Source organism: Mastacembelus armatus, chromosome 1 (genome assembly GCF_900324485.2).
Source record: "Mastacembelus armatus chromosome 1, fMasArm1.2, whole genome shotgun sequence".
In the NCBI taxonomy this organism is placed as follows: Eukaryota; Metazoa; Chordata; class Actinopteri; order Synbranchiformes; family Mastacembelidae; genus Mastacembelus; species Mastacembelus armatus.
Window position 1 is genome coordinate 3645181 of NC_046633.1, and position 123925 is coordinate 3769105.

Genomic DNA, 123925 nt, shown 5'->3' on the forward strand with positions numbered 1-123925 from the left:
AAAAGCAAAAGATTCATTTAAAGCAGTTTAAATGAGCAATTACATCATCTTACTCTACCTGGAAGTGATGAATAAGTTACAGAAAACCCAGTCCAGTCCTTCTTCCCTTTTGGTCCAAAGTTCCTGAGTGACCAGCATCAGCCTGAGTGTTATGGGGTCAGGATTAATGAATGATTCAAATGCTTGATAAGGAAATAAATTAAGTCAAACATTTGTGGACAATGACAATTCTAAATTCATACAATGTGGAATTATTAATAGACAATTTCAGTGGCCATTTGTTTGTTTCTTTCTAGAACAGTTAACTTTAGATTTGATGTTAATGAATTATGTATAGGCTTTATTTTAACATGGAAATATTTTTTGTGAATACTGTAGTACAGCTGGTAAAAAGCTAATTTAGACCCAGAAACAGTAGTTGATAAAAAAAAAAAAAAGCCTTGGGGTCCTTTTAGTAGTTGTTCTGGGGCTTTCCGACAAATGAGTAAACTCCACCCACTGAAGAAAATCATATTAGACATAAAAAGCTCAAGAGCAGCTAAGAAAATTAACTAAATAAACAAAACTAACCCTCAGGTGTCAACTATATATAACATTATATTTAACAATTCTGGCACAGTTAAGGGTCCGTACTTGCAGCCACATTTAAATGGGATTTTAGCTGTAGGTGTAATCAGCATTTACAGCCTGTTTGTCAAGGATAACTAAATAAAATCAAGGACTCACTCTGTGCTGACTCTTTCCACCTATTCTTTATCCAGTGTCTTCTTCCACTGAATACTAAACACGTTATGTAACCATACGTTGCTTTGCACAGAGGACCATCCATGGCATCTCACATGTTCACTTGTCTCTGTAGGGCAGTGACAAGTGGAGCACCACAGGGCCAGTGGAGGAGATTTATATCAGCAAAGCCTATTATTGTGGCAGAACTGCCCACTGCAAAGACAGACTGAGACAGACAGACAGGGCGACTGTGCCACGGAGAAAAAGACAAAGACAGATGAGACACAAATATTGTGCCGTGATGAGAACAGTAAGAGCTTGTATCAATAGCATTAGGTCGCCTCCCCCATTTGGTCCCAGTTGTCATCTCCTACAAAACAGCAGAGTGTCTGTCTCTCTCTCTCTCTCTCTCTCTCTCTCTCTCTCTACACCACAGGCTGGGCAGAAGGCAGTGGAATATTTCTGTAATAGAAATGTTCGTCACGCTTTGTCTTTCCATATCTCTTATAGAAACGTCCATCATACTAAGTGTGGACGTCAGCTCAACCCCTCAAACTACTCCACCCCCCACCCCCGTCACCTCCACTACCACCCCTGAACCTCCCCCTCCTTCAAAATCCCTGAGGGAAAGGAGCGGGCAGAAAAGATGTATAGGTTTTCTTTCCCATCAGGGATGTGTGGTGATGTGTGGTGATGTGTGGTGTTGAAGCCTTAGTTGCATAAGAGTCAATCACTCTATGGCTTGAGGGGAGGTGGGGGGTTGTAAAATGGACGAATGAAGATGGGTGAGACTGGGAGTCAGAGTAAATTACATTCTCAAGGATGTCTTTGAATAGTGTGGCTGGCCAACAGACAGACGCACCATCCCTGTGTCTCTCGGCCATGAGAGGTGTGGTTGTACTTGCCTCGGAGCAAGCTGCTTTTTGATCCGACTCTACTTCACTCTACTCCTCTCCTCTCTCGTTTTTCTCTTCTTTTCCTCCTCACTTCTTCTGACTCTGTAGTCTAATCTAATCCAGATGACTCACTTTCATTGATTGCACAAACCTCATGTGTCATTTGTGCCTTGTAAAGTGTGTGTGTGTGTGTGTGTGTGTGTGCGTGTGTATAAACGCATCTACACTGGGGGCGAGTAGTTTTGTACGACCCAGAACAGACTGTGTAATACAGCTTGATGTGAAGTCCCAAGACACAGAGAAAAGATTAATTCTTCACAAGCTCATCCACAGTTTGACACCTCTGCGTCCTGGGGAATCAATAAGCTCCACAGTAAAAACACATGCAAAGGGAATTCACTTTGTTAAATCTGTATTTGGCCATACACAGAACTTATGAAATCCAAAAAAATGGACCTATTAATTCAAAATCTGCAAGGGAGACCGTCCCAACAAGGCAGCAGGAGTGGACAAGATTCTGGGGACAGACAGAGGCCCGCATGAAAAAAAAAAAAAAATAGAAAAACAACATTTAGGGCAATGACAACTCCCATGGATTCATCTTGCACAGCTCCTCTGAAGGCTTTGAACTGCGGCAGAAAAATGAGTTTCTGAATTCTCGAGCCTTTAAGCAGACAAATTTACACGATGAACTCACAGTACCATAAAGACTGTCTAGCACATCTCTGTCAGGGCTAGAGGCAACAAAGGGAAAAACTGTACACTCATAACATCCACATTTCTGTTACATAAATTATTTCAGAGCAATCCTAAAATAGCCTTATAGATCAACATACAGCATTAAGAGAAGCCGCCTATGACAGAGTCTGCAGATCAGCCAGTTTTTCCCAAGTAAAATTAAGACGTTTGTGGTGAGGAGCAAGGAGAGCATTAAAGAATTCTAGATGTGTTAGGAAATGTCAACTAAAATGATGCTGCAGTTATTGTGCGTAATCTTTCATTTTTCAAAAGAGGCTAAAACATGAAACGGTGAACGAGGTTCCTGCCTCTACTTTACTTTCATCAAAACTTTTCCGTTGATGGCTCTTTGCAGTTTTGTTGGGCGCTGCTGTCTTCCACACTGCTTTGGAACAGTAATGGGACATATTCATGTGCGCCTCTTATTAATGTGCTCATATTTCTGCTGCAGTTAAAACCTGCCCGCGAGTATAACCCATCTCCTAAGTACTGCTCATCAGTAACATGGGAAATAAAGAGACGGCGTACTGGAATGGAGTGTGTGTGCTACAGTGTGTGGACAAAAATCTATTCAGGGGTAATTCTGGTTTATTGCAACGTGGGCTTTATTTTCATAGTTTTGGCCATTATCCATTTAGGATGTTAAATCTGGTAACACAGCAACAGGAAACATGACCACTTTAGAATAAAATGCAAAAGGTAGATTTATGACCCATCTGTCCAATATAGACAGTCAACATTCTGGTTAAACCTTAATCTACTGTGTATACAATTTTCCTGCACCAAGAAGGATTGCTACCGACATTTCAGGTGCACTGTGATTTTCAGTTTTACCTCAGATTGAATTGACTAAACTGTTTACCGGCTTGTTTTCAACCTGTCTGAATATTTGACTGCTCGTGTTTCTTTCCCATCTTAGCTATAAATTGATGTTTGTTGCTGTCTGTATATCTCAGCAGTTACTTTGGTGAGTAAAAAGTTGTCATACCCGCAAAATAACTTGACTCGGTCAAGTTCAATGTTAGAGTTATAATTACGCTAAAACGTTGCAAGACTAAAATAGTTGTATTTACAGACATAGTTTTGAGGCTTTTGCTTATTTTCTAAAAAGTTAGATGAGAAGATTGAAACCACTTTCATATGTTTCTTTAGCTTAGCAGAAAGACAAAGCTGGAGAATCAGACTGAAGCATGTTACAACTTCTTTGTGTTATACAAAAACTGGCAAGTTGAGGTTTTACAGGTCATGATGTGCTCAAAACTCCCACCAAACTACATCTTGTCATTTCTCACAGGATCAGGGTTTAGATTCAGATTTTCCGACATTATGTTGTATGAATAATTCACTTTTAGTTATACTGATGCAGGGACACTGGATCTGTCTTTTGGCCTTAGGGAGAAATCTCCACTTGTCAGCAGTTTGTCAGACAAATGAACAGCAGCATATGGGGCCAGGTAATAAGAATACATTTGAAACTAAACCTCAGCCAATTGGAGTGTGCCAAGAGAGTGCATACCTTAAACCAAACCTACACAATGCTCTCATTTTGAAGTTTTAATAAGATCTTAACATCTTATTAGACAAATCAGCATCTAAATTTGCATCAAAACACATATGGAAAACACTGAATACTCTTTCTCCATTCAGGTGAGAGCAGCTGCATAAACTTGTGCGACATCTGAGAAGTATCAAATATCTATATTCTTTATGTCCAAGTGTTCATTTTTGTCTTAACAGCAAATTTAACTGCTTTAGATTATGTGTGTGTGTGTGTAAATGTGCTTAGCAAAAGTCTCTACCACAAAGAACAGTACCCTGTTGTGTGGCAGACTGTGAGAAAGGTGGCACTCTGCTCTCTGTGTGTGCGTATTCTTAGCAAGGCCAGGGTTTAGTTTTAATCACAGATTGTTTCCTATAAAATGTGCTGTCTAGAGTCCACGCCAGTCTTTCACTGAGCTGGTCATGATGCTGCGTGCTGGAATATTCCACACGGCTGTTTTCAGCAGCCGAGGCAGTGGCATGTGTGTAGCTGCACAGACAGCACCAGCAAGAATAGAGAATGAATGATGAATGATGCAAAATGGAAAAAAGGCCAACACACTCTTAACAGGTTCTTCTACACATATCACCTGAGCTACTACAAGTGTATTTACTACAAAAGGAGGTCTAGAGCAAGCTACTAACTGTACTGTATCTATCCCTGAAATCCTGTTCTGTCTCTGCCCCTGCCGCTGACTTCACTTACCTCAGTACAAAAAGAGGTCAAGTAGAAATCAGCTGTCTCTGCATGTTAACTGAACTGCTTGGTCTCTCTGCCTGTTCTGCATCCTCACTACACCCCCATGTTTTCACAATGTGTTTACTCGGGCTTAACCCTTGGTCAGCAAAATGGACATTTCCTGTGCATATGTGCATCTGTTTGTTTTGTGTGTGTAGCTGGCAGCAGTTCCAACCCTTTCTCTGGAGGCCTCACTGGGTAGTTTGTCTCATGCTACGTGGGAGGAAGTCTCACCATCAATTACACAATGTGCTGACTGGCTGAAAAAGCCTCTGCATATGCCACTGTACATTTATGATGTTTATACGAAGAGCTGAGATAAAACTGGCACCGCTTTTAAAATCACGCTGAAAGTTGAAATAACACAAATTATTAAAAATGGAGCGATTCAACATACCATGCTTCACAATATGTACTGTGATTCACTCCATTTGTGTGGAGGAGACAGCTATTTGGTTTTATGATGATAAAAATATTTGTGTCATGTCTCTGCAGTATTAGTTTTAGTGTCCTTTAAAACAAATTTCCCACAAAATTGATGCAGATTAAATATTCCAGATCAGATTTGAGAGAGGCCCTCTGAGTGCTGATCTATTGCACAGTAGAAATGGGAAATATGACACTAATTTGGTTTGCAATATGCCACAAAATAATACCAGGGTCAAAATCAACAAGAATGTCTTTTACAGTTTCAAGTGTTTCTTACGTGTAGGGACGAGCGATGCATCATGATTGATAAGGTGAACTAATAATTGGTTTCATTGTCTCATCATATTACTCTACATGTTAAAGTTTCAAATTCTATCAAGTGCTAATAGACAAGTGTTTATTTCAGAATACACAGAAAATGCCTTTACTTAGAAAGAAAGCTGAAAGAAACCCCAGGGAGACACAGAGACTAGTGAAACAGCAGGTAGCCCGGACTCAACATCAGGATTTTTGGCTGTTTACAACTTCACAAAGAAGTTCAGAGAAACCTTTTCCCCATTCTCAAAAAAGAACCACTGTTGTTTACCCTCTTTTAGATTAGAGGTGACACATCAGCACCTCTGTGCCCAGCTATTCACCTCTAATCAATAAGGAGGGAACAGCAGCCAAGAGATGCTTGTGAGCAACGCTGGACCTTTTGCTCCTTCCCACTCCTCCTCCTTCACCTCTGTGATGTCATATCCTGTTTGTTGCTCTTACAGCTGGGAAAAGGGCTCTCAAAGAGGGAGCCACTATTCTAGCAATTTCCCCAGACAAACAGACAGAGAGCCACTCTATATCCCTCTCTCTTCCCAGCCGCCTCCTTTTCTCACACTCATTGCTTTATCTCTTTAACGCCTCCTCCCGCCCTCTACATCACTCTCTGCTCCATCTCAACATCTCTCTATGCTCCCCAAACATCTTTCCTCACCACTCTTGCACCCACTTTTTCCTCTCCTCACCACTCCAACAGCTCTTTGCGAGACATCAGCTTCTTTTCCCAGGAAGCGTTTTATTAGAGCAGATTAATTAATTAGATACTGTATCAGAGCAGCGGCCGTTCGTAGCCAAGACCTATTGAGGCCCTTAGGCTAATGCTGGGTGTGTTTGTGTACATGTAAAATAAACTGTTTTTTGCAGGTGCTTGTTGTGTATCTGCACCAATGAATGCACTAATTAGACTTGTCATGAAATGCATTTTGAATATAGGAAATTTGTGCATGCGTGCATAAATAGCTGTGTGTGTGTGTGTGTGTGTGAGAGTGTTTGTATGCCAGTTTGGTAAATAAGAAGCAAAAACTTCCTCTTTCTCATCATGCTGGTAACAGGGTTGTGTTTGTTGGTATCTCACCCAATAAACCCCTGTGTTTCATTAGTGACTCTTTTCTAACACCATCGTCCCTTCTCTCTCTCTCTGCCTCTAGGGACGAGTTCTCACACCAAGTACAGAGCAGTGAGCAATGAGGAAGAAAGAAGAGAGGTGCTTGTCCAATCAGAGATGCAGACACCCACAGAAGACATGAGTACCAGCCAATCTGGCATCAGGGTGACTTCCACTTGCCAATATATTCAGAACAAATCAAATGTGATCCCCTAATTAAACAATTGCTACAGTTTACCTAGACACATGCTGCCAATAAAGTGACACATCCCATTCATGTACTAATTTTCTTAATTCCTAACACGAGTTTAACACAACTTTACAGTCCAATTACAAAAGAAGCTAAGGAGAAAAGAACCATTTTACCATCCTGTGACCACACCTAAAGCAGCCAGACACACGACCGAAGAAAAGGACAAGAGCAAGTCAGATTACACTGTTATATTACCATAAAAACAAGCCCTCACTCCCCTTTCAAATGGCAGCAGTCTGCATGAATAAATGTTAGATGGTAAATATCTCTGGACTATTGCGATGACATCCCAAATGGCCCAGAGGACTGGACAGGGACAGCAGAGACATAACATGAGTGGCGGTACTTCGACAGTGGTCCTGTCCACAGCCAGCTCCTTCCTGTGCTGGCTCGCCCTGCTCTCCATAATGCGGTTACCAGTGGTAACAGCTGACTGCTGGCTGATCGAAGGGGAGAAGGGATTTGTGTGGTTGGCTATCTGCAGCATGAACCAGCCTCCTTACGAGGCCATCCCTTCCCACATTAACAGGTAAGAAAATCTGATTCTTTATACAATATTTTGCCTCTTTGTCAAACATCTGCAGCCTTCACACTTCTCTCAACAGCACCATTGTGGACTTGAGGCTGAATGAAAACAAGATACGCTCGGTCCATTACTCTTCACTCAGTCGCTTTGGCAACCTCACCTATCTGAACCTCACCAAGAACGATATCAGCTATGTGGAAGATGGAGCATTCTCAGCACAATTCAACCTGCAGGTTAGAATGTGCATTTAAAAGTGTTTGTATAGTATTTACATCTAGGCATGTAATGGAGCACAGCAACTGCAGCAACAAGCGCTGCGACACATATCAGGTAATTTGGGCTGTCAGACTTAATGTAAACAACTTCAGTATATTTCAATAGTAAAATATTTAACTTTTAGTCAGTTGTAGTTAATGTTACAACATTTCTAATTTTTTAACGTTTAACATGAAAATATATAAAGTAGTTATAATTAACTTTGTTTTTTGTCATTTAATTTTTTTTTACTTTGTTAAACTTGAACAGAGCATTGTTCTGCAATTTTCCATTCTATATATCATGTCCAAAACAATTTCTATCCAGTTTTTGAAGTTTGGGGAGGATGTATCTTTCCATAAGGATTACTCTGACAGCTGTGATCACTCTCACTTTAATCACCAAAAAATCTGAACTTTGTCTCAAACAGCTGCCAATTACACCCGAATACATCAACATGTAAAATTAAATGACATAACGTATAATTAATGCTGCAAATTATACCTCAATATTTCTTGGCCAATAAGTATGCAATGTTATAGAAAAACATGTTTATATTTCTCAAAGAAAGATATCAAAATAACTGTCCTACATAATGAGATTTATTTAAGTACAGTGTGATACATCACCTCATCGAGACTGTCACACCCATGCACATGTGCATGTGATAATTTTTGCCTAGGGAGAGACACTGAACCGTAAATGGGCTAATACTGAGAAGTGCTATGTAAATCCATTTACTTTTACGTAAAATAGTGAATGAAAGATTGCTAATTGGAGTGAGTTTTTTTAAATATTGCAACTTTCACTTGAGTAAAGGATCCAATTCTTCCACCACTACACAAACAGATGGACACAGAAACACAAAAACGACAACATCCGCTCATTACGGCTTCCAGAATATTCAGGCAAGTGTTTCGCCACACTGAGCTGAACGCGGCCATAATGAGCTGGCGTGCCTACACATCTACCCCAGCTGCTGGAGCTGTGCCAGGAGGTAAAATGTGAACATGAAAGATCTGAGTAAATTCAGCACAGCATAAAGGCTTAGATCACCATGTGAAACATGAATTGCACTGAACCGTCGTCTGTTCTGTATGTTTTCAGCTTGTAGTGAGTGATGCCTGGCACCGACTGGCTCTTAAGAGATTAGAATAATCCCACTTGTCTTTGACTCCACAGGTTCTCCAGATGGGCTTTAACAAGTTGAGGAACCTGACGGAGGGGATGCTGCGTGGCCTGGGCAAGCTGCAGTATCTCTACCTGCAAGCCAACCTCATCGAGACTGTCACACCCAACACCTTTTGGGAATGTCCCAACATAGAGAATATAGACCTCTCCATGAACAGGTCTGTTTATGAGCGTCTGCTGTGAGAGATAGAAATCATGACGTGATAGTGGTGAAATGACTAGCTGAATGAATCAATTCATAATCGATATTCTGAACACTTAAAAGTGGCTTTGTGGTTTTGAGCTGCTACTTCTTTTTTAATATCACAGAAATGTTGGTATGTGTTTTTAAACTCAAAAGAAGCAAAACATCAAAACTTCTGGGGTAGCGGTGGCTCAGGCGATAGTGCAGATTGCCCACTAACCAAAATGTTGGTTTGATCCCTGATGTTGGACAAACTTAGAAGTAAAATCAAACTGCAACCAATGCACAGATGATCCAGAACAGATCATGACGCATTCCAACAACAAAAAAAGCAGAGATCCATACTTTTTCTTTTTATCGATCACTTCACATAAGTGTAAAAGCAACAGCTGAGTGGAACAAGTATAACTGTTCTTTGGCTTGTTGAAAGGTGTTTTGGGAAATGTTTAAGACCATAAACTGAAGCCTAAGAAGATTGAGGAACAAGTGCATTTAAAGGGGAAGTACTCCGATTTTACACACCAAAGACTATTTATAGGTCTTGGGAATTACTACAGCATATGTGGGAAAAAGCTGCACAAAGCTTTTTATACTACAGGATATTCCCTCAGGTTGTGTCATTTGAGTTTTTAAGGCTGAATACTATAACTTTGGAAACTTCACTGGTACCAAGTTAAACTGAACTGAATGAGGCTGACATTGCTACAGACATGCAATGCTAAATTGGTGGCACACTATGAAGGGGTGACTGTGTCTCAGGAGGTAGAGTAGATTGTCCATAAAGCAAAGGGGTATAAATTTAATCCCTGGCTTCTCTAGTCTGCACGTAGAGGTGTCATTGGTGACTGTTCCATTTCAACAATGTGAAAGTGTTTTGAGTGCACTTGAGTGCAGAAAGTGCTATAGGAGACAATTTCCCTTATGATGGATTGGCGATAATGCAATAAACTATGTGAGTGTACAATTTCCCTTTAAATCTATACTTTTCTTTTTTGTGTCCTCCCCAGGATCCAGGTGTTAGATGGTAATTTATTCTCTGGACTCTCGAAGCTGACCACCTGTGAACTTTACACCAACCCCTTCAACTGTTCCTGTGAGCTGCTGGGCTTCCTGCGCTGGCTCTCAGCCTTTCCCAACAGGACCAGTGAAAGGATGGTGTGTGACTCTCCTGATGGATTCTCTGGCTTCAACCTCCTGAGCCAGAACCCCCGCATGCCCACCCAACGCACCGCTCTGCATGTGCTCAGTCTTGTATGCACAGATGATGGCAGCAGCGTGACGTCTTTCTATACGATTGGCTCAGATTCCACCACCCTGCCACCAGATTCTTCCTCTCCCTGTGGACTGGAAGATTGCGCTTCTGGGACCCCTCCTGATGAGCTCCCAATCAGTCTGAGCCCCATTTTCTCTGACATCAATCCAATCATGACGCTAAAGCAGGTGCATCATTCAAGTGCTGTGATAACAGTTCAGATCCCTCATCCATACAGGAAAATGTACATCCTGGTGCTTTATAACAACAGCTTCTTCACAGATATCCAGAATCTGAAAAATCAAAGACAAGATATTGAACTAAAGAACTTAAAACCCAACACTGACTACACATACTGTGTGGCCTCTATACGAAACTCCTTGCGCTTCAACCACACCTGTCTGACCATCTCCACTGGCCACCTGACCGGGCCTGAGAGGGTAGCCAATCAGTCATCAGCCACTCACTATATCATGACTATTTTGGGCTGCTTGTTTGGCATGTTGCTCTTCCTTGGTCTTGTTGTTCACTGCCTGAGGAAGAAGAGGATCATGGAAGAAAAGGAGAGAAAGATGAACAGGATCCAGAGGACACTGATAGAGCTGAAATATGGTGGAGAAGGAGATATCGAGGGAGGCAGTGGAGGATCTGTTTCTCAGAAGCTTGCCGCTGGGGACAGTTTGTCCAGAATGCCCTACCTGCCTCAGGGGGGTGAGATCGATCCATACAAGCTGCAGGAGGTGATAGAAACACCAGCACACAAGCCTGCTAAACTTAACTACATGGAGGTCAGAGGCTCTGGCATCGAAAGGGAGAGAGAACGAGAAAGAGAAAGGGAGATGTCCCCACAAACAAATCCCCAAGGCTCAGTAGCAGAGATCTCTACAATCGCTAAAGAAGTTGATAAAGTTAACCAAATCATCAACAACTGTATAGATGCTCTCAAATCTGAATCTACCTCCTTTCAACAGGGGATCAAATCCCCCTCTTCTGCTGGTGGAGGGGCTGTTTCAACTGCAGAGCCACAGCTGGTTCTTCTCTCGGAGCAAGGAGAGAGGGGAGAAAGAGGAGGAGAGTTCCTCTCCCCTGTGTATAAGGGAGGTAGAGGAGGAAGAGAAGACAGAGGGAGAAGCTACCATCATTCATTACAGCGGCACCACAGCATGGAGGCTCCCCCAACCTCTAAAAGGCCCAGCACCTCCTCTTCTCCTGGCTCTGCCCGCAGCCCACGCTCCTTCCGCTCAGAGGGAGCGTACCATTCATCAGAGACCCGCTACATTGAGAGGACCTCACCTGGAGAGAGAGGAGAGAGGGGGGGTGGGGGAGGGGAGCCTATCCGCACAGTCACCCCAGCGGCTGCTATCTTACGAGCAGAAGCCCAGAGAATACGTCAGTACAATGAACACCGCCACTCCTATCCTGGTTCCCAGCAGCACCTCCAGGATCTGCAGCACCACCCTCAGATTTTGCAAGAGCTCCACCACCACCCAGGAAGCCGTAAGCCCTCCGTGTTAGACCCTCTCACTCTCAGCAGACAGGCCAAGCAGCGAGAACTAGCCTACTCCCAGCTGTCGCCACACTACCCACTCTCGCCTCAGTACCACAACCTTAGTTACTGCTCCAGCCCGGAGGAGGATGAGGAGGAGGAAGGGCTACTCTGCACCCCAACCCTGGGGTTGTGGGAGAGGTTTAAACTGCACCGTAAAAGGCACCGGCAGGCGTCCATGGAGGACGAAGGATATGTGGCAGCTGGACACGCACTGCGGCGAAAGGTTCAGTTTGCCAAGGATGAGGATCTTCATGACATACTGGACTACTGGAAGGGTGTCTCTGCTCAGCAGAAGGCCTGAGCCCACACCTGGAGACCCCCAAAAGTTGAAGATGATAACGTAACAACACTGCACCCATAACATCAAAAATAATACAGATACACAAACTGATACAAATAGACTTGTAAATACAAACCCAAACAACTTACAAGCTCTACAGATGACATTACTCACAGACACAGACACACACACACACACACACACACACACACACACACAAGCCCACATTTTACACAAACTAAGCTTTTGCTTCTGAGCTCCTGAAAGAGGACCAAACTAATATATTACATCAAACAAAAATCATAACTTGTAGAAAGACTAAGTTACTTTTTGTAATGAATTGAAAATTAGAGATCAGACTTATGTAGCTATTTGTACTAAGTTTTGAATGAAGGAAAAAAAATCAATATTACGAACAGATAATTTAAATGTTGCCGGGCAACCCATCCTGAACAGCCCGGCTACGCTTTTAATCTGCCTTGAGACTGACATTCATTGATCCTGACCACGACTGATTAACCTCACCAATTCCCATTATGGCGCTGGATTGATCAAGATTGTGCTATTTTTTTGGGGGGAGGTTGTTTTTGCATTGCGCCCTGCGATGCTGCTGCAAGAGCTGACTTTTTGAAAGGTTTGCCATAATTAGGGAGATTTAAATAATCAAAATGACAAATTCTGGGTGGGTCGCCAGGCAACAGTAAAATTCAACTGTGCTGAGAACGAGTAGGTAGCTCTCACCAGAGAGTGAGTATCGTGCCAAATCAACCACGGGGATAGTAGAGCCCTACTGTGTACCACCTTCTCCTCACCACTGTTTTTATATACAAAATTTAAAAAAACCTAGAATGATATGTTGTTATTACTATTAATTCTTCTTATTATCATTAGTGGTCTTCTTATTATTCCTATGATCCTCATCGTTAATATGCTATTATTTGAATATGGCATGGTTCTGTCGTGTGACTGTGTTTTGACTGTTTTGAACCTCTCAGCGGAGAAGTGCACACCAACAGAAACAAACACTATGATGGACGAGACCTTTGAGATCTTGATTTCTACCAAGAGGAATGTGCTCTGCTGAGCGACAAACAAGCCCGTCTTTCTCTTGGTGAACCCCTGCTACACCTGCTCCTCACTCTCCTACAGAGGGAACGCTGTACAGATGAGAGAAGTTCTATATTTGCAACAGAGGTGACTGTTTTGTTTGTACAACTTGGTTTTGAAATCTTTCAGACTTTTCAGAAACCAGAATCCCAAGTTAGTTACCTACCTGCTCACTTGCAATTGTGCGTTTTTGATTTTGAAATTGAACTAAAAATTCTAATCTTCAAATGAATGTCTTCAATTCCCACAGGGGAAACATATCTGCACTGTTCAAAATCAAAAAACGACTCTTAGGAAAAGACCTAAAACTCTCAGCTTCCTTCCCAATACACCGTAGCTCCACTGTGTTTTATCAACAATTCATTTTTTTCCCCCTCCTCCCATTTCCCAATTTTTTTACTTTTTGGATTCCTCTGGTTCCACTGTGGTGCCATTGTGCCAACTTGATAAATCACAAAGAAGTATTTGAAATGATTTTAAATACTACTCTTTACAGACCTCCTTCACATAGATACACATCAGTTTGCCAAACAGAACAATTTGCACAAAACAATTCTCCACCATTGGCTCACTGCTCCCCTTCTATCCTCCAGTCATTTCTAAGACCAAAGTACTGTGGTAGTAAATTGTCCCTTGTAGCCCCTGACCCGGCCCCCAAATATTTACCCACCATCACCCTTACAGTTACCACTTTAGCACATTCATACACTAGCATTCAAGTGTACTCATGCAACACAACTACACACAGATGAATGTATTCTTGAGAAATTAATACTGTTTAGCAGCTGGATTTTCTTTTCCTGATGTTTGAGCTGTATTTAAACAGTGTCCTCATCTGTCTGACAGAAAACTTTTTTCAGGTGGCCACTTGTGTTTCAGAATTGGAGATAAACAAGGAATATTTGGCTTACGAAAACAAATATGTTCAGAGCAAATTTTGGCCCACTGAGGGCAGATTCTCACGGAGGACTTCCCTCACACCAGTCTGTGTCAACAACTGAACCAAATGTTTTCTACGAGGAGCCCAAAATTGCCACTGCAGAAGTCTCCTGAAGTAATACAACAAGGTTTTGCCTTATCAAAGGTTTTCACCTGAAAACCTTCCTGTTGTTAAATGTGTTGCTAGTGATACTAGTGTGGTGAAAAGAGACTACATGTATATCTGCAGAATCTACCTACTGGAGGCTGAAAAAAGGAGAAAATGTGAAAATACTTGTGTTTGTTCTATACAGAACTGTTCTATACAGAGTTCATTTACAGTATGAAGACTGTAAACTTGGGATGGAGTCAAGAACATTTCAGTCCAGTGGAATTTGAATTTAACAAGCTTGTAGTATTCACAGTATTGACGAACAATTTGTAATTACAAATGCCTACTAAATCACACCCACTTTGCTTTGTGAATTGAAACAGAATTGACTCCAACCTTGAAACAACACAGGAAACTACACAACCGAAACAATAGAGCTGGCAAACAATGAAAAGTTTATTGGTGAATGGAAACACTGTATAAAATCTCTTTTCTCTGCTATAATCAGTTCAGAATGCTCAAGTCACTAAGCTCAGTTAAAGCCATAATCGCGGGTTAGTGAAATCACCACAGCTGTTTGTAGCGCTGCAAAAGCACATTCATTTGTGTGGGTTAAAAAAAACAACACCCCCCCCCCCCACCCCCACCCCGCTTACCGCTTACTGCAGCAGCTAGAACGTGGTTCCTCTGCTGCTGAAGCAAACAATCCAACTCTGATCCAAAAGGAAAATGATGAGCTGTGGTTGTTTCTGCATTACAGGTCCCAGATTGTGGCTTTAACTAAACAACAGCCTTAAAACATTAGATTTCTTTAATCTTTTTAATGTTAGCATTGCTTTGAAAATGGAAAAAAAAAAACTGGTTTCTTAACATATACTTTCATGAGTGCAATTTTATAATTGCTTGATTCTTAAGCCTCACTTGAGCATTCTTTGACTAATATCAATGTAGCGATGTATTGAAGTACTTTTTGGGTTTTTTTATGTTTTTGTTCTGTTCATGAACAATGGCCTGAATTTATCATGTGTCAGAGAGTAGCAGAGCTCGTCTAGAATCAGACAAGACGACCAGCTGACTGCAACCTAATCAGCGCTGCTAGTCTTTGAAACGTGATGAAGAGAAACTGTGTTTTTGAAACAATAATGCCTAGAAAGTGGAAACAAACTGAGGTCCTTCTGACAGACAGAAACGACAACGGAGCATGCTACAAGGGAATCCTCTGTGGAAGTTTGTGGTATATTCTTCTAGTGAATGACTCAGGAGTGAAAGAGTGAGGAAGAGAGTACACTCTGCCATAGGATCTCTCAGAGGCTTTCTTTATTTTCTTGTTGAAAATTAAAATGAGCACAATAAAATAGCCTTTCTTTCACTGTCTCCTTTCCTGGAGAAACCACATGTACGCCAGATGTTTTAAACACTCTCAGGACTTTCATTTCACAGTTCAGAGATGGTTGATTACTTTTGCTTGAGCAAATGCTTAAAGGGTCAGTTCACCCAAATTACACAAAAAACTCTTTCTTCCTGTGCTGTTTAGTCATGATTTGTTTTAAGATCTCTGTCGCTGATATTTCTGCTTTCACCTCAGTACAAAGGGAAACTAAATTTTCCGTGGTGTTCAGGTTGAAAAATGACATGCAAACAAGATTATCCTACAGCAACGGTAGCTACTGTACATCAGCACTTTGAGCTACAGTAGATACAAATGTCAGTATGCTAATATGCTCAATTCCTCCAAGTAGAGAAGCAAAAATATTTACCTACTGTGGAGAAAAAGTCAGAGGGTCACTAAAATCAAATGGATTTGTTCTCTGGGAACCAAGAACGAAATTACATGGCAATCTTCAAGTAGTTATGATATTTCAAACTAGACAAAAGTGTTGGACCAACTAAACAACATATTAACTGTCTAAATAACACAATTCTGCTGTAGGTATCTAATACAATTTAGTTTTTGTCATTTGGGTGAAGTGATCTTTTAGGATTTGACCGACACATAACAGTGTCCTAATATCCAATACTGTACGTTGTTGACTCTGTGGTTGCACACAGTCCTACAGAGTTCAACATTTATTACTAATACACATAACCTGTAGCCAATTTGTAATTTTGTAACATCACAACAACATGAGGACATGTCATCAATAATAGTCTAATTAATCATTTGAATCGGTTAATCCATAACTGACTGATATTTGTGAACAGGTTTTGGCTTGTAGTTAAATATAATCCTGTTAAATAAATTACCTAACTTATGACAAAAATATTTTTTGAAAACTGACACATTTTTTATGTCTCAGCTGAAACAAAATCCGAGTGAATGTAAATATGGGCCAGATTTGCTGCAGGAAAATGTGGACGATAATGTATACTGACAAACCCAAGAAACCTTCGCTTAACATTCTGCTTCAAGAAAGACTCCAAAAAAGAAAGTCATGTCATATTTGGATTGGCACTGTGGACGAAACTCACTACATGTCCGTGGTGGAATGAATTAAGGTGCTTACTTGAATTTTAATACATCAGCAGCAAATGAACGGACCAAGTGAACCACCAAATGAGGAGTGTCTCTCTGCACAGGGTCAAAAAATATTTGGAAATTTGGTATTGAATAGACCAAGAAAATGCAGAAATAAAATAACTTGACAGATTTAAGAAAATTGGAGACAATCTCTCTTTTGTCACAGAAGCTTCAAACTATTTGTCAATAAAATGCTGGTGATGTAACCAACTTCAACAATTTTAAAATGTTTTGTGGCCAACAAAAGCAGCTTGAAATCTTGGCTAACTTTAGTTACAGAAAGAAGCTAAACCCCCCACACACCACACACCACACACACACACACACCACACACCACACACACACACACACCACACACCACACACACACACACCACACACCACACACACACACACACACACACAGAGCCATTTTCTACACAGTTACACCATCCAATTTCATTGAGAGGCGTTTAATGAGAAACATTACTATGCATGAAACAGGTAAGTGCACTGCTCTGCAACACATCAGCAATGAAACACAAGACTCTTTCAATTTTCATGCACATTATAATACTGTCTGATACTGCAGTTATAAAAGAAGGATTCAGTTCCTAAATGGGTCGCACATTATACATGGAAGGTTATGTCACTCCCAGTAGCAGGTAAATACGTGTGCTCGATGTGCTGTATGGAAAGAGGAACTACACTAATTTTACCCATAAATGTGAGTTAACGAGTAGAGAAGCAGAAGTACAGTCGTGATATCTTCTGCAGTGCTTTGTCAAATCTGAGAAAAATCACTTAAATTCCTGGGCTTAGGGACTACAGTTTGTGAACAAAGCCTGGGATGTGGAGAATGAATGTTTACAAGGTGGGTAAAGTCTAATGAGAAAACACAATCAAGTTACACATTTAGAAAAGTAGAAGCCAGTGTTTTTAGGGCTCTGGGCGTAGTAAGGAGCTCGAGCTGGGGGGCATTTATGCTTAGCATAAATATTAGCAGCAGGGTAAACAGAAAGTTTTGTCCCTGTGAGAATACAAGTACGAACTGATGTTGGGATCTTCTGTATCAAAGCTCAGTTTTTACGACTCTGTTAGCGAACAAATCTCCAAAGATATAAAATAGTGGGTTTAGTGAGTATGTACATGTAGGCAATTTCATATTACAGTCCTTAATACTACTTTTTTTTTTTTTTTTGTCAGATCCAGTGTTTTTGTGAGAATAATGTTTTTTGTGCAATGGTCAAATCGTGTAATTTCCTTTAAAAACAGCTTGGTTACAATATTTTGCATATACTGACCCTCACCACTGTTGCTGCTCTCCATCATGTTTGTGACAGGTCGACACTGAAATATGACAACAGACAATATGTGTATGTGCAGACACACACACATACACACATACACACACACACACACACACACACTTGACCTGAAAAAAAAAAACTAAATCCAAGTTGGATCACACATCTGTGAAAATCTTAGATCATTTTACCACATAACTCCCTCTGAAGCAGTTAACTGAACAATCCATTTATTTTCTGTTTTCTAAACACACAACAGAACATATTTACTTGTCTTCTGCCTGGTTAAAAACCTTATGCATTGACGGATTAGAGAGACGTCCTCTGGAAGACACGGTGCCTTCTGAAACCTGCCTGGGCTGGTTGCTATGGTGATTAATTTGCTCATTAACGAGCAAACTGCCAGAATCTTTTCCACTTAGGCCTGAAGGGTAGCGAAGCAAGCCGTGGATCGAAAGGTTGGCGGTTCAATTCCTGAACCAGCAGGATTAAAGTGAAAATCCCTCCCTCTTCAACACCACTGAGGTGCCTTTAACCCTGACTGCTCAGGGGCCAGCAGGTCAGACTGTGGCTGAACCACTTAGCTTCACGGTGCAAATGAGATTCTTGAGTTCTTAAAAAAACAGAAGGTGTTTCTCAGCCAACAAATAAAGATTTAAAAAGCAAATAGGTGTATTTCTCAGTTAGCTGTAGCCGCTCAGACCACTTTAGGCATTAAAACATCTTGGTTGGGTTGAGGAAAAGATTGTGACTTGCATTTCATCTGTCTACATCCACCACATCACTACATACTGTGGGTGATCGATCTTAACAATCCCCCACATTTATGTCAGTGCAAACGCTGCTAATCACCACTGAATGTCGGCTCTCGTTGTCTCCAGTAGGTGTAGTAGGGCTCTACTGACCTATACATATGGGCCTGATGTACGTGGATAACTCTTATTCAACACAGCATGTCAACAGTCAAATCTGTCTTATCACACAGGAAGATCAAGTGCACATGCAGACAGCGGCAAAGAGCGTCAATACAATAACCCTGGACAAGGTGCTTATCTTTCCAGGTAAAGTAACCCTCTGTATTCATAACAGCGATGTAATTCAGGTGCAGTAGCCCTGTCAATCCCACCCTGATCTGCCTGTCGCATTATAAGCGGCATAGGGGCCAGACAGTGGGCAGCTTCTATCGATGCAAAGAGAACATGTCCTAATAGAGTCTTTGTATTATCCTTCCATCGCCTATCTGTCCTGTGCAATTTGAACAGAGTAGGTGAGTTTGGATTGTCTCACAGTTACATCACCTGTCTCCCCAGTCTCATTTTCTTCCCTTTGTGACACCTCAGATCTCTCACTCTCAAACACAGACGGTGCTCACTGTAGTCGCAAGCACTAGCTGTTTTTATGCAAATATAAATATTAATAGATGCCATGAGAATGAGATACTTTCCATTGATACATTACAAATACAGTACATTAAAATAGATCTGATTATGTTGCTGAACTTTTTACATGTGATATTTACAGAAATGCACATAACACAGTCATAATGTGGGGCAGCTTATTAAAGAGCACTCTGGGCCAGCCAACTGAAAGATTCCAGCCCTGTACCCAGTGGGGCAGTTGAAAAGGGCAACCAAACAACTCCTGGTATTACTGCTGCTCACAGTAGTGCAGAACCTACATTAAGTCTAGTTTTGAAGCACTGCAGTTGAGAGCTGCCCTTTCTAGATGTGGTCTTATCAAAGCAGTGTGACGCAGAGTGGAGGAGCCCCCAGCTTCCCCGGCATCAGAGTTTAGAACTGAAGTAGTTGTCTGGCTTCTCACAGCCGGTGCTATAGTGACACAAATATTTGTCTTTTTTTATGTGTATATGTATGTATGTGTGTGTGTGTGTGTGCGTGTGTGTGTGTGTCCCTCTCCCCCACATACGTCACTCTATAGCTGTCCACACTGATGCCTCCCTAGGCAGAAATAATAACCCCCTTCTTTTATTCTCCACATGGCATTTACAGTGACGCCTACGGCAGGGACGGAGGGTAGGAGAGATATGAGGGCAGAAAAAGGAAAAAACTGAAAGGAGGAGGAAACAGAATTAAGAATAAGAGGCTGAGGAAGATAAAAGAAAGCAGAAAGACTGGGCTCTTTGCTCATTTTTAGAGTTTTGATTTCTCTCCGAGCCCTGGGGGTCGTCTTTGTGAAATAACTTTCTTTTAAAAATGAGAATTAGACTTGCTGTCTCTCTCAAAGATCATGGCCTCATGTGGGCCCGCCTGTAAAAGGCAGTGGCTTGACGGAGCACAATAATAAGAGCAATAATGGGAAACAGTCTTACCACTGTATTAATACACATTAAAATCAGCCCGCTAAAGGCACAGCCCTACTTCTCACTGCAACACATGCACAAACAGACCCACTAGAATGATAGACCAAGCAGCATTAATAATGTAGAGAGTAAATGAGAGAACACTGTGGAAAGGTCGAGGCTGGCTGTGAGGCGAACAACACGACTTACGAGTTAGGTCAGCGGTTACACTGGTTATCTTCTCACTGACTGGATCTAACCTGCTCCTGTTTAAATATCTTATGAGGTCAATCATTCAGGAAAATTAATCTTGAAGCGGAGAGAAAAAAACAATTGCAGTATAAATCTTTGAAAAAAAAAAAAGACTAACTGCAGATAGCTTCAAAACAAGAACTATTACTGGAGATCACTGACTGAAACTCTGCTGCTTTAATTAAGAGGGTGTGAGGAGTGTGAATGTGGACAAGCTTAGGGCCAGATGCAAAAACAAGAGGCAGAATCTAAGTCAGCTTAAAAGCCAACTGAATCAGCAGGGTGGGAGAGAAGCAGAGGACAGACAGGTTGAGAAAGTAGAGATATTCTCTCATTTAGCCTCTGTCAAACTACCTCACCTTTCTAAATTACAGCACAAAGTCACAGTAAACTAGTTTAAAATACACAGATACACACTGGCGTGCATTCCTGCACACACACACTCAGACTGAAGGAGGCTAGGATGAGAGATCAAGGCAGCACAAATTAAAAGTGCTCTAATTAGCCAAACTGTCACTCTCCTGCTCTGGCAGCCATATTGGAAGCTGCCTGGAAACCTGCCTGACTGCCTCCACATTTCCACTGGGCCTCTGAACAGCCATATATACTGTATGGGAGTGAGGATTAGAGGCAGTGGCTGTTGAGAATTACACTTGCCAAACATTAAGCTTAACGGCTCCTAAATGCAATAATGAATAGAGAGATGGGTTAATGAAGCTGCGCTGTGGAGGTTCACCATCAGTGGTATAAACTTTGCCCTGATATAGTTCTTCCAAATTTGTGCTCTTGGTCTGGAACCAATTCTGAGTGCATTATTGCTCCATTTAGACTTGGCTAATTGTGATGCCAGAGGGTGGTCACGAGGTAGCCCCTGCTAACGGCTGTAAATACCTAAAGTTTCAAATGATGGAATGTTTAATAATAGTAAAAGTGCTTCACACAGCAGCTTTTTAACATCTTGGCTCATAAACAAACAACTATCTCAATGTGAAGGTGAACATGTGCTGCTGCCTGTTTGCAGCTACAGCATCTTTCAAATTGATATTACTTGGATTTAAACAAAACTATTTGAGGAAAAGCTGCTACAGTGAGTGGTGCTTTCTGCCCATGCACTACTGTAAACGCTGTGAGATTTGAAAACACGTTGAAAAAAGTGTTTTTAAAACTCTCCCTGCTGGGGCTTTCAAGCACACTGACTCATGCTCTAGGCACTGTGTTTGGTTTCATGGTTTGGTTTATTGACTTCACTTTTGTTCACAAATGTAATGCTTTTAAGCAGTATATTCAATTTTGGAAGTTAGGACTTCAATAAAGTCACTATCGCAGAATCATGAGTTCTGTCCGTACTTTGGCACTGGCAGATAACACCACCATGATGCAACTAAAACATTAACATATTCAGTGCACCCATGTTCAATGTCTACAAATTTACTGTCTCAAACTGAGAAATGCTGGAACACAACAGATGGTTAGAAGGCAGGAAATGGGTTTTGAATGCCCAAAGTGTTTGCTTTATGAAAATTAAGTCATCACAGTGTGAGATGCTTGATATGTACAACATCACTGTAACAACTAAAAATTATATCCAAACTCGCAAAAAATAAGGGTATAATTGATTTCTCTGACCAGGTCTGAGCATTCAGGTGCAGACCCAAAACACAACCAAATTAAGACCTTTTAGCGGATGTGGTCTCAGTAAGATCCCAAACCAATTCTGGAGAAGTTAGTGGTGGGAACAGGTTCTGACCTCAATCCAGACCAACTACAATGAGTAGTCTGTCTTTGGACTAACAGACTGACACAGCAGGTTGCACACACTCATTCGACCTGCCTGCACATCTTCCAAGTCCATTCACCATCCCACTGGCATAGCTTGGTGTATTGCCCGGATAGTTACAATAAGTAAATTCTAATTTCATTTCTCCATGTTGCAGAGACATATTTCCTTCAACAGATTTGTTTTCTCATTTATGCTCCAGACGTCCACATTTAACCAATGAGCAGAGTCGTCACATGATTTGGAGTGATGCATTTTGGTTCATTTGTGCATAACGAAACTGAACAAATAGGAGGAGAGAACAAATTCACAAACTGGTCCACAGATTCGCACTAGTGCAAAGGTTTGAAAACGCCACTCAACTTGGAACAAATAGGAATATCCATTTAAAATGTGAGCACAGTCTCTGCAATTACAATTGGACTGAATTTAGGCGCTCATGGAGGCCATATAGGCCAAGTTTTTCCACTGCAGTGCCACCAGACATTACTGAATGTACACAATGCTGTCTTACACACACTCACACACTGTCTTCAGTGAGTACAGTATCATGCTGCTACTCTAAGGGGAAAAAGGAAAAGCTCAGATCTGAACTAAAGCATGACAGCTGCTCTGTCTCACTGCTGGGACTTTAGAGAGGGAAAGAGCGGACGACTGGAGGAAGAGATGGGAGAAAGACTCACTTCAGAGAAAACAACAGTGAGCTTCCTGTGGAAACAGGCAGATGGAGAGTTAAGTGAGGAAGGTACAGACGGGAAGAAAAGAGCAATGAGAGATGAAAGAAGGAAGTGACAGGCCCTTTCTCTTCTCTCTTTCGGTCCCATAAGCCTCTGGTTTCCACCTGAGACTCTCCTCTCTGTAATGGGGAAGTCTCTTCTGAGCAGGTTCCACTTATCAATCTCTCTCTTTGGTAAAATAAATAAATAAAATAAAGCTGAAAAATGAACTTGAAATGTCGTTCCTATACTTTAATAAATTAAACATGCATGAGAATTGCTTTTAAAAATTTAGTGCTGCCTTGAAATGATTTCTGCTGTGCATTTTTAAAGCACATCTTTCAAAATTGATTGTTTACTGCTTGATGAAGATTGGTGTGTTTGCGTGTGTGAAATCTGGTGTGTGCTGCAGTTATAAAGCTCAGCTTTGGTATTTTCAAACTAATTCCACCACCTCATTTATAGTTAATGAGATATCAGAAGGTGTACTAATTGTTTTTGACTAGGAGATGATGGGCTGATGAAATAAAGATAAAGGAATGAATAAAAGAGCGGAAAGCTGCAGCAAGACCAGAGAGGATCAGAAGCAGAAAGGAAATCTGGGTTTATCAGGTAGTGAAAATACAGAAAGGAAATAACATGGATGAAAGCAGAATGAAGAGGGCTTTATCGTTTTTTTTCTCTGTAGGCAGAACTCAAACGGCATAACTTTACAACCACAGAGAGGATCACCACAGAGCTGCCTGTTTTGCTGTTATTTATACACATATCTCTAGATTGTAACATCACACTAATGGCCCACTGTGGCACTAGCACTTAATCTTCATCATGTACCATATTTTATTTTTTTATTACTTGTGCATCCGTTAATTCTCACAGGTGAAATGAAGCCAGCCATGGGTTAAACTGACTGCAAGCAGAAATATAACAAAAAATGAATGATGATTTAAACAGTGTCTGACTGCCTGCAGTGAATGTACACACAATAATACTCTGTCTAGGGTAAAGGAAATTGGAAGCAAAGCAATTCTGACTGTGCTTCCACTGAAGACGGTGTGATGGACAAATTCCGGGGTTCTAACATTCAACAATATCTTTCAGGGAGGTCAGCCAGTCCCCTCTGCTGAGGATTATCTGGGTAAGACGATGTCTCCCTTGCCTGTGTCGACTGACAGTTTGTTAGATAAGTTCCATTTCATGACCTCCCAGATCTTCCCCAACCACAACAGCTTCTGGCCTCCCGGTACCTCTCTGTTAACTAAGGCTAACTAACCCTGAAAAACCCTGCTCCTCATCTTGTCAGGTTCCTTCAACACTACAGGTCAAAGCATTGTGTTACTGGGTCGCCACAATCACATTTCAGCAGCGACTTAATCTGCCAACAACACCAGGAACACAAGCCTAGCTACCAGCTGTGAGTTTGGTTTCAGAACAGGTGCTGCGCCTGGAGGTGATCATAGCTAAATCTAGTTGCTCCGCCTTCCTCTGGCTCCTTTTAAAGCTGTGAAATTCCACATATTAAAAGGCAGTTTTTATGGCTAGGAATTTGAATAAAAATGCACCTCACTCAACTTGCAGTGCTCTGCACCTGTGGACTTAACCTTGTAGGCAAGCTGGCCCATGTAATTTCTTCAGGGTGAAGCCAATAAGCCCAATGAGCCAGGCCTCCAGGCACTTAGAGCATACAAGCTCTTCTGTACCTTTGTTGGGCCGGACAGAAGGCCCTGAGCTTAACGTGGCTTCGACTGGCCAGTGACGTGCCCTGCGTTAACTGGGCCTTCTGCATCAGAACCCCCACCGTGTCAATGGAGGGGCCCTATTCAAATGAATGAGAGGGTTGTTATCACATGTACTGCTGGTTTTAAACACACAGACAGGCACAGTCAGGTCCACTACTGGTGCAGCCACCAGGTACTTACCTGCTAGCTTCTATTCTCAGACAGCCCTGGTATCTTTAGTCCAAGTGATACTGGTCGTTGACAATGCACTTAGCTTAACTGCTCACCAGGGACTAATAGCATTTAGACAACTTACCAGGGCTGTTAAACCTGACAACACAGCACCCAAGGTTGCAGCAGCATGTAATGACATAGTGGTGAGAAGTGTCCACATGCCTGACTCATGAAATCTTTGGGTTCATCACTAATCTCTGGACATGGCCTTGGTCAGAGGTACAATAAGTTAGTTACTACAGTTGGATGTTGCTGCCATTTCTCAAAGTCAGTCTTTCAAACATCACAGTCATATACAGTGAGCTTTATTTTTCTTCATGATTCTTAAAACAAGATACAAACATTTGATGGAAAGGAAATATAGTGTAATCACACACACACACACGTAAAGGAGGATGTTATATGCTTAAGTGAAAACCTTTAAAATAAAGGACATGTATATGTACTGTACAGGAGAATGTTTTCTCATGAGACATACGGCTGCAGCAGCTGGAGTTCTTATATTGCTGCTGTAATAAGTGGCTTTATTCTCAGTTCACTTGCTTTTGTTTCTCTGTTTTATTGGATTGCTCCCTTGCTTCCCTCTTCACCCCATGTTTATTTCTGTCATTTCTCTTTATTGCTGCCAAAGAATTGGTCTTGTCTCGCATTTGTGTTGGCGCATACACACGCGGACACAATCATTAACTAGATTCAAAAGAGGAATAATTCATAGTGCATTCTGTGTTATAAAGGTTACAACTGGAAATTTTCAGTGAGTTTGAAAAAAAATGTAATAATTTCATACAATAAAGTGTCCCTGGTGTTTTCTTACACCTGTCATTACCTCATGACACGTCTATTAACATTTTTATGAAGCTAATGAGACTGTGAAAAAGCAAATGTGTGTGATGAATAAAAACCTGTTATTAAAAAATATATCCTGTAATGAGTTTACTTATGAATTTGTTAAATAATAGCACACAACCAATGCCCATGGCCTGGAGGCCAGATAAGTAACTTAGCTGCATGTTTCTTTTTATTCATAGTGCCGCTGGAAATCTGTAAACACCACTTAAAGGTAGAAAACAGCCTTATACTTAATATGTATGATATTTCCATATATGATGGACTTACTGATACTTGTGACAGTGGCAAACACACAACCACAAGTACTCCCTGTTTGAGTACACGGTGCTGTACTTATTCACTCTGAACTTTTAATTTGGAGATTATTACATATTAAATATTGAAAAGTTTCAATGTAATGGCAGACAAGGTTGGCTCTACATCTGTATTTTCATCTAAAATATTTTTGCCTCCTGACTTACTGCTTCTTCAGAAAGCACGGCCCAGAGAGAGAGACCAGTGAGAAATACTATCTATGCCATAACTAAACCAGATACAAATGAAAACTAATTTCTACATTAAATTATATATCCCTGGACACAAACAGGAAAAAGAACATAATCCTTGAATCCACTGATCTTGTATTAAAATGAATTTATTTATTACAGCCTTTGGGTGGCGTGGACTAGTTGCAACTACAAAAGACTTTGTCGACAAGGCCTCTACAGAGAGGACACAAAAGGCAAAATGATAAGTCTCAGTTTTGGTGCAGGTCACGCAAAACACATCAACCGCAGATCCAGAGAACTGTAGACGTTTTTTCTGCTCCAGTGTGTGTAACTCAAACCCCCACTATAAAAACATGTTCCCAAATTAAATATCAGTGTGTGTCACTTTCATGACAATGTTGTCCTGTGGAGAAAAATGTATTACTCTGTTTCATTGATAAAATATTCAACGTACAAATAAGCTGCTTTCTTAGCCTTCTGAATGAAAGACGGAGGTATTGTTTCACAACACAGCACTCACTGCAATATCCAAATGTCAGAGCTGTTGCGTAAAATCTGGATTCTCCAGGATACTTTGTGAATATCTTATGAGTCGGAAAAAAAGGCAAGAAAGAAGAGAAGAAAATATAGAAAATTAGAAACAAAACCACACCCATTCTTAAATTGTTCATCCCTGTGCATGAGATGGTGTCAAATTACTTCAGATAGTTGTTTGTCTGCTGAAGAGGTCAAGGGTCACTGCAGAGAGGAAGGCTGGGATGCTCTTCTGGTGATGGAGATGAAGGGCCACCATCTCACCCAGAGTTTTGGAGAACTCTGTTTCCATGAGCTGCATGCTTCCATTAGCGCCCTGCACACGCGCACACACACACACACACACACACACACACACACACACACACACACGCACACACACATCAGATGACATTAAAAAATATCAAACAATAAGACCTGTATTTTCCACTACCTCAGTCTCCAGAGGAAAACTTTCAAAGTAAAGCAAGATCACTTAAAGTTGTTACTGCCTATTGGGCATTGTCAAGAGTGTATGTGAGTGCGTTGTGTTTGTGTGTATGCATTCACAGCAGGGTGAAGGTGTCTGAATCATTGTGGATTAATTAAAAGGAATGAGGAGCAGCTCGGGGCAATGGAGTGAAGGAGAAAGGGATGAGGGAAACGAGGGATAACGTAATTAAAGCATTGCAGGGAGGGTGGAAGGTAGCAGGGAGCAGCGTCCCGTGACATGCTGGGAAGATATTGAGACATCTGAGAAATGCCCTGTGTCACTGTGGTAAGAGAGACAGAGCTTTGTTTGACAAATACCATCAGTAAGCTTATAAAACAGAGGGTGAAGAGAAAATACTGAGAAAAATTTTTTTAAAAGATAAAGACTGAAACAGAGAAAGAGAAAATTAACAATGATTTTATACTGCATCATATTATTTCCCACATGAGCACTTTTTTTTTTCTTTTTTTAAACTGAAGGTCCAACTCAGTACATTTTCACCCACTGAGTGTGATTTGGACCTAAATAACTCTCCAAAAGAAGATAAACTGTTTTTTTAAAGAATGATCCAAGGAAACTGAGAAGTGGTGTAGTTGTGGGTATTATTGGTTGGTATTAGGATTTTCTGAATCAAATAAAAAAAAGAAGAAGAGGAAAATGAAATCCCACCTCACACACAACAGGGTGAGATGAACTTAGCTGCTCATTTTTCTGTGAACATCCACAAATCTCTAATGGGTGAGAGAAGAAAATAACTGAGCTAATGACATTTGCTAGCTGCCTGCATAATGTTAAACCATGTCTAAACACAGTGTGGAAAGTGCTTGGGAGATACATTTTAGTGCTGTTCTTCAGGAACATGTATAAAAATGCACTGACGTTCTTAAATTCTGAGCGGACTAGAAGCTCGCAAGGTGCAGAGAAGGTTATGTGTTCATCTACAGTTTAATCTGGTTACAGACTTGTGGGTACATTCTGCTTTAATTGAGCCACCTTATTAGATCTACATTCGAGTTGGAAAATTTCATGCACTGTCATTTTGTTATATTATCAGCTCATTCCATTCCCAGTTTACCATCTCTGTTGCAACTGCATTTCTTATCTTTCATTTTAATTTCTTTGCCTTTGTCCAACCAATATCTAGTAGGACTTTCTGCACGCTAGACCAAAAATAGATCTGCAAGGCCACCTTTGATTCCCATCGCCACATAATATATATACAGTGGGTACGGAAAGTATTCAGACCCCTTTAAATTTTTCACTCTTTGTGTTATTGCAGCCATTTGCCAAAATCAAAAAAGTTCATTTTATTTCTCATTAATGTACACTCAGCACCCCATCTTGACAGAAAAAAACAGAAATGTAGAAATTTTTGCAAATTTATTAAAAAAGAAAAACTGAAATATCACATGGTCATAAGTATTCAGACCCTGTGCTCAGTATTGAGTAGAAGCACCTTTTGAGCTAGTACAGCCATGAGTCTTCTTGGGAATGATACAACAAGTGTCTCACACCTGGATTTGGGGATCCTCTGCCATTCTTCCTTGCAGATCCTCTCCAGTTCTGTCAGGTTGGATGGTGAACGTTGGTGGACAGCCATTTTCAGGTCTCTCCAGAGATGCTCAATTGGGTTTAGGTCAGGGCTCTGGCTGGGCCAGTCAAGAACGGTCACAGAGTTGTTCCGAAGCCACTCCTTTGTTATTTTAGCTGTGTGCTTAGGTTCATTGTCCTGTTGAAAGGTGAACCTTCGGCCCAGTCTGAGGTCCTGAGCACTCTGGAAGAGGTTTTCTTCCAGGATATCTCTGTACTTGGTCGCATTCATCTTTCCTTCAGTTGCAACCAGTCGTTCTGTCCCTGCAGCTGAAAAACACCCCCACAACATGATGCTCCCACCACCATGTTTCACTGTAGGGATTGTATTGGGCAGGTGATGAGCAGTGCCTGGTTTTCTCCACACATACCGCTTAAAATTAACACCAAAAAGTTCAATCTTGGTCTCATCAGACCAGAGAATCTTATTTCTCATAGTCTGGGAGTTCTTCATGTGTTTTTTGGCAAACTCTATGTGGGCTTTCATGTGTCTTGCACTGAGGAGATGCTTCCATCGGGCCACTCTACCATAAAGCCCCGACTGGTGGAGGGCTGCAGTGATAGTTGACTTTGTGGAACTTTCTCCCATCTCCCTACTGCATCTCTGGAGCTCAGCCACAGTGATCTTTGGGTTCTTCTTTACCTCTCTCACCAAGGCTCTTCTCCCACGATTGCTCAGTTTGGCTGGACGGCCAGGTCTAGGAAGAGTTCTGGTCGTCCCAAACTTTTTCCATTTGAGGATTATGGAGGCCACTGTGCTCTTAGGAACCTTGAGTGCTGCAGAAATTCTTTTGTAACCTTGGCCAGATCTGTGCCTTGCCACAATTCTGTCTCTGAGCTCCTTGGGCAGTTCCTTCGACCTCATGATTCTCATTTGCTCTGACATGCACTGTGAGCTGTAAGGTCTTATATAGACAGGTGTGTGCCTTTCCTAATCAAGTCCAATCAGTTTCATTAAACACAGCTGGACTCCAATGAAGGAGCAGAACCATCTCAAGGAGGATCAGAAGAAATGGACAGCATGTGAGTTAAATATGAGTGTCACTGCAAAGGGTCTGAATACTTATGACCATGTGATATTTCAGTTTTTCTTTTTTAATAAATTTGCAAAAATTTCTACATTTCTGTTTTTTTCTGTCAAGATGGGGTGCTGAGTGTACATTAATGAGAAATAAAATGAACTTTTTTGATTTTGGCAAATGGCTGCAATGACACAAAGAGTGAAAAATTTAAAGGGGTCTGAATACTTTCCGTACCCACTGTATGTGGGCAATGTGTCCAGAATTAAGGCAAGAAAAAAAAAAAAAAAAACCTCGAGGTGTGGAGACCTCAGTGGTATTGTCCTTTCTTTTCTCAATATTGCTTGATAGGTTGCTTATTTTGATAGTGGAGCTTTAAGAGGCTTGAGAGGGAAAATTAGGGAGAGAGTGAGGATTACATGCAACAAAGGGCTCCAGCTGGTTTTGTTGGAGTTATGTGCTAAGTATCTTAGGCTACCAGGCCACCATGACATCCAACTATAGAGTTATTAACAAAATTAAATATGCATTCCTGTTTTTAATTAGGTCATTTGCAGAAAGTTATCAAACAGGAAGCATATTTTATTGAAAAAAGGATTTGGTGAGAAATCATCTGGCATTATTCTTCTAAAATAAAATGTTTTTAAAAGGGACACATAGTAACTCCAACTCCCATATTTTAAATACAGTAAGTTTTTTTTTTTCCTTACGGATTCACCTGATTAGGGGTCGCCACAGTGGATCAAATTGATCTGCATCATTTTTTTGGCTGGATGCTCTTCCTCACTCAACCCACTCCTGTGGGCAATTTTCAAATAATCATGAGTAATCTGATTAAATATTAATAGTGTGTTGTTAACTTATGTTCCCAATATATCTCTTTACATAACGAAATAGTTAAAACTGAATCAGATTACTCATCCTTGAAGTACCACGGATATCTCTACCAACATAAATGGACCAACTTTAAAAGACACTGACAATACTGAGAACCACAGCCATATTAAACTGACTTATACCATGGCTACAGTAAACACTTGTTTTTAATTAGAAGTCTTAGTAACACATTTTATTTCAGGACATCTTACAGCAACATGATTCAGCTTAACTTCATCAAGCATTACTGTTTGTGTTGTTCATGATTTCGTTCTAAATTATTCTTTACTACACAGGCCTAGGCACTACACTGAGGCAATGCAAAGGCTTTTCTAATCACACCAGCTTTCTCGTGACTACTTCCCATCGCTCCCTGGTGCTTTCTTTCCCTGCCCAGCTGTCTGAAAGCTATGCCATATCCTCAGGCTGCTACTCTCATCACAGGCGCACACACAAACACGTGTGTGCATGCAGCACTAGAAACTGCCGGGGCCCTGGGAACATGGAACACATTAAAAAAAATAAAAATAAAAAAAATAAAAAAAACAACCCCGCGACCAGTTACCATGGAGACCTCAGTGTCTGAAATACCTTCTGCCAACGTTTGTCCTCAGAACAGACTGAGTCTACGAGTGGGTGTCTGTGAGAGACAGTGGACAAGATGATGGGGGCCTATGGGAGCTGAGGGCTGCACAGACTCCCACAGTCAGTCAAAGAAAAACTGAGATAACAGCTTCACTTTCTGGAGATATATTAGTGTCCCCATTTGGATTTCAAATGGCCAATTGTGCATGCAGGCACAAGCAAACACACACACAGACATTTATTTTGATTCTCCATGGGAACTTCACATTGACGTGCATTAATTTCCTTGAGATTTGTCTATACCCAAACTCCCGAACCCCAACTCTACACCAAATTGTTCCCCTTTAAATTTACTGATTTCCGTTTGTGTGGACCAGAGAAAAATGTGAGTGTTAACGGGTTTTGGTTAGAAAGTCAGTCAGTCGATCCATCAGTCAGACACATATATAAACACAGACACAGTCACACAGTCACACACACACACACACAGGTGGCTGAGCAAAGGTTATACAGATTTACACAGATTACAAAAGGTTACAGACGACTGAAGTGGTCTTGAGTCTGAGATACAGAAGGAGTGTTGGAGCAACAGAGATGAAATGGAAAAGAGAGAACTAAGCAGAAACACAAGGAGGCAGGCAGATGAAGTAGATTACAGCAATGTCAAATGAGATTCAAGGAGTCAGAGTTTAAAAATATAACACCAGGTTTATCACCGTTATCATCTTAGTTTTGTCATTTCTCATGTTACCTAATAACCTCTGACATGAATACTTAGTAATTAGCACCTCACACAAAGTACAGCTGAGGCTGACAGTCATTCAGGCCAACAGTCACAAAACTCAGGGTTTGCCAGAGTTATTACAGTTCATCCTGAGGAGGCTTTGTCTAAATTCTTGGGAAGAGAACAGTCCAGAGATTTTTTTAAGACAAAAACCAGCAGCCTATATGTGTAATTTCACTTATAATGGTGAGGTACTGAACATCGATATAGTTTCATCCTGACTCTCAAGCACTTGTAACTGTTATTGAAGCTTTCCCTGCTTTTTTGTTGTAAAGACATGATTCTAGTGTAAAGAAAAATCTCTCCTGTCATATATATATATATATATATATATATATATATATGATTGTGACAGCATTCAAGTTTCTTTGTGATGACAAGTAACAGGTAATTTCCCATTTTTGTCGTATCCTGTTTCCCTCTCCTCCTGTTGTCTCCAATTGGTCTTATTCTTCAGGGCAAGGTCTACAACGTAATGACAGTCACAGCAGAGAGCTTTGAAAGTGTTTAATTCCTTCTGAATGCGACCACAATAGTAGTATCTACATTCAGCCAGTTAGAAAACATAATTACACCAAACAAAACAGCAAAAAGTTCCACCCACATTCTCTTCATTCCTCACAGTTGTAAAAAATAAGCAAGCTAATGTTTTATGTTTTATTTTTGGTGACATACATGCTGACACAATTAAAAATACTGGAGCATAATTTGATCTACTGAGTAAGTTAATGAAATTAGCATGTTTGTTCTGGTAACCTTTGACCCATACCTGGCTGCCTTACATAACTGGAAATTTAGCTGACCTCACACTGGCTACCTTACCTAATGAAATACTTGGCAGTAAAGCCAGGGAAGAGATGGAGTGGTTGATTCATTTCTGCTTTTTACCACCATTAAGGCAAGTCTCACTAAACCATTAACAGTTTGTGATTAAAATAACAAATCATGTATTTTGAGGGTTCTTCTAAAACTTGCAATGACAAGACAAAAATGCATTTTTAATGGTTAAAAGCAGATGTCAGAAATGTTATTTATTCAATTTTTTTTTTTTACTTTCCTTGAACAGGAAAAATTCAAAAGAAGTTAAAAGGTCAAGGGAGATTTTTTTTTAAAAATATCAGCACTATTCAAATACTGACCTTATCAATGTTTATTTGCATATTCACTCTTCACTCTTAAACAATATATGGCCTTTATGAAAACAATTTATATTTGAAAACTGGATTTTCTTTATTCAAACGTTGGTGTGAGATGCAGAATAAAAGGCATGGTGAGGTTAAGGGAAATACCAATATATGTTCCTCCTACAGGGTCACACCAACCTCAGCCTGCATAAAATCAGAAATTGGTTGCACCAAGATTAGGGAGAAGATTCTTAAGCAAACTTGTATACAAAATCTAAGAATAGCTGCCAACGATGGAAAGGAGGTGTGCTTCATCCCTTCGTTTTATTTGTCTATCCAATTAAAGGAAATCGATTCCTGGCTTGAGGCATAGGGCGGGGCTTTATAGTGACCTCATCCAACCAAGGAGCTGCACTGCTGCCTGAATGATAATCATGCTCTTTTCCCAATGCAGATAGGGTCAGAGTAAAGCGCACACCCACACCCTCAGACAGAAACACATGAAAGACAAGAAAACAAACAAATGATTGAGCTCTTTGCTTTCCTGCCAATGCAAAGATAACGCCAAGCTGCTAATCGACTGACTGTTTCAACTCTAGTTGGTATTGTGGGGAAAACTAGGTTTACTAACAAATACTGCCTTGTAGGCAAAGCTTGACATACGGTTGCTTCAGAAAGTTCAGATGCCTTTGTGTTTTGCACCCTTTAATTTAAAGTGCTAAAATTTCTCCATCAGTCTTGACTCAATAACCCACAACAACAGAAAAAGGAAATTGAAATTCTAAGCTTTTGCAAAATTAAAATGTAAAAACTGATTTTTCTCAGTTATCATTGTGGTGGAACAGTTTAAAGGGACTCCCCTGTGTATATAAGATCCCACAGTTCACACTGAATGTCAGCCAAGCCATGAAGTCCCAAGAAATTCTCTGAAGAACTATGCAATAAAATTGTGGCAAGGTATAAATCAGGGCAAGGGTATAAAAACATTTAATGTTCCCAAGTGCACAATAATACTGAAGAAGTTTGGAAGCACCCGGACTCCTCCCAGATTTGCTATCAGGCCAAACTGGGCCACTGGCCATGAAAGCCCTTTGGTCAGGGAGATGAACTGCAGTACAGTCTTTCAACCTGAGCTTCTGAAGTCCTCTGCAGCAATGGGGAATGTGCCAGACGGACAACTGTCTTAGCAGTTCTCCTTTAATTAGGACTTCGTGGTAGAGCAGCTAGACAGAGGCCACTTTGAGTTAAAGGCAGATGACAGCCTGCTAGATGTTTGCCAAATTATTTGGCCTGTTGAGACAAAATTTCAACTGTTTGGGCAGAACTCCAAGTATAATATCTGGAGAACACCAGGCACTACACATCATCCTGGATGATACAGTTAAGGATGGTAGATCAGCATCAGGCTACAGAGGTGCTTCTTTTAGAAATGCTAAAAGTGCATGTGACAGTTCATGTTTAGCATGACAACAGACCAAAGTATACTGCCAGAAGAACACTGGCTGAAGACATGTCCCTGACTGTCCTAGGTTCAGACAAAGCCCAAACTTCAACCTCATCTGTGGAAAGACTTGAAGATGGCTGTTCATAGATGCTTCTAATCCCATCTGACAGAGCTTGGGAGGATCTGTCATGGGATGAATGGGATAAACTGCCCAAACCCAGATGTGAAAAGCTTGTAGAGACCTGCCCAAGAAGACTCAAAGCTGTAACTGCTGCCAAAGGGACTTCTATAAAAAGTACTGAGTTAAAGGTCTAAATATTTTTGCAAATGAGAGATTTCAGTTTTTGTATCCAGCAGGGAACAAATAAGCGTGAAGCTCAAAGCAACAAACAGGGTAAGGAAGTTGTTTTGTTGACAGTAAGGCTAATGTAGTGTAATGCAATACAATGTAATGTTATCCTACAAGAACTCTCAGAACTCTCAAACTATCAAAAACCAAAAATACAAACCTAATGCAACTACAACAACAAAAAAAATAATAATAATAAAAAAAAATCACATCCACATCTGTGGTCACTGATTTTATAAAGCAAGGCAGGTGTGTATTCAAAAAAAATTTAGGAAAAATAAATCTCTCTTCAGATAGTCTTAAGTGACTTGCTATCTATTGGTGTCATTATATTAATATAAATAATTTTTACTTTAATTGCACTAATTTATTGCAGCTTCCATCAAGATTAGTGAAGTGAATGGGAGAATTATTGCATCATGTAGACAACATGACATCTCAAACACATATTCAACCTCAAAAGGAAAACTGTCTGCTTTTGGAAATATTTTTTATTGTATTCATGACTTGCCACAAGTCCCTCAGACAAGAAATGTTTTTTTTTCCCCACAGGAAAGGTTCCCTGTATGCCCATTTCTATTTGATGAGCCTTTTCTGTTATGTGTTACTGTAATTGGCAAAGCTATTTGAAATTTTAAAGACGAGTATTTTAAGCGACTATGAATAATCACAATTCCCCTGCAAATGATATTATGGTTCTCAACACCATCGCTGTCTCAGTGGACATGCCAGGCTGCTTTGCACTGATCTTGGTGACTGTTAAACTGTAGTCCTCAGACTGGGTGTGCACGCGTGGATTTGACAGATGGCTCTGTAGTGAGGTGGTGACATGCAGTTCACAGATCAGCTGACCTCTATCTCTGCTCTAATGTCTCTGCTAATGAGAAGGCTTCTCTTCTCTGTCTTACCATCTCTGTCTTGTTCTCTCCTCCCTCTGCTGCACAGGTCTCCAATTCATCTTAGTGCAGCAACAGACACACTGATATTTAAAGAGATTCAATTCAATTCTCATTTATACCTTTGCCTCATTGCAGATTGTATCTTCACCCACCTTTGCTCCAACCACCCCACACACGTACAGTACTCATATAAATATAAACACTACTGTCCCACTAGCAGCAGTATCATCAACAAATAATTCAGCTGGATGGCATAGCTGCTGATTGGTGAGGGTGAAAAAACAGAAGGCAAATTAATTGAATAATCAAAAATATGCAGATGAATAGCTTTCAATTTAAATGCAGATTTTGGCATTTTTATGCTGTTGGGAGGAGGATGTCAGCGAGAGGGAGAGAGGGGAAGCCAAACCCTGAAAAGAGCCTCTACCAAAAATTTATTCAGCAGCTATTCTATCCATATTTATATTCTAATCAGCTTATTGTTTACTATTTTTAAATTGTTACTCATGTGTCTGAGCAATAAATGACTACATACACTAACAGAACTATTTTGTGTGGTACAATAACCACCCTAAATAAAGGACTGATCAACCTGATTCTCACTAGCATAAATACATTAAACATATAATTAGCTTCAGTAGTCAATATAAAATTTTAACATGTAAAACACCTTAAAAGTTTAGATGCTCTTAGATGCTTAAACAACTCGTAACACTGTTGTTTTGCTTATTATAGATTATCTTTAACAGGCCACAATTACTGGCTTTTAACTGTAATTTCCTAAAATCTATTTTCTGGGCAAAAACGTCTGAATCATTTTGCTACAGAGCAGAAAGCTCTTAATATGCAATGTCACTCTGCTATGGCCATCAGCCCTAATGTGCGACTGACATGTCATTATTGAGCCAGTTGGAGCTGAAAGAATGACAATGTGTCAACCTCCTTGTAGTATTAAACAAAGCCTGGACAATCACAGATACACTGGACTGGCCGTTTCACCATTAAGATCCCAAAAAACCTTCTTCCAAGTGAGGAAGAAAAGGCATCATTTATATGCAGTGCAACATTCAGCCACACCTCGATACAAAATATTATATGCAGTGTGCATTTCAGATCAAAACAAAACAAAACAGAGATGGTAAACAAGATTAGGTGCTGGAATTCTGAGGAGGGTGCACAACAGGTGAGGTTTTCCAAACTAACTGTGTTTGCAGTCAGCAGTAATTTTGTGACTGGAATCACTAAACAAATGTCTCTCTTGTTGGCTCACATACACACACATTGAAGTAGTACGGTCCAGACATTGTTTAACCATTTATTCATTGATTTTGTCTATGCAATACATAAATTCATCTTTTATCTCAGGTGGACAACAAACACTCCATCAACATTCAGCTCACAAAAAAAACTTACTGCTTTAGCTGCTCTAGTAGTTTTTCTGTTTTTTATTAGTAAGCTCCTTTGGCTTAAAGGGAATGGTGGTGGGAAACAGTGCATTTCACTGTAAAGCCTGATGTTTTGAAAATTAATCATGTTCATATTAAAAGTGTAATTATAAAGAGTATAATTTACAAATGATAAGTCACAATATAACTATAACTTTATATTATTGTCTGACTGAAATATCACATTAATGAGAGCATACTAATTAGACAATCAATAGTATCATCTGGTAACAGTTATTGTTAAGCAGTTAGGGGGACAGTTTTTATTCCAGCTGTCCAAGTTGAAGCTCACAGATTAAATGGTCAATGTGAAATAGACTGAATATTTTCCTGTAGAAAATAAGCCTAGTTCACATGGAATTAAGTTTCCTCTGCTTCACAGGTTTGTAAAAAAGAAAAAAAATTAGAAAAGGGTTGAATAGCACAACACCAATTTAAAACATATATGAATACTGATTTAATACTGATCAGAAAACTCTTCATTTTGAGTTTCCGTAGCAACCCACATGGATTTGTGGTTATGCGAGGTGTCGAGATATACTAAGATACCATCTCAAAAGGAGGGGGGGCACGCAGGAAGACCAAAGAAAATTGGTATCTTCCAACTTCTGATTGACTAAAGACACCTGATCCAGGTAATCAGCAGTGGGTAGCGAAAGCAGGAAAACAAGCAGGGCAGTGGCCCTTGAGGAGCAGGATTGCTCACCCCTGCTTCAGATGATGTGTACAGTATATCACTTGTAAAGAAATTTTACAGCATGAAACACTGATTGTGTTTACTGCACTCTAGCATTCTCGTTTTGATCCTCAGGATATAAAGGCTCACCTGGAACAAGAACAACCTGGGTATTCATCTCCCTGTAATGTAATTCTATCCAGGTTTCTGTCACGATGTCTCTACAGTTTGTAACAACGAAGAATGTTTAGAAATCAGGACAAGGTGCTGACATGCCACAGTATGCTGGTTTCTACGTTTCAAAGCACCCCAGGTAGCACATCCGGGGTTGGCAAAACTAGGACAAGACTGTATCCAGGTTTCTAAAACACACTCATTATAACTGACATGCTATTGAAGTGCACTCTTAGCATTTCTCCTACGTGGCCTGATGGGAAATCAAAGAAGAAACTTTAAAATAAATACATCCATTAATGCTCTCTAGTCATTCTTGTCTAGTATTCTACAAACTCAAGTGTCAACAAAAATCATGTGAGTGACTGAACTAAGTGATAAAGGCATTAATGTGTGAACTGGAGCAGCCTTCTCCCGCTCAGGAATATTTATGACCTCAGGTGGAAATGTGGGGTCGTGATGTATCATGTTACCATGGCGACAGCAGACATATGGTCTGAACATCAACCAGAGGAGTTAGTGATGCCGACAAGTGCGTGCACACAAACACGCGTGCAGAGACACACACGCACTCACATAGGCACCCTAAGGGCAAGCAGGACAAGAAACTGTCAGTAGAAATCAGAATCAACATTCTCTTCTTTCTCTGGGATTTTAACACCAAGATTTCTCTCTGAAGGTTTAAGTACATAAAGTCATAGCTACTAAAAATGCAGTTAATTTATTCACTCTTGTATTCCCATCAGCCTTTGTGTTTACTGTTTATTAGTGTTTTCCTCATGTTTATCTTCATAGCTATAAGCAAAACATCAGTGAGTGTTTTGTTGCAGTCAGTGAGCAAAGTGAAAGTCAGTCCCAGCAAGCCTTCTTTCTTTTCCCAAAATGTTTCAAACACCCACTCATATATCCTTTTTAGTTTCACATTCATTTTTTTGCTCTCAACTCTCAGGCTCATGCATGTATACACAAAGATATTTAGATTACTAAAAACACCGTACAACACAAACACAAGACATGATTGCACTTACCTTTATATCTAATAAACCAAGTTCCATTGGGCCCAGGGAATTATTTGAGATAAAGACTGTATACATAGCCATTTAGCCACAAACTCTCAAAAAAAAAAAAATAGATCAGCAATAGCTGCATTAGTCTTTAGTCTGACCTTGCTTGATAAGAATCAGCTAAAAATAAGTACACTACACTGCCACAGCAAGAGTGGAATTGTCCTCCTAGAATAAGTCTTGTTGGCACATGGATCAGGGCTGGACTGTAAGACTCTTGTCATTATTTTTCTTAATATCTCAATGAAGCTTGAGCTTAATATGTGTCAGGCAGGCAGGCACAGTATCACAAGAGACAATACAAAGCTTCATTTTAAAGTTCTAATTCAGTTTGATTTTTGACTCCTTATACATGGTGTAAATTTAAAAAGCTGTGTAAAAGCTGTTTTATCCTGGTATTTTTCACTGTACAGTTATGAGAAGGGCTTATGTGAACCTAATGCACCTGTTACGGCTGTTTGTGGTAGTGCAGTACAGTGTAGTACAGTACAGTTGAGAAAGCTAAATGCTAGCATAGACTTGATTATACATAAGATGGTTCTCTAAAACGGCTTCATTGATATTTTTACACCCTACTGGGTGCTGTCAATAGTGTTGTGGGGAATAGATGTGCTGGAAAATGAACTCGCTCTTTCCATTTTACAAAAATCAATATAAAAACAGTAAGATAATAAAAGAGAATGCAACAGTTATCAGTCCTTATCATTTTAAGTGTCAAACTACCTGCTAGAAATAACACCCTAGTGGCATTACATCTGATTGGCTAGAAAAGACACAGATAATAAGCTTATCACTGGGTGAGAAGAAGTGACACCAGAAACCTTTTTTGGCCATTGGCCATCTGGGCCTACTGCACAAGCTCGGAACAGAGTCCTGAGGCTCGAGTGTTTTTGGCCACCAGCAACCCTGACAGCCAAGCTGTGCTTCAAAGTTATTTTAAAATTAAACTATAACAGACAAATGACTAAACCATTCGAGCAGCGATGGCTTACAATCTGTCTTACACACACGGACTCACAGGCAAACACAGATTTGTGTAGAGTTAATTATTCCCAAGTGGCTGATAAAACAGAGACAGGTCATTAAGACTCGACAGTGTTCATAAACTGTACTTTATTAACTGTCCTTCCTTCTCCCTCTCTCACACATTTTGCTTTTTCAGTGCTTCTTTAAACCACTGACTTTTCTAAATGTTCTGCTGGGGTCTACCCATCACCTACACTCCTCCATAGATTTTTTTTTTTTTTACTCCACTTCTTTCTGGTGAGAGAGTTGACAGTTAATTGGGAGTATGTTTTAATAAAATGGCTCTAAGATTCTATCTTCTTTTATTAGAAAGGGAAGATGGGAGCAAGTGTCAAGAAAATGAAGGAAAAGAGAGCAAAAGAACGAAAGAACGAAACGTCAGTAGATAGAGAACATCTCAAAATTTAAAGTAACTGCTGTGGAGAGCACCGCTTCGTTAATGAGCTAATCAATAGCAGAGGTATGTTAGCCCAGCAGTAGGTCTGCTTTGGGAGATTACTTACAGAGATACACAACTTGTAAGACTTGTTCTTTGCCAGTGTCTCTCTCTCTTATTTTTTTAAACTAAAGTTGCTCAAATAAAGTTTCTCAGGCACAAAATACAATCATTTTATAGTTAATCTGAAAAAATTAAAGCATTAATTCGAGCTACTATATGTCTCCTTAATAGTATTATCATTAGCTGACAATAAAGAAAACCAGAAAACAAAAAATGTTTCCGTAGCAAGCTAATGTGTGCATAACCATCCTGGCAGAGAGGTCTCGATCCTATAACGACAATAAATAAGTCTTTAAATGGTCAAACTTTGATGTTGTAAAATGTTAACAGCACCTTTCCCTCAAACGTCTGGAAGAAAAATGCTCAAGTAACTCGCTGTCGCTCGCACAGCTAAGGTGTTTATCTTGTTGATTAGCAGAACTTCATAAATACCTAATCACTGATGCTAATCAGCCCTCTCACCTAGGGGTGAGCTAAAAACATAAATTACACACATATTCAAGTTAAGGTAATACACAGACCTTTTCAGCACACTTTCACTATCCAAATAACTCTGCTGTCACAGCCATTTTAACATAACATTGCATTAATCCATTATTAATCGACAAACAGCATATCTCCACAAAACTTGCTCTGTGATGCACTAAGTTATGCACCATACTGGTTGGTGTTTGAAGCACTATAAAAAGCACCACACAGTTACAGCTGAGTGACACCCACAACTTTTCATCTCCCTCCACTCTAAAACTTGCTGTTTACAGAAACACACAGGCAAGCATCTGACTATATCCTGTAAAGTTGATCAAAAACAGCATGGAAGTGCCAACATAATGACAGCCCTTTTGATTTGGAAATATATAAACGTACCGAAAATTCAAAGTATTCTATGATAAATGTTGTAGATGTGTGTATCTTCATTAGCTGCAATTACTGAATGCTACAATGAAAAAGACAAATAAGTCTAAAAACATGACGTTAACACGCATACAGCACCACGCAAACACAGATAGCTCTGTAAGTGATAAAGACTGAAGCTTATATGATTTCATTACATTCAGAAAGATTTGGTCATGAATTCAAGTTTATAGGTGATTTCTTTTCATTCGATTAATTTCTGGTGGTTGATTTAATGCTGTAATTGTGTCCTTGTTTCTAACGTGCTAAACCGTCGCTTCATGTTGCAATGTATTGTGTTTATTGCTAAAGTCCAGTCCAAGCAAATTTTCATCATGATAGACAATAAAGTGGTATAATGGACTGCAATTTACATGTTGGACAGCTGGTAAAATCAACCATCATTAGGATTATTGCTGAGGGTGCCAACTTTCAGAGCAATCCATCCAACAGTTATTAAGACACTCATTTTCACCACTGGACAATTGCTGGGCTTACTGGTTGACAGCTGACTAACATAACCCTAGAGTCATGCTAGTGAGTGGCATAGCTCTAAGTGTAATGAAAACTGACTATAGCCACATTTATAGTTAATATAAAGAGCATCTGCTCTGAGATGCTACAGAATTTGGTGTTATGGCAACATTACAGAGGTGTTCAGTGAAATTCACATAGGACAGACACAAAATGTCAAACTGCGGAAGCTAAAGCATTTCAAAGGACCCCAAAAACACAATCAATAAGATGATAAATGATTAAATCAATTTTGAGGCAGCAGTTTGTGGCATGTTAGCTTGTAGTTTGGAGTTATAGCTTAATAAACCCTGAACATTAGTTGAAATGGTAATTGGAACAATTGAGTGGTTGAATTGACAGAAATTCACCTGACAACGTTGAATACACTGAAACATTGAATACTGAGACAAAGCAAGTTATCTAATGATAGTTTTTGACATTATATAATAAAAGTCTACAAAAACAGTGAAAGACAAAAAAAAAAAAAAAATCTAATCTGACAATTTAAGTTGAAACATTTCAATTACCAAATAATAGCAGTGTTAAGGGGCTTAAGAGTAAATGTGAATAAAAGATGAAGAAATCATTTGAACGAGAGTGCCATATAATGAATGCGAGAGAAGAGAAAGAAACAGAACGTGACAGTTGCAGGTTAAACAGCTTACACCACAGGAGGAGGATTTGGGTGCCTCTGCTAGAGGGGAATATTAGCCGGATTATCTGGCAACCCTGTTGCTGAGGTGAATAATATTAGAATCCTATTTGTAAAGACTTCTATGCCTTATGTCCAAAACCCTCCATTTATTTACCCTGTTACTCCGGTCTCATCTTACAATTATACCCTCATAACCCAGATTACACTTACATATATGCTGAAAGATCATTATGTATGTATATGATATTTATGTGTGTAGTCCTTCATATATATGGTATGTTTGTGGTGTGGTGTATATCGTATTGCACTAGTAGTACAGGCCATTCTGCTCCCATAGGCTACAGACAGACAGACACAGACAGACACAGACAGACACAGACAGACACAGACAGACACAGACAGACACAGACAGACACAGACAGACACAGACAGACACAGACAGACACAGACAGACACAGACAGACACAGACAGACACAGACAGACACAGACAGACACAGACAGACACAGACAGACACTCTGAGTACGAACACTTAAGGTGCATCTGTTTGGTATGTGTGTTTATACCCAATATACCCAACAGAGAAAGCAGCTTGGGGGGGTGAGGAGTAGGGTGGCATGTGTCGTGACAGTCAGTGTGGAGACTGAAGTGAGTATGTGTGCATTTGAGTGTGACAGTGAGTATTGTGAGGGCATTACGACTGTGTTACTCAAATTGAGGGGTCTGAAACCTGTGTGCACCGTGGGGGCTTGGCCTTTGTTGCGGGGCTTGTCCACATCATGTAAATCATTAAATGTTAGATCAACAACTTGGTTTAAGGTTTTTGTGAGGGTTAGGCAAGTATTGAATATGATGAAGGTAAAGGTATGTCCCTAGGAAATGAATGTAAGTCCTTGTAAAGACCCCACTAGGAATTGTAAACAAATTTTCTATGTGTTCTGTGAGAGCAGTCTGAGGTTAATAAATATTGACAGTGAATTATCTCTTCTGGCAGGGTCGCAGGTGGGTTTGATGGAGCAGATTGGACACACCAGAAATAAATAAATAAATGTGCATTCATATGCACATTCATAGCCCCCCTGTCTTACTCTCATGTTATTCCCCACTCCAACTGTATCATGTTATCATGTGACCCCCTGAGCAAGGCAGCAATGACGCAGTCGCAATCGTCTACAGCCATGCCAAGATAATAAAGCTGCCTTCTACAATGCCAGTATGCATTCGCCATGGTTTTTTGTTCTAGCTAGAGGGCCCCTATCAAAACACAAAACAGCAACAACAAGCTGATTAGCTACTGCTACACTCTCACATCAGAGGGTAACAAAGAGAGGAGGGGATAAACAAGAAGAGAGATAAAGACAGAAAAAGTATAGCGGGACAGGATGGGGAGAGGAGAGAAAGGGAAAGAAAGACAAAAAGGTAAGTGCAAAGGGAGCACAACAGGATGTTTTTGCTGTAAAGCCACTTAAAAAAAAAGAATCTGTTCAACAGCTAAGGGACAGGCACACAGTTTTTAATTTAGCCCACTCAATGAGTGTTTGGGGAGTAGTGATCGATTAATGCAGCCCAGCCCTGTGACACTGCCCAGTCATCAGTCTCTTCCTCACACACAAACACACACTACCATTCCTACACAGATTCAATACACACAAGAGAGGAATCTGTCAGTGTAGTGGTTCCTCTCATTGCACATCCAAGTTGGGCACAAAGCTATAATGTGGAGTAATGGTGCATAAATGCAGATGTGTGAGGTACAGGGTTTATATATAAAAAAAGAAAAAAGAAAACCTTGCAAGGTCAAATTTCACTTTATTCATAGGCTCATGCCAGTATCATGTGAGACTGGATATGTTAGTAAAAAAAACCAGCTAAAGTCTGGACAAAGGTGTTTGCATGTGAATGTTAACTTCTGGAATTAAAATTCTAATGATACTAATCCTAAAGGACCAGTTCCATAGGATTTTTTATTGATGTGCTCTCTTTTTTTCAAAAGCCTGGACAAGTAATGCAAATTAGCATTGCTTGTGCTAAAACACTCAAGCAATGCATTTGGTTTGTCCAATGTTATCGTGATGTCTGTATCAAATAAATAAATACATAAAAAATTGGATTGACCAGCTAAAGTGCAACATATACATACCTTTTTGAAAAGCAAGGAGTCATCCATGTGCTCTGCATACACTGAGGTGAGCCTGTATTGGTTCTCAGTGGTGATATCTATCTGGTAGCCAGTTAGGACATAGCAGACTGTGCGGAACTCCTGGATTTTCCTCTGAAACACCTCCTTGAGCCTCTGATTCCTGAGCTCAGAGCTCTCCATCTGCTTGCGTAGATCTGCAGAAGACACAGGTTGACAGAATACATCAGTACAGTGAGCATGGCTGGTAGCTATACTTTCATAATTGTACTCTTTATGTAAACTCAGCCATTTCATTTCAGGAATTAGCTATATGAGCATAAGCTTCTTCATGGAGCCCCACAAGTACATGCTGAACTCACCAAGCTCACAGCAAAGATGGACAGCTCTATATCAAATATACACTCCCTGCAGCACTCCATCTGCTCACTTAGAGTCTACCAACCACTATATTGCACAGAATGTAGTGTTGACTAAAGCAGTCAGCTGTGTCTGCTAGCTGGGAGGCAAGACACTCATGGAGAGGAGAAGCAAGATGGAGCTTGACTTTAATTTGTTGAAAATCAATTTGTGATAATTACTTTAATTTGAAGGCTTGCTTTGAGACGGCAGAGAAATTAGTTTGTCTGAACAAAAATGAGTCATTATGGAAGAAATTATTTACAATGTTACTATTACTGCAAAGGTTTAAAAGGGTACACATGCATCTGAGCAAGAGAGACTTTGCATGAGTAAAATGTAACGTAATGTAATGCAATGTAAAAAGAGTGGCAACTGAACAAAAGGGTTTCCATGATGTTATTGTTCACATTTACTGGCAACTTTCTCAAAACGTCTGTGTCTGTATCTTTTATAAGATTAGTTAATACTGCCAGTGGTCCCTATTCTTAGCCCAGGCCTCTATCCCTACTATGACTGGTAATTATCTCTACAAATTTTTTCTCTTCATACATCTTACTAACCTATTACATTTTTATCCTTGCTATTATTAAACAAGTAAATGGGTAAAATGTATAAACCTATGAGCGTGACTGTGTGCCTGTTTCCTGGGTGACTGTGCTCCTCTTGAGTGTCAGTCAGTGCTGATAAATATTTCAATACTTCAGGATTATGACAAAACTGACAGCTGGCTTTATGACAGCTATCAAACTGCTCTGAAAATGGCTATTAATTCTCAGGTGGCAGCATGAAGTAGACACTTAAAATTTACTGTAACATGATGTAACATGTATAATAATGAATATGTGTGTCTGCGAAATCAAAGTATTTTTATTTAAGTTTACAAAATGTAATAGTCACTGTGAAGTTTTGAGAAACTTGGTTTATAAAATGTATTAAACTTGGAAAATGTATTAAAACTCCACACTTTTGGGTGTGAAACAGGCTGGGGTTTATGGTCTGGGTAGACTAATCTTTAAGTAGTTAAGTAGTACTTTCTGCCTACCACAATGTGGCAGGTAAGGAGCTGCACAGCAGGAATGCAGGTGAAATGTATTCCTAAAGCTCAGTATGTTTAGTAATGTTTTCTGTGTTGGCTTTCCACTCAAGATAGGGACTAAAAAATAAGTAAATAAATAAATAAATCCTTCATTTACAAAAAGTAATCCTGTGTGAAACTTAGAATAATACTGATTTGTGTTCATTTCTGAGACACCCCATTGAACATTGAAAGTGAGCACACTGGTTATAAACTTTTCTTTTTCACATAGAAAAAAAAAAAAGTAGTACAGAAAAAGAACTGGTCAGAAGCAGACAGGCCAAATTAAAAGACTGAGGAAAGAGACACATGAAGACAAGTAAAGGAAAGTGTAAAAAGGAACATGAGCAGAGCAGCTGGAAGAAGAGGCCAGTTAGAGAGCAAGAGACAGAGACAGGGGGGAGAGAGAGAGAGAGCACTGTTGTCCTAAGAAGACAAATTAGCGAGCAGACTTCTGGCATTGAAGTGCCCTGAACTCCAATTAAATATTTAACCCTGTCATAACTACACTCCCCCCTCTGTCTGTCATATACTCACACACGAGAGGACAAAGACCTCAGTGGCCTTAAATATCAATGAAGGGACTTTTGTCTTGCTTTAGATTAGGAATGCAGCCACTAGAGGGCACAGGTTAACAATTTCTCTCCTTAGATTTTTTATTATTCCAGCCGAGGGAAACCGCTTAATTAGGTAGAAAAACCAAACATCAAATTACTCCCTTCTACAGCAGCATTCATACATGCATTTACCTCCATACTTTGGGTAGCCAAGAATAAAAGTAAGCCAACCATTCTGTTCAATTGACTTGAAACAGTGTCACTGCACTTAAGAGAGCAGCAAATATAAAAAGGATACGAGGTAACATTTCAAGCTAAGCACTACAGAGTGAAAACTGGAAGTAGTTAATTTCTGCTTAAACTGATCCTTATGTGCATGTGCTTTATGTGCCCTACAATAATGTAGTCTGTGTTGGTCACAATTTATTTCCCATATAATGTTTGCTCTAGCACATACGTTCAGGACCATAAAAATGAATGGTAGTGGAAATGTGATGGACAGTGGAAAAGTCAGTGTAACTGTCCAAACCCGTTATATAAATTGCAAGGCTAGTACAACATAATGAGCAAAGTTATTAGAAATTAATCTGTCTTTAGGTGCCTGTGATGTGGTTCTTACCCAGCACCTCCTTTGATGGTGGCAAATTGATGCTCAGGCTGGAACTGTGCACACTGGCATCATCTTGTGAATGTACCAGAGCATTTCCATCTTGCAAAGAGCGCACAAGCTCCCGAAGATGCGTGACCTCATGTCGAAGAACATCAACTTCCTGCTGGCGCTGCTGCTTGGCGACAGTAGTGGGGTTCATTTTGAAGTGGATTACTCTAGTTTTAACTGGATCATAGTCACCCTGAGAGAGACAAAGATCAGAGCGAACAATTGTAACAACTTTAGAACTGTTCAGGGGATGCTTCTGTCACATTAAGATGTCAAATTTACAGAACTGGCAGATAACTTAGTTAAGTACAGGCAGCCTGGTCTTGGACAGAAAAGAACATAGTGTGGGGGGGGGGGACCAAAAAAACAAAACCAAACACAGCTATAGAGGACAGTGCAGCTTTGTCCTTTTCCATGGACTTTTCTCTCTGTTGATCAAGTTAACAGCATTAAAAGTTCTCACAAATAATAACTGAAGTTGTTTAGAATGTGTGTAGTGCAAGGGAGAGCTTTATGGAAAGCATCAGAGTGCTGACTATGATTCACATGAATAGATGGGAAAAGATAGTGTAGTGCATAAAAAAAAGTATTTTCCAAGAAATCAGCCCTTGCTTTCAGTCACGATGACTCAAAGGATCTTGTACTCTTTAAAAATTACACATTCTGTTGCCGTTTGTCATTTAACTCCACGTTTCTAGTTCCATTATGTCCATTGAAGTGCAGCTAGAAGTAGTTTGGATATAATAAATAGCCACTCTCCCATTCTCTTTGCTTAGCACCATTAGTTTTTCGATACTGAAACACCAACAGCTAAGATTTTTTTATGTAAAAGTCTAAAAGAATTATTTTTAATGTTGTGTCCTTCAGGTTACTTTATCGTAACAATGGCAGAGTTTATTGGTCCTGTATCTGAAGTCTGATCTGTCTTTATTTGACAAAATAGCACCTAAAGATACTGTACACCCTGTACGGTGCACAAAAGGTTATTTATTTAGTCAATTTAGCAACACAAGTAAAAACTGGACTGTTGTTGCATATTTCCATGAGTTAGAATATGTCACATATGTACATAAAGTACTATGCAAATGCTTAAGGAAATTTAGATGTTTATCACACAATACTATTAGCAAGGGATTGGATTTGCACCTTGGTAACACCAAATATTGATTTTTGTCTAGTTTATGTTTACTGAAGTTAAAGTTTAAAACTATTTATGACATTATTTTGAAAAACCTCCTCCCTTTGTTTTGCATGCATTAACCTTTTGCACAGCATTGTACATGCAAGTGATTTCTGAGTGCTATAGGCATGGCAGGTCTGGTTTTCATCCAAGTGTATCAAAAACATTTCCAGACAACCACAAACAAAAAAGGGTAATTAAAGTACATTCCAATTCACTCCCACCGTGAATATTAGGAGTTGAGTGCATCAAGACAAACAGCACTAAATCTCTAGTTGGGTTCAATTAAATGCACAGATGTTACCTCAAACTGTGGAAAACCATGTATAAAACATAAACAAAATACAAAAACCATGGTAATATCTTTATTTAATAAAATAATTCAATAATGATTAGTTTCCTCATCGGCCCAAACAGACCTGAGGATATCACTTGAGTTTTAGTTTTTATTGGGAGGAGAAGGTTGAGGGACAAATAAGGCAAATGCTTTATGTACATCATGATTTTTGGTTAGTCTGTTTTATTTGCACTTTGTCACATTTTATTGATACATCAACTCTTGTACCACCACCAAGAACAGAAGTCTTTAAGACTATTATGACTTTTATTTATACCATTGAAAATGAGCATAAAATGGATGAATATGTGTAAAAACCTCTAGACTCATGCAATTTTCCAGCAATAAACGAATTACATGGAACTTCTGCTCATATTTATTCAGCGCAATAATGGTGACACCAACATTGTATGGATGAAGCACATGACACTAAATGCTTGTGTGAGAAACAATGAACACAGAATTGAAACAGCTTTACTTCCAGCTTTCTACATATATTTATTTTCTTACTAACTTATGACTGTTCTGCTTTGCCTCTCTTACCAAAACATACTCTACAGAGGCTACAGCAACATAAGAAGGACACAGCAAATTAATAAGCATTAGGCTGCCTACCTGCTTTATTTCCCAGTGTGCTTTGTCTACAGCACAAAGGAGAGCAAACCACTGCATCAGAATCAACATTTTCTTTTTTTTTTTTTAAATGTAAATGTGTTTGTCAAAGTAGATAGATTAGTGTAAATTGTCCTTGCCAGATAACATTAGTAATTTCTATTTATCTGAATTTACTGTTTTTTTTAAACGATAAATATATGATTAGTAAATAGTATAAATTCTGAAGTTGAGGAAACACTGGCTAAGGATTAGTTTGGGTAAATGTTTCATACTACATTGACACCATTATTACAATTGAGCTGTGTATCTATCATTAAGACTAACACAAATTTAAGTACAATGAGTAATTAATACAGATGCACATTAGCAACAACAGGAAACACTTAAAAGTAAATACTAAAGCCAAAATGAGAATATTGCTACCAGAAAACATGATTTCCTCCTTTTCTTACTGTGTTTTCCTCTGACTCTATAAGTTCTAGATGAGAAGAGTCTATCTTAACTTAATGCCAATATAAGGATACACACACACAAATGTGAACACAAACACACAACATGCACACACACCAATTTGAGCTCTTGATTACTGGCTAAATGAGATCCCATATGCCCCCAAGCGACGGTTGCCAAACAAACTAAAGGCATGGCGGAGAGCAAGAGGCAGACGAGGAGGAAGGGGAGATGAAAAGTGGAAATGGTGAAGGACATAGAAAAGAATATGGTGAAAACAAAGAGTGGTGGTATCATAGCCCTCAGCACAGGGAAAAGGCAACATGTGTGGAAGGAGAAATGCCTCACATGCATATAGATGCCTTATATACTTTAAAAGGAACAGAGAATGAGTATATTTATATCAAACCATTTTCAACTGGACTGCACACGTCACAGCCAAAGTCCTGGTTTATTTTTTTACTGTATAAACCTTGAAGTTCTACATCTGTATATGGAGGATTTATTCAAGGATGCATCTTTACCAGCGTTGTGATAAACAGCAAGACAAAATGGATGAGAGAGCCAGACAGTGCGAGACATATGTAGATTAGAACTGCAAACCCAGAACCAAAGAAGAATAAAGTTCTTAAAAATGCAGCCAACAGCTACGTACTGTCAAAAAGCCTCTTTCAAACATAGACGCTTAAAATTAGGGCAAGCTACAGAAAATTAGCTTCATTTGGCTGTTGAATTCATATTCTACTTTATGGATGCCTGGGATAAGCTGAGAGGAAAAGGTTTCATGAAGTGCTCAATGGCTAAAACAAAAGTATTAAAGCTCATCACTTTCAGAGTAAGCCAAGAAACAGCATAATGATTTGTAACTGGTTGAAACCTCTTTAGAAATCAAATTAAAAATGAGATAATGGAGAAAAGGTCATCCTCTTGTCTTGAGTCATTTCACCATCTGTGCCAAAAAACATGGTACTAGAAACTGAAGAAAATTGAATACAAATATGATTCATTGAAAGAAAAACATGAAATCTAAGGATTCTCACAAACAGGCACAATGACCATCAAATTTAGATGTGTTTTTAATTACATTTCACTCAACATCTACATGAAAAGACAAAATGGTGCAAAACATGGTTATAAACAATTTTTTCCACTGCTGCAACAAGGGAAAACTGTCCAATGTGAGGAAACTGCTTTATGTCAAAGTATTTTAGTTGGCCTTTCTGTTTGTATTTACATGCATATATGCTGCCTTCTCTCGTACCTATCTCTCCACAGTATTTACAGTGCAAAGTGTAGTGCCATTCTAACTGCCCAAGGCTACATATCTCATCCATAGAACAACAATAACATAACATCTAATACCAAGGAGCAGAGTCTGACTGAAAAAAAATAGCAAGAGGCAGGAAGAAAGAGCAACAGAGCAAGAGTTCGGATCATAAAGAAAGAGACGGACAGGGGAATAAAAGTGCCAGGAATATCTACTTTTAAATCATGCCTGTACGAACCACCCTTAAACATCCACTTAGATACTCAACACCGTGCCAAAAACAGGGGGCACTGATGGAACATATGACAGACTATTAGTGAGGGAAGGTACATGAATATGAAAGCAGAGGGGAGTATAAACAAAAAAAAAAAAAAAAAAAAAAATTTAAAATGCACAAACATTTTTTACATGACCTGCTAAAACCAGGCTGCATGGTATTGTTTTTTATCTCTTCCATAAACAGTCCATATTTGTACTGAGGAAATTGCACATATAGGAATTAAAGGTTTTTGTTCAGCCAAATCACTACATGGCACTGGCTATATAGATTTTGATATTTAGGGTTTTTGGCATTACCCAATACAGCAGAGGTAAAAAAAAAAACAAAAAACAAAACAACAGTCTCATCTGTGGAGTTCAATGATTGGAGGAAGGAAAAAGCAACACAACCACATCTTTCCAGAAAAAAGCCTCCTGGCTACTCTAGATAATGTACAGACCTCAGTGTCAACAGTTTTTACTGAAACTACTTTTACAGAAATACAGGTTGATTCCTGTTCCTAGTATTTATGTTCTGAGTGCTGGTTTGTAAATAATATCTGGTTGCTTTGGAATCTTTGGGAAGGGAGGCAGCTGACTGCATCAGACTATATACAATGAAGAACAGTAATAATAAAAAAATAAACAAAACATAACAGAAGCCCTACTTCTGTGATATGGGCTGGCAATGATGGACATTCAAGTTCTGTACCCCTGTCCCTAAGTGAATGAGGGAACCATGGATTAATCTGGGTGGATACACAAGTTGTTTTTCCAGCATGGGTAAAATTTAAAGATGACCACCTAGCAGCAGCAGTCCTGGTAGACAGTAATTTAAATAGAGTCTAGGAAGGTCAGCGGGTGCCTGATGGAAAGCAGACATAAGCCTGAAACTTCAAGATGGAAATAGGAGAGGTAGTAGCAGTGCAACAGCATCCACTTGGTACTAAGTTTGGTTTGGTAACGGGTTTATTCCCAAAAGGCTTACTTCAGGAAACAAATATCTGGTATCATGTGATAAAAATTACAATTTAAGCTCAGATACACACACAAACTGGGAAAATAATATGCTGTCCTAACAACTAGTGAGGCTGCAGCTGAAGGGCTCCAAGGTCCACATGTGAGCATGAGCTGGGTACTTTTAAGAAATAAGACTGAAAGCTCACCTTCAAATTCCATACTGTAAAATACATCACAACAAGTTGCACAGACAAGATGTAAATATCACTAACTTGCTTCTTCATGGTCCCACAGAGCAATGATAGATCCAAAGAAAGGGGACAAGTGGATGCTAGCTTGGTGTCTTCACCCTAGATCAAATATGGCAAGAAGAATAGCAGCCAAGTATTTATTATGGTAGACCACCCTTTGCCAGCCAATTGGGATATAGGACTGACTAGTGGAGCTGATAGCTTTGTATACCATGCATACAATCTCTGATAGCTCCCTGTGGCAGAGCCTGAGACTTCAGTTTGCCGACACAAAAGAAGTGATTGAGGTAGTCCTTAGAAAGCATGAAGGCAAAGACCTGCAGAGGATTATGGGAGAATGCACTGCAAGGCATCATCTTCTCAGTTAAACATTTTTTGACACAGTGTAGACCATGGGCTGGACTGAAATGAGACAGCCTAGTCTACAAAGGATTTCCTATTTGCATCACCAACTGTTCCCGCCCCTACCATTGGGTTACAAAGCACCACTTGTACCACCTAGCAACCTTCATAGTTGCAGTTCGATGAGAGAATTTATTAATAATGGGAGAATTTATTAATATTATCGCTAATGAAGGAGCCAAAAATGTTGATTATATTTATTTGTTTTACGTTTTGTTAGAGGAGATTGATATGCTGCACCACCAGATTATTAAGACATCTACTTAAGATTATTAAGACATTTAAAAATCTGTATTGTTTTTTATTTGAATGAGTTGAAACCCTTTACTTAAACCTGCATGAAAAAGTGAACCCAGGCTAGATCCACCGATTCAGCATTTCACTTTTTGTCACCTGAGTGCAAAGAATTTTGGGATATTTTGGGTCGAAAAGGATACAGCAGATGATACTGTTCTTTCACAGGTATAGAGTAGAGGAGAGACATTCTGTTAAAATCTACTCTGTCATTGTTTCATCCAAAAAGTCAAGTTTATGTTTTAATTCAAAATGATAACTGGTATTAACTATAACCAAATCAATATGTGTATAAATCTGACTATCCCAGGAGTGCTTCTTGATTGAACATGAGTCCATGTAAAGCAGTCTCCTTACACTCACACTAATCAGTATGCTTGAATCATAAAGACAAGGTGGAAATGATGACAAAGGAATCTGACCTGCAAGCTGGTATAATAAAAAAATGCTATAGTTGGTCAAGCAGTCAATTCTGTTAATCATCCATGTCATTCATTTCTCCTTTCACTCACTCATAATTTGGAAGAGGCTGATGTAGAGGTCTCTCTGTACGCATTAGACCATGATTCAGTCATAAAAATTAACTCTTAAGAACTGACCTGATCCATTGACTGTGCAACCTTGAAACCTGTGCGCACACACACTTGGCTGTCAATTACCTTAGAAGTGGTGGTCATGCTTGAGACCACAAGGATTTCATTCACCCTACAGCTAAAAGGAACCAACACGCTTGCCCATGCATGTTTCATTAAAGTGCCCTTTTAGGCTTAGTTTGGCACAGTATGAGTCAGGGGAGTTAGAAGACCTAAGATGAAAGACACACAGACACAGACACACAAGACACACAGACACACACTTTAAAAAGGAGAAGGGATCAGGTATAACTGACAGGGTTAGTTAAGTAAATCTGCAAAATGAAAGCAGCTGAATTAGATGCCCACAGTCATGCATGTATAAGGCATTTCTTTCCCTGCCACTGTTCTGCCCACCCTAATCCCCTCAACAAATAAACGAGGACTAGAAATCAGAAACAGGTTCTACAACTTTGTCATGAGACGCTGCGGGACTCTTGGGTCCAATTGTCTATGAAAAACTGTCAGATATGGGAAGTGTTTGTGTGAATCAATCTAGTGTGTCACACAGGATAGACTGCTACCTTTGGGCTTATTAAATTGGTTCCTTTGTGCCTGATGAGTAAATCCATCACAGAAAACAGGTGAAGGGAGGTTTTGGTGCCTACCTGAAGGTTGTGCCTCTCCAGTCTCATCTCAAGAATGTTGTTCTGCTCCTCCAAACGCTGTCGCTCTGCCTCTAAATCTTCAATTTTCTTCCTGAAAATCAGATGAACACACACTTTCACTCACCCGTATTAATACCTATCAGGAAGAACAATGGCTGTATACATGAGTCAATAGGTTATTCACTGAGTTGTAGTTTTGCTCAAAGAGAAACATGAAATGTCTGTGAGTTCATCTAAAATCAAAGTATATCAAATTACTTATATAGTACTTTAAAGTAAAAGTTGACCAAAGTGCTTCAGAATACAAAAATCAGTCAAATAAAAGGGTAGAGAAAGTGCAAATAGAATATGCAGATAAACCTTAATAATACCATCTAACTACCAAAACTAAATGCCAACTAAAGAGTTTTTAGTAGAGACCCTGTCTATTCCCTGGGCACAGACATGACTCTTTCATGTCTCAGGTTTTGAATTGGTAGCAAATGTTTCTGTGTGTACAGTGTGTGTTAATTACCTGAGTATGTTGACCTCCTCTTTGGTCACTAAAGAGCTGCTGTCAGCAGCAGAGGCCTGCTGCTTCTTTAGAGACTCTAGTTCCAGCTCCACCTTGGACAGACAGAAGAAAATGCGCCTGGTGCATGAACATCAGACTGCCTGCCATGTGCCTGGCAGAGTTTTTGCAGATAAACCCTGAAGAATCTATCATAGCGTGCTGCAATGTATTTGAGGTAGACATTCAAACAGATACATCCTTTACACACCATTAGTCCATTGACTCCTTCTCCATTTCGCAATGTTCCAATCCCCACCCCCAGCCAGTACTTGTTTTTAGTCTGCGTTTTGGTTTCCTTCTGATCTCACTCCTCTACAATTATCCCTCATTTCCATTTGCACACCCATTTTCCTCTTTTTCTGACAGCATCTGTCTGTCTCTCTCTCTCATCCTCACCCCCAGTCTTCCCAAGACGGATAAGTAATTACTGCTATACCAGACAGGTGGATTTCACGCGTCAGTACTCATTGCCATGGCTATGTTGATGTCTCCTCAGCAACAAGGACCCATGAAACGAAAGGAGATCATAAAACGAGAGAAGACACAAAAAGTTGCAGTGTGTAAGAGAGTTAAAGGCGCACCTGGCAACTTTCTACTTTATCCTGGTTTCATACCATATTTAAAGCAGTCTATTTTTGTTGAAACGTTTCTGCACAGCAACCCTAACACAGAACTGACCCATTTAATCTTGCAACAGTCACATATTAGTTATTGCCATTTATTGACCACATTATCTTGTCAGCAATATTCTACATCAATTTGTGTCAGCCCAGTCAGGATGCACAGTAAGAACAGGGAGACAGTAATTAGCATGATGTACTTTTATTGCGAATACCCGTCTACCTGCTAAATAACACTTTCCATCCAAAATGCTGTGTGGGACCAATGTCACTGTTGGGCATAGTGGAAAAAAGAACCTTGTTAGTCAGCATGTTAGTGGCAGAGGCATTACAGCGTCTTTAGCTCACAATAAACCTGCAAGGACAGGTTTAAACAGCTGTGACTAAAAGGTACCTGAGACAAATTGCTAATGGCGAATGGAGATTACAATGTCTGCAATGACGAAGAATTAAGGTTTTTATAATTTTAATGAAGGTTTCAAAATTTACATTTTTACCTGTTTTTAGCTTTTTAGTTACAGGTGTGGTTTGAATTTCACATACAAAAACACAAAGAGTAACAGGTAGGAGCGTGTGTGTGTGAGAGGTGTGTGTGAGAGGTGTGTGTAAAGGTGTACTTACTGTTAGTAGCTGCAACTTCAGAGTCCCCGTCTCTTCCTGTGCTTTGGACAGCTGAGCCTAAATTAACACGAATGGAGTCATGCATTAAAAATACAAAAAAAAAAAAATCAAAGTTACTTGACAGAAACAGAACATGTAAGAGGAGCAGAAGAAATACCATATGTTTTTATCTCAGCCCTGTACCACAAGTGCTGCTTTGTCAGTTTTAACATAAACTTACAGAATTCTATAAAGCGAAATTTCGAACTTGTCTTAGAGTGCACACACACCTCCATCTCTGCATTATGGTTCTGTGTCTTCAGTAGTATGTCCTCTGCCTCTCTGAGCCGCTTGCTGAGTTGAGGAGAGTACTCATTTGGTGCCAGCTCGCTGTCATAGGACTCCAGTATAGCACGCATTCCATCACGCTCCTGTTAACACACATACATATTAACATAACCTGACAAAACAGAAACCCTGCTGTAAGCTTACAAATTTTTATGTCACCAAAGAAGAAACTCATGGGATTACAGAACTCTGTGCTATCAGATATGTTGTGTTTGTGCGCATGTATATACAGACTGTCAAATCTCGATGTTTTTCAGATTAGTCAGTTTACTTTTGTAAAGCTGTTTGGTATGTTAATATGACAGTGAAGTGCCTTTTTAAATGAGGGATGATGTATGATGCAGTTGCACCTTTCCTATCAACACCATGATGAAAAGCTTAGGGTTATAGTCATGCAGATTTCTCCTCATGTAATCAAAGACAAATGTCTTTGACAAAGTATAAAGAATAAACCAAAAAACGGGAATCAGAGTAATGACAGAAATATCTGTGCAAATGAAGCATATAATATGCTGCTTCATCTCTCATACTCAAGATGTGAGATCATTTACAAAATATAATTTTTCTCCTCTAAACTACTGAAATGAAAGACATGTCCTCAACACATACCCTGTCCAGTAAATCAACACACCAAGCAGTTTCTTCTCTTAGAGAAGAGAGGATAAAAACCTCCTCAAGTCAACATCTTCACAAGTGTCACTCAGACTGGCATGCTGTCCCCCAGTACCACATGAGTCTCTGACAGTCTTTATGTTTGTGTGTGTGTTTCTTCTAACACACAAATCATTGATTCATGGATTCATAGGGTTCCAAAAACAAATAAGACTCTAAAGGGAAGTGAGATATTTGGCACACGCTGAAACATCTAATAGGGCAAAAAAAAAAAAAAAAAAAAAAAAAAAAAAGGAGTGAGATTGATTGAGAAGGAAAAAAGTCAATTTTCAGAAAACAAAACCACAAAAAAAAAAGTAATTATGTAACTGCCTCTTAATTATTACATGTTTCTACCCAACACTCAATTTCAGCTTTTGTTCATTTATACAGGGAGGGTAGACGCAGTCTAGTTATTCAAACTGACATTTCATGTAAAAACAAAGTTACATTCTTCTTTTCAATGTATGCTCATCTATCCAAGAAAGTTTGGCAAAAGTAAAAAAAAAAAAAAAAAAAAAAAAAAAAAAATCTACAAAAGTGCTTCAAGCAGACAAAAATATTTTTCTATCAGTGTAAATTACAATATTTTATGAAACAATTTTAACAGTATTAGTATTACCAGGTTTAAATACAAGCTTAAAAGTGCAACATCCAATACACATTAGAACATTTGACCAAAACAGAAGCTGTGAAGAATAAAACACTTAATTAATTTGTTATATAGTAAATATATGCATAGTTGCCAGGCAACATGATGAGTGAGAATAATCTAATCTGTGTAAAAACTGGCAACCAGCCAGTTTATTAATGCAAATTTGCTGTCAGTCAAGACTGTTAAAATGATGCGTCTCCTCCCCCTCCTTCACTGTGCTGCTCTGCCCTGCATTTATAAAGCAAAGCAGGCAGCATGTTGTGGCTCTGAGGCTTTTAGTAAAGCACTCATAAACAACCTGACTGCTCAGGACCATCCTGGAGTTTCAGACTTGAAAGCTCATTAGTACATTATTAACATGGCTAATTTGGGGAAGTACATGAGTCCAAGTCGGGTAATAAATAAAAGCAATAAATACCACTTAATGCCATGTAATATGTTGATTGCTAAGTTGTATCACCTTTTTAGAATGACTTAAAAGCACCTTGTGCTTCCTGTGCTACCATATTTACTAATTATGGTTTGTTTTGTTAATCATATTACTGGTCATCAGATTACTAATCTGATTTCTCCTGTGATTAACCTCAAAATGCTACATGTAGAATCATCCCTAACTCAGTTTTATTCACTTTAAAACTAAAGCGGCATCATCTGTCATACAACAATACACAGATGCCTAAAACATATTGTGAGAACCTCGGAAAGTAGAGGAGATGACAAAACAGCAAGACAGAGGGAACAGAAGTAAATACAAAAAGGTACACACACGTTTAGAGGTCAGTGTGTATGTGGATGCTGTCAGTCCTAACCAGCAGGCCCTTTGGCTATTTACTGTTTATTAATGTGCAATGAAGTTCACTCAATCTAAATAAAAAATCTGTCAACTCTACTCTGATAAAAACTCATTTAAAAAAAAAAACACACAAACAGAGAGCAGGAGGACAGAGTGATAAAACTATCATTACTGTTACCGCCATCTATTTTCTAAAAATTGCTTTTGTGTCAACTGTTTTATCTATTGTGTGAAGATGTGACTGTGCCTCTAATGGGTCAGCGAGTCCATCCCAGAAAACAAACATAACATGCAAGCAGGGCACCAGAAGACGTAGCCTTATGGCAAAGAGGAAGGAATTCATTTCACTAGAATGGTTGTGTGGACACATTTTAGTCTGATAACATTCTTGTGTGGACACCTTGAGGCTTGGAGTGACAATTTGGCCAGTCCTCACAACTTCAGATAATTTTTGGAGTGTTAAGACTTGGTTTTAGATTTAGGTTAAGTTTAGAGTAAGGTTTGAATTTAGCCATTTAGTTGTGATGGTTAAGGTTAGGGTAAGGGTCTAGGGAATGCATTATGTCAATGACTGTCCTCACAAAGGGAAATATGAGTGTGTGTAGTGAATAATGTTCTCCTCTCCACTTATTTAAAAACTACCATGAGGTGCCTGCTGAGCAAGGCACTTAATCAACCAGGATTTGTGAGCTAGCGTGTGGCTACACTCATTCCCACAAGTCAAGGGGGAACTGGTGCTCTGTGTATCTTAGAGCTCAAACAATTAATTGACTAATTGATCAATAAAAAAAATTAACGGGCAACAGACACTTCACTGGTTGCAGCTTCTCAAATGTGAAGTTTTCTCCAGTTTTATTTGTTACAATCTATTCAATGAATATGACACTGACGTTAGCACAACCTAGCACAAAAAGTTTACTTTTGCTTTTCGTAAATGGTATTTGACTACATTAGGTGTGATGATAGTAAAAAATATTAGTATGCCGTATTTTTCTGGAGATCTTACAAAATGAATATTGGGTGACAAGCAATGTATATACATATATATATAGTTTTTATTAAGTAATTATCTTTATAAGAAAAAAAATGTTTGTTTTTTTTTAATTAAAACTGCAATGGACATTGTTTAACATACTGTGACTGCATGAATAATAATCATTCACACCCCAACCTTGGGCCAATTCATATATCCAGAATGACTTTAGCTCTGCTTAGCTATTGTGGTGAGTCAGTGTGTATATGTATGATTTGTGTACTAAGAGAAAGAATATGTTGACCTAGGGAATTACACAAGCTGAGGAATCAATATCACAGGGACATCTAGTCACGAACTGCAGAGCAAGGTGAAGCAAGACAAATAGATCGAGTAGTCACATGACATTTGTCGACCTATCAGAGGGAGAGGGGTAAAGGGGAGATTAGGAAGTCTGTGGTGGCCTTGAGATTCAAGTGCCTACTGTTTCCTGAGTGTTTCAATTTAAAATATTACACTAGGTGATGGTGAGAAGATTGCCAAGGTATGAAAACTTGAATGTCTTTTTTGAGTTTTTGTGTGCGTCAGACACCTTTGTTAATAATAGCACTCTCTTCTGTAGTCGACGAAGAAGAGCGTCCTGTGTCTCCCTCTTCTTCTGCTCCTCCAGAGTCTTGCTGCGCTGCTGGGACAGCTCTGTACGAAGCTCAGACCCAGAGCGCTCCACACTCCTCACCCTGACAGATCAGAATAAATGAATGGGTAGAGACCCAAGGATGTGAAAGAGGAGAAAGCGCACAAGGAAAACGAGAACGTTTGATTAGTGCTGAATGTTCAGAAAATCTGAACAAAGCTATTCATAGTCAATACTCACTAACTGACACCAAATAATTTCTACACTAACTGTCCATGCCAAGTCTGATCAATTGGACAATAATTACACGACAAGCTCCCTTCACTATTCCCTCCCACACCCACCACTCTCCCATTCTGCTTTTTCTGATATTTCATAATGAGCCCACTACGCTTAGGAGAAGAGAGATGCTTGTTAGCTAATGAAAGCTTCTTTAGCCGAACTAAGCTGTAGCATGAATATACCAGAGCATGTGCACAATCCTCCCTACAGATGTCACCTCTGCCGAAACAGGACAAGTTTAATTAGTGAATTCCCTGTCTCTCACTCACAATCCCTCTGTCTCTCCCTCTCAAACACACACACACGCACACACACACACACACACACACACACACACACACACACACACACACACACACACACACACACACACACACACACACACACACACACACACACACACACACACACACACACACACCAGTTGTTACTGTCAGGAGTGCTATCAGAATCAGGACCAGTTTAATTAACTTTGTGACAATTAAGGACTTCTCAGAGATATGCTCTAATAGATACAAGGGGGAGAGAAGCATGCGGGAAGGCAGGCAGAATGAGAGAAAAGGGTCTGAAGGCAGGGAGAGGGATTGTGTATGTGTGTGTGTGTCTGTCTGTCTGTCTTACCGGCTGTTGAGGGCATAATTCTGCTCTTTCAGAGCAATTTCTCTCTGTTGGATTTGAATCACCTCCCTGGACAGATCTTCTGGATTCCTACAAAGAGACACAGCAAAGAACAGTTAGCACACACACGTGTAAAAATCAATATGACAGAGCAGAAAGGACAAAGACGACGAAAAAGACAGCGTTTCCATACTCTTTTGTTAGTCGACCAGCGGGGAGCTAGTACACAAAATGACATTAGCAGTGGAGGTAGAGATGAGAGTAGGATAGTGAGCTAAATACCAGTCACACATCTACAAAACAAATTCACGCCATGGGAGAGATTGACAGATTACAAAACACACACACACACAAACACAATGGGAAAGCAAAAGGTCATATATTCTGACAGAGATGCACCACATGACCTGCAAACTCCAAATGCTGTGTGTGACTATGGATCTGTCAAAAAAATGAAAGCCATTATCTCTTTATAGCTTGTGAAATGGGCACACCTCACAGGAGTTTAGCTCTAAAACCTACTTTTGCTACCACCTAGCACCATAAAAATAACTGAAACGTGATGCAGCTTGTTCTATACTGCCACTTAACACTAAAGTATTTTGGTGAGGTGAATCTTTGAAACTAATCCATCAGTGCAACATTGCTGAATTCTGGTATGATCAAACTTAAGCTAGTGGTACCCAGGGAGTTGACCTGGCATGTGCTTCAACATTTGGCAGTCTACTGAGTTAAATAACAAATTATGGAAAGGAAAGGCTGAGTAGTTGACGTTAACATCAAGGCTGGAATATCAGAGTATGCCAGGTGAACGTTGGGTGGCATGGATTTATCACCACTATGGGCTTAGCTATTTGGAGCTTTAGGTATGGAAATAATCTTATGACTAAAATATGAGTTCATGAATCATATGATGGAATAACTATGGTACCCAAAGTGGGTAATTCTACACTGCCCTGAGCAGAGAGGGATTAGCTTTCTCCTGAGCTTATATGAGAGGCTGGTTTCTGTGTTCTGCTGTATTTCATTAGCCAGCCATCTCTGTAGAAGTCACAAATTTCAGGTCATCATCTAGGAGTAAACCACATGTTGCATACCATCTTTGTTTTCTAAAATATTCATATTTATATAAAGTTGACCAAAATGTATTCAGGTGACATTAATATCTTTCCAAATCACGTTGGAGAAAAGACAAAAATATGCAATTTCTAACAGTAATAAAATCAATAGCCTGCAGGATCTGAGCAGCGAGAGAAAAGAAAGTCAAATATTTCTCAGACATTATTTTACATATTGTCGTACATCACTGAATAATTTACACTGTCAATGAATGTATTGATTTTAGTCTGATAATTTGACAGATTTTTCAGTCTAATAACACAGGAATAGTTTGTTTCCTGCCTTAACCCAAAGATACTCGGACACTGAACTTAAATAAGCAGGGAAAAGCCTGACACACATACACCAAGCAGTTTCAATTCCGTCTTCAGCTGGTAAAAATGTTCCTAAAAAGAAAACCCATTTCCAGAAAAACTCTCCATGTATTGTCCCTTCAACAATGTTCCACATTACAGCCCAATTTCGAAAAAAAATATATCTTCATTACATTTCTGTCCATTTTATTTTGATTTGTTAACTACTGGACGCACACATAAGCATGAACAATGTTATCAGAAAGTGTAACAGAAGGGAAGGAAGTAAATACCAGACACCAGCCAAATGTTGGCAAATTGAAGATGTGGCAGTTAGGATTGTCTACTCCACCAATCAGCCACACTGATTGTTGCTGGGATGGGTTAACCTCAATCCAAAAGTTATTTTTATCTGACACTGCAAATGACTGGCAAAAAACAAAAACAAAACAAATCTTTAATTCCTTAACTACCCAACATGTCGGCAACCATTTCATGACATGTTTTCATGCCAACAGCAACCACTCTGAAATGTCTAGCTACAAAAAAAGTTACAATATGTAAACTAAAATAAATCACTGCACAAGTATCAGTAGCTTGTCGATATGAGAAATGACTACTAGCCAGCAAAATTAACAAATCAATAACACAAATACACACTAGTGCGCCAAAACACTGCAGCCATTATATTTCACATTTAATGACAAAACAAGAAGCACTCTAAACAGGCAACTCTGTTTTGATGTCAACATTAATTCAGACACTATTACATTACTAATGGCACTCTGATATTATCATTCTGTCAGTGCAGTGCCATCAATTCTCTTCTTGGTTGATACTTCCTATCATTTTTAACTATACAAAGAAACACTAAAAGGGCATGAATCCAAGTTCAGTTTCACTTATTTCATGTTAAACTTCCTCATGAAATAACTCCAACAATTATATAGTTGGATAGACTCAAAACAATCTGAAATATTAAGTAATGACTGCTGAGAAGACTTCACACAATCACAATATCCCACTAACTCACAAATCTGCATCAATAAAGGAATTTCCACACAGCACCGTTGTACTGAATGTAATAAAGATGAACAGATGAAATGAAATAAATGAAATACTCTTGCTTTTCTTTGCTCCGACATCACAGGAGTGTGTATGGAGAACAACATCCTGACCCCCCTGACATTTTACATTGGAGACATTTGGTAAACTGTAAAGGGTTTTAAAATTTCAACTTAGTCCTTGGTGACATTCTAGTCAGACTTAAATTTTTTGAAAAATGATGGACAGCCCAGCCAAATCACCATGTTAAACTGAGGTTGATATTACATCCCTGTGAGCTTCCCTGGTCTTTTAATAACTGTAAACATAATTGCTGTCAGGGCCCATAACTCATTGCCAAGTCTAAATGAAGTCTTACATGAGGAAAGATTTCAATTCAGAGTTAACATTGTGTCTACACTTTGTTTTTTGCCACGTAGGAATGTGTAACACACATTTCTCTCACACACACATACAGCGTAAAACAAAGTGGATATGCTGTGTGCATGTGTTTCATTTAGCATTCTGTTTACATCGCACCCAGAGTTAATCACAGAGAAAAAGGTACTTGCGTGTGCGTGCATGTGTGCATGCATGCATGTGATGGACAAGGCTGCAGTGTTTATAATCTGTCAGATCTGCTCCACTGCTCACAAGGAAACATGCAATCATTCTCTCATTACCAGTTTTGACTAGATGCATTAAGACACAACCAGCGTACACAGAAGCAGGTATAAAACAAACATACACACGCCGAAACACGTTAGTGGAATCAATCCACAGTGATGAGGCACATTTATTTGGAGTGACCACAGCTCCACCTGGTGGCATTTTTCATATTTTATGAACACCCACACTTGTCTACTTGTTTTTTTTCTGTCCCTCAATCACACATGCCAGCATGAGCCTGACCTTATGTTGAGTCCAGTAGACTCTCTCAGGTTTTGCCATGCTTGGAGCTTCTCAGCCAGCCTCTAAAATGTAAAGAAACAAAAGGGTTTGTTTGTCCATGTGCCACAAGTACCACACACTGTACATTATATTATTATGAGAAAATGTACATTACATAATCAGCCAAAAACATGCAATAGCCTTGGCCAGCAGGTATCAGTTATAAGGACAACAGAATTTCACAGCTACATAGTGCTTGCCTCTTTCTCCAATTCCATATTGACTAATTCTTCTTTGGTTTTCTCCATCCTCTCCAGCTTCTTCCTTAAGCCCTCCACCTCCTCTTTCAACAGGCTGCTATTCTCTCTGCTCTCCCTGAATGGAAGAGTGAACAGATTGAAAATAAAACAAAATGTACAATGAAATTCTGAGCTTAGCATTTTGAAGAAACAGTATAACTTTAATAATAAAATAATGTCACACTCTGACATGACTCCCTAACCTGATTTCAGCTCTAGTAACATCATACTGTGCAACATGTCTGTGCACACAGATATACTGTAAATGATCTGGTTCACACAGGAAATTGGATTAAAATGTGTTGCATTAATCTAAGTGCACAAAAACAGTGCAGTTTTTTCTAAACAGATCAAACATGCTACAGTAAAAGGATGCAAAAGCAATTAATGAGTTTTTTTTTTCTATTTCAGCTTCAAATTACAACATGTTAGCATTGTAGGGGGTAGCTAATAGATGTTATCAGTGAGAATGATATTAACTTTCCACATGATATTGCGTTTATGGCTCATTTTAAAGGCACATTTGTCAGCTACAAAATACTTTTTAAAAGCTGTTAATGGGTTTACACAACCAGGCAGTCAGGAACCCCAGCAGTGACCTAGATGCATGAAAGGGAAATTGAGTTATACATATCACAAGGATGTTTGTGAAGTCAGAATACTACTTAATCTAGTGAATGCTAAATAAAGCAGCTGCTGTACTCAGTATAGATTAACATTGTTTATGTGGTACTACTTTTCTCTTAATTGGTGCTTGTATACACAGAGTACAAACATGGACAAAACAATACAAGTTAAAGTAACTGTCAGCCAGTGTGAGGTATGATAACCCCAGGTAACACTGAAATGTCAAAAATTGAAACTTTTTAGGCAGTGTGCAGTCGCACTAGGCTGGGGTCTTTAAAAATGAAAGCCTGTCTATTCTAATGAAAGGTTAAACTTTGAAAGACACTAAAAACTTTCAAATGTATTTGACCTGAGAAAGGCATTATCATCTCTGAGGCGTTTCAACTCTTTTTCCAAATCTGGAACTCTGGCCACCTCCGATTTAACAGTCTTCACAATGGCAATGTCTTGCTCCTGGAGGGCAAGACGTCTCTCCAACTCCTACCAAAAAGTGAAGAAAGGAGTTATCCAAAAGTAATACCAACAGTATTCAGTGCACTGCAAAAGCACTCAGTACCCTGGACACCATTTCACTAAATCAGCATCTTTTAGAATGAAACTATTTGACTAGATAATATTTATATATTTCTTTAAATATGAATTATAGTCAGATGCCAGAAACAAAAAAAGTAAATGTACTATATTATATGTAACTTTAACATAATGATAGGGAAAAAAATCATAATAAATCACAGTATATTGCACACTACTCTGTTGCGAAATAAGTCTCCATCTCATCGTCAGCAAAGGCAGATAAGCAGAAGAAAAGATTGATATATAATGCATTGCTTGATTTACTGACTAATAATTTCAACTTCCATCTCCTGTGGAGATGTTATTATTTCACTTTGAGCAAGACAAAAAAATATGGTCAAATTTTTTACCTTAATCTTGATGATGTGCTCTGAGCAGGAGGACTGGGCACCCTGGAGATTTTGGCAAAGCTGAGACACTTCCTGATACTTCCTAATTATAATAGTAATCAGACAGAGGTGTGTGGTTAGCATTTATCTTGTACTATACAGCTCACTAACCATTAGCATATAATAGATCTAGGTAAGTGTCAGCTCTGTATGTGCCTATACCTGCGCTGTAAATCCAGCTGTTCCTGCAGTTCCTGGTTTTCCAAGGTTTGTGCAGACATATTCAAGTCTTGGTTTTGAACCTTCTGTTTCAGCTCTCTTATTTCATCCTTCAAGGAACTGATGGTCTGGGAACAAATTACAAAGTGAGCAATCATAAGATAGCATACATAATCAGAGTAGCAGAGTAAGTATGCGTTTGAAGGTTTGCATGTGCGTGTACCTGATTAGCAGTGTTAACTCTAGAAACTCCCTCTTCCAGTTTCTTGTTCAGGTCCTCCACGTTCTTCCGGAGAACACAATTTTCCTCCACCTGCTCCGATAGGTTCTTTGCTGCCTCAGTCTCTCTTTCCTCCAACTTTTTTATTCTTCCCAAAAGTTCCTGATTACGGTCTACCTCATGCTGTATCATAAAAAGTTGAGAAATAAATTTGGCCAAATGTCTTCTCCGACACTTAAAAGTTAATTTGAGATTCTCTGGGTATGGAAGTGCTGAGAAAGAAAAAATATCTGTGCAGTAATACTGCAACTCTTTGCCACTATATACTAGTATGTAATACATGAATATGTAAGGATATGTAAGCTGTACCTCAAAGTCTCGTGCACTGTCTGAAGCAGCCTTCTCCAATTCAAATCGCGCTCGCTTGTGACTTAGCTCCATCTGCTTCTTCTCCTGGTCCAACTGAAGGAACCGATTCTTAGAATGAACCCTCTCAGCTGCTTCCAACAACTGTAAGGGTAGATACATTAATCAGTGAAGTGGCTGCATGTCAATTCTGTCTCAATAAAATTTACTGATGATCCTGTCAGTGTATGTATACCTCCATGCTGCGTTTGTACTGACTCTGCAGATTTCCACTTCTGGTTAACTGATCTGACACCTGCTGTGGATGTTCAGGGCGGCTGATGAAGGAATTGAAGGACTTCAAGGTTGTGAACACAGTAGTGTCATCGTCTAAATCCATTTTAATAGTATCTGGTTTTGCACTGCACAAAAGAATAAAATAAATAATTATAGTTACTTCATAACATAAATATTTCACTTGTTAATGTTCAATCAGAAGGTAACAAGGTTAAAGTTTACAAAGGGACTGAGACAGGTGTCTTAGTAAGGTGTTGAATCACCACCAGGTCACCAGTACAGCTTCAGTGTGCCTCGGCCTTAATTCTACTAGTGTCTGAACTCTACTGGAGCTGTGGAGGTGGTGGAGAGCGCATCACTTCACAAACTCCCCAGGTGTTCAGCTGGTTTGAGATCTGGCTACTGAAAAAGCCACAGCTCATGACTCATCGTTTTCATGATGCACCTTCAGACCCTTCAGTCCCTAAGTATGGGGTCATTGTGATCCATCAGGTATTGATCTCTCAGAACCACTTTGTATTCGTTTGCAGTGACCCTTCTCTCTAAGAGGATGAGTGGACCCAAACCACTTCAACAAAATGCCCCTCCCAGCACAACTAATTTGGAACACGTCTACAGACAGACATAAACAAACACAGGGGAAATTGTTTATTATTTAAAACATCATGTGAACACAGTACAACTCCTGATAACAGGGCAGATTTACCACATTAACGTCAACTTAGCTATATTCAGGTAACGTTAGCTAAATAAAAGCTAGCTATGTAGTGCTAACAGTTAGCACAAACAGCCTAGGTTATCCAAGATAATCTAGCAGCCAAAAACAGAAACTAATAGTCGCTAAGACGAATCAACTTTTTCCTTTTCTTTCTGTTACCTGGAGATAACGCGTTAACAATAAGTTCAATTTAACTAAAACCACCGGGTTAGATGCTAGATCTGTTCAGAAGATACTAGAAAGCTGATAATCCCAAGAGTAGCAGCTAGCATGAACGGTATTCGAGTCTCCCTCTGAAGCATGTCCTCACCTTAAAGCTGACTTAGCTGTGAAGAGGAGCAGGTTAAAAGCAGATAACTTATCTCGGCTCTGTTAGCTGTTTGCTGCGTGGATAGAAATCCCTCCAGTTTTGCTCGAATGAGACGCGTAAGTATCGCGAGATTTATTGGCCTATCGCGAGAGTACAGTTGCGGTTTATTCTAGCAATATGTTTTGTTGCTGTGTTTTCTATTTCTTTATGCTGGAATACCTCCCACATCAGCACTGTATTGTATTAAAGCTCTAAGCGCCTTTATTTTTTATGAACAAAATTCATTTAGGTACAAATAAATGTTTTTTCTATAGATCAAAAGCTTTATCCCTATAATCACTATTAATGAAACTGAGAAAAGAAAGAAAACAGAACCCACAGGGGGAAATAGTACACCTATATTTTGGTGTCAGTCTCATCTGTACTTTGTGACTGTATCAACATTAAAAAGCGTAGTTGCATGGTCTGACCCACAGAGAGCAGCGTTGCTATAGTTTTCAATCTAAGTTTTAAACAGCCTGATTAAGGGAAATGATCTGTTAGGGGATACAAGCTGTGAATGTTTTTTTTTTACATTACAAAAACTTAAACAAGTGAGTATTGCATGCTCCTGATCTGAAATTGATTTAGCTTCAGAAAACAAATGCTACTCAACCTCGTAAACACTAGTGACTTTCATTCTTAGAAATTCATTTGCTTCATAAATACCAGAGGGGAATTCATTCATTCACTCAACTATGTAAACATAAGGAGAGAAATAGTTTACAAAAAACCAAGACCTCACCTGGCTGTAAGAGTGCTAAGTATGAAGTCATTATGCCATCAAATACAGTGCATAGAAAATATATAGCAGACATGGCAACCAGCCAGATGCCAAGAGGGTTTTTTTAATCAGGCAGTTTTTTTTTTTTTTTAGTCACACCATCTCATCAACTGTTTTTATCCAGTGTGGTTCACAACAACAGTAGAATTAACAAGTTACTCCCCCCCCCCCCCCCCCCCATCCCCCTGCCACCATCCCCTCCCCCAAGTTGATGCTATTGGAGTGCAGCAGTGTAAGGGGTCAAAACCAGTGTCCTCCCTTAACAGTATCTGTGCAAGAAAATAAGTGGAAAAAATAAAATAAAAGCTAGAGGGAGCCACAGAGAGTGGAGGGGTGTGAATTTGAAAAGGTCAGACAGAGCATGTGGCCTCTTCAGACTGACATAAGGGGTCTCTTTCTTTCTGTCGCTGTCTCTTTCTGTCTCATCCTTTTATCCCCATGAGTATTCTGCCTTTTTCGGTCCACTCTCTCCCTGAACTCTCCCTGTTCCCACCTCTCTTGTCTCCTTTTCTTGGACCCACAATCTCCCCTCCTTACTGGTTAATAATAGTTAATAATACTCTTTTCCTTTTTTTCTCCCTTTATCTGTCATAGTCTGACTCAGATGCTCCACCCTCTCTCAAATGTTCTGGTGCCTTCCTGGTTCTCTTCACCTGCCCTTGCCCTCCTGGTCAGTGTGAATGTAGCAACCTCTGTAAGATGACATAAATGCATAAAAAATACTGGGGTGTTTTTTCGCCGCCCCCCCCCCCCTTCCCCAACAGACACACCATAAGAAGTAAATCAGCAGAAGTGCCTGCAGATGTGCCCTTCATTGCCATCTGTTGTGAAAAATGGAAAAGGAGTTCACAAAGCCTTCTTTAAATTAGTGGCTTTTCCACCTACAACATGTAAACATCACCACAGACATAAATACTCCAGTTTTATGCAAATTGTAAAGGGTTAGGCAGCTGACATCCAAAATTCACATTAAAATTTTGAATTTGTCTTATTGGTAGGAATATCTGCCTTTGTATCTCTACAGTTAACTGCAGACTGCTGAAAAGTATTAATCATGTGATTCACATATCCATAAAAAGGCTTTTAGCATCACCAGTCATCTGAGGCAGTGTAGTACAGTGATTATATTCATGTAACACATAATTACTACAGATGATTAAGCACGTTTCTTCGCGACTTTAATATATTTGAAAATTTGTTTCACACACTACGTTCATATTCATATTTTGTAGTTGTAAATTGGAAGGCTTTACTCTTGACTTTTGAGTCAAGATGTCTTCATGACACAGAAAATACCCCTCTCGGGAAGGGCTGTGTGATGGCCTGAAATAGAAATCAAGTCAGTCAAGTTGTGCTTCTCTCACAAACGACAGAGAGAGGTCACTTCAAGGTCATATATGTGTTTGTCTCAGCAACTACTGCTGCATACCTGCAAGGGAAAGACATTGGTGGCAAATGGACAATTACGTGAAAAAAATGGGTATTCAATAAAAAAGAGGGAAAAGAAGGTGAAGACAGAGAAAAGGGAATTTGTAGACATCAGGCGCTCATAAAGTGGAAGGCATAAAAGGATGGAAAAAAAAGAGAAAAAGAGAGAAAAGGCTGAGAGACAGACAGAAAACAATGTTAGAGATCAAATGAGGCAAAGGTTAAGGAGAAGAATCAATAATGAAGTGATTTTATACTCCTCTAATGAAGGAGGACAGAGTCAATAGCTGATTCAGGTTTCCTGTGTTCCTGTGCCCCAGGGAATACTTTAACTATATTAGTTTATGTGTGATGTGCACTCTCATGCACACACATACACAAAGAAAGAGCAAAAATGAAACAAAGGCAATCTGTGATTCATACAGAAATCACAATCATAAAAAAGACATATAAGAGTGGAGGCAGGAGCACACAAGTTGATTACATCTTGTGCAGACGTTTCAACCTGAAAGAGATCAGTGACTGCAAAGTAGTGACTGCGGAGAGTGTATCCAGACAGCATAGGATGGTGGTGTGTAGGATGACTGGTGGTGAGGAAGATGCAGAGGACAAGGGCAGGGCAGAGGACCAAGTGGTGGAAGTTGAAAAAAGAAGAGTGTTGTGTGGCTTTCAGGGAGGAGCCGAAGGTTTACCCGTTTTACAAAACCACAGCTCCCGTCTCAAGATGTTTTTTTCCAAGATCTCAGACTTGTTTTGAACTCAGCTCAAGTGGACTTGACTGCAACTCTTCATCAGTTGACGTCAATCTCATTCAGTACAGGTAACAGTCCCCCCTCCCCACGACACCACCCCGTTTATTCATTCATAATATTAATGGTATAATCCACTTGAGGTCAACAGCGACCCAGAATCACCTAAGTGGCCTTCCCTGTAATCAGCCTAATCAAGACATGGCTAGAAAGAGCTCTTACGAGGAAGTAACGCGACAACATTTATCCTCATCAAAGTCAGTAAATGCAGCACATGGGCGCAGCGTTCCCCTGTTTCCCCTAACCCTCTATGTCACACAGTACATAGCCACAAGCTCATGCCTCCTTTTCATTGTGCCTGCATTCCCTTGTTGCATTTTTAATCTGCTGCTAGACAGGCTTCTAGCAGACTTTGAGGGTGTAGTTGACCTTTCAAAGTATGGTATATTATTCAGCAGAGCTGTAATGAGTACTGATAAGACTATACACTCTGCTGTTTTACATGAGTGACTTACTAGTAGGCTTCTGGCTGTGAATGAATAAGGTCTCAGGACCACCAATAAAATCCTTTAAGGTCAGCAGCTGTTTCTGGTTTAATGATCTTCTTCTTTTCCTTTCAGCTGCTCCCTTCAGGGGTCGCCACAGCGGCCATTACTGCTCCACAATAGTCACCTCTTCTACTCTGTGCTCTCTAACATTTTCCTCATTCATCACCTCTTCAAAGTATTCCTTCCATCTTTCCATCACACCTGTGGCACCTGTCAACACATTTCCATCCCTGTCCTTATTCACCCTAACCTGCTGCACATTCTTCCCATCTTTGTCTCTCTGCCTCACCAACCTGTACAAATCCACCTCTCCCTCCTTAGTGTCCAACCTATCATACAAATCCTCATACGCCCTTTGTTTGGCCTTTGCTGCCTCTACCTTCACTTTACCCTGCATCTCCCTGTACTCCTGTCTGTTCTCTTCTGTCCTCTGTGTCCCACTTCTTCTTAGCTAACCTTTTCCTCTTAACACACTCCTGCACTTCCTCATTCCATCACCAAGTCTCCTTATCTGCTTTCCTCTTTCCAGCTGACACACCAAGTGCCCTCCTACCTGTCTCCCTGATCACTTTAGCTGTAGCTGTCCAGTCATCTGGAAGAACCTCCTGACCTCCCAGAGTCTGTTTCAGCTCCTCCCTGAAAGCCACACAACACTCTTCCTTTTTCAACTTGCACCACTTGGTCCTCTGCTCTTCCCTTGTCCTCTTCATCTTCCTCACCACCAGAGTCATCCTACACACCACCATCCTATGCTGTCTGGATACACTCTCCCCAGCCACTACTTTGCAGTCACACCATGATAAAACAGCTTGAACCCTGCTCCTAATCTATAGGCCTTGCTACCTTTCCACCTGGTCTCCTGAACACACAAGATATCCACCTTTCTTCTCTCCATCATATCAGCCAACTCTCTAGTTTTCCCTGACAAAGTCCCTACATTCAAAGTCCCTACTCTAAGTCCTACACTCCTGCCCTTCCTCTTCTCTCTTTGCCTACGAACACACCTTCCTCCTCTCCTTCTTCGACCAACAGTAGTCCAATTTCCACTGGCACCCTGTAGGTCAACAGCACCAGTGGCAGTCGTTGTTAACCTGGGCCGTGACCGATCTGGTATGGAAGTCATATTTGTGATTCGCATGTTTGATTTGGCTTAAATTTACGTCGGATGCCCTTCCTGACACAACCCTCTGCATCTACCTGGTCTTGGGACCAACAAATGAAGACACTGAATTGTGCCCCCCTGTGGTTGCATTGTCGTTTAACTACACCTGTCGTCTAATGATCCACTTCACTAATTCTTATATTCTGTTATATACAGTATGCCCTCTTATAAAGCAAGGCCATTACTAATATAATTTTTTCTTCTTGTTTTTGTGACAGAAACATTTTCTTTCAATAATAAAACAATATACAACTTAACTGTGTAAATATCTGTTATTTAACATGTTGTTCAGACCATTTGTTGATTTCTACCCTGTTCTTTTTGAATAAATTAGGTTTTTTTTCCTGATATCACAGGTCTGGTGTGTTCAAATGCGATGATAACCATAACTGTGACCCGTGTGTTGCATTAGACTTCTCTTCTGTCTTGCAACATGTAGCTTTGCACTGAATACTGATGTTACTGCACTTAACACACAGACTTGCCAGGACTATTCTTATTCATCAGTGAGTTTTCAGAAATAGCTTCTGTTGTGATCAGTGTGGGACAACACACAAAAGACTCTTTTGTCCATGACCTTTGCAGTTCTGACAGAAGTCGGACAGAGCTGACATCTCAGAGTCTCCCAAATGGCAATCGGTAACATGGGAGGAACCACCCCCTAATAGAAATGAGTCCCCTTGTACTTGCCACTGACTTACAGAGCATTGGGAATTGGATGCACATGAAAAAAATAATGATTGAGCTGATGCTTCAACAATTCAACAAAATAGAATCAATATCTGGATGAATGGATTTGTCAGCACAAAAAGAAAATATTGCAGATTACAGCACATAGAAGACGGAGAAACAAATCTAAAAGACAACCTAAGTTTCTTAGCATTGTTCCAACTTAACATTATTATCTTGATATTTGTTTTGTGCTGAGGTAAGGAGAGCAGGAAATAAAGTAAAATATAATTGTACAATCTTCCCAATTATGTTTTGTATGCCATAGGTAGATTTCCAAAGACTCAAAGGAAATTCAGAAATAGAATCTCCATTTGGTCATTTATTGAATTGCTTCATTTTACAAAATGCTTCAAGTTTATGGTGTGTATCTAACAGTTATGAATAATATTTTTTTCTAATGCAGTTAATGTTGCCATCCTTCTTTGTGTGTGTGTGTGCGCTTTGGTTCACTTTTGATTAATATACCACTTCAACTGGCCAACAGTGAGTCCATTCATCATCAGCACAGTCCAGCACAGAAGGGTGCTGAGGATTACAGTCAGAGAAACAGCAGGAGATATTATCTAAAACCTCAACAAATTAAATATGTTCTCCTTGTATCCTTGAACTCTCCTCTCCCTCCCTTTTTTTTTTTTCTTTTTTGATTCACCAGAGATCCTTTCCAGCTTTTCTCATTATCGTCCTTGTCAAGGAAAGTGGAGACCAGAAGCAACGATCAGTGGTGACTGTTCTGCTTCTAATATATGGGTCAGACTATCAAACATGACATTAGCTTTCAAATTCTGGAGATCAAACATGGGTCAGTTCAAGAACTGTTGGGTAGCTGTGTGTGTTAGTAGCACTACTCATGGGGTAGTAAAGATGGACTTTCTGTCCACCAGTTTGGTCCAGACCAAAATAAGGGCAGCAAGAACAAGTAGTTTTAGAATTTTTTAGTGTTTGCATGTTTGACATTGATTTTATTGTTCATTCATTTATTTTTTTAAATTTTCATCTTCTCATTTCACCTCAAGCACCATTAATACATACAAAGCAGTCGTCTCTGTTAAGAGTTAATTATTACCTATCAGGATTTTGCAGTATGGTTTCACATTATGAAAGTTAATGGTCTGTGTCTGAACATTAAGGTGCAAAGTGACATGCTTTTTGCTTCGGTGTTTTCTAATTAGGCGATATAGCAAAGAATTATAAAGTAAATTCGAGCCAAAGAGCAAAACAAAGACTCATGCTAGAAACAACTGGAGAGATGGCAGAGTGTAGGAGGTTCTCAACTTTATCCGCCTCTGAATAGCACAAAATGTCAGTGTGATATGACTTAATTAAATTAGTTTCAAAATATATTTAAGTCAATTTCACCAAACAATCTAGAAATAAATCAGGGATGATAGCAGATTTATTAACATCTATATTTGAAGCTCATATTTTTGTAATAGTACTCCTTATATTTACAAGAGAGTGAATCTAAAGCACCAGTTCAGCATCAAAAATGTTTAGTTTTAGTTTTGCTGCTCCGTACTCCACCTTGCCTTTGAGTACGACACAGAAAAGGGAAAGAAAAACCTGTGAAATATAAAAAGCCTGGTCTGTTAGTGCGACCTATCTCACATAAAAGCAGCCTAACATCAGCAGAGGGGTGTTTGTGTGTTTGTGTGGATCTTTAAATGTGGATTTTATCTCCAGCAAATGTCTCCCATAAAGTTTGTTTACAGATGTTTTTCCTTTTTGGCCATTAGAGGTTATTCCTTTTTTATAATTCTCTCTCATTAATCAGCACTGATTCACACACAGACCACATCTGGTGTCTGTCCTTTTTATCCTCACTGATCATTTCTAGCATCCTCTGTCAGCAGCAGCACTCTGTTCTTCAAAAAAAACTTAAAGGGAGCTGATCAAACGACAAAGAAAGGTAGGAAAAAAGTAAAAGATGAGATGAAAAATTAAAATTACTTTTGCATTATGCATTCTCTGAGTCTGAAGTCTTTGCAGGGTGTCCATTTAAGCTGCTGGTGTTATCAGGCTAATTGAGCTAATATTTAATACATTGGGCACTGACTGAGTAGCCAAGGAATATAAAACACTGTTCCACAAGTATTCACATGTGCCATTGCAATTGTGGAATTACACTTCCATCACCTGAATGCTACTCCTGTACATATTTTTGATAAAACACACAGCTATACTGCTCTTGTCTTTTGTTCCTATACTGCTGCATTGCTCCTTTTACTATACTACTCAGGATATTAGCACATCATCTTCCACTGTGCCTGTGTGCTATGCATGTCCAGGTTAGTTCTTGTGTTCTTCAATCTCACCCACAGAGACTATAACCACATTGTATAACTGTTTTATGTCCTGATTTCCTGTGTTATTTCTCAATGAGCTACCGGGGTTTGTTCAACTGTGTCATGTGCACAAAGTTTAATTGCAGATTCATCTTGATTTTTGTCAGGCTGATGTCATTACTTGCAAAAATAACAGGTTCTTGTCTTAGTAAAAGTAATCTGTGCCAACAACTGTTGTCACACAGTCTATTGTATGTGTATATTCCATCTATGCTGTATGCTAAAGTAGTGCTGACCATTAGTAAGACCATGCATGACAAAGCAATCATGCACTCTCTAAGTCCCAACATAAAATAAATGCATTTGTCTTTAAATGGGTCAAAGTTAGGAAACCAGTTCATAGAGGAATAAAACATGTAGGTGAAGTTTAACTAAAGCAACTAAACATAACAGTAAGTTTTTTCTTATTCACCACTGTTCTCTCCAAGCTCTTCGTCCTCTTCTGTCAGAGAAATGGACATCACTAGACAACTACTAAAAACATTTATGTTCTTGTAACACAGGCCTTGAGTTTAACAGATGTCGTCTGAAGTGACAGGCTGTGGAAAGTAGATGACCATTTTCTCTTCAGACATGATCAGTGAGCAAATCCGGATTAACCTTTCAGGGAGGCTCAAATACTGTGTATGTAATCTGCTGCAAACTCCCCCCTCCCCCCCAAAAAAATGCACATCATCTTTAATATTTGCACAAAAAAAGCAATAAACCAACCAGCTGGAAACAGGCCCCAGGTTTTCTGTGTCTGTTTGTGGTACTTTGATTGCAGTAAAGACTTTAATTTAGGAATATGCACGTTAGGAATGTAATAATAAATCAATTCAAGCTAATAAAATCCACATTTTATATTAAGAATGGGCTGCATACTAGGTAGCTTGTAGTGACTAAGCCTCAGACATCATCACAGTTATTCTCCAATTTATTCTCTTTAACATTTTGACTTTTGTCCCTATTAGAGAAGGATTCAGAGGGTCACCTTTCCCATGGGCCCCTCTGTCTCCTCAACTCCCATGACCCATGATGTGACTTCATCATTTTCCCCACAGCACATTTGTTAAGCCCACAATACCATCGTCTGTAGTGTGTACAAGGCTCCAGGGACGACCGACAGCATGGGCTGTTTGTGACTGACCCTGCTGTAAACTGTTTGTTCCCTCTCTGTCTAAATGAACCAGAATCACTGTCTCTGTCAATGTTTCTGTTCAGACTGGAATAAAATGACTGAATCGATTTGCCCCTGCTAATCAAAAGAGTAAGCAATTTATGTTTTCCCCAAAGCTTAAGACATTTCTGAAGGGGTATGTCATTTGTCCTCCATCAGTTAGCTCTATTAGTGTCATTTAAGCTCGTTGTAGCTCATCTTTTACTTTCAAACATTGCATTTAAGGACTGTACTATCAATCAATACCAGATTTTGTGGTTGAAGCACAAACAAGCAGCAACAAATCTGATAAGAACTGGTATACAGAATTCAGAAAAGGCTTAAAAACTCACCAGCTCACAATGTCAGAACTAGATTAAAACATACACACTTACTACATAAAGTCTTCACAAGCCCCAAAGACAAAGGTGGGCACAGCTGTGCGATGATGAGTCTTCAGTGGTGAATTTAGGAATTTAAGAAGACACCCACTAGATCAAGCCTGTGGGGAAGAACTTAGTTTTACTTACCAGACAGTAAGTGGTCACAGCAGAATAGAGCCTGTGATGCAGATGTGCCTCAGCTGGTGAAATGTTGAGGGCACAGGTTTGCTAAAGTCAAATGAAAGCAGACAGAAACACCCTATCACCTGAAACACAGCGCTCTTTACAGACTTCATAGTCTTCATGGTCTGATGTAAGCAGTACCTCCACAGCTCAGGACCAAAACTGATGGTTTATGGGTTTTTTTCCAGCTTTTTCTGGACAGTAAACCTGTAAAAAAAAGCAATCAGCAATCCGAATATGGGCAGCATGCAGAATTAAAGCGATATAGACTGATCTCTGTTTAAGAAACACTAGGAGCGAGTGGTTTAATAACACAAAACAAATAACCAGAAAACAGACAAGGGTTACACAGGGAAAACACGACACCGTCGAGCCCACACAAATCACCAGGGATAGTCCACAGAACACAATCAGGACCAAGACAACAGACAATGAGGCAAAGCAACTGTCTCACATGAAGACAAGGCAAGAAGACAAAGTAACTAGAATACACTTCACAATAAGAGACATAAGACAGGAAACAAACAGGCATTGCGACACTTCCAGCTTCACTGTAAAAACTGAATCTGCACTAAGCATCTTATTTATATTAGCACAGGTCCATATAACTGCTCATTGTTTTGGTTTTATGGCCAGCTGCTTTACCCTTTTGTTTCAGACTCTCTGCTCTCATCAGTCTCATTCCCAGCCAAAGCTCTTGCCAACAAAATAACTCACATACACACCCTCATCATTTATTACCCTTACAATATTTAGATACAATATGTAAGTGATTGTTTCATCAATAGCAACTAGCTTTTTAAAATGTTTAGAAGATTGGCTTGATTTAAAGCCAATTCAGTCCAAACCAACCTCTTAGAAAGAAGCATCCATCACCTATACCACTTATTTGGAGCCAATCCCAGCAGACAATGTGGCGAGAGGTGAGCAACACCCTGGACAGATCACATATAAAGACAAACACTCCAATTCACACATACAGGCAATTTAGAGTCACCAATTAAACTATCCCCAAACTGCATGTCTTTGGACTGGGGGGGGGAGCTGGAGAACCCAGAGAAACCCTGACACAGGGATAAACTCCAAATGCAAACTCCACAGAGAAGGGCCGCAGGTCAAGCGGGATTCAAACCCAGAACCTTCTTGCTGTGATGTGTCAGCGCTAACCACTGCAGCAAAGTTTGAATATTTCCTTTGTTCTCGCGACAAGCATTTGTAATATGTTTATTGACAGAGTTTGTCAACTTAATGCTGTGTCATTTTCAAAATATAGAAACAAGCATATGCCTGAAGTTAGATGAAAAAACTGATACCACTCTCATGTTGCTTGGAACTGTGGTGAAGAGCTTAACCTGTCCACAAACAGAAAGGAAAAATAACACTCATACACTGAGTTATGTAGTGTAATGCTCGACAACGATTATTCAGCTAAGCAATAGCTAAACAATGATTTTAGCAATAGAAGAGACGAGTCATAAATTAAGAAACCTTATTAATAATGTCCAACAATATCCTTCTTTAATATTGGTCTGCCATAAGGCTGTAGCAGCAAAACTGAGATTGAACTAAGCTTTGGTTATTTTAATTTTTTATGAATTTGATGTTTTATCTGTCAGAGTAAAAATGTGTTATTTCTTATCTCAAAAGTTACATAGTTTGGCTTCAAAGTCCAACGTTTCTTTTTTTCTTTTTTTTTGATAAAACTGTGTTTGTGATTCAGCGCATGTGTCTACTTCAATATTCTCTACTATTCATTCTGAGTGCCCAGACAGCTGGAGTTCACTCTTCATATAATCACATCATCTTTTTTTATAACATGCTTCAAGAGTGAACAAGATGTTTTGGCTTGAGGAGAAAAATCACCAGAGTTCAGAAAAAAAAAAGAAAAACAAAACACAATAATGACGCCAACTGCATCCTGTTTATAAGGTGTTTGTTTACGGAGGGCAATCAGACGTGCACACAAATACCATACATGCCCAGAGGCAACAACAAGCAGCAGAACAAATGGGAGGATAATTAAGAGCATTTTTATAATAAGATAATAAGAAGATTTTTGCAAGGAAAGATTTTTATAATAAAGGCAAAGTAAATTTGGTACAACAGATGAGAAGAGATTTATTAGGACTAGACAAGGCCAATTAAAAAGGTAGGAGTGCAGAAAGCATGATAAAAGGAATAAGTATGTTTAGGGTGCAGGGTCTAGTCAGGAACACTGAGGTCAGGATAAGGTGACATAGTCTGAATCTAGCAGAAACAAGGGTCCAATGGTCAAGCTATGGCAGGAAAAGTGCCCATGTATCAGCCACCCAATTAACCCGGCTTCTTTCATCTACATATGGCTGTTGGCTAAAAGCTGCTCACATTCCTGGTTTTCCTTTCCAAGCCTGTAAATAGACAGTGCACATATGAAACAAGAAGAAAAAGGACGACAGGAATTAAGAACAAACATCAGCTCTTCTTCAAAAAAACGCAGCCAACAAAACCCATGATCCTGGGACAGCAGGAGCACTGAAACACCTTTGCCACAGCTCAGTCAAACATCAACCAACACGTAGCTTTTTCATTTAGACTATTTTACAGTGTCACCATGTTCAACTGCTCTATTTGAACACATTTTCAGCTGTCATTAATCTCCAGAGCTGCTCAGTCTTACCACAAAGGAGGACAAATTGTTACCAGTTACAGGAACAGCAGGTTGTTGTTGGGTTGGATAACTGGTACTGTAATTACTGCTGCTGAGCTACAGGGCTGGTCACACTAACTGTGACCAGGACTATTCTAGGCCACATTTTTTAAAGATTTCCTTATAAACCAGTTACAGCTACAGTCTATAGGAAGTAGAACCTGCTTGTCAATGACTCTCAGCTTCCTCAAAGTTGCTGGTATCCCCAGAATCAGGGCAATAGTCTGGCTATTCTTCAAGAGGACACCGATAATGGTGGCAGCCAGTTTTGAAGCATGTCATAAATAAAGCTATGGTATAAATAAAGCTGCCATAAGAGCTAGCTGCTCTTAAAAGCTTTTTTTGCCTTGGACTGCAAGCTGTGATTTCCCAGAAATGACCATTTTGGCATTTTCTACCTTTCACATTAGAATTTGTCTTTTAGCAAGTGAAGGAGACCTGCACATGAAAACACAGAGAGACTTAACATCTGAATAACATTTTAGGGGATACCAAACCTCCAGCCCCTTCCTTTCACACCTATTCACTGACCTTTTAAACTGCCTGTGTCGAGTCACAGGGGGCTTGAGTCAATTCCAGCACACACTGAGCAGGAGGCACGTTACACTGTAGGTGTGTTGTTCTGTCAGAGTGCCAGTACACAAGCACACAAACACATTCACACTTCACTTCAAAAGATTTCTTCATTGTGTCACTAAATAGCCTACTCTGGCTTCTCACTTTACATATGTTCATGGCAGATGCTGCATGTGGATCCAGTGCAATGTCAGAATTGAACTTACTCAGCTATGTAAACCTATACTCTATATAAACAAAGATCACTTAGTGTTTGTTTTTCTGTGGACAGCACTTACAGACCTCATACTAAAAGGAACCAGAAGGCCTGCACAAGACTACAAAGTGTGTTGTTGATCCCAAAGTCCTTTGCTCACTTTTTAACTGAGAAACAGGAAACAGCTATTTCTGGAGTTCATTATTATTATGGAGCTCATCACTGTGGATTGGCTGCAGTTCTGTCACTGAGTCATCCTCACCAGGCTGTCTCTGTTTTGGCGCCAAGTCAAAATTTTGTGGGTTCTGCTTCATTTGAGTTGGATATTGAGTATTGGAAATCAATGGTGGAGGCAACACACACGAGCGAGCTAACAGAGCCTCTGCCATCTGGGGTGAACTGCCTTTAACTTCAAGCCACAGTGAGTCCATCAGCACACAAATACTGTGAAATACTCGACAAAACAAAGTAAAACTGCTGATTTTCTTCATCATTCTCAGTAACCCACAGAGGTTCATCTCCGACTGAATGTGTTTGTGGGTGTAGTTAAAACACAAGCAAGTCTTGTGTGTGTGTTTAAAGATGAAATTATAATAAAAGTGTGTAGTAAATCACCAGTACAATTATGAACAACAAACTTTTTAATGGTCAAAATTTAAAGCGAATTTCAAATGTGAGCTTTGAGCACCTCTATTTTATTTTTAGACTGTGAAATCCTCCACACTCACAGTTTTCACTGCAGACATCTTGCCTCCATTCAATCAAATGAACTGTAGAAGAAAAAGTAAATGCACCTGTCATTCAAAGTGCACTGTGTCTGGCCTCCATTGTGCTGGACATGAGTTATAGCAATGTCGGTCAGATGGTGCCAAGTCTGGCTGCTGGGGAGGTGCCAAACTCCCCGGACCAGCTCTGTGTAAATAAAAGCAAAAAATGCTGCAAGGGGGGATATTAAAATCTTTGACTGAAGCTGTATTTGCAGACAAGGCGTCCCAGCACCTCTCACCAACAGCATATTTTGACACCAGTAGTCAGAAAATACTGAGCAGAGGGCAGAGGTGTGCTGCAGTTAATAGTGTGGGCCTGTGTCAAAACAGCCTGTCTGAACATTGCTAAAATCAATGACTCCTACATTTGCAATTAAAGGCATGTCAAGACGTTTGTACTGGGAAACATGATTTAACATGTTAACTGAATTGTCTGTTCAGTGACAGATAGACAGAGTGAATATAAACAGAACTCCTAAAAATTATATCTAGATACTACAAATGTACAGCAGCAACATTCAGTGTTTCAGGATAAGCAGCAGATGATGGGTGGAAATAAGCAACAGTGAATTTAAAAAAAGATTATCATGCCTTGATTAGATTTTTTCTAAACACTGTTATGGCAACTTTGCATTAAGCATATCTGCAAAGTCACAAATTATTCATACCACATATGAGAAAATCACTACTGATTCTGGAGTGTCATCCACACACTCAATAAAAGTGCTAAGGTTTGCACATGATAACTATCATCTGTGAAATGCTTTGAGTCCATCACAGCTCTTTAACTCAAAAAACTTTATAAATCTCTCCATTTATGTCCATTTACAGGCACCAGGGGACAGTAACAAGTAACAAGGTTGTTTTTGCTGTGCTGAGTGTTTGTTTATCACTGCTGGCAGCCTAACTAGCCACCTGACACTAACAACATCTAAGAGTTTTGACTGTTGAAGATTTTTTGTTTTAATAAGGAAATAAAAATAAATATATGATCTTCAGAAAACTAGAATTAATATATAATCATAAATTCAAGGTCCTGTGTTTATTATTTAACAATTCTGTTCTTGAGGGTGACATGAAGCGCTGCCAACTGACTGGGCCCATTATCACAAGCTGCAACGGAGCAGAGCTGACACTGAGCCAAAGCTAACAGAATGCTTTCTATATTTAAATAGTTTATAATTACAACAATGATAGTCCTGTGTGATTATAGCTCATTTTTCAACAATGAAAAAGTGATATCAATATGGGTAAACACATTTTATATAACACTGTTTTTGCTTTCCACACACAGACAGGGATTTCATAGTTGGCTCAGATTTAACAATTAGACAAAATGAGACAGGAAATACATTTCAGATTTAAACTGTCAGGCTTATGTTGGTGTCTTAAATTTAGCAGTTCATTTGGCTAAATTACATGTGGCTAAGAAGTGACCTTCTGCTCATCTGGTCAGATCTGTATGTGTCTGTCTGTGACTGAATAAATCTGATTTTTGGAGATGATGTGATTGAAGAAAGAACAGAAGTCTATCTAAGCTCTGACTTTTCATACTGTACTTCCTGAAACTTTTTCACTGATTCATCCGCCTCTTAAGGTTTTCTTTAAATCTGGTGCCTCACCTGCACTCAGTGTCAAATCAGTTTCACAGCGGTATTTGCTGTGCTGTAAGGGTGAGGATTTTAATACATCAAAGCCAACCAACCTGATCAACAGAACCAAACAATGATCAACAGCAGTTCGTGTTCTAGTTGCCGAGCCCTGAACACTGAGATTCTGTTTTAAAATGTTTCAAGTTTTCATGCAAACATTCTGCAAAACCTGAAAATATGTTTTAACATTTAGTGGTATTCATATTCAAACATCAGCAGATCACGACCACAGTTTGAGTCTGAATAAGAACATAAGTAAAAAGGTGAATGGTAAAGCTCTAAATAGCCATATATGATCACACTGAGACATCTGAATAGAATGGAGCCATCTTTTTAAATTCATAATAACACATGTACAGTATTTCCAGTTCAAAATACCCGTCCTGACCTATGTCTTCCTACAACCTTTCACAGTAATAGACTAACAACAACCTTGAACAGCTTAGAAATCAAAGCTTATGTCTGATCACAGACTGCAGGATTATAGGTGCCGGACTGACATAATAGTTTGCAAAGCATATGTGTGATGAAAATCCTTCAAGTATGTGTAGTTGCAGTGCACTGCAACCACAGGGGGGCACAATCCAGTGTCTTCATGTCCTGGTCCCAAGTCCGGGTAAATGCAGAGGGTTGTGCCAGGAAGGGCATCCGACGTAAAGTTTAAGCCAAATCAAACATGCGAATCACAAATATGACTTCCATACCAGATCGGTCACGGCCCGGGTTAACAACGACAGCCACTGGTGCTGTTGACCTACAGGGTGCCAGTGGAAATTGGACTACTGTTGGTCAAAGAAGTAGAGGAGGAAGGCGTGTTCATGGGCAAAGAGAGAAGAGGAAGGGCAGGAGTGTAGGACTTAGAGTAGGGACTTTGAATGTAGGGACTTTGTCAGGGAAAACTAGAGAGTTGGCTGATATGATGGAGAGAAGAAAGGTGGATATCTTGTGTGTTCAGGAGACCAGGTGGAAAGGTAGCAAGGCCTATAGATTAGGAGCAGGGTTCAAGCTGATTTATCATGGTATGATGGAAAGAGGAATGGAGTAGGAGTTATCCTGAAGGAGGATTTTGCTTGGAATGTTCTGGAGGTGAAGAGAGTGTCAGATAGGGTGACTTTGAAGAGTTGATGAATGAGGAAAATGTCAGAGAGCACAGAGTAGAAGAGGTGACTGTTGTGGAGCAGGAAGTAGCAAAGATCAGTAAGGATGAAGTGAGGAAGGTGTTGAAGAGGATGAAGAGTGGAAAGGCAGTTGGTCCTGATGACAAGACAGTGGTGAGACCAGCAATGTTGTCTGGTTTAGAGACAGTGGCACTGAGACAAAGACAGGAGGCAGAGCTGGAGGTAGCAGAGCTGAAGATGTTGAGGTTCTCTCTGGGAGTGACGAGGATGGATAGGATCAGGAATGAGGACATCAGAGGGACAGCTCATGGTAGATGTTTTGGAGAAAAAGCCAGGGAAGCCAGATTGAGATGGTTTGGACATGTTCAGAGGAGGGACAGTGAATACATTGGTAAAAGGATGCTGAGGTTAGAGCTGCCAGGAAGGAGGCCTAGAGGAAGACCAAAGAGGAGGTTCTTGGATGTAGTGAAGGAGGACATGAGGATAGTTGGTGTGGGTGAGGAGGATACAGAGGATAGGGTTGAATGGAGGCAGATGATTCACTGTGGCGACCCCTGAAGGGAGCAGCCCAAAGGAAAAGAAGAAGATGTGTAGTTGCAGTGCAAAAACCAGCAGGAGCAGATGAGTGCAGTGTTTCCATTCATTACATGGGTCCATGTATATTCATGACTAACCAACCACTACACTTTCTACACTGCTTGCAGCTGACTGGGGATAATAGGAACCAAACAGGACAACACCACACACACATGCATAGAGCCAGGCAGGAAGGTGGAAGTGATCCATCCTTTATTTTATCTCTACCACCCAGTGTATACTTGTCCTACATGCTCATCAGTACCCATGTCTATATGAGTAAAGCAATACTTCTGTATGCCCTCTGTAAATGCTCAGACCTTATATACCACTACTAATAATTGCATTACCTCCATTTTTGTGACATTAAATGTTATTGAATCTGTTTCCTGTACAGTACTGTTAAGGTACTGAGACAACTCTGCAACCCTGGTTGCACCTTGGACCAAACTCCAGGGATGATTTTATGTCCCAGCCCGCCTCTGGTCAGAAAACATCATTTCACAATCTGCCATCAATGTTTAATCTCTAGCTAGGGTTGCTAAATTTTTAAGTAAAGGCCATTTGACATACTGTTAACAACAGAACATCGTTTCCTTAGAAAAATCCATCTCCCTTCTGTAATCAGCCTCATCAATTAGGTATAAGTGGTGTTTTTGGCTTAGCATTCACCCAGCTGCTCTCACCAAAGGACCACTATTATGTATATGTTTTTACACAATTTGTGCACTGTTTCTGTGCCTTTAGTGTGCCAAGCACCCCTCTGGGTATGCTCTGTGTGTTAAATGGCCCTTGTCTCATTGCCAAAAAGGAAATATGAGGATGGCAATGAAAGAAGAGAAAAAGAAAACAGAATGTTGTTTGCACCGTTTCTGACATTGGTACAGCAATGACTGAAGAAAAGGGAGAGTGCCAAAAATGAAAAATACAAGAGAGAAGGAAAAGGGACAGAGAGGTCAAAGAAAAAGATAGTGATGAGGGGATGTGGAGACAAGATCTAAGTATATGAATAAGGCTGGATATCCCAAGAAATGAAAGCAATCATGAGTTAATGTGCCTCATCATGAGTCCTAGGGATGTCTGAAATTGTGGAATGAAATATGTGCATGAGTGTGCATGTGTTCATCACGTCCATGCTTCACAAACCCAATCAGAAGTTACACACATGGATGTCTGCCATGAATTCAGGTCCCTACAAGTTTTACATTACTGAAGCTGGAAATTGACATCCTGGAAATTTCACCTTGTCTTCTGGAAAATACATATAGTATATTTTGTGCATAGTATGACAAATGTGCAGTGGAAATTACAACTGGAACCAGGTAATATTGTGATGCTAAAATCACTGTGTCCTCAGCATTTAAACTTGTATATAATAATGTAGCGTGACACTATAGTAAACGATTACTCTGCTGATCATATGAAGTTCTTGCCATCTGTCCCCAAATTATGAACCCAGTTTCTGTGTGACTTAGATCTTTTCCTTTTGCTATATTGACCAAAAACTATTTTTCCTGTTCCTGCTCAGGTTTTTGACTATGTCAGTTCTGCAGCACAGATGTACAGAAGCATTTGCATTTGATATGTTTGTCAAATAATTTATTCCGATTTTTTTCAAATTTAATTTGTAGCCCATCTGTTGATGATATGCATAATAATAGTAATGCGGGGTGTGAATAGAGTCGTTGCAGTCTTGAGACTTAGGGTACATGTATTGGTCTGTGAGAAAACAAGAAATATATTGCAAACTAGGTCTAATGTCATTTCAAATATTTCCATTTTTCATTTTTCCAGTTGCAAATATTTTAATGGACTTTAAGGATAAACACAGCAAATCAGTACATTTTGTTTAGAAACAGTGAATGTTCACTAAACAGATTTTTTTATATAAAGCTCCTGGGACACCTTTGACCTCTCAAAAAAATATTCCTGAAATTGAATAATATGAAAGGGTAACTGCAGGAGGATGATGAACATAATTATGACACTGCCTGAACTTCACCCAGATCTTCACCAAACTGGGTTCAGTGTCTGAAATCTGATGAAACATGATGGACAAGTAAAATGAACATGCTTGGTCTGCAATCACTAATCAAATCTGAGCTTGAGTGATGTTCATTTTACACATTCAACAAGATTTTTGAGCCGGTCCCCTCAAGTAATGAGAGCTACTACATTCACATCCCATTAAGATTTAATCAAGCCTGACAGAATAAGAGAAGATTGGACAAAGGATCCTTAAACTGCTTAACACTTATTTATGTGTCTATTTCAGGCCTTCCTTCACTTTCTTATCTTTCTGTTAAAGACAACTTGTAAATGTCTCAAACTACAACAACAGTCGCATCACAGGTTCTTTTAAAATCTGTGCAAATACTGGGACGTTTAGTAACACGTGACCACAGGGAAACGTTTGTTCTTTTTTTAATGAAACACCAAATGAAAATGATTTAGTACACATGCCCTTCATTAACCCAGTGAAAAGCTAAGAAGGAGGCAGATGAAAGTGAAAAAGAGGAGGAGAGATAAAAGACAGTTACAGCATATTGGCATGGTACAAATCAGCCTCATCCAATGACTTGAACAGAACAGTTTGAACACAGTTGAAGCTGCAGCACGTCACTTTTGATTAGAGGACAAATGTCATTAGCAGCTTGATGTCAAAGAAATTAAATCTTTTCACCACTTTTCTTGTACACACCGGTGTTGTCTCTGTGCATGCATCTGTGTATGTGTGAGCGCATGTTGTGTGTATGTTTTAGTTCTTTAACCTCTAAAGCTATTTCAGCACCATGTTACGGTTCTTCACTTAACAAGCATGTGCAAACTAAATAGGCATCTTCTCTATTTGGGCCAAAACTCTGGTTATCACACACTTAAACTTACACACGCATGTATTGCTCTGTAGCTACTCACAGTACAGTCTGCGTAATATTATCAATAATATCGATTTCCCTCTTTTCACCTTAAAGGTTGAATGTGTAATATTAGAATGAATGGAATATTTTATTCCCAGTTATGTTGTTGTCAGTGTTTGGTGTTCATTCACATTTGCTTCCTCTGTTGTTTTGTAAGTATGACTTTATTTCAATAAAAAAAATCAACAGGGCATAATTCAGCGGCATATTCCTCGACTCAGAATGAAAAACAAATGGTAAGTGGTGTCAGTGTGTCCAAATAGCACAGTATGCTCAGCACTACCAAACAGAAAGCAGCTAACACAATGTCAACCTGAAACATTTGGTGACAATGAAATAGCAGTTCAATCTAACTATCAGACCAGGACCATGATCATTATAATTATTTAATCCCATGATCCCAATAAACAAAATTACATTCAACTAAATAGCATGCTGACAGAGGTAAGAGAAAAGTCACAGAAGTCTTAACACACCTACCTTCATGGTTATCAACAGCTTGTTTTCTTCTCAACTGAATGGCACAACTTGTCTTGGGCTTATTTCAGACATGTGAATCTATAAGGTCATGAGAGGAATTTCCCAGAGTTCTGAGCTTTCATTTTCTCCCTCACATACAGTATATCTAATACTCACTGCAGATCACCTGTGTGACTGCTCACTTCAACAACTGCAGCTACATTTGCTGACTGTCAGCACTGATGGTGGCACTGTCTTGTCAAGACCTGGCAGAAAGTCATTAAACTGTACCAAAAGCTTTTACTTTTTCTGTGAGAAATAAATACAATTGCAACAATAAGCAGACTCAAAGAAAAGACTCTCATCAAATTTACATCCCACAGGTTTATTGTCTTAAGCAGATGTTGGACACAACTGTAACTAGCAACTAAATCTCATATGACTTGCATGTAATAGCATGCTGCTGCAATCCATCCTTACTGTTAACTGGATTTCTAGCCCCAGGATAAATAACAATCCAACTCTTCCTCTGCAGGGTTCACTCCATCACTGCTCCCACTACCTGCCTTCAAAAACTTATTGGTGCAAACATCAGTCCTGGATCCCCTGTGCTTTCAATGACAGAGAGAGAACACTACAGAGAGAAAGAAAGAGAGTCTAGACCAGGTCAGTTTATCCTTAAAACAAACAATGGCTTTTGTAAGAGATTAACCCACACATTGAACTGCAAACTGTGAATCGGGAGCTACGTGTGTTTTTGCTGCCTGCAGGACAAAAAGAAAATATTCGTTCCTGCTGATAGATCAGATAATATGCAGCTTTCACAGGCTGCTGATATTGTTTCTTTCATCATCCCTGCCTCCTACCAGAGAGTAGGTTTGTGATGTTTTGTTTCTGTGCTGCCCAGAGTAACAGAGAGTATCTCTGTCTATTGTAATGACATCTCTCTTATCAGCCGATAGTCCATATATTCTTCCTCCTGAATGCCTCCTCAAAGGCAGCATATCTATTTCCACAGATTCAATTCGTAAAGGTAATGATCCAGTATTCTCATTTACCGAATGTCTTCTAATGGGCAGGAAGTTTGTTTTTTGTATGGAGTCCTGGAGTCTCTGGAGCTGGCACGGGAACAAGGAGCTTTCACACACGCTGGGACTGGACCGACACCAGTCTGAGATACTGTGGTCGGATCCTGCTCGGCTGTCTGAGCTGTCTCTGACCCTCTGACCCAGTCTCTGGCCACGGGCCAAGCTCAACAGCTTGGGGATAGTAACCATGGACGCAGATGCAGCCACAGCAGCAGCAGCAAAATGGTGGCGCTCAGCAGCAGCAGGCACTTTGGTGTCTGTAATCACTGCAGCAGAAGATGCCACTGCGGCTGAGCTGGAGAATGAGGAGGAGCCAAAGAGAGAGGCAACTTTCTGGTAGTATCTCGTCCGTATCACCTTTGCTGAGCGGTACAGATCCCCTATGAAACAGTAGCAAATAGGGTTGAGGCTGGAGTTTGTGAGGCCCAGCCACTGGGCAAATGGCCTTGTCTGCAGCAGCCAAGAGGATGGCCTTTGCTCACAGTCAATCCAAAGGTCAGTCAGGTAGAGAGGCAGCCAGGACACTGCAAATAGCAGCACCAGACACACCACCATTTTGGCAATCTTCTGACGAGTCTTGAGACGCGAGGTGTGCAGAGCCTGGCTGCGAGGATCAAGATCAGAGAAAGTGGTTTTTTTCCCTCCCCAAAGCCGCCTGCCGGTCAGGAAGCCTATGGTGAGGTTAAAGATCACTGGCAGACAGTAGAGCATCACAAATAGTAGCACATTGTATCTGTAGAGGAAAAGGAAAATATCCACAGACACTGATTACAGTATAGTTGTCAGAAACATAATGGACTATTTCATTTGCTTCTGTTTTCATCAACGAGATACAAGAATCAATATGATGATAATTTAACCAGCAGCACTTTCTTGTAACACCCAGGTGAATTAAGTAGAATGAAATATACATAGATCAACACAGTTGCAACATGATTCACAAACAATGAGGGCATATGGACATAGCACCTAAAAAGATAAAAGTACAGACTCTACACAAAATGACTCATTCTGATCTACTTCATAATTCTTGATTAAGGAAAACACCACAGGGAAACCCTGTTTTTTTAAGTCCAAAATAGTTCTCAGTTTGACAGTCTGGCCCTCACATACATGTACATGTACCTGGCCCTGTCACACCTGACCAAATGTTACGACGTTCTTCCATACTTCCTGTTACAAGCTGTTCTCAAACACAATGCAGACTACAGAGGCCAACCAGAGGAGGGCTGACCTGCGTGTAAGTTCTGTCCATGTCAGACATAGTAACCAGCCACTATTTCGTCTTAATGATTAAAAACATATCACAAAACACAAACTATTTAGCCCCCATCTGTAAAGGTTTTAGCCTGAATTGCAAATATTTCTGGCAAAAAATGCACATAGCATGGTAAAGTTGAACTATGGTGTTGCCAGTCTGGTGTTGCCAGTCTGGTGTTGCCAGTCTGTAGCCTTGAGAAAGAGTTTTAATAAAAGAGTGAAATCATTGATTTGCTAGGCTGAACAGTCAATCAAAGAGCTTTCTCATTGGCAGTCTTTTCCAATTCAACAAGCTCAACTGGCCATTAGCAGTGGATTTACAACAACTCAGCATCTAAAAGAAATATATGTCCTTACAAAAGCACAGGCCACGAGTACTTGAGACTGGCTCTCAGCTTGATGCGTCAGGGCCCTCAAGCTCTATTTTCAGTCTGTAATTCAGAACAGACTAGCTCATAACTATGTATATGTTCTGTTGCCTATTGGACCTACCCCTGTTTAAGGCGATGCTGAGACCACTCCTCCTGACAGACCAAGATGGCGAATGTCCCAAAGCTGATCTCCTGTCGCCGGTTCACCACTGCAATAGGAGCGCACATGATCGAGGAAACTGTCCACACCACGGCAACAGTGGACAAGATTCGGCGGCGGGTAAACATGGAGCGAGCTCGCAGTGGTGACCGAACACTGTAGTAACGATTCACACTGATAACCGTCAGTGTTAACACACTGGCTGAGACTGAGACGGCCTGTGTGAAGGGCACTGCTCGACAGAGGAGGTCACCATAGACCCAGGCAGTGTATATCTGGCTTCCCAGAGTGATGGGCATGCAGACACAGACCACAGCCAGGTCACACACTGCCAAGTTCACTAGGAGACTGCGTGTAGCACTAACACTGGCCAGCCGGCGGCTGTGCCTGTTGGTGAGGACGCGCAGGGACATTAAATTCCCAATGAATCCCAAAATAAAAGACAGACAGTACATTATGGTCAGAGCGATGGTGCTGGGCTCGTGAAGGGTCCAGAGGAGCATGCTCTCCAGGTCTGACAAGTCATTAAAAGAAAAAGTGGACAAAGGAAAAGAGGAAGAGGGCTGGTAGACAAAAGTGGATGTTTGTCCAAAGGATATAGAGGAGGTGGTGGAGAGGAGTGGGGGGGGGACAAGGGACGAGGATGGAAAAAGGGTGGAGGGCAGCAGCGAGGGCAGGGATTCATGGAAGTACGTGGTGGGGGAACTGTAGGTGAAGGGCAGCATTAGAGAGCTGTGGAAGTTGTTTGTGTGGTTGAGTCTGTCCTGGTCCTGGGGCAAATCCATTGCTACCAGCAGAAACAAAACCAGCAAAACAGGGTGAAAATCCCTCAACTGAGAAGCTTATTCTGCAGATGTTCTTGGTCGTCCTTAAAGTCCAATCATAGACATAGAAAAAGCAAAACCACTAAAAATCTGAAGGCAAAAATATGTAAAATCTTTACGGAAAACATCACATCAGGTTGTACATTCAGGTCAGTGCTGTGTGGAGTCTTGCATTCAATGTGGGTAAAGATCTCCATACACAAATCATGGCCCCCGATATTATGCCACATCCTATGAGTCAGCCGGAGTCATGATGCTGGTCCCAGTGCAGCCTTACATAACAAGTGTACATTAATTCCTCCAGGGAGTGGCTGTTAGAAGCTGCTGTTAATAGACTTTCTCACCTTCAAGGAAGGTAAACCTCACGCAGACCTCCTCCCTCCTCACACCTTTAGTCCACAACAGGGATGTAATCAGAGCTGTTTAGAGAAACATCACAGATATCAGACGCTGTTTTACACCTGCTGCTGCATTAGCAGCTCTGTGGCAGATCAGACAATAGTAAATAACAAATTCCTGCACCACTGAAAACCTTTTGACGTCAAAATATTGTGTGTTTGGATCATAGCTGCTCCCACTTAAATTGAAGAAACACTTGTTTCAAAAGAAGGTTTCTGCTTTGGAAAATATTTAAGATTTCTTGTTTTTAGCAATGAACAGCTGGCAAGAAAATAGTTTGCAGACAAGCTTCAACATTATATATTATTAATTTATTAAATGTAAAGAGTCAGTTCTGTAATGTCAGTGTAGTGTTGCTTTTGTGTCAATATTTTTCCATAAATGAACAAAGAGAAATATTATACCACCAACATCAAATTACCACAATTAAAAAACTGAGCAGAAGACACTTAGATACAGAAAAAACTGTTCCTGAAGAACATTTGTATTAGTCCAAACTGGACAAAAAGAACAGTGGTTTGTAAAAACTATGAACTCACCCTCAGAGAAGGCAAATCCAGTCAGTGATTGTTTACTGACTGTGCAGACCCCGTTTGGTGCTGGAAGCCTGGAGATGTCAAAGAAGCAGTCAGGTACTGATGCCAAAAAAAAAAGAAGAAAAAAAAAAAAACAGAGACAGGGTCAAAATTGATCCTAGATCTCTTGCAGCTGCTGTTCAGAATCCTTCCAGCTGCAGGGGATTTGTTCTTGAGGAGAGCTCTTTGTGTTTTCTTTTCATTGACACAAACAGGCTGCTCAGACGTCTGCGCTCCTGTCGGTGGGAGCACTGAGCCTATCTGCCACTGCAGGACTGAATATGAGAGAGGAATAAAGTCAGGGAGGGTGCAGCTGCTGCTCAGAACACACACACGTTTGCACAGCTTTGTGAGGGCTCTCATTGATATGATGCATTCCCTGTCCTGTTTCCCTAATCTTAACTATCACAACTAAATGCCTAACAGCAATTCTATCCCCAAACCTAATTCTAACCTTGAGCCTAAAGCCAAGTGTTAACCCTCAAACTGACATTTCAAGTTGTGTGAGGAAGTGAGGACTGGCCAAAATGTCCTCACTTTCCCTAAATGCCCTCACTCTTATGGTTTAAAACTCAAACCAGTCCTCACACACACTCACACACACTCACACACACACACTCAGCTACACAACACTTACAATCAAAAAGTGACTGTGGCTCTACCCTGTAAGTCAGTCACCTCCTTACTTGGCATCCTAAAAGAGACTGGTAACTTGGTTCTCTCTTTTCTGATTGATTATAGGAGCCAAACGGTTTACTGACATGTAGCTTGTTATTCCGCCATCATTTTGACAACCACAACTGATTATATCAATCAAATGCATTATTTAGACATTTTTTTCAATCTGTCTACAGTAATGGGATTTCTCTCAAAACAAATGGTTTAATTACAAAGCTCACAAACATTGGAGATGATATTGCACAAAATAAACAAAGACGTTCTTATCTGTAGTGGTAAAGCACAGCTCTAATTGACTACCAATAAATATTAATGCAAAAGACTTTAATCGTGCAAATAATTAATACAAAAAGAGGCTCTTTAATCATGCAAATTCCACAGCAGCAAAATGTAGCAGATAAAATGATGTGCAGTCAGTTGGGGTGGAGTGAATCTGGAGCTTCTGCAGCAAACAGACACTTTAACTGCATTGCCTCATGGGTAACTGAGCCTAACATTTCAGAGGGAAATTATACTTCTTTCTTCAGGGACTTTATGTGACACATATATTTCATACAATAGGATGAGTTTCTTTTTACACATTAACCTACCAAATGATATCAAATGTTTATTTTGTTCACCTAACATTGATACCATAATACATTAGTAACAATACAGTGCTATATTGTGTATTTGGCTAGTAAATTACTTTGGATACTTTAGAAACATCTGGCTTATAATGCTGCAACTCTACTTAAGGAATATTTTGAATGCAAGACTTTCACTGGTAATTAAGCATTTAGTATTAGTATTACAAGATTTACCTAAAGAGGGTTTCCAGCACCTGTTTGCACCTCTCCTTCCACCTGTGCACCATATACTCTGAACTTGGGACCAGAGCAAAAACACAAGATGTAACTTCCAATCTTCTGACATACTTACTGTCATTTTCTCCCCGTTAGACTAGAGGTTGTGCATTTATAAAAAGTGAGTATATAGCTCTTGGCAAAACAGCCAGTCTCACATTTTTAATGTGTACTTAACCAAGCAACACATTTGCTTTGGCACATCTAAGCAACAAAGATGGTAAATTTAACTATTAATGTAGCTTAATGGTGTTTTAATTTTTACTGCTGTATACTAGAAACTTAATGCATCATGAAATATATTTTTATATACCATATAGGAAACTTCTGAGTTTCTCTTTACTGCAGGAGTTTTGATTTCCCTCTCTCATAGTACGTTGGTATAACAGCAATGAATCAGTTTGTGTTTGAAGAGCTTAGTTTAAACAGAAAGATCCTCAATCCGCAACATAACTGCTTATGTGAATGTTAGTGCCGAAGTTATGAGTCAGCTCAGATATTCATTATTGATGGTCCATTTCAAAGCAAGTGAATCATTTATGTTTTCCCCCCATTTCCCCTGGTGAATCTCAGGTCTGTATCCAGACACACCTATATAAAATCTGCTAATTAAACCCAGCAGCAGTGCCTGCAAGAGTCAACGCTCACGTTTTTTAGGGGATTTCAAGAATTTTACTTTTTCAAAATAAGAACTTTGCAATTGATCGTGATGACAGTTTAACTTGCATTTACATATAGTGTAATCTTACAGTTAACTGTGTCTAAATTGTGTCTTAAAATAGTCAAGTAAATATTAAAGCATCGTAGGTTGAGCTGCAGACATTTTCTGCAGAGCAGGAAGCAAGATTTTCTGCATTTATTAAGAGGATAAAAACATTTTTGAGACACAGGATCCTCAGTGTGTCAAGGGGAGTAAAATAGATTTTTACTGAGGAAATGTCATTCAGTCCCTTCATACCTCCTCTGGTGATGAATGCAGCACCTTGTTTATAAACTCCATCGCTTTGTTTCGGTATGAAAAGGGCACCAGCAACAAAAAGGGCAGCAGCACTCAGCCACCACCTTGTAAACTCTGTTCAGTAGTGATAGGATGTACTCCTTCATGAATCAGGAGTCTGAACCATATCACAACACAGCAGAGGTCATTTTTATTGTTCAAGCCTTTGTTAAAATCACTGTATAGAGAACTTTAATGTGCCTCGTGTTTTGGTTTAGTGAAAAATGAAACACTCCTGGTGAAGATTTGTGCACGTCTTTTGTAATTTCAGTCTCCTCTTGTGTGTCTATAGGTCAGATACATTTTTGATAATATGACTGGGCTATTGAGCATTTTTATTCTACACTGTAAATCCCCAGAATCACACAAAAATATATTCCTTCAATAGTGTTTCTTATGAAATATTGACATTTGAGTGGATGTGATTCTGAGACATTCTTCGTGAATAAAACAAGCGGAGCACTAAAGTTGTGTTTTATTGGCTGACTTTGCTTTACAGCGATTGGTTCCTTCACAGCTGTGTAGGTACTGTAGTAACATCCATTCAGGTGTACAGCGCGAATAGTATAACCTGACACCCAAGTATATTTATATCACCACAGAGGGGAAACTGGGGTGTAGATACTACAACTCAGTGCTGCAGGCAAAGATATAAAAGAGGACCACACATGAGCTTCAAACATTTGAAGCAGCACAGTACAATTTACAGTGACATGGAAAAAAAATAGCTCATAAGTTTCACTTGATGTTAAGGGATTGTTCTGCATGTACAATAGATGTGACAACTGTGTAAATGATGCTGCTCTTCAGAGGGGAACATACGTTCTTAATGGAAATTGTAGTACACATAAATGGCCACTTAGTCTGACAGTCAAAATCCTGATGACAAATCTCCCTATCAGTCTGAAACCATCATCCATCAATCAGAATGAATAGATGCTCAGAGAGTTCTATCTAAAACAAGTTGACTTGATTGCTTCAGTCAATAACTTCACTTCACTTAAATCACCCTAATAGCACGTTCCTGAAAAAATGTGATGTGACTCGAAACAAGCAACAGCAATTGAGTTTAAAAGACGCCAGCTCCAAAGAATGATTTAGCAGAGGATTCTGCCAGAGGTACAAAGTGGTTAATGTGTTTTTGAGAGCCACTGATTCATTTACGATGTGATGACTTAAATTAGCTAAAAGAAGAAACTACAAAATGCTGGTATTATTCTTTTTACGAGGCACATTTTCATTCTGAGTGGACTTTTCCTTTCTCCAGGAGCCACTTCACATGTGTGTGCACTTGAATTACTCATGTTAAAGGGACATAAATCTGCCTCCCTTTATTTTGGAAACAAAAAGCGTGACTCAATAAAAATTATTACATTTTAGGGTGATGATTTGGTTTAGGACTAGCGCGAAGTTAGGCTTAGGTTGACGTGTCTTCCTTATGTTTTTTCTTTTCACTCTGTTTTCAACATCTCCTCTTTCTTTGCAGAAAAAAATATTGTTGATTGATTTTCTTCTGCAGACAGTGAACATGCCAGTAGAAAGCTTCCTCACCCACTGAGACACTAACACTAATTTGTTGTCATGTTGTCACAGCCATGATAATAAATGCAGAAGACACATATCCCACAGAGATCTGTGAACTCTCTCCGTTAGATGCAAAACACACAGTCAACCCTCCACTGCGCACCATTACTCTGCTGCTGTGTAGCAGGGTCAAATTTTTAAAGTCCAATAATTCAACCGCAGTATATTTTTTAAACACACATGCACATTTGAGAAAACCATCTTTCTCAACAGTCCATTTAGCAGCAGTTCTGGATCTCTCAGTTATATTACATGCTCATCAGCAGCAGATGGAGTTTTCACTTATTTTTTTTTCACAGCGTTTTAAGGACTTCTGCACACTATTGACCTGAAAATCCATCCATCAACCAGACTCTTCTATCCGCTCACTGACTGATTCACAGTATAGAGACAGATGATCAGTCTGGTTAACATGCAGTTAACCTGCATGTTGAGGAAAACAATGAAGTCAGAGAATACAAACTCTGCACAGTGCACGACTGGTTCGAACCCAGAACCTTCTTGCTGTGAGGTGACGACAGAGCCTCCCTAATATAATGCATTACATTTACAGCCATCATCACTCAAACCTCAACCCTGATGTCATGCTGAACTTAACCCAAAAACAAATCCTAGCCCTCAAACATCCCGCTTAAAGGCCGGATCACAACAGAAAGTGGCAAAGACAATATAATCAGCATTTTCACAACATGAGACTCCAGGCACTTGGTGACATAGTGACTATGGTACTCACAGGGCTGCAGCAGCTGGTAAGTTCATTGAAAACATACCAGCCAGTAATCAACTAGTACTAACTCACAATTATGGACTTGGGACCTCATAGCTCTGAGTGAGAAACATTCATCTGAATAGGATTGTTATTTTTAATGGATCCTGGCTTAGCGTTTGCCACAATGCAATACAACATAATCCAACACATCACCAATAAAATGTGTGTGTGTGTGTGTGCACATTTCTTCTAGATTACCTTTAGCACAAATGTCATATTTGTGCTGTTTATTTGTTAATAGTTGCTAAAAGAGCTAAAATGAATGTAGCCATAATGACTTCATAGTGTTGCACAACCCTGTCTCAGCGTTTTAGAAACTGCTGTGCCGCATTTTGACATCTGGTAAATCTTCAGGCTCATTGATCTGTTGCTAAAACTCTTGTTCCTAGATCATATTTAATGTTCTCCCAGATGAGAAGTGAATAGTGAGAGAATGCTCCTCAGTGACCACACAGAGACTGTGAAGATTTTCCCTTTTTAAAAAAGCAGTCAGGGAGTTTTTCATGTCATATGACATAATGGCTTCTACAGCTGTCGCTGACTCTCCACTTATCACACAGTATTATGTCCAGTATTATTTACGTTACGTTTAATGGAAACCTACGATTATTATACGTTCTAAACTTCAGTTTTCAAGCTCAACTCTTAGAGGGACAGTAAGTTTTCCCCAGCTAATCCATCAGTTTAATAGTTTACAACACTGTTGTGACCATTAGCCTTTTGTGAAGATGGGTATTTAGCAAAAGTCAAAGATATGTGTGCACAGTTATATTGTTTGTTGTCTCCCTGAAGAGAAAAGATTTTGTTGGATGATTTAGGTGTGACTGAAGATCTCTTTTTCATTTTTTTTTTTATCATTATATGATTTAAGATTCAAGATTTTTCTATACTGACAGTATTTTCAACACTCCCTATACAGAGACTAAAGCCAACTATACTCACTGTTCATGTCTGTCAGTCTCCAGCTTGGATTAGTGTGTTGATCTGTTGTGTAGGCCTCTATTGTTGAAAACAATTAAAACACATCCACGATACAGAGCGCTGCACTGGAAGACATGTTTCTTCATTTAGAAACACAGACTCAAATATTTTTTTAAAAGGTTGCCCCAAAGGCTTAGAATCAGCCCAACAGCTGTGCGAGCACTTTGCTTTATTTAGCTACAGACATATACACTTAGATGCTTCTGAGCTGCAGCTCAGCTGCCACCATGTTGCCTGAGGCAGTGCGGCCGTTCTGATCATCTCAAATAGAAGTAAACACCAGACTTTTGTGCAGCTTTTGGATGCTCTAATCAAAGAAATGGCAACAATTAAAATTAATTTAATCTAATAAATCTAAAATTAAATTAAGACAGGTTAATTAATTAATTAATTAATAGGATAATATAGTGTACGGGAAACAAGATAGTATCTCATGGCCATGGCCTAATAACATGTGGCCACTGCTCATGTATTTTGGTGAGCTCTTGTGAGGAGTATGACTCTATCTCTTGTTTGTTCTAAATGGGCTACAGATCAGAAATATTCATGTTTAAATCATTTTTCCTCCTCAGTTTATGTCACTTGTTTGTTTTGTTTTGCTTTCACTGTGGCAACCTGCTCATCCCTCAGTTTGGCCTTTACCCACCTCCCTCCAGCAGAGTCACTGTATAGCTGCAGATGTAAAAACATCCCCTCAAGCAAGCTTTCATATCCTACTCTCACTGTGATTTATATTCCCAAGATTTTATTTTTCAAACTTTCCCCACTTAGATGTACATGCATGCGTGTCTGCACGCTCGTGCGTGTGTGTGTGTTTGTGTGTGTGTGTGTGACAAAGTGATGCTTTCCCTTTGGCACCACAAGATTAATTTTTACTTGAAATTACAAACTAACACGTCACCGAGCTGCTGTTCTTTTCACAGGGAAGATGTATGAGCACACACCCCCACCCAGCCTGTGTGCCATCCTTCCCCGGCCTCCACAGTGAGGGCTGGGCTTGGGGGCAAAGGTTGGCAGGATCCTGAGGAGGTCCATACATGTGTTTCTTTGTGCCTGTCTGCTTTTACCAGGAATACAATAATGATGGACCCTAAGCCTTTCCATACATGCATGTGCCTGCATGTGTGTTTGTGTGTGTGTGTTTGTGTTTGCGTGAACTTAAAAAAAAAAAAAGCCTTTCATGGTTAATGTACATGAAGATGCATGTTTTAGAAAGACACCACACCACCATCTAGTGGTAAGAAATATTTAGTCACGTTTAAACTTGCTGGCTTGTTTTGTGTAGCGATATTAGAAGCTCCAAAATACCAAAGTGATGTGTGTGGGAGACGTGTAGCCATTTTTATGGAACAAGCAGGAATTGAAAACATTTGTGCAGATTTCAGATAAATAATTCTTGCTGCAGACAATTGCTTCCATCCATAGACTGTGAACAGTAATGCAATAATGGTGGGTGTGTCACCATCAATCTAACAAAGAGAACATCTCAGCTACTGTTTGACACAAACCCATTACACTTAAGGAATAAACAATCAGTCATTATGTCAAGTATTTCATATGATAGCAGGTGGTTTCTACTTGCTAATTGAGAACTTGAGTCCCAAACAGAGGAAGCTAATCTGCACCGTCCAATTTTATAGGCCAGGGCTCTGCTGAAGAATTTAACTGCTTCCCGCTAAAAAAGCAGATGTGGTGTGACTTGCAGTCAGTTGTGAGACTAGTCTTTCATGATCATTTGAATTTTCTGATCAGTCGTTTCAGCAGATTTGGTTCAGTTCAGCAGGAAAGCTATAAAATGTGCTGTTTGTCTTGTGTAGTAGATCGATATATTAAGCTTGTCAGCTACAGCTTGAAGGAGTCCGTTGGGATGAGCATGATGCTCTCAAGGGCAAATAAAAATACTCAAAGTATTTCAGAGGATTGGAGCAGCTTCTGGGTACAGAACTGTAAAGTGCCTGAAACAAACACAGAATATAGTGTCTGGGTCAGCATGGATCAGTTTAATCTGAGTAGAGGTTTGCCTCTGGATCTGGTCTGAGGCTTAACGTCATCCTTTGATTGGCCCCCACTGAGTCTTCTTGTCAGCTTTGAGTCCTGGGGAGAATTAAACCCACGGATGCTTACAAATGAAAGGCTGCAGGAGGGACTTTTAGGACGCTTACTTGGGGTAAGGCCTTAACGTGCACACCGACATATATGTCTATGTTGTATGTCAAATCAACCGAACATGCAAACATGCACAGAATGCTAAAAATGATTCTGTCCCTTGGGTAGTTTGCTTATCGGTGTCAGTGGAAAGTGTTGCACTGTAAGGGCAGCTGATTTTTCTATGTGTGTGTGTGAGAAAGAGCTGTTCTTCTCACGCTACGATGACTCACTGGTGACAACAGACACTGTTCTGATTTATTTTGGTATCACTTATCCTTGATTTGATTTGGACTCACTAGGAGATTACACACACATACTCACATAAAATCACACACACACACACACACACATTCTCACACTCTTATATTCACTCCATGTTGAGTTAGACGACAATTTAACCAACTGCAAATTTTACTGTGCAACATTTAAATGAATAATAGCCAATTTTTAAATTCAACAAAAACACAGTACAGTTAGAAAATGAAACTTTCAATAGTTTATGATCTTCATTCAGTATTTAGCACTTTAGAGTGTTGACTACCTTCCATTTTAGAGGCACACAAAACTAAAGGGCTGTAATCATGACTCTATTAGAAATTAAACTGATTTTTTTACTGTCACAAAGAAGACAAATACCATATGTCAGTGACATGTAGACTACTGTGTGTGCAACAATCCCACAATGCAATGTGCTACCTCATATAGATGCAAAACCTGTGCCAAATAAAACACTTCCAACAGATAAAGCCAGAAGAAGAGCCAAACTAGATGTGCCCCGAGTCATACTAAGCTAAACTAACTGTCACCTGCCTCCAGCTTCAGATTTACCCCACACACACGAGGCTTTGGTCTTACCAGGTCATTCTCAGCAAGAAAGCAATTAAGTGTGTTTCTCAAACTGTCACAAAATTCTTCTACAGGCATTTTAACTTTTTCCAATCCTTAAACTCTTCACAGCTTCAGAGACCTTCAGTAGATGTCATAGGGGTATAATAGGGGTGTGCATGCAGATTAACTTGAAGGAGAAAGTAAATTAGTTGTTTATCACCCTTTACTTTCGCAAACATCTGTATAATACACCATTTGGTATAACGGTGGTTAGAGTGGCTCACACAGTAGAAGTGAGAGAAATAAGGAAGAATACAGAGAAATGGATTTACAGAATAAATAAAATTTGAGATAAAAGCTGGAGGATATAGTGCAGATTAATGTGTTTGTGTGTGTGTGTGTGTGACAGGAAAGGATGTAATTGGCAGTGTGTGGCTGGAGATTTGTGGGTGTCAGGCCAATGTGAGACACCTCTGCTGCAGGCCTGTTTCTACCTCGCTGATAAGATAAAACTGTGTCTGTCACTATCACATTCCCACTAATTGAAAGGCGTCAGCTCTTTTCATCCTGACAGATTAGTGTGTTGCCATATTTGAAGCATTATTATCACTCACACACCTCATTCACATCAAACACCAACATATTCTTGTTTGCCTATGCTTGTGAGGACATAACATTTTCCTACCTTTGGGCCAGGATCAGACAAACCCAACACTGCATTAGTCTTAATCCTTATCCAGCTTGTCAGTCAACAACAATTTATTCCTACTAAATATGGAAATCTTTAAAAACAGATTATGAATACGCACTGATACTCTATGGTATTGTACTCTTTCAGTACTCTGTCTGATTTCACACTCTTTCAGAAACTGTGAAGTTTTTCTTTAGATCAAATCAATCACCAGTTGCCGTAAGTGTCGTGCTGTAAAATGAACAAGTCTCCTTTAGCAAGTAAAATTAAGTTCACACACTGGGGGCCAGCAGGCAGTTTAACTGGATATGTGTGATTAAGATTGAGTAACAGCTGTAGATGTATTATTCTATGGAAAAACCTGACCTTCTCCATCATGCCCTGTCCTCTCACTCTAGCCATAGTCATGTACTGCACATATGTCCACCTAGAATTATAACGATAAGACTCAGAAAAATGTAGATTGTTTGAAGTCAGTTCTCTCACTGCCTAGAAGAAAACAAAAAGCTTCCCAAGTGAATCAAATAAAAACTGTAAGAAAGCAGAGACATCCCACCTACACAGTTATCACCACAGATCACTTTTACCTGTTTTAAGTTCATATCAGTTCAGTAGATTCACTTTCCAGCTTTAGATGAAAGTCGTGACACCGTGACAGGACTGAGGCTCCACACACAGACCAGAGGCTCCCCTGCATTTGTCACGGCTTAGTGCTGGTTGGCTGGATTTCACAGAGCCTGGGGATAGGGTTAAAGTTAGTGAATGTGTGTGTGTGAAAGTCAGTGTGTGTCTTGATGGAGGTCAGGGCAGGTAGTATGGATTTCAAGGACAAGGAAAGCAAGAGTTAAGGGTGAATCACCAGGGAAGAGGGAACAAATCAACCACCCCATTTCAGGGGTTGGAGGGAAAACACTAAGGCAGCAGCTGGCTGAGGTAAAGTGTCACAGTTTTTAGTTAAAGGTAACAAAAACAAGTTTAACTGCTTAAATTGACTGGTGGGTCATTACATACTTATGATTTGCAGCCAAATATTGTTTAAACACGGAACATTGTTTTAAATTCTGCTGCAGATCTCAGAGCTTCCAGATATACCAAGTACATGTAGTTGTGTGTCTATTCAATTGAAGAGTGAAGCCATATAAACACACAGTCTTGGTTTTGAATATTTAACATTTAGCCTCAGTAAATGCTACTTTCTTGACACACACATGAATATACAATCAGCAAAATGCCCATTCGGCTGCTGGTTTTATGGTGCTGATTGACACTTGGTGGCTATAATGCACCAACAAATTCAGTGAAGAAGAAGACCACATGCAAGCAAACAGTGTAAATAATTCACAGTTTAAAACATTAAAAATTCAGCTTTGCAAATGTTTTGTGAGGAAGGAACTGCCTTCAAAATATTTATTAGACCTCAAGGGTAAACACAGTGTATTCTGGTAACTAACCACACAGCAATCTGAGGGGAAAACTGAATGTTTAAAGGAGAAATGCTTTGACTGCTACATATCTTATGGTAGGCACAAGAGAGAGAGCAGTAAAATCCAGACAGCAGACTTGCACAAGAAACCACCAGTAGCCCAGATAAGGATCAGGAAAGCAGCATGTTACATTAAAGCACTATACTCAATAAGGAATATACATCAATGCTAAAATAAACAACACAACAGAATGAGACAAGGGATCTTACCACATTTTAACACTGTTGACAAGAGCACTCACACAAACTCTTCTCTGCTCAGCAGGCCCTACAGCTGACTAGTGCAAAACTACAGGTAGTGACATAGAGAAGGGTCAAAGGTCAAGAAAATGCCAAAATAAAAGCTGCCTAAAATCTCTATCTATCTATCTATCTATCTATCTATCTATCTATCTATCTATCTATCTATCTATCTATCTATCTATCTATCTATCTATCTATCTATCTATCTATCTATCTATCTATCTATCTATCTATCTATCTACACACACACATCAGAGCCCTGGGAAAGTATGTGTGTTTGTAACCAGACACATGAACTGCTCATCTTCACATTCATCTGTTTTCTTTTCATTCAGTTGCTATTTTCTCTTTATCCTTCCCCATTTTGTGTGTGTGTGTGTGCGTGTGTGTGTGTGTGTGTGTGTGTACACATGCCAGTATAATCTAGACTGATTAGATGCCTGATGGCTCAGACCCAAATGAAACAACAGTTAATTTCCCCTCTTCTTCCTGACATTATTTGTCTTCTGCAGGCTTATTTGTGTCTCTCACTCTCACTGTGAGATTCGAACACACACACTGGGCTTTACCATCATACCGCTGCCTTTGATGTGAGTGATAATGTGGAGCTGATGTGCAGTGGGAGTTCTGTGCAGCCTGTGGTACGATCGTGGGAGAGGTGACGACAGGAAGTGAAAAAGGTGACAAGAGAAATGAAAATAATGGTCTGTCTCCACATTTGATTCTCTGGTGGAGTCAAGAACTGCCTCACTGCATTACAGGGCCACAAGTTGAACTGCATCTGTGAATGAATCAAACCTGTATTTATGACAGCCCTATTGCCCTTTAAAACTCCCCTGCTGCATTTGTCTTCCAGTGACTCCATTTCCATAACTCCTGTGTCCCTCACAAGCTTGTTTTATTACACACACATGCAGAGACATACGTCTTTAGACACAAATCTGTTTGGTAAGTTTCCAAACTTACTGTAGGTACAACATCTGTGACATCACCCACAAGTTTCATGTTTTGGGTTTACACTTGGCATCATCCTGGCAAAACATTTCAAACCCTAAAGCTGCTATAATCAATAGGGTTCTGCTAACAGTGGATCAAAAGACTGTGTGTAATATGAGAGGGCTGAGTGACTGTGGTGAATTAGCACCAGCAGTAGACAGACACAGTGAGGAGCTGGGTGGGGACCATACTGGAGGGTTTGTAGCTGAGGAGTCAGATGTTTCCATCACGAGACCAGAGCAGATGTTAAACAACAGTGAGTTCTAGACTTCAGTTCCTCAGGTGACCAGAAACAGGGCCTGAAATAAATACTAATGCTGGATGTGGAAACCCATCCATCCATTTTCTATACCCGCTTATTCCTAACCAGGGTCCCAGGGATCAGCTGGAGCCTGTCCCAGCTCTCTTTGGGTGAAAGGCAGGGGTCCACCCTGGACAGGTCCCCAGTCCATCACAGGGCCACATAGAGACAAACAACCTCACACACTCACACTCACTCCTATGGGCAATTTAGAGTCACCAATCAACCTGACATACATGTTTTTGGACTGTGGGAGGAAACCAGAGTACCTGGAGAAAACCCACACAAGCACAGGGAGAACATGCAGACTCCACATTCCTGCGAACCCAGAACCTTCTTGCTGTGAGGCAACAGTGCTAACCACTCAACCACCATGCTGCCCGATGTGTAAACCATGAACTGTATATAGAGAAATCTAAACTACAGCCACCCACCTACCTAATATGATATGATTTTTTTGGTTTTCTTTTCATGCCAATATTGTGTAAACAGCTTGTTTCCATTTCCAAAAAAATCAACTATATCAGGTTTAAATCCAGAGTAAGTTTATCCAAACTTCTGAAACCAGGATATGGTGTTTACAGCATGCAGCACGAACCTGGATACGCCAAACACCCATTTTAGAAATGACTTCAAACCTTGAGCAAATAGAAAACAAGAACTGATGATTTTTTACCTCAAGACTTTAAAGTACCAGTTTCCTCTCTTTTCATCTTGGTCTATAACTAAAGCTCATATTCTGCCTTTAATAATCAACATTCAACATGTTTTTTAACACACAACGCTTTCAAATCACTGCCTGTCTGTGATTCATCTGCCTAACTGCCTCTGAGACTCACAAAATGTGCACAACAGACTCATTACGTTAACTGCTGTGAAATCTTGTGATTAGTGATTCTGCACTTTAGTTCCGCTCAGATCATTCAGCGCCTCCAACTGCTCCTGGGAGGTGCCTTCACCCCACACACACACATACTCATGCAGTCACATGCAGAGGCACACACACACACTGGGTGGTATGTGCAGGCGCAGTATCATTTAACAGACTCACATGGTTTAAGTTAATCAGCTTTGTGAAAGTAGCTGCCAAGTCATCCCTGAAGATTTATTCATGTTTTCAATTAATCATGTGATTAGGAGTTTTTTTTAGTTTGGAGACTTTTGTGGCCCAGAGCATTTTACCATCATCATCATCATCATCATTATCATCATCACTGGCAGTTGCTACAGGAGTGACCTTACCACAGTATTGTAGCTCTAGTTAAGGCCTAAATGTTATTGTCACAATTCATTAGTCAATCAGACTTAAAACAACAGTGTCAGTAAGAAAGACAATTCACACACACACACACACACATAGTTTTTTTCAATGAACATATTGGCTTTGCAGTATCAGTACTTTTATCCAAAACTGAGGGAAGTATTTTAATGAGAAGCACATGACTGTACAATCCTGGTTAAGATGACAAGACCTCTTGTAGCTGCAGACACTTACACACACACACACACGCGCGTGTGCACACACACACATAACAAGCCTGCACAGACACCCCCACACACATAATGGAAATTGTCAAACATCCCATTCGGTGAAAGGAAATTTTTCTTGTCTGTGGGTTTATTTATTCAGAAGAAGAAACAGAAAGTCTCAGATTAAAAACACCCCAAATATTTCACTGCTAATGTGGTTTTAATTGCATTACAGTATGAAAAGGCAGATGATGTGAAACACACGCAGTGAACAGGGAACTTTTGGCACACACACTCAATTGCATCCATCTTGTGCTTGCAGTGGAAAGTACCTACACTATGGCACAGAATTAGACAGAGGATGAAACAATCCATGTGCTTAATGTAAATGTAAAGAAGCTAGAAAACCCAGATTACAAAATGAAAAACTGCTATAAGAGGATCCAGCTAAGACCCAAAGTGCTTTGTCAAGATTGTTCTCTATAAATGTCCTTGAGACAGAAAAACATTGTTTCTGTGAAATGTTAGTTTCATTCTTTCTCTCTCACACACTCACACACACACACTAAAGCTGTGCAGGTTTTTCCACCATCCATAAAATGATAATCACCACAATCTGCTGAGTGTCTGTTTAGTCTCATTTGTACTGCTGCTTTCCAGTCTTGTGCAGTACTAGTTCAAGATGCCCTAAAGGAAACCTCCACCAAAAGTCTGTCTTTTATTATTATACATTCACCACCTTTAGGTTGAAAGCTGTGTTTTTGAAGCTTGCTATTCATGAAAGAACACAGCTCCACCATCTTAGTTTACTGTATTAGCATGTTAACATTTACTAATCAGCACCACAATAAATACATAGTACAGCTGAGGATGATGGTAATATTATTAGTTTTACAGGTATTTGATCTAAAAACAAAGGTGTTGGTGGTGCTAGAGTCCCAGTGCAGACAGTAACATGAAACCCATTCAAATATATTAATGGTAGAATAAGCCTCTAAAATCACGGTGGATATTTTATACCATTAATAAATGGGTATGACTGTACGAAAACAAAACAAAGAAAAGCCATGTTTTTAGCATTCATCTTTTTAAAATGATCAGAATATACTTGTAAACTACATTAATCAGTGAAGGATTTAAGTGATGCATTTACAATGAATTTTTGACAGGTTTTTCCTGAATGTTACTCTGAGCCTTTTTATAATCTACTGTAGCTGCTCTGACTCCAAACTGGCTACTGCTCCCAGTAAAGTATTCCTTTAAATGCACGCACACAGGCACAAATACACAAGTAGATGAGTTGTTTCCCGAATCCTCATGTTTTTTTCTGAGCGAAGCTTTAATCAGTATCATACTGTGAACCAGAATCCCCTGAAACCTTGACTGACGCCACACTAGCCACAAAGCTCCATCATAAACTGGGACCTGGGACATATCTAGCTCCCTCCTCTCCTCTACCCCCAGCCCCATCACTTGCTCCCTCCCTCCACTGCTCCTCTAGATGTGGTCTGAGAGTGAGCCCTCACTCTGGCAAGAAGAAATGAGGAAAACATCCTCGTTGTTTGTTCTCCTTCCCACTCATAATCACACAGCCCGACAGTTTTTTTTCCACAGGAATAACCACATTTAAGCAGCAGTTGATCTTCAGCTGATTTAACCGTGAAGCTGACTGGGACTTTTAAAGCTCGTGAATGTGTGTCTCCTTCTGTTTATGTGTGGATGTGTAGTTTGTAGAGTGAGAGGAAACGGGGGAAAGATCCAACTTGAGGCTTGGAAAACTGTGACCTTGCACTCTGAATCCTGCAACATATTGACTACAAGATGAAACAAGAGGAGAATGCCGGGAGAGTGGAAAAACAAAGAAAGGAGGGGAGACAAGAGGGAGATCTGAGGAGTAGAAGTCAAGGAGAGGGGTGGTTAAGCTGGAGGGAAAGCAGAGGGGATTTCTACAGATGAAAGAGAGGGAGGAGCAGCATGAAGCTCCACTGTCCTTGCACATTACGGCTGCTCATATCAAACGCACAGAGCCAAGGAGAACCATTATTTCACTCTAAGCATGCAGACAAAGGAGAACACAAAGTCTGGCATGACTCTAAATAAATTCTTCAGTCCACATTCATGCAACAACCACAGCATTCTCCAGATGCACACTCACTGATTTGGTCTGTGAGCAGGACACTGTAGTCATCACAGAGAGGGGACACTTACCTTCGCATGTGCAGCTCAGCTGTTGTGCTTTACAGGGTCCCCAGTAGAAGGAAAGTGAAGGGACTTGTGGTAGTTGGCAGATCTCAGGGTGTGAGTGTGAAGTGAACAAGAACTTTAGATATTATCACTTTAACTAAAATCAAATTGACTTAGAGTATTGAGCTGAGACATAACTTTTAGCTTATTGTTCTATCATCTGGTATGTTAGTTGTGTTTGCTGAACTATTACTGTGGCTATTAAACAATAGGTGTCTTACTGAAACACTGTGTTACCTTTACTGGAGACATTAAGGTGAGTAGCTTTGGAATTACTGACTCTATGGTGCAAAACTGGATTGCCATCACATTTGGAACAGACATTTATATCCTCCTTAGGATGCTTTATATTCCCAGTGGTGAGCCTGTGACTCTAGTGCCTCATCTGTGCTTTGTTTTTAGTGGCACATAGCTAATATTAGCTTGCTCACACACTAAACTAAGACGATGGATGGGTATAGTAAAATCTTACCTTTACGTCTGCATGTTAGCAGAATTGTCAGTGGGACCATATTAACATGACATTAGCCTTTTGCTAAAAGCGCGACTGTGCCTGGGTGCACACAGGATTAATAGCATGGCTGAAGTTTTATTTTGCATCAGGCTTTTTTGCTTTGCACACACTTTAACTCCTCTTATTAAAAGTCTGTAGGGAAAACTTTTCTAACTGATTTGCATAAACTTCAGACAAGTACACACATCGTGCTGTTTCTGTTCATCTTATCTGAAACCATCTTCTATAAATTGTGTGTGTGTAAGTCAGACTCTTAGAAATGATCAACAGGATGACTAATATGTCCCACAATCTACTTCAGCCTAACTGAGATGCTGTGTCACAGGTGACACTGGGCAAGAGGCAAGTGCTAAGGTTCAGTCTGAGAAGCTTTAAGTTTCAGTGTCTTGTGATTTAAAATAGGATGCGTGCTAATAAGCTCACAGTATTTTTAAATCAACTTAAAATGTGTTTTACGCCACAGGATGTGAACCAGTGGTTAGAAGTTATGATGCCTGGATATGTCAATTTAAGGCATGTTAGCAATACATGCTGTACAATGGAACCAGTGTAACAAAATACCACATGGATCATTTATTGGCTTTTTCCAGAACAGTAGTCCTAAATGGACTCATAGTCTTGTTGAAGCATTTGTATATTTTCTAAAATGTAATATTATACTGGCTTTGCTGGAGAGATTAGTGCAGATATGCTGCACAGACAAACCACACATTATTAGAGAGGAAGCATTCCTCAGATGGTTGGAGGATCTGGCAATCTGTCCGCTTGGCATGTCTGTATCTCTTGTGTGTGTGTGTGTGTGTGTGTGTGTGTGTGTGTGTGTGTGTGTGTGTGTGTGTGTGTGTGTGTGTGTGTGTGTGTGTGTGGAGCTGGCAGCACTACACACACTCTGATGTCACGGTGTCTTTCAACATCTGTCCACTTGGAGACTGACCCACCAGGCTTCCAAACAGATGAACTAAAGGGATGTTGCTTTCCAACAAGGAGAAGTGCTGCTTTCATCTTCAGTCATTTCAAAATGCCTGAAATGTGCTGCATTATCATTCACGTTGCAAAGCCCAGAACAAAGCCTGGTGTAACACCGATATCTTGATTGAAGTGTCATTAGAGTAGGTCTTAAAACATCCCCCAAAATACAAAGACCAATTTAAGGCAAAGCCTGAAGAAAGAGACCACTGGAGGATTTGTCATGTGCATTTCAAGCTCTGACCTTTGCGGGTACCACAACCCGACCCAGCTGAACACCTATGGGAGACTTGGGACCAAGATGAAAGCAGATCAATGCTCAGGCGCAACAGAAACATTCAACAGAGCTTTGTTGTCATCACTTCTGCAACTAAAGTGGGTGATATACAGCCACAATGTCAAGAAAAAGACATTTACAGAGCATTTGGGAGGGTGAGACACTTTGTATTGTTTTTAAACAGGCTCATCTTTAAATGTTCACCTATCTGACCCACTGAATGCATGACAGGGTCCTCGCCTAAACAAAGAAGGAGGCATCTTTTAATAGTAATGATCTTCCTTCTCTCGCATCTTTATACACAGTGAACAGGAGCCTCCTTTCTGAAGCGGCCATGTGGATCTTCATCCACAGAGCTCGCCGCTTCTTTGCAGGGTAACTCCGCCCCCACCGAGCGCTCAAACCGGCCATTGGTTGAAAATGCACCGGCACCGCCCCTCCCACTGGTGGAGTTTATAACTTCAGGGTAAAACAAAGCAGAGTCCCGCAGAGAGAAGCTGTGCAGGCAGGGAGGCTGTGACTCGTGTCTGCACCGTGGATATGTTAAAAACTTAAGCCTTTACCGAGCCGTCACTATGTGGAAACATGGGGCATCGAAACACACGTCCAGCTGCCCCCGCGCTGTTACCGCCGCGGTCACCTGTCTGCTGGTCACCGGGATGCTTGTCGTCACTGTCGGACACCCGAGCCGCAGAGACGCGGACGAGTCTCCGGCTCCAGCGCCGAGTGGAAAAGTTTTCTCGGCGTATTTCAGGAAATTGGCCCGGGAGCGGAGAGCGATAAGCGGCCCCCCGCGGAGCAGCGGTCCCCCCAGGCCGGTGGAGCATCTCTCCCCGGCCGACCTGTTCATAGCGGTAAAAACCACCCGGAGGTACCACCGACACAGACTGGAGCTGCTGCTGCGCACATGGATCTCCAGAAACATGCAACAGGTGAGCGAAGGAAATAAACCAGGTTTGTCACAGGGATGGGTTTTATAAAAAAGGACTTATATGACTTGAAGATGACTGTTGCAGCTGATAGAAACCTGAACACACTGCATACTTCAGTTAGGACTGTTAACGTGGAGCCACATCAGGTAGAAAATAAATCATATTTTGCCTTTTGATTTTGTTATTTTGTGCAAAATCTACTAGAAAATAAACAAGATACCAGATAATAGTCAGGATTTTCTTATAAGTCACTTCAATCTTGTGTTTTCGTTGTTTCATTTGGTGAAGGTTGATTTTCATCAGCCCAGTGCTGCTAGATGTCCACTGCACCTTTACACAGGGACTAGTTTCCAAAAGTTTTCCCTCAGCCCTGCAGCAACTGCATGAATGTCCTGGGCTCTGTGAATGTGACGGGGTTCTCTGGGTCTTTGATCCAGCCTGCCAGTGAGCTGTAAACCAGATAGAGGCCTTTGTGATGTATGAGAGGGAGGTCTGAAGGCTAACAGGCCGACCACACTGCTGCTAATGTGATGACATAAAGCCTGGATCCACTCAGATGTATGAATGAACCCCAGGAACCATGAAATTCATCAAGCAGTCCCAGTGATATGCAGATTTGTTTTCAAGGCAGCAAACACAACAAAGCAGCTGTTCAGCTTGAGACTGGCTTCCTGAGCGGCTGTAGTCTGCATCACAACAGCTGACATGGCTTTGAACTGAAGTTATAATTGATCTGCAGATATAAACTCATAAAATATGATTCAGTGCCTGTAAAATGTCCAACAGATCTATCTATCTTCAAAATATTCATATTTTAGAAGCTGGAAACACTTTTTTCCTTTTCTGCTTTTGATTGATTCTAAAACTGCTAATTGATGTGATAATTTACTCATCATTGTCAGTCTGAACCTGAACCTAGTGTGTTAGAAAGCATTTTTCCAGGTAGAGCATTAGAACATTAGTCCTGTGATCTGGAGAAGTTATAACATGACTGGTGGAGTTGAAAGGGAAATGTTGGCACAGGGAGACTCACAGATAGAAATCTGACATCAAACGAGATGAACAGACAGCCTTTTGGTCTGAATCACAGTGGCAAGTGAGTCAACGATGAATCTGTTGCTATAAAACACATGGGATTGTGGTGAACTGCACCCAGGCAGCTTCAAACCTCGTAATCGAATGCAGACGTGACTGTAGATGGTCCAGCGGTCGTTCTGATTTCCATTTAAACCTCAGTGTTTGAGGATAAACGCATTCAAGTCTCATCTCACGCTGCAGTCAGGCTGTTGATCAAAACACACTTTAAGCAGCAGGAATCAGCTTGTGTGTGTGTGTGTGTGTGTGTGTGTGTGTGTGTGTGTGTGTGTGTGTGTGTGTGTGTGTGTGTGTGTGTGTGTGTGTGTGTGTGTGTGTGTGTGTGTGTGTGTCTCCTGCATGTGCTCTCACAGGTAGGTGTGTGTAGCTCTACCTGTTTCCCAGTCACACCCCTATACTGTAAGCCTGCTGAGTCATGGAAATACAGCAACACACACACACACACAAGCACATGTTCTCACAGTGTTGCCTTTATCTTCACAAACACAAACGCCCTGGGAAAAACCTGGTTTCTCATGGGAAGTTAAAAATGTGTCTGATCACGAGAGTAAACACACACACACACACACACACACACACACACACACACACACACACTTTCTCCTTTCTCTGTTTCCTGCATTGTTAAGCTCATCAATGTTAACACACTTCAAACCCTCCTTTTCTCTCTCCCCTGACTGTCTCTGCCCCCCCCCACTGCTTGCCCAGATTAACACGTGCTGGCATCACACACAGACCCACTCAAACACTCGTACAGATGCACAAGTCGACTGCTCTCAAGGGGCTGAAGAAAAAAAAAAAACGTCTGACAAAAATTCACAGCTGGCTGGACTCTCTTTCTCTCTCTCCCAGTTTTTTTTTCCCAGTCTCTCTCTCACAGGCAGTGATGTGATCACACAGCACTTGGTCCAAAGATTTATTATTGAATTTATGCTGCATGGCAGGCGGGGTTGCAAAGTGGAATCCCCCTGAGTCTGTCTTCTCATTGGGGCAGAGCACACAGTGAAAGGACAGGGAGGATTTGGACATTGGTACATGTTTGTGATGTCGTCCCTGTACTTCATGTCTACAGTACAAAAACACAAACTGCCAGGCCTGCACACACAACAGCAACCCAGGAAACAATCATCTGTTTATTTGCAGGACACACCAAGTTTTAACAGCACTTAAGTGACTGCATCATCCAGCAGGCCACCATACACTGACTTTCCTTGAACGTGTCATGAGGTGGATAATTATGGTTCAGAGCAAAATATCAAGTATTGTGTTGCCATTAGGTTACAAGATGTTCAATTCTCAGATTTTCTTTATTGTCCTTCCTCCAGCAGGTCATTGTTTGTAGCATGTGCCACAACTACTGCACAGACATTCATGTGTAAACAAAGACCATACACTGCTCACTCAGTATGAACGTACACAGCCTCAAATTAAAGCCTAGTGTCAGCACTGTAACCTCACTCTCATTGTTTCATTTCAAATCTATTGTCCTGGAATACAGAGCTACAACGACACACTATTTCTAGACAGCGCTGTATGTGCACCCACTGTGTGTGTTTACTTCCTGTGGAAGGTTGTGGGGTCTACATGGTTTCCTGAGTGCGCAGTGACCCTCAACCCCATCAGTCATCACATAAACATTCGTGTGCACACTCAGACACACACAGCCACATGGTTGTGACCAGCTGCTCTGCTGCTGATAGACAAGACGCTTACCTTTGTCCTAAACCTCGTCCAGTGTTAGCAGTGCTTGCTGCTGTAGTGGCGTCTGTGTCAGTGTGTGTGTGTGTGTGAGTCTCACCTGAGATCATAAGGTCAGCCGTGAACCATGATGGTGGAGCAGTGAGTGCTTCTGTACGATGCTGTTTCTCTTTTCCTGCTGGTCAGTCATGCAAACTGTGCATATGGGTTTTTTTCCACAGACGTACGTGTTCACTGATGGAGAGGACAAGGAGCTGAGCAAAAGGATGGGTGAGTGTGTGCGTGCACACACACACACACACACACACACACACACACACACACACACACACACACACACACACACACACACACACACAGAGTCAAACACAGAGCCAAACACAGAGCAGTAGTTTCGCTGAGTAGCAGCCATGTTATCTGCAGTTGAGAGAGGCAGGAAAGCAGGAACCAGGCTGCTGACTGGGCAATACTGAGTTTCCATGAAGGGCAGGAAGTCACATCAGTTTAATCAGTTTCCTCATCTTACTCATGGAATTGTTTTACTTTCTGTTATTCTTCTCACTAACACACACACTGTGAAAGTTAATGTAGAGAAATGTGCATTCAGGACATTCATGAGGTTGTTTTTAGGCAGTCAGCTGCTTCAGATAAACACCTTTATTTCTCGTATACTGCTTAACATTGCTGTCTCATGTATGCTGATTTATTCCTGTTACTGATCATCAGGGGCACATTTGATCAACACCAACTGCTCAGCAGCCCACAACCGTCGGGCGCTCTCCTGTAAAATGTCTCTGGAGTACGACACTTTTATCCACACTGGCAGGAAGTAAGACACAATCCATGTGCACTGTCATCATGAATTCACACAAATAGCATTTTACTAACTCTCATCCGCATCTGTTCCAGGTGGTTCTGTCACGTGGATGATGATAACTACCTGAACGTCGGCTCCCTCCTGAAACTTCTATCTCAGTACAGCCACACACAGGACGTTTACATCGGCCGGCCCAGCCTCGAACGACCGATAGAGGCCACAGAGATACTCAGCACCACTGAAATGGTAATAATTGTCTTTGCAACATTCCTGGCACTTTCACCTTAAAATTTAAAATTCCTGTAGGGATGCAGGTTCACAGCCTTTATTGTTCATATTACTGAAATATTCTAAACGTGTCTAGCTCTCAGTCCACGAGCTGCTTTCATGCTCTGTATGTGTTTGTGTTCAGAAACAGGTGAGATTCTGGTTTGCCACAGGAGGAGCCGGGTTCTGTCTGAGCCGTGGCCTTGCCCTTAAAATGAAACCCTGGGCGAGGTAAACCCACACTGAGATCAGTAGTGACTTTAGTTAGGGACTGTTTTAGCTATAGCATCAAACCTCCTCTTCCATGTGCTCTTACTTTTCTGTCTATCTAGTGATGGCACTTTCATGACAACAGCTGAGCACATCCGCCTCCCTGACGACTGCACCGTCGGTTACATCGTGGAGGGGCTGCTGGGTGTGAGCCTCATCCGCTCAGCTTTGTTCCACTCCCACCTGGAAAACTTGGGACTGGTGTCAGACGTACACAGCCAGGTATACACACACACACACACACACACACACACACACACACACACACACACACAAACACCGACATGTGCAGCCATGACACCACAGCAGATGTGAAAACTAACTCAGCAGCATGTCTTTGTTTCTGGCTCCATCAGGTGACTCTAAGCTACGGCACTGTGGAAAACAGCAGGAACACAGTCAATGTGAAAGGACCGTTTTCACTTAATGACGATCCTACGAGGTAAAATATTTGCATGCAAATGTATGTAAATCACATCGCATGCAAATGTAGAGTCAGGTCATTTAGTTGCTTCATTATGCGGTAAGACAGTACAGCACAATACAAAGCACGAATCATCCATAATGCATGATAATGATGACTGGAATGAGCAGAAAGTCAAACACTGCAGGAGGACATCTCTGTCATGCTGATCCAGCTTATTTCCTCATTAAACAGCACACACACAATTTGCCATTTTAGTTGAGAAGTATCTGGATTTCTTGTTTATTTTTATCTATTGTTAACAGAAATTGATTTTCATATTAAAATAACATCAACATTGTCGGTCTAACAATGGATGGTTTAGGAAAATGGTCATTAATTTATCAGACTACATGCAGCTACCCCTGAAGCCCCAAAACACATGTAAGAAAACAGACTTCATGTTAAATTTGCCTCAGTTTGAGACCGAGGGGCTGATTAACAAATATAAAGCCCCATGTGCAGTACACAGTGTTGGTATTTCACCTATTTACATAGATTTGTGAAGTGGCAGGTTAATTTCCTGTATGGTGCCTGGCTTTTATTTTCAGAGGCTAAAACTACCCGCTAATTTCTTTTCCCAAAAGAAGCAGTCTGCACTGCTCAGCCCAACACAAAAGGTCACTTCACTGTGAATATTTCACTTGCAGACGCCATAACACATCACTAAGAGATGTGGCGAACAAAACAATACAAAGGCTAAAACAAACTGATCGTATCTTCAGTCCTCCTGGCATCAAGAGGTTTTATTTTTTTAATCGTTCCCCTGAAACCTCTTCCTCTTTCTCCGTCCCTCTGTTTAGCAGTGTCATCGTATTGAACCAGGCTAATTATCATTATTGTACCTCATCAATAGATACTAATGGCTAAGGGGCTGGAGGTAATAAGATAAGGTGGATTAGTTAATGGAAAAAATCTTTTCTCACAATAAGTAACAAACACATTATCATGTATTTTTTGATATTTGTGACAGTCCTGCAGCTGCACATGCACACACTGTTTCAGGACAGACTTTAGCTTTAAAACATGTGCACTACAATCCTCCTTTATGTAAGTGCTTTAGTTTGTGTATGCTTCTCTACTATGACATGTTTCCTGACTTTGTTCATTGTGCCTAAGTGTGCGTATGTGCATGAATGTGTGCACATGACTAATTGTATTCATTGTTTTATTTTGAAATAATCCGCAGTTGGTGGCTTCCAGGCATTGTGACTCTCATTTCCCTCTTTTTCTCAGGTTTATGTCTGTCCATTGTCTGCTGTACCCAGACACTCCCTGGTGCCCCAGCCCCCGGCCACTTTAACACCTATCCAGAGACAAAGGGGAGGGATGGGTTGACAGGGGATAAAAGTCAATGTCTGATTAAACTGATTTGTTTCTGATGGAGGAGGCAAGTGTTGCAGACATGCAGCAATAAAGCAAAGGTCCCACCACTGCCCTCCACTGATACCTGAGGAATCTGTGAAACACTTAACTCATCTCCCACAGCAATTTGACTTTTTGGTTTGACACCTGAACTCTGACCCTGTGAGATCACATGTCAAAAGGCCCAAATAAATTGCAACAAGCGAAGAGGACTAAAAGATAAAATAAATTCTTGAAGGTGACGGTGGCAGGAGAGGTCCAGCCCTGTTGCTAACCTAAAGCAACTAAGACAGACTGTTTCCAGTCTTTGTGCTAAGCTGAGCTGACACACTGTTGCATCCAGCTTCATGTTTAGCAAACAGTCACTGACGTGGGATCAATCTTCTCGTCCAAGTCTCAGCAAGTCTAGTTATCCTTAAATGTAAGGTTGGGTATGTAGACTTTTCTACATGGTGCCGGTGCTGAATCAAAAGTGAGTCACAGAGTCATCAGGGCATTGATCCTGTAGGAACCATGAATTCCAACCAGTTTATTGGTGATCGACTCCACCTGTTTATCACGTCCAGGGGTGAGGCCTCTGTCTTGGCTGAATGTCAATGTAGGCTTCAGTCCTGAAATCCTACCCTCGTTTTACCCTCATTTACCATCACGTTAACTGAACAGGAACACTCCTGCTGTTTGATGCAGCCTGTTGTCAATGTCCTCACTCTCCTTTATCTCCTGTGACAGATCATTCTGTTGAATATGTCTGAATATATTATTTGGTTGTCCATCCTGTGCTACATGCTCCAGTGTTAACCAGTTTAGATTCACAGCAAATCACCCGTTATTTCTTTTCATAATGAGGGAGGAAAAAAAGCATCTTTATTTGAAGTTTTATACCATCAGTATTATCTTCCCTCTGAAGTGTGTTATCATGATTCAACAAAGTGTTTGATTTCTGCCATTTACAACTCATCATTTGATAAAAAGACATAAAAAATTGTTCAGCGTTTTGGATGATGACTTTATTGGCTTATTCTGCTAAAAGATAGATCCTACACCTGGTGTCTATCTTTAATGTCAAAACTCTGAACAACACCTCTGTTAGAAATGATTCTTTCATTAATGGTGAAAATCACGTGTGAACAGTGTGAATAATTGTATTATGATGCTTTTAAAATGTTATCGCAGTGTAAAAAAGATGACCCCCTTTGAGGTTTATTGAGAAATGACTCATGTTGGGTCGTCTTCTGTATTTGGGTGCAATGAAAGTCAAGACAGTTGTTGCAACTGAATGAAAGTTCTTAAGTTAAATTCTGTCCCTTGTAAATTGAATGTACATGATGTAGTGTTGCTTCTGAAGCGTACATGGTTTCTCCAGTATCTGGACTGTATGTAGACATCATGACTGAAGTGAATTAAAGTTTTTGTTACAATACTTGAATGTGTTTGAGTGTTTGTGACCCCGTGAAGGAGTTTCAGTGGAGCTGTGAGGGATACAGCTCCATCCTTTTACATCTGACCTTGTTTATGAGCCCCCCCACCTGCCCCCATGACCCCACAAAATTCCAACACCCACACACGTGCACTGAAACAACAGCAGCGCTCTTATCTGATTGAACCATACACAAGGTCCTGCAGAGATAAAGGCAGAGCCGAGAGATTAGTGCACTGCATTTGTGTGTGTGCGTGTGCGTGTGCGTGTGTGTGTGTGTGTGTGTCATGGCCTCTCTCCCACTGTGAGCTCAGAGATGTCAGGCTATGTAGACCATAGGGAGCAATTACACACAGCAGTGAATTTGTGAAATTTATTCCAAAGGTTAACATCATGTGGACAGTGACACCTGTTGGCCGTATGTGTTACTGCAATGGGTGAAAACTAAAAAAATACACTCAGTTGTCAGTTTATTAGGTACACCAATCTAAAACTATTGCAGTCTAACTCAACAGTCATGCTATTAATCCTCCCTTTATGAAAGTTGTAGATAATTGTCGAGTCGGCGCAATGATTGTCTCAATTAATATAAATGAGGTAGACAAAATAATGGAAATGCCTGTCACTATAGCACAGTACAATAGTTCATTGGTTTTAATTAGATCTGGCTCATTGCAGCATGTTCTTCTCGTTAGCCACTGATTGGCTAAATGACAGAAAACAGGGACTGACAGGTTTAACAAGAGAGAGTTACAAACAGTAGGAGTATCTGCCTTAAATGTAAACAGGCAGACAGGGAACAGGTGAGTGTGGGTGGAACAGAAACCAAGCGTGAGAAACTAACTGAATACACGTGACTTAAATTAGGATCATGAAGGGTGAAGCTGAAAACACAAGACAAAGGTTAGACAGGAAGTGATAACCAAAATAAGAGTCCGAGCAAAGGAAGAACCAGAAAATAACACATAATATTGACGTGAATAAACAAAAGTCAAAATCAGACCTGTGACATGTCACATCCATCATATATAAAGTACATTTTACCTTTTAACAACACAGGCATGATTTCATCAGAGACTTAGGGGCTTGGCCTGTGTGATTACTGTCTGTCAGGGAACATGATGAGGGAAGTTCACTGCAACACCAGGAGTAACATATTCTTTAACCATGTGCTTACACTATAAGGCCACCAGGTGGAGACAAAAAAAGCCAGTTTCTGATACAGTGAAGTGTCACCATACTGCTCTAACAAAGACAGCTCCAAACATCTAAATAGAGCTACACTGCATAAGCAAGACAATGTTTTAGAGGTGAAAACAAATATGTAATGGTACACAGTAAAAATAAATGCAATCCTAACAAGGTTCAAACAGTGCACTAAATGCACACCTCACTGTTTCTTAGTACTTTGGAAAATGTCATGATGAGCCAAGATTGATGGAGTCATTTTATCACCATCAGTTCAGCAGGCTTTTTATTCTGCTCTTGGTATAATTGGTAATGTGTAGTTATTGATTAGCATTAGGCAGAGATGACAGTCTGAAATGATGGTCACATTAATAATAAAAATGGTGGAATGAGTCTATGAGGTAGTAAATTAGACTGACAAGAACACAAAATAAAGCTATAAAACAAACACTCCACAGATGCTATTTAAAGATTTATATTCTGCTTTTTCAATGGAGGATGTTTCCCAAATGAGATGAACAGTTTCTGTGCTGACCTGACAGACTTACCAAGGTTTTTATAACCTATGGAGTAACATGTTTAGGTATGTTTGTGCTACTTTGATCATTTTGTTCTACTGCATCCATCTGCTTGAACTACATAACAAAAGAACCAGCAGTCTTGGTCCGTATGTTAAAGTTGCTTTAATTTCTTTTTTTAAAACATTTATTCCAGGCTGAATGATATCATTACCACAGTTTTGACATTTACATCATTAATATCTTAGTTAAACTATCAGAAAATAAAAACAGCCATAGAAAACATTGTTTGTCTGGCACACCTGGACAGAGGTGTATTTGAAACCCTGTTACTGACTTTTAAACATTAGCTTTTTCCATTGAGAAATACTGCACCAGATTGGTAAAATCACAGAAAGCTTAGTACAGGAATTCAAATACGTTAGGTCAGGTATACAGACTACACTGGAATAGTTTTATTAAAACATTGCAAGACAGAGAGTCATTCACCATTAATAAGGGAGGAAAAACGCTGCTCTTGCCTTTATTCTCCTACAAAAACAGCTAGCTAGTATTTTATCTTTAAAGTTTGATTTTTACAAGACAGAGAAAAAAAAACAAAAAAAAAACATGTTGTGATATGAAGAGTGTTTTAAGAGTTTAAAAACATTATGAAAGGCCATTAATCAGTGACTAATCCCATAGATCCTAACATTGGTTGTATCAATGGTGCAAAAAACACTGCAAAGTACTCGACCATAGGTAGCATTGTTACCATAACATGGACATTTTCTTTCTAGTAAGTCACACATGTAAGATTGTCTCGCTAATACGAGAAGTGGTCATTGATTAATAATAAAATATTAAAATGCTGTACAGGTATGGTGGATGAAAGGTGTTTGAATGTTTGGACCCTGCTCATTTAGCTAATATGAGATTCCAGGATTCTCTAAAAGGCAAGTTACTACCCACTACATCACCCATAATGCACATGGTTATCAGTGTGATGACACAGCTGTGGGAAGGCTTGCAGTCACTACAGTTCTAGATGTGAATGTAAATAGGACAAAAGTAGGGAAAGATGGATTTCATATGATACTGCAGTGTGTATTGAATATGTCTGTATCTGTACAGAAGGTATGTGTGTGTGCATGCTGATGTGTGTGTGTGTGTGTGTATGAGGGCATGCACAGCGTCTGTATAGATATGACTCTGGTTAGATAGGCTGGCCCTTGCTTGCAGCCAGTCAGACACACTGATCACTGTACTTACACACAGTAACACTGAGATAGAGCAATAGCCAATCACGCCTCAGTGAGGTCACATACGGATTCACGACTACAGTTTTTATACACTGTACACAGAGTTTTAGAGCAGGAGGAAAAACCACTGGCAGTGTGTTTTACTTCTCCATCTAGCAAAGTCACCGTGAAGAGTTTGTGCTTGTGGGTAAAAAAAAAAAAGGGAAAAAAAAAAAAAAGTGGCTAAAGATTGATCCGAGGTCACCAGAATAAAAGCACAAGACAAAAGAAACCACAGTAAAGAAGAAACAGAATACTACAGTTGGTCACAGTATCACATCCCAAATGTCAGTTTATAATAAAACATAAAAAACACCCAGTGTCCTTGATTTTCAAACATTTTTATGTAACATTATATATCAGGGACATGATTTCTTCAGGTTTTAGGACATACGATTCTTTAACTTATGGTGTCAAGTTTCCTGCTTTTTATATTCCTTTTCATATCCCTGAATGAAAACAAAACATTAAAGTAAAAAAAAAAAACATCCCTCCTCAGTCCTGTGGGACCTAGACTGG

At 40.0% G+C, this 123925-nt stretch overlaps 3 protein-coding genes and 1 pseudogene across 9 annotated transcripts in view; 2 read left to right on the forward strand and 2 right to left on the reverse strand.

Annotated features, from left to right (window-relative positions):
- Positions 1-6708: 6708 nt before the first annotated feature.
- Positions 6709-12170, forward strand: LOC113127834 (protein ELFN1-like; annotated as a pseudogene).
- A 14210-nt stretch (positions 12171-26380) lies between these two features.
- Positions 26381-69082, reverse strand: mad1l1 (mitotic arrest deficient 1 like 1). Of its 5 annotated transcripts, none has more exons than XM_026302697.1 (18): positions 67900-68043; positions 67668-67808; positions 67302-67481; positions 67082-67206; positions 66881-66962; positions 66307-66437; positions 65292-65406; positions 65053-65114; positions 61688-61774; positions 60743-60887; positions 57021-57161; positions 56752-56808; positions 55472-55563; positions 54958-55048; positions 47665-47896; positions 45015-45208; positions 26950-27100; positions 26381-26834 (listed from the first exon to the last, which is right to left on the reverse strand). In XM_026302697.1, exons 1-17 carry the CDS (start codon positions 68041-68043, stop codon positions 26951-26953), a joined length of 2169 nt encoding a protein of 722 aa, XP_026158482.1. In that variant the 3' UTR covers positions 26381-26834; position 26950. The 5 variants fall into 5 exon arrangements, with proteins under 5 accessions (XP_026158482.1, XP_026158481.1, XP_026158480.1 ...); XM_026302695.1 differs by lacking the exon at positions 26381-26834 and adding an exon at positions 68969-69082 and having other exon boundaries at positions 26951-27100; positions 67900-68054; XM_026302698.1 differs by lacking the exon at positions 26381-26834 and adding an exon at positions 68969-69078 and having other exon boundaries at positions 26951-27100; positions 67900-68065.
- A 43510-nt stretch (positions 69083-112592) lies between these two features.
- LOC113127867 (beta-1,3-N-acetylglucosaminyltransferase lunatic fringe-like) lies at positions 112593-120423 on the forward strand. The gene is made up of 8 exons (XM_026302741.1): positions 112593-113028; positions 116043-116091; positions 116548-116650; positions 116731-116884; positions 117051-117136; positions 117238-117397; positions 117532-117617; positions 118875-120423. Exons 1-8 carry the CDS (start codon positions 112672-112674, stop codon positions 118939-118941), a joined length of 1062 nt encoding a protein of 353 aa, XP_026158526.1. The 5' UTR covers positions 112593-112671; the 3' UTR covers positions 118942-120423.
- A 1849-nt stretch (positions 120424-122272) lies between these two features.
- The window catches only part of LOC113127852 (protein tweety homolog 3-like), a 24438-nt gene continuing 22785 nt past the window's right edge, over positions 122273-123925 (reverse strand). For all 3 annotated transcript variants that reach the window (XM_026302720.1, XM_026302718.1, XM_026302719.1), the window contains one exon: positions 122273-123925. This exon is cut by the window's right edge and continues 1197 nt beyond it. The gene's annotated coding sequence lies outside the window, so the exon portion shown is untranslated.

Bases quoted from the DNA above. Each gene is read 5' to 3' on its own strand.
- mad1l1 (XM_026302697.1), bottom strand. From the start codon at position 68,043: ATGGATTTAGACGATGACACTACTGTGTTCACAACCTTGAAGTCCTTC. The intron at 66,963-67,081 runs GTATAGGCACAT...TATTATAATTAG, and splicing joins CAGCTGGATTTACAGCGCAG to GAAGTATCAGGAAGTGTCTC. The intron at 57,162-60,742 runs GTGTCTGACGCA...GTGTGTTAACAG, and splicing joins GAGTGCTATTATTAACAAAG to GAGCGTGATGGAATGCGTGC.
- LOC113127867 (XM_026302741.1), top strand. From the start codon at position 112,672: ATGTGGAAACATGGGGCATCGAAACACACGTCCAGCTGCCCCCGCGCT. The intron at 117,137-117,237 runs GTAAACCCACAC...CTGTCTATCTAG, and splicing joins AAAATGAAACCCTGGGCGAG to TGATGGCACTTTCATGACAA. The intron at 117,398-117,531 runs GTATACACACAC...TGGCTCCATCAG, and splicing joins TGTCAGACGTACACAGCCAG to GTGACTCTAAGCTACGGCAC.